The following is a 144,179-nucleotide window of genomic DNA, read 5'->3' on the forward strand; positions in this document are numbered from 1 at the left end:
GCTGAAAGAATAGGTCGGGCATGGTGGCTCACGCCTGTAATCCCAGCACATTGGGAGGCCAAGGTAGGCAGATCACTTGAGGCCAGGAGTTCGAGACCAGCCTGACCAACATGGTAAAACTCTGTCTCTACTAAAAATACAAAAGTTAGCAGGGCATGGTGGCACATGCCTGTAGTCCCAGCTGCTCAGAAGGCTGAGACAGGAGAGTCGCTTGAACCCAGAAGGTGGAGGTTGCAGTGAGCCAAGATCGTGCCACTGCACTGCAGCCTGGGTGACACAGTGAGACTCTGTCTCCAAAAAAAAGAAAGAATAGAGTGAATGGATTTTAGATCAGACACTAAGAATCATACCTTCAGAAGTGTGAGAAAATCAATTTCTGTTGTTTAAGCCATCTAGTCTATGCAACTAGTCTGGTTGTGACAGCCCTAGAATACTGACATGTTTTGTTTTCTTTGGGGGGCTCTCAGGGCAGGTTCCACATAGATTAGAATAACTTTGCTTATGTTCCTTCTGTCAGTGTTGTAGGGCATCTTTGGGGTCATACCTTAGGTAATAACAACTTACCATTCTTGTTTTACTCTAGTCCATTAATCTTTTCGTTTTTGTTCTTCAAAAATATTAATTAATTATTATTATTATTTTTTGAGACAGGGTCTCTCTCTGTCACCCAGGCTAGAGTGCAGTGTGTGATTTTGGCTCACTGAAACCTCTGCCTCCTGGGTTCAAGCGATTCTTGTGCCTTCTCCTGTGAAGCTGGGACCACAGGCGTGCACCACCATGCCTGGCTAATTTTTGTATTTTTAGTAGAGATGCAATCTTGCTATGCCGCCCAGGCTGATCTCAAACTCCTGGCCTGAAGCAATCCATCCCTTGGCCTCCCAGAGTGTTGGGATTATAGGCGTGAGCTACTGTGCCTGTCCCATAAACCTTTTTGGATAGTACCTAAAGTTCTTCAACCTTAGGCAACAAGATTATTAGATTAAACTCAGTGAGTATTTTACTCTAATGAAGGGATCCAGGTGGAAGGAAGACTTGATTTACTTATTCAATAAATATTTTTTGGCTGCCTACCATGTTCCAGGAATTGTCCTATGATCTAGGTGTTGGGAATATAGAAATTTGAACTAAAAGTTCAGGTTCTCATGAAGCTTACATCCAACATGTGTATATATATGTGTGGGAGGGGAAGATAAAATATACACTTAAATAAAAAAAAATAATATGTCAAGTATAAATACGGCAAAGTGAGGGGAAAAGAAGGCTGAGAATTTAAAGGATGGAGTTATGTTGAATTACTATATCTTATGGGAACTAAATGACCATTATTCAGAATAAACATGCCAGAAGACAAAGATTTCGTAGATAATCAGAAATAGAAGATAATGAAAACTTCCTTTGCCTGAGGTTGTTTTATTTTTACTAAGTTAACTAATTAATTCTTTCTAGCTTTTATTTAAGCACAATAATCGAGGATGGATTTGAGATCTTTTTGAACGCAGCCATATCCATGGATTGCATATAGTTCTCAAAGCAGTGATCTGCTCCTACCGCATATCTGTTCCAACTTTATCATCTTCAACACGATATTTGAAGTTTTAAAATTCCATATCCCACTGGAACTAGTAGAGAGGAGCCCCAGACTAAGCGGTCTGCTTTAATTCTTCTGACTCACTTCCCTAATTTTTTTTAAAAATTTTATTTTAATAGCTTTTGGGGCTGGGCGCGGTGGCTCATGCCTGTAATCCCAGCACTTTGGGAAGCTGAGGCAGGCGGATCACGAGGTCAGGAGATTCAGACCATCCTGGCTAACATGGTGAAACCCTGTCTCTACTAAAAAAATACAAAAAATTAGCTGGGCCTGGTGGCATGCGCCTGTAGCCCCAGCTACTCGGGAGGCTGAGGTGGGAGAATCGCTTGAACCCGGGAGCTGGAGGTTGCAGTGAGCCAAGATTGCACCACTGCACTCCAGCCTGGGCAACAGAGCAAGACTTTGTTGCAAAACAAAACAAAACAAAAAGCTTTTGGGGTACAAGTGGTTTTTTGTTGCATGCATGAATTATATAGTTGTGAATTCTGAGATTTTAGTGCACCCATCACCCAAATAGCGTATATTGTCTTAATATGTAGTTTTATTCCTAGCGCCGCCCCCTTCTGAGTCTCAAAGTCCATTACATCACTTTGTATGCCTTTGCATACTCATAGCTTAGCTTCCACTTATAAGTGAGAACATATGGTTTTTGGGTTTTTCACTCCTGAGTTACTTCACTTAGAATAATGGCCAGCAGCTTCATCCAAGTTGCTGCAAAAGACATTCGTTCCTTTTTATGGTTGAGTAGTGTTCCATGGTGTATATACATATATCCCACATTTTCTTTATCCACTCATTAGTCAGTGGGCACTTAGGTTGGTTCCATATCTTTGCATTTGTGAATTGTAATTGTGTTGCTATAAAAATATGTGTACAATTTTTTTTTTTTTCATATAATGACTTCTTTTCCTTTGGGTAGATAACAAGTGGTGGAATTGCTGGACCAAATGGTAAATTTACTTTTAGTTCTTTAAAGAATCTCTGTACTGTTTTCCATAGAGGTTGTACTTATTTACATTCCCACCAGCAATGTGTAAGTGTTTCCTTTTCACCACATCCATGCCAAAATCTATTGTTTTTTGACTTTTTAATGACACTCCTCTAATTTTGCCATATCTGTCTCATTATCACAAGGTTCCACATCTAGTGAGATGAAAGATGGCAACAGGGGCAGGGTTTTTTTTGTTTGTTTGTTTTGTTTTTTTGGCTTTCTTTGATTCATACTATGCAGGGTATACTTCCCTTTGCCTCTTTGATTCTTTACTTTCCTCCCCCTCATCAAATCCAAATAGATAAATGTCATCATCATCTTCACTATCTGTAGCTCCACTTCCTCTAGTACCTTCCACATTAGCAGGACCATACTTGCCCAAAGCTTTCTTCATTCCTGCTAGGCTGGCTTTTTCCTTTTCGTAAGTCTTGATGTAATTATACCAATGTAGAGCATGACACAAGTTGCCAAACAATGGACTAGAGACTGCTTCAATTACTGCCACATCTGCTTGTGATGGCACATACCCCTTGTTGCAGCTCTGGTCAGTCAGGTAATCATTGTTCACCTGGAGGCCAGTGGGGCTTTTCAGGTCTCTGAAACCCATGGCATCAGCTGCATCTGAGAGCTGGGTAGCAGCAAAAGGAAGGAGCACAGGTTGTGGATGCCTAGCGCTGAGAGGAGACAGAGTTGTTGTAAAGAGTGAGTGGGAGCAATGACTTTAGGGAAAAGGCCCCCATTAAAATGTGAACTACATGAAGGCACAGTTTTGCTTTGTTTTATTCCCTCCTGTATCTCCAGTGACTAAAGAGGTACCTGGCAAATAGTAAGTGCTTGATAAATAATTGCTGATAAATGACTAAATGATTAGCAAATAGGTGATTTAGACTTTGTAAACATGGCCAAATCAATGAACCAGAGTCCCAGATTCTTCATCTATAAAATGAGGAGTTCAGATTGGGCACATTTTTTTCTTTTTCTTTTTTGAGATGAAATCTCACTCTGTCACCCAGGCTGTACTGTAGTGGCACGGTCTCGACTCACTGCAAGCTCCATTTCCTGGGTTCACGCCATTCTCCTGCTTCAGCCTCACAAGTAGCTGGGACTACAGGCATCCGCCACCATGCTCAGCTAATTTTTTTGTATTTTTAGTAGAGACAGGGTTTCACCATATTAGCCAGGATGGTCTCCATCTCCTGACCTCGTGATCCGACAGCCTCGGCCTCTGAAAGTGCTGGGATTATAGGCGTGAGCCACCGCGCCCAGCCTTGGGTACATTTTAGGATTTCATTTAGCTCTAACATTCCATTGCTGGAGGAAAAAAAAAAAAGTTGTTACTGTACCTCCTACTTCACTTTATCTACTTTACTAGGTATATTTTCATTGATTGGCCAGAAAAATTATAGTGAATGTTGTTTGTCTTTCCAGCAGCTATTACTTCCTTTTCCCTGCCTAAGAGTACTTAAATTTTCATCTGGGTCACCCCTGCTGATACGCTTTGAAATCAGTTGATCACCAGAAATGGACTGTGATTGACCAAAGCCAATCTCAGTAAGCCCATCTCCCTTGATGCAGTGATTGGTTGAGGCCTGGGTTCTCTAATCTAACCAGTTAGGTTAGCATTTCTCTGTCAGAAACGGACTTCTGTCTCCAGACAGGCCAGTGAGTTATGGATAAAGGAATTTTTGGGAAAAGTGTTTCTTGGCTCTTCTGAGAGTACAACTGAAAGACATGTTCTCTCTTGTCTGTATGCTTTTATATGTCTGTGTAAGCTTGGAACCATTGTAACCACTGTGGCATCATGAAGGTTGTAAACCTTGGAATAAGCTCACACTGTAGAAGGAAAAGCTGAGAGAGGAAAAATTAAGTCTTTGATAAAATCATTGAACTCCTGCATCAAACCAACCCTAAAGCACACCCTACCTTTTGAATTTCTAGTTCATAAACCAATAAACACCTTAATTGTTTACTCAAGCTTGTCTTTGATTTTTGCAGTTTTCTTTGAGGAGATAAGTTTAAATTCTTAAATCTTTAGAGTAGGATGAACTGATGATCGTCTATATGATTAGAATGAGCCGTACATGGGGGTGGTGAGGCAGCGTTTTCAGCTTGGGATTATTTTTGGCTCTCTGTTCCTCGGAATACTTCTTTCCAGCTTACCTCTCACAACCCCACCTGGGTGATGTAACTCAACCTATTTAGGGTGGATGATGGAAATTTAGATTTTTCTTTCAGAATATCCTAGGACCCACAGGAGTATTAGGGAAAGCAATACATGAAGAGTTGCACTTAGTTACCAGAACATTTTCATCACCCCCAAAAAGAAATCATGTGTCCATTAGCAGTCACTCCCCACTGTGCTTCCCCCAGTCCCTGGCAACCACTAAAGTACTTTCTGTCACTATGGATTTGCCTACTACCCATTTATATATTTGAAATATTTTTTGGCTTAATCATTTACTAACCTCTTAAAATCCTCCCTCTTTGCTCTAATAGCCTTTTGGTTTAACTTAAATTAGACTGTCAACTAAACTGGAACTCTTCCAATTTAGGTAGGTTCAGTGTATAACTATGTATTTGATTCCATAAATCTTTACAGTATAAGCTATATAAGACTTTATGTTCAGTTATTCCTCTTTTATTTTATTTTTTCCTTTAAGTTCTGTTCAAGAGTAAAGAATACTAAAGAAGGAAAAAGAATATGAGAAGTAGGAGGAGGATGAGGAGAAAAAAGAAGAAGATGAGTAGAGGGAGGAGGAGGAATATGACAGTGTCATAGAGAAAGGAAAATTTTATTGATGAAACCAAAGAAACAGCCACTATTGGATTCTAGAAAACATTACCCCCCTCCTCTGCAAACAAAAAGGGACGAAGGCTGGGTGTGATGACTCATACCTGTAATCTGTAATCCCAGCACTTTGAAAGGCCAAGGAAGGAGGATTGCTTGAGGCCAGGAGTTTGAGATTAGCCTGGCCAACAGAGTGAGACCCCTGTCTCTACAAAAACAAACAAACAAACAAACCAGAATTAGCTGGGCGTGCTAGTGATACACACGTATAGTCCAGGCGGAGGTGTTGAGGACCTCTTGAGCACAGGAGTTTGAGACTGCAATGAGCTACAATCACAGCACTGCACTACAGCCTAGATGACAGAGTTTAAACCCTGTCTCAAAAAAAAAAAAAAAGGATGAAAACCAAAACTGGATCTTACATGATGTATGTGATGAAAAACATTTTTGAATCTTCGTAGACTAGGACAGAGGCCCCTATGGCATATTTCAAAGAAACTCTCCATTTCTATATTAAACCCTATTTCCTTTCAATAAGCCATCTGATTTGGATATGTGAACTTTAAATGCTTTATTAGCCATGAGAAAAGAAGATACAGCACTTTCATAATTTTGGGAAATATTAAGAACATCCTTTTACTTTGTAAAGTTTAAGAGATCAGATACATGCTTTTACATAGAACAAAAGAAGAATGATTAAATGTGATATTACGAGTTTTATTTTATGAAGGTAATTTATGATTAAGAATGGATGACATAAAACCAACTGTTCTAGAACAGCATGTAACAAAGCTAAGTCTATTGTCTGTCTTTTCTGATTTTTAAGCTTATGAAACTTTGTTTCGTATTGTTTCCTCAAGGAAGATTAACTGAAATTCTGTATATTAAATTTTAACTCTAAAATAGCATTCCTATCACAAACTGTAGATGAGAAATGCTGCTTCCAACAGTTTTGGTGTCAGAAAGACAGTAGGGCAAATGTTAGAAACAAATTTAAAAAGAGAACTTATTTTCCATCTGCCTAGGCTTGACTACTAGGAAGGGTTTCAATTAAAAGCCATAGCTTCAGAGTAAAGGACGCTTATTTCCAAATTTAGATGGGAATAATAACGTAAGACAGGTAGAAGAAACAGTTATAGAGGATTAACAGAAGAATGACCAAAAAGTGTTTATGATGAATTAAAAACGATGACAAATTTTATAAGACTTCTTTTCCTAGACGATAGGGTCTAATTTCTCTTCATTGAATCTGGGCTAGTCATAGTGATTTCCTTGATGAATCAAGTTCAGTGCCAGTATCACTGAGTGACTTCCAAGGCTGGGTCTCCTTGCACCTTCACTCTTGGTCTCTTGGAATGTTTGCTTCCTGTGCTCTTCAGACTCTCCCCTCTTGAGATACTATGTATTGGAGTCTAGCGGCTACTCAGTGAGAAGACCCAGCCACATGGAGAAACAGCATGTAGGTGCTTGAGTTAATAGCTCCAGTTAAGCTCCCAGCTGAAAGCCAGCACCAACTGCCAGGTATCTTTGGCATCTAGTCCAGATGAGCCTTCAAATAATTGCAGTTCCAGCCAATATCTGACTGCAACTGTAGGGGGGACTCTAAGGAGAATTGCTCAATTGAGCTCTTCCTGAACTACTAACATCTCACATTGTAAGCAAAATGAAATGGTTGTTTTAAACTACTAAATTTTTGGGTAATTTGTTATGCCACAAGAGTTAATGGAACAGTCCTGGTTTTTTCAACTGCTCTAACAACTTCTGTCACATCAAGCTTTGTATGCTGAGGCTGTTAGATTTGCAAGGATAGAATACAATCTGAAAACTTGCAATAAACAAGTCATGTAATTATGAGGTAGCACTATCCCACCAAGGTGAACTTTTAATGCTTTTGTTGCTTAGGGAAGAATCTCCTTAAGCCTCTCTCTTGTGGCTTCATTACATCTATCAGTAAAAAAACAAAACAAAACAAAAAAACACCAAACCAAGATAAAACAAAAGCCCTACATAATAATGTCCTTTATCTCCACTCGGCTCTTGATCTGAATGATGTTAGATGGAAGGGGTCAGTACTCTGCCTGCTTGAACTTTGCTACCAGACACTCTGCTTTCTCCGTCTCCTCTGAAGGCTGCCTTTGATTTTAGCACTCCTTTGGCCTGCCAGAATTTCAGCAGTGCCAGTAGGTTCCAGGGCAGGCTGTTCTGAGCATGACCTGCTGGCATCAAAACTGGTGTGTGACTAAATTCTGATCTGCCCAAAACATTTTCTTACTTTAGCAACAACAGTTGTTGTTGATGTGCTGCTGCTTCTTTTTTAAACTTAGTACTTGGGGTTGTTAACTACTATTAGTCCAAATATTAGAAATGTGTTTTTGGTATATCAGTCAGTCCCTGCCCCCTATCTGGTATACTCTATATGAAGTTTGAAACATATTTCGGGCCTTATTTCAAATACCTCTTTACTGGCCTAGGATAAGAGACAAAATTTATACCAACCTGTTTGAAATATTCGATTGTATAAATGCCTCATTCTTTGATTCACTATTAGGTCACTGAATTTTATTAATCATGTCCAAGTACACACATATCACTTTCCCATGATTTGTAATAATTATTAACCAGAAACATACCATGTTGGGTTGGTATGATATCTTTGGATGTCAAGTATGTTGGGTCTCTACGGGTAGCAATAGAGGGCAATTGGGTGTCTTTTTTTTTTGGCAGATCTTTTCATTTAATACAGAAGTTGCAAACCCAAAAGCCACTGCAGCAGTATGCCAATGGGGTTGGCATTGGGTGTTAGGGTGTGGGGACTATGAGGTGTATGATGAGGTATATGAACGAAGATAGTAAATTTGTAAATGCATTTTATTGCAGCATTTCTGCATCCGAAAACAAATTCTTTTTGACACCTCAGTTCTTACACTTGTTTTGTCCTTATAGAGGTGATTGTTCTTACAGTGGTTTGTTTTATAATGATGTTTTTAGTTGAATGTCTACAATGGAGACAGTTCATTTGCATATTAAACTTGTAGGAATAATTATTGTTTCCACAAATAAATATTCTTTGTCTCATTTTGCACAAAATCCATAGGGAAGTCAACCTTTCATTTTCTCCTTTTCTTTTCTTTTATTTTCTTTCCTGTTTTTGTTTTTGTTTTTTTTTTTTTTTTTTTTTTGAGATGGAGTCTTATTCTGTCACCCAGGCTGGAGCGCAATCTCAGATCACTGCAACCTCTGCCTCCCGGGTTCAAGCGATTCTCCTGCCTCTACCTCTCAAGTAGCTGGGATTACAGGCGCCCATCACCATGCCCGGCTAATTTTTTACTTTTAGTAGGGATGGGGTTTCACCATGTTGGCCAGGTTGGTTTTGAACTCCTGACCTCAGGTGATCCTCATGTCTCAGCCTCCCAAAGTGCTGGGATTACAGACATGAGCCACAGCGTGTGGCCCAATTTCCCATTTTCTTTTCTTTCTCTTTTTTTTTTTGAGATGGAGTCTCTCTCTGTTGCCCAGGCTGGAGTGCAGTGGCATGATCTTGTCCCACCGCAAGCTCCACCTCCCAGGTTCATGCCATTCTCCTGCCTCAGCCTCCCGAGTAGCTGGGACTACAGGCATCCACCACCATGCCCGGCTAATTTTTTTGTATTTTTACTAGAGACGGAGTTTCACCATGTTAACCAGGATGGTCTCGATCTCCTGGCCTCATGATCTGCCCACCTTGGTCTCCCAAAGTGCTGGGATTACAGGCATGAACCACTGCGCCTGGCCCATTTTCCCACTTTCTACACAGACATGAATGCAAAGAAATATTTCTGTGTTCTAAGAAAGTCGGCTGTCCACATATAGTGATAAATGGCAATCCATACTTGGTTTGCATGTTAGAGAAAAACAGAAAGTGGTAGTTACTGGGTTGAAATGAAAAGTGTAGGCAGCTTCTTAAAAGGACATTGTCACCCAGTTCTACCTGTGTGTCATGTGTGAATGTCATAATATGGGTCAAGTTCTCCCACATTGTCTGATTTCCCATGGAAAGTAGGATTTGGGATAAACATCTTCTGATTCCAAATATTGGCAACCAAGTCAATTTATAAATAAATGAATGAGTTAAACTCAGTACATTGTGACAATAAATGACTTGAGGGCTGCCAATGGAGCATGTATCTTTAAAGGGTTGTTATAGTTTTGGGCTTTTCATATGATTATGATGTGTATCGTTATTAATAGCAAACATTGAGCAGATATGACCAAGGACAACTTTCTAGAGAGAGAAGTAACATCTCAAGAAGGACATGTGTGAGACAAATCCAACGTGGAATATACAGATGCGGATAAATGGGATTAGGACTACTTGGACCCCAGTCAGGAAGAGAGCAGAGTCTTCTCTCAAGTATATCTGCCAAGGGTTATTCATCTGTTTCACAACAATGAAGGAGTAAAAATTGATATAGAATCTATTAAAATATACTTCCTCCAGACATTATTTATGTATAGGTTGTGGACTAGAGGTGGGAGAGCAGGCCTGGTATGGCTGAGACGTTGGTCAAGAACTGACTTTAAACATGAGCTAGATTTTTGTTTTTTTAAGACAGAGTGTCGCTCTGTTATCCAGGCTGGAGTGCAGTGGCATGATCTCAGCTCACTGCAACCTCTGCCTCCTGGGTTCAGGCTATTCTAGTGCCTCAGCATCCTAGTAGCTGGGATTATAGGCATGCACCACCATGCCTGGCTAATTTTTTGTATTTTTAATAGAGACGGGGTTTCACCATGTTGCCCAGGCTGGTCTTGAACCCTTGAGCTCAGGCAATCAGCCCGCCTTGGCCTCCCAAAGTGCTGGGATTACAGGCATGGGCCATTGTGCCTTGCCTACTGAAAGATTTTTTAATGAAGCTGTCTCCTGGGATATTCCCTGAATTGAGTCCAGGACAGTATGTCAAACCACTTCCTTTCCTTGAGCTCAGTTAGTTGGTGGACTTCTGCGTGGCTGAACTGGGAGATCTGATTTTTCACCTCATCCTAATTTGCAGAAATTGCCAAAACTTTTAAAATGTGGCCTTGAATTGGGCGTAATTTTTAAGAAGGGAGCTGTCTTTCTGCCTTCAGTGTTTGGTGGAATAAGAGGATTGTCCCAAAGCAGTGGCTGTAGATATGTATGTAGTCTTGCACTAGTATCAGAAAGCCCAGCTATTCCAGAGATTGACTGTCTCTGGGGAGCTCATAGAGATGGCAGATTCTATTCATACATGAGAGTGGCATTTGAGTGCTATACCTAGGCACCCAATGTTGAAGCACTTCAAGAATCACTGAAATCCAGTCCACTTTGTCTTGAAGATCCTCAGAATCTTCATTTATTTATTTATCTTGTTATTTCTCCACCTTTAAAGGAACTTTGGAATCCTGATAGTATTTCTTCAGGCACTTCTACCCCCATTTCTAATTTTGAATAAACTTTCAACCAAGACAGGGCCAGTCCCGATTCAACCAAATGTAGGCCGAAGGGCCAGAGTTTGGGATGGGGATGCTTTGGACAGAGAAATAAAATAAGCCTTCTCATTAGACACAAGAATCAGCAAGTGTGTGCACTATCAAAAAACACAAAGGAATTTAAAGATACAAAGTACAAGGAAGCAAATCAGAAAGATGGCTAAATCTGTAGCTGCAGAGGCAAGAATAAAGTTAGGGTGAGGATTAGAGAAAAAGAAAATAATCCTGGATAAAACAGAAGTGAGATTTCTGGTGAGGGCTCCCTTCCTGCTTGTAGACAGCCACCTTCTTGCTGGGTCCTCACATGGTAGAGAGAATGTGATTTTGATCTCTTTTTGTCTTATTGTAAGGGCACTAATCCCATCCTGAGGGTCCCCACCCTCATGACCTCATCTGACCTTAATTACCTTCCAAATGCCCAACTCCAAATACCATTCATTGCACGGGGGGGTTAGGGCTTCAATATATGAATTTTGGGAGGCCATAATTCAATCTATAGCAGGTAGTAAAATGAATGTAAATCCTCATTCCATTATATTGGTTAACAGTTTTTTTTTTCTTTTTTTGACAGAGTCTTATTCTTGTCACCCAGGCTGGAGTGCAGTGGCAGTGATCTCAACTCACTGCAAACTCTACCTCCCCAGTGCAATCCATTCTCCTGCCTAGCGTCCCAAGTAGCTGGGACTACAGGCGCCTGCCACCATGCCCAGCTAATTTTTGTATTTTTAGTAGACACAGGGTTTCATCATGTTGGCCAGGCTGGTCTTGAACTGCTGACCTCAAGTGATTCACTCACCTTGGCCTCCCAAAATGCTGGGATTACAGGCATGAGCCAGTACTCCCAGCCTGGTTTACTGATATTTAGCTAACTATTGCATAATCTTCAACAGTTCCTAAGTAGAGATCTCTTCCCATTATTGTACATTGCTACCTGGATTGAAAAGGCTGAATCTGGGCCAGGCACAATGACTCATGCCTGTAATCTCAGCACTTTGGGAGGCCAAGGTGGGTGGATCACCTCAGGTCAGGAGTTCGAGACCAGCCTGACTAACATGGCAAAACCCTGCCTCTACTAAATCCAAAAAAAACCCAAAAAAAACCATTAGCCGGGTATGGTGACGCATACCTGTAATCCCATGTAGTCCCAGCTGCTTGGGAGGATGAGGTAGGAGAATCACTTGAACCTGGGAGGTGGAGTTTGCAGCGAGCTGAGATTGTGCCATTGCACTGCAGCCTGGCAGACAAGAGCAAAACTCCATATAAAAAAAAAAAAAAAAAAAAAAAAGAAAGAAAGAAAGAAAAGAAAAGGCTGAATCTCTGCTGCATTTAAATTTAAGGTTTTGGGATTCAGAGTCAATAACTTCAGATGAGTACCCTTCTCATAGAATTTTCTCTTCACTGTACTTATTTCTGTCTAGATCCCTTAGGAATGTTCTTTGGTGTTCTTCTTGTGCCCCCACTGAGAATGACCTCAAAGCGGACATAGTCTATATTATATTTCCGTCTCCAGCGGCTCCGCGACCAAGAACAAACAAGCCCCTTTTCAGTTTTAAGGTGTATTCCTTATCAGAGCAAGGAAATGGGTGGGGATTAAAATGCCCTAGTAAACCATGAGGAGTCACAAGCCTTTAGAATCATTACACATTTATTTTTTCAGGTTGAAATAAAAAAAATATATATATTTATGTATCTTCCAGGTAATATAAATAAGTCATAGTTTCTTTTCTTTCTTTTTTTTTTGGATTGAGACAGAGTCTTGCTCTGTCGCCTAGGCTGGAGTGCGGTGGTGCGATCTCTGCTCACTGCAACCTCTGCCGCCTGGGTTCAAGCAATTCTCCTGCCTCAGCCTACTGAGTAGCTCAGACTACAGATGCACACCACCATGCTAGGCTAATTTTTGTGTATATATATATATTTTTTAGTAGAGACGGGATTTCGCCATGATGGCCAGGCTGGCCTTGAACTCCTGACCTCAGGTGATCTGCCCACCTTGGCCTCCCAAAATGCTGGAATTATGGGTTTGAGCCACTGCGCCCGACCATAAGTCTTCCTTCCTTCCTTCCTTCCTCCCTCCCTCCCTCCCTCCCTCCCTTCCTTCCTTCTTTTCTTCCTCCCTTCCTTCTCTCTCTTTCTCTGTCTCCTCCCTCTCTCCCTCACTCCCTCCATCTTTCCTTTTTTTCACCACAAATGCTTTATTAGATGAAATTACAAATACTGATAATTTAACACAATAAATGTGGCTGGGTGCAGTGGCTCACGCCTGTAATCCCAGCACTTTGGGAGGCAAAGGTGGGTGGATTACCTGAGGTCGGGAGTTCAAGACCAGCCTGACCAACATGGAGAAACCCCGTCTCTACTAAAAATACAAAATTAGCTGGGCATGGTGGCACATGCCTGTAATCTCAGCTCCTTGGGAGGCTGAGGCAGGAGAATCGCTTGAACCCAGGAGGCAGAGTCAAAATCGTGCCATTGTACTCCAGCCTGGGCAATAAGAGTGAAACTCTGTTTCAAAAAAAACAAAAACAAAAACAAAGAAACAATAAATGCAACTTAACTTTTTTTCCAGCATTGTTTTATGCTTGGAAATCAAATATAAGGAAATACTGCGTAATCAGAGCCCTAAATTAACTTTAAAATTTTCCAGTATGACACATTTCAGCAAAAGCACTAATTCTGCTTGATCTTACAAAATTTTTTATCAGTATAATTAAGTTATATTTTCAATAGGCAATCTTCTTAAAATATCTTTTAACTCCCCACCCCACCATGTCTTGAATATTGGTGGTCCTGGTCCGCCGACATTTTTCTAGGCCTTTGATCTTTACTTTTATTTTTAATGGTGATGCTTACAGCATTGCCTTCCAATATCTGACTTGGCTTTTAGAAAGGATTATGCAGAACATTTCCTGCCTGATTACTCCTCAGCATCAAAGCATAAAGAAGCAATCAAAATAGAAAAACAGCAGCCTTTATTTCTTACAGAGAACATTTGCACTTCTGAAGATAGCAGATTGAGGCATACTAAGTTTCTGACTCCTGGGCTCAGCTCAGGAACATTCCTTCTGGACTCATATGTACACGTAATAAATTAATTCAAAGTAATATTGGGGCAAACCAAACATCCTATAATAGCAGTGACGTAAAGAGGGTAAATAGAACATTTATAAAATATGGTCCTACTTGATAATATTTTTTAGAATTAAAAAATAAATAAAGGATGGGCGCAGTGGCTCGCCTCTGTAATCCCAGCACTTTGGGAGGCTGAGGCGGGTGGATCACTTGAGGTCAGGAGTTCGAGACCAGCCTGGCCAACATGGTGAAACCCCACCTCTACCAAAAATACAAACTATAGCCAGGCATGGTGCCGCAAGCCTGTAATCCCAGCTACCAGGGAGGCTGAGGCAGGAGAATTGCTTGAACCTGGGAGGCATAGGTTGCAATGAGCCGAGATTGTGCCATTGCACTCCAGCCTGGGCAATAGAGTGAGACTCGATCTCAAAAAAAAACTCCAAAACTAACTAACTAACTAAAAACATGGCCGGGTGCGATGACTCATGCCTGTAATCCTAGCACTTTGGGAAGCTGAGGCAGACAGATCACTTGAGGTCAGGAGTTTGAGACCAGCCTGACCAACATAATGAAACCCTGTCTCTACTAAAAATACAAAAATTAGCCAGGTGTGGTGGCACACACCTGTAATCTCAGCTACTTGGGAGGCTGAGGCAACAGAATCGCTTGCACCCAGGAGGCAGAGGCTGCAGTGAACTGACAGCTTGCCACTGCATTCCAGCCTGGGCAACAGAGCAAGATTCTGTCTCTAAATAGATAAATAAATAGGCTGGGTGCAATGACTCATGCCTGTAATCCCAGCCCTATGGGAAGCCAAGGAGGGCGTATCACTTGAGGTCAGGAGTTCGAGACCAGCCTGGCCAACATGGTGAAGCCCTGTCTCTACTAAAAATACAAAAATTAGCTGGGTGTGGTGGTAGGGGCCTGTAATCCCAGCTACTCAGGAGGCTGAGGCAGGAGAATCGTTTGAACCTGGGAGGGAGGTTGCAGTGAGCCAAGATTGCATCATTGCACTCCAGCCTGGGTGACCAAGAGTGAAACTCTCAAATAAATAAATAAATAAATAAATAAAAATTAAAAAATAAGTAAATAACAGTATCACTGTTTGTTACAGACTGAATTTTGTCCTCTCAAACAAATCATGTATTGAATTCCTAACCTTCAATGTGAATATATTTGGAGATAATTAAGAGATAATTAAGACCAGGTCTGGTGCCTCACGCCTGTAATCCCAGCACTTTGGGAGGCTGAGGTGGGTGGATCATTCAAGGTCAGGAGTTCGAAACCAGCTTGGCCAACATGGTGAGACTCTGTTTCTATTAAAAATACAAAAATTAGCCGGGTGTGGTGGCATGTTCTTGTAATTCCACTACTCAGGCATCTGAGGCAGGGGGATCACTTGAACCCGGGAGGCTGAGGTTGCAGTGAGCCGAGATCACGCCACTGCACTGAAGCCTGGGCAACAGAGCGAGACTCTATCTTAAAAACAAACAAAAAGATTAAATGAGACCATAAGGTTAGAGTCCTCATCCAATAGGATTGGTATCCTGCTGTCCTTATAAGAAGAGGAAGAGACACCAGGCTTGTTCATACAGAGAACGTCCACGTGCAGTCATAGGGAGAAAGTGCCCCCTTGGTAAGCCAAGGAGACAGGCCTCAGGAGAAACCAAACCTGCTGACACCTTGATCTTGAAATTCTGGCTCCCAGAACTGTGAGAAAATAAATTTGTTTTTTAAGCCACTCAGACTGTGGTATTTTGTTATTGCAGCACTAACAAATACACTGATTGTGTTTTATTTTTGCTCTGAGTTGTAGGAAACTCAGAGGCAAACATGTTTACACTAACCATGTTGATTCTTGTAGTTCTCATATTTTTAGTCTTCTGTGACTTGGGGTTTTGTGTGTGTGTGTGTGTGTTTCACTTTTATTAACTTTTTTTTTTTTTTTTAATTGCTCACTGCCTCAAAGTCTTTGTAGGGAAGAAACAGGTTACAAAGAAATAAAGAACATTTCAAATGAATTCCTGATACTTACAAATTCTTCTCTTTTATAGGCACATCTTCTCAGTCTCCTTTTTGCTGGTCTCCTTCATTTCCTAGACCCTTTAATGGTGGAGTGCTGCAGGGCTCAGTCCTTGGACCTGAATTTTTTTCTGTGTCAACTTACTCCTCAGTGAGACTCAGCCAGTCTCATGGCTTTAAACACTGGTTTTATATATGCTGATTTATATATTATTTTATTCATCAGTTTCTTAAGTTCTTAAGTTTTATATATAAAACCCAAACCTTTCCTTTGAACTCCTCACACCAATATCCAACTGTCAATTCAATATCCTCATTGGATGTCTAATAGACATCTCATACTTTACATATCTGAACTCCAATTTCTTCTCTCCTCTTCTACTCTTCCCATAGTCTTGGTAAATGCCATCTTGGTCTTTTCCAGCTTGGTAGATACCAACTCTATCCTTCCAGTTGCTTGGGACCAAAACTTTGGAGTCATACTTTACTTTCTCTTATCTACAATTTCCAGTTCGTCAACAGACCCTGCTGGCTCTTGCATCAAAATATACTTAAAAACGGACAATTTTTAACATTTTCCTTACCACAAAGGTGGAAGCCACTATCATCACAACTCTTGGATTATTGCTGACTAAATGTTTTTTCTGGTTCTGTGTTTCTCCCCTGCAGCCTATTCTCCACAGTAGCCAGAGCATCCATTAAAATGTAAGTCATTCAGATTACTTTTCTGTTCAAAATCCCCAGGCTTGGTGGCATACACCTGTAGTCCTAGCTACTTGGGAGGCTGAGGTGAGAGGATGATTTGAACTCAGGTGTTGGAAGTTACAGTGAGTTATGATCGCACCACTGCATTCCAGCTTGGGTGACAAAGTGAGACCCCGTCTCTACACATAAAAGTAAAAATAAAAATAAAAACTCGCTAGGGGTTTCCCCATCTCTCTCAGATGATTAAGAGGCAGTCTTGGCTGGGGATGGTAGGTAATGCCTGTAATTCCAGTGCTTTGGGAGGCCAAGGCAGAAGGATCTCTTGAGGCCAAGAGTTCAAGACTAGCCTGGGCAACCTAGCAAGGAAGGCAGAGGTGGGAGAATTGCTTAAGCCCAGGAATTTGAGTTGGTAGTAAACTATGATGGTGCTACAGCACTCCAGCCTGGGCAAAAAAGTGAGACACTGTCACAAACAAACAAACAAGGCAATCCTGATAGTGATTCAGAGGCACAATATGATCTAGCTTGTGACCCAAAGCATTTCTCATTTTTCACTTGTTTCCAGCCACACTGGCCAGAGTGCTTGCTGTTTCTTTGGGGTGGAACAGAATCTCCTCTTCTCCAGGATATCTGCAAAGCTCACGCTCACCTTTGAGTCTTTTTTTCAGTTTATTAATCAATATAACTTTATGAGAGAGGTTTATCCTATGGTGTGCTGGTGAAAGTTTAATAACTGGTTCTCTGAAAAAAAAATATATCCTAGTATATACATTATAACACAAACTTAAATTTAATCTGCATTGTTGGCGTTTTATTCATCAGTTTTTTAAGTTCAAATTGACCATCAGTAAATAATAGACTAAGGCCTGATTTTGTATTCACTGAATTTCCCAGTAGAAAATACTCTCACTATGGCTACCTTCAAGCTCCTAATCTGATCACCTGATCTCAGGTGATCCACTTGCCTCAGCCTCCCAAAGTACTGGGATTACAGGCGTGAGCCACTGAGCCTGGCCAGGAAGTTTTAAGTATTTGTCACTGAAGGTGGAGTTGGAAATAGACGTGCAGGCCGAGCATGGTGGCTCACGCCTGTAATCTCAGCACTTTGGGAGGCCAAGGTGGGTGGATCACCTGAGGTCAGGAGTTTGAGACTAGCCTGACCAACATGGCGAAACTCCTTCTCTACTAAAAATACAAAAATTAGCTGGGTGTGGTGGTGGGTGCCTATAATCCCAGCTACTCTGGAGACTGAGGCAGGAGAATCACTTGAACCCGGGAGGTAGAGGTTGCAATGAGCAGAGATCATACCACTGCACTCTAGCCTGGGCGACAGAGCAAGACTCCAAGTCAAATAAAATAAAATAAATAAAATAAAATAAAATAAAATAAAATAAAATAAAATAGTCAGTTGCGGTAACTCACGCCTGTAATCCCAGCACTTTGGGAGGCCGAGGCAGGTAGATCATCTGATGGCAGGAGTTCGAGACCAGTCTGGCTAACCTGGTGAAACCCCGTTTCTAATAAAAATACAAAAAACTAGCCAGGTGTGGTGGTGTGTGCCTGTAATCCCAGCTACTCAGGAGGCTGAGGCAGGAGAATCGCTTGGACCCGGGAGGCGGAGGTTGCAGTGAGCAGAGATCGAGCCATTGCACTCCAGCTTGGGCAACAAGAGCGAAACTCCGTCTCAAAACAAACAAACAATTAACAACAAAAAGGAAATAGATGTGCAGTAGTAGCACACCATTATATAGTATTTCCACCATACAGATAGATAGGACTTGAATAACCACAAGGCATGGGGTGGGTAATAGTAAAATGTAGTAAAAAAGTTAGGAGGTTTTTTTTTTTGAGAGACAGAATCTTGCTCTTGTTACCCAGGCTATAGTGCAATGGCGCGATTTCAGCTCACTGCAACCTCTGTCTCCCAGGTTCAAGCGATTCTCCTGCCTCAGCTTCTCGAGTAGGTAGGATTAGAGGCACCCGCCACCATGCCCAGCTAATTTTTTGTTATTTTAGTAGAGACGGGGTTTCACCATTTTGGCCAGGCTGGTCTCAAACTCCTGATCTCAGGTGATCCACCCGCCTCGACCTCCCAAAGTGCTGGGATTACAGGCATGAGCCACTGCGCCTGGCCAGGAAGTTTTAAATATTTATTATGTTTCTTTTTATAAAATTTAAAGTTTATGTAATTTAAATTTTAGTGATGATTGTGTGCATAACATTGGCCACTTCTCTGATCATCTTATATAAATTAAATGTCCTCTTTTAATTTCTCTTCATTCCTTCTATCCTGATACATTTTTCTCCATTAATATTTAACACATTATATATATATACTTTTTTTTTTTTTTCATACTAGATTTTAAGCTAAGTGAGGCTAGGTACTTTACTTATTTTGTTTATCTCTGTACTGTCAATGCTTAGAACATGACTTGCACATTATTTTTTGAAGGAATGAATGAGTTTATTAATATTTTGTTCAAAATGGATATTAGCCTGAAATAGAAAAAGCAAACAACTGGGAATCAGAAAAATACTCCATACAATTGCTGCATGCAACAGTTACATGCAATAGGTCATCTAATTCACACAACTTTCCTGTGAGGGAGGGATTGTTATTACCATTTTATAGATGAGGAAACTGGGCACAGGCCTGCCCAATGACACATGATAAAGAACACAGCCAAGATTCATAGTCTCACATTTTTTCTTTAAACTTTTTTTTTTTTTTTTTTTTAAATTAGGGAAAGTTTCAACAATGGACTAAAGTAGACAGAATAGAAAAATGAAACACAAATATCCATCATCCAGCTTCAGTAATGATCAGTTCATTGTCAACTTGTTTTCATCTATGCTCCCTTCCCCGGCTAGATTATTTTGAAGGAAATTCAAATTACCATTTATCTGTAAAGGATAAGATAAGGGCACACTCTCATTGGAAATTTGGTGCTGCCCATTTTTGGCTTAGTGTTTGTTGGTATTTTACTAATAGTTCTGAGACAAAATTTTTTCATCTGCAAAATTGATGTATCAGGTTTTTTCAAGTATTAAATTAGACAATATATTCAAAACGCTTTGTTATACTACAAAGCACTATTAAAGTTCAGGTTTTCAACACATATGTCATTACCCAAATTGTGCTATTGACACAATTAAAGACTCTACATCAAAGCCGAGTTTGGTTGAGTACCTACAAGCATGACCTGCTTTTTCCCAGCAACACGGTTTCCCAAATAGTACCATGCCTTATAAATATGCCAGAGTTCTCACAGAGAGTCAGCGGTCACACATAATGTACAAGGCCTTGCAAGATCATAAAGTATTAAAAGCAAACAAATAAAGTATTACTTTTATATTGTAGTAAAGAGGAACTTGAACATCATATGTATTTATAAGAATCTATAGGAATTTGCTTCTCAAATACAAATATTTTAGCATTCCTAGATATATGCAGCAATGTACAAGGGTGACAGATGAGACAAAATGAAGCGACAAGGTTTCTGTGGCAAAGTGTACTGGAGCCTCAGTTGTATTCTGCCATAAATATAAAACATTCTTTTAAATAATAATAATAAATAAAGATAATAATATCAGCATATACTTACATAGTTCTTTATACATGTCAGGTACTATCCTAGATGCTTAACAGATATTCACTCATTTAATCCTCACAACAACTCTGTGAGGTAGGCACAATTATTACGTCCCTCTGAAAGATGGGAAAACAGACACAGAGAGGTTAAGATATTTGCCAACGTCGTAGAGGTAGGCCTTGGGACACTCTGGAAACACTCCTTGGTTGTTAGAGACATGTGAGTGAAAAGTTTGAAATAAACTTCTTACATAATAAGGCTTAGAGAACAAAAACCAAAATCTAGGAATATATTTGTTTTGTGCAGTGGTGCGATCTCAGCTTACTGCAACCTCCGTCTCCCAGTTTCAAGTGATTCTCCTGCCTCAGCCTCCTGAGTAGCTGGGACTATTGTATCCATCACCATGCCCAACTTATTATTATAATTATTATTTTTGTATTTTTAGTAGAGATGGGGTTTCACCATGTTGCCCAGACTGGTCTTGAACTCCTGACCTCAAGTGGTCCACCGTCCTTGGCCTCCCAAAGTGCTGAGATTACAGGTGTGAGCCATCACACCCGGCCATATGTTTGTAAACAGTGAGTATTAGTCATGGATTTTCCTAGTAGTTCTTATTATTTCCTGACACTAGGTATATGCTCTGAATCAGATACAATCCTTGTTCTCAAGTATTTCACAGCCCACTGGGCAGGACAGGCTTGTAATATGCTAAAGCAGTGTGATATATGGGTTGAAAGAAGTTTTTATAAGGTGCTAAGTTTATAGAGTAAGAGAGTTTAGGCTCTGCCTTGGAGAATCAGAGAAGGCTTATTTATGACTTTTGGAAAAGACCTGGAAGAGAAAACTCCAAAGCTTGCAGAAGAAAGGAAGGAAAAATTCTAGTAGTACCAGATTCTTTTCTACCCTAGAAAATAATTATTAGCTGATTGCATACAGGAGGAAAAAAATGAAGCTCAGGGGACTATACTAGTATGTGCATAATCTATGTTCATACTTAGATGATAAGAATTAGAGTTGGAGTCAGAACTGTGTTTATACTAGAATTCAAAAAGGTCTGGGCATGTCTTTTAGAGCAGTGGCATGGGGTCAGCAAACTTCTAGTTTCCTGACATTGATGCAGTATATGATGTTTAGGAAGCAACACATTTGGAATACAAATTAATAGAAAGTAGAGAAGTTATACTTCAGGGCTGTGGGGTCTGAAGACCAGATAGATTTGGGATCTGTCCTTTGCCAACTGTCCAATATAAAGTAGTTAATGTAGTTTCTTGATGCCTTTGTTTTTTCATCTGTAAAATTGCAGCATATCTCTTCTGGGGGTGGTCATCAGAATTAAATTAGATCATGTATATGTAGAACACATTCTGGAAACAAGAAACTTCACAGGAAATAACTTGTCATGTGGGAAGAAAAAGTTCACAATATTCATGAGCAAGGGCTTGGTTTGAGATCAGGAGTTCAAGACCAGCATGGCCAATATAAACCCCCATCTCTACTAATAATACAAAAATTAGCCCTGTGTGGTGGTGCATGCTTGTAATCCCAGTTACTCGGGAGACTTGAACCCGGGAAGCGGAAGTTGCAGTGAAATGAGATTGTGCCACTGTACTCCAGTCCGGGCAACAGAGTGAGACTCCATCTTGGGGAAACAAACAAACAAACAAACAAAACAAACAACAACAACAAAACAGCAGCAGAGACATTTGTGATACAAGACGGCATGGCAGTGGCCCCAGTAGCTACAGAAGATAGAAGCCCTCCTGAGGGACACTTGGTCCCCTCATGCTAGACATTCAGTGTGGACTTTGACGCCATGGTTCTGTACACAGTTTGATCTGTGGGAGACTTCCTCAGTAGATGTTGTTTGTTGGCTGCTGCTTTGGGTGTCAAGGGCAACAGGAGTCATGACCTTAGTGAACGAGAACAGAAGAGAACAGCCAAAAGAATATTCAGAAGAACACACTCCTAATTTTTGGGAGGTTCAGTTTTCCACCGGGCATGCTGGGACAGAACAGGAAAAATCTGCAAGCCTGATTGTCATTCTGATTATTATTTTTTTCCCCGTTGGGCTGGTTTGTTCTGGGAAACACAGTTTTCACTTAAGTAATAGTAGGAGGAAAGGAACTAAGAAAATTCCTCCTAATAATAGAAATGAACAAGGAAGTGGCAAATAATATTCAGCACGGGCAAATGCAGTGGTCAGCATCCAGTTATGAATGATAGAAAGTATGATTTCAAGGTAAAGGAGTAAAGGATATCAATTTAAATTCAAAGATAGAATTTTATTTTCGTTTTTTAATGTATTAATTTAGTACAAGACAAGTGAAATATTGGCTACTGTTAGGAAAGTTATTAGACTCATGAAAGAAAGCACAGTTTTCTTTCACTCAGAAAACTATGGTGTGTTTTTGGGCGTCACACTCAAGGAAGACAATAAAGCTAAAAATAAGTGAATGAAGGTCAGAAGTAGAAGGGTAATAAAAGTTAGGGAATGGGACCGGGCGTGGTGGCTCATGCCTGTAATCCCAGGACTTTGGGAGGCTGAGGCAGGTAAATCACGAGGTCAGGAGTTCGAGACCAGGTTGGCTAGCATGGGGAAACTCAGTCTCTACTAAAAATACAAAAAAAAAAAAAAAGAAAAAAAAGAAAAAAAAATTAGCCTGGCATGGTAGTGCTCACCTGTAATCCTAGCTACTTGGAAGGCTGAGGCAGGTGAAACACTTGAACCTGGGAGGCGGAGGTTGCCGTGAGTCGAGATTGTGCCACTGCACTCCAGCTGGGTGGCAGAGCAAGACTCTGTCTCACAAAAAAAAAAAAAAAAAAAAAAAAGGAATGGAAATCTTCCATTTAAGGTAGATTTGAAAGACTAGGATTTTGATGTGGAAAAGGCCCAGAAGGAGATATGATCAAAGTTTGTTGCACAATGAAGGGCGTGGACATGGAACACGTGAAGTTGGTCATCAAATTCCTAAACTTTAGCATTATTAGGTGATCAGAAAAGCTTATTTTTTAAATTTCTTTTTATTTTTTTGAGATGGAGTTTTGCTCCTGTCACCCAGACTGGAGTGTAATGGCACAATCCGCCTCCCAGGTTCAAGTGATTCTCCTTCCTCAGCCTCCTGAGTAGCTGGGATTACAGGAACCCACAACCACACCTGGCTAATTTTTGTATTTTTAGTAGAGACAGGGTTTCCCCATGGTGGCCAGGCTGTTCTCGAACTCCTGACCTCCAGTGATCTGCCCGCCGAGGCCTCCAGTAAAGTCTCAAAAAGATTATTACCGAATAAGTGACAGGAAGGTCTACTTCAAAACATGGGCAATATACATATAGATTTCATCCTGAAAGAATGAAAAGATTTTGGGGGGCAGGGGGCGGTGTGGTGGCTCACACCTTTAATTCTAGCACTTTGGGAGGCTGAGGTGGGAGGATTGCTTGAGGGCAGGAGTCCAAGACCAACCAAGTCAACATTGAGATCCTATAATGAATAGATTGAAAATTTAAATAGAAAATTTAAAATTCAAAAAAGTACAATAATTAATTTATAATATACTTCAGTAAACATGTAAGCATGTGACGTATTTTCCAAAGCTTTTCGTGTTAATGCATGGAAAACAATTAATATGGTCTCTCCTAGTTCATAGACAGAATTAGGGTATTCAGTTAAATGGCATAAAAAAAATCTTTTGAGAGAACCAAAATGGTTTGACACTTTGCTGTCTTACAAGTTACTGTCTGAGTTGAGAATAAGCCCGGATTTCCGACTTCCATTTTAGGCCAGCTTCAAGGAACAATGCCTATAATTAATGGAAACATTGTTGATGTTTTGAATGATAATTGTTAATAATACAGCAATAGACTTGGTCTTCCAGGTAAAATCTTATGTAAAGGAAAACACTCTAAAGCCAGTCATAAGCATCTTAGTCTGAGAGCAACTTGCTAAATAATTCTCGCCGTGGTATTTTCATCTGTGAATAAACAGAGGGTTTCACATAGCATTATTACAAGCTTTACATAATGGTAACAAAAAACTGAGCCTAATTAGTCTCTTCCAGTAAAAGTATTTGAGAAATTTTCCATTGCCCAATACCTTCCCATGATGGAAAATACACTGCATGGAAGGTATGTGTAAATATTTGATTCGTGTTTTACTGATTTCAGTGTCACAATCTATCAATCATTAACACTTCAAAAAACATATACCTGGTTAGTTGTTTCCAAAGTACATTCTCTCTCTGAAGGCTTTTTAGACTCCTAGAATGAGAGGGGTCCCTAGCGAGAACCCAGTCTAATCTTTTAATGTCATAGGCAATGAAACCAAGACCACGAATGTTTGCGTAACTTTCACATAGTCCTCCAACCTTAGCTAGGTCCTAGGACCGAGATCTTAAAGCTTTCAGCTCAGTTCTTTTTTTAACATACAGTGGAGAATTACTGTTTACCCTTTGTTCTGAAGGAAGGTATATATAAATACACTAACAATGTCGTAGTTTTAGAAACTGAAGTGAAAAAAATCTAGAAAATTATAGGCACAGTGTTTGTTTCCAATGCTAATATATATGGTCACTTTATAAAATGAAAGGATAGCTGGGTGTGGTGGCTTACGCTTGCAATTCCAGCACTGCGGGAGGCCGAGGTGGGTAGATCTCCTGAGGTCGGGAATTCGAGACCAGCCTGACCAACATGGAGAAACCCTCTCTCTACTAAAAATACAAAATTAGCCGGGCGTGGGGGCGCATGCCTGTAATCCCAGCTACTCGGGAGGCTGAGGCAGGAGAATCACTTGAACCCCAGAGGTGGAGGTTGCAGTGAGCTGAGATTGTGCCATTGCACTCCAGCCTGGGCAACAAGAGGGAAACTCTGTCTCAAAAAAAATAAATAAATAAAAATTAAAAAAAAGAAATGATAATCAATGGGGAAAGAATTGTGAAAATAATAGCTTGACCTTGTGCTACTATGACATTAAATAAAGGTTTCCAACCTAGTGCCTTGTAGATGGTAAATATGTGAAAGTATTAGTTAAATCTGATTTGAATTTATTTCAATTCATTAATTAATTAGTTTGAAATGGAGTCTCGCTTTGTCACCCAGGCTGGAGTACAATGGTGCAATCTTGGCTCACTGCAACCTTTGCCTTCTGGCTTCAAGCGATTCTCCTGCCTCAGACTCCTGAGTCACTGGGATTCCAGGCACCCACTACCATGCCTGGCTAATTTTTTGTATTTTTAGGAGAGATGGAATTTCACCACGTTGGCCAGGCTTGTCTTGAACTCCTGACCTCAAGTAATCCGCCTGCCTCGGCCTCCCAAAGTTCTGGGATTACAGGCGTGAGCCACCATGCCTGGCCTGATTTGAATTTAAAAACCTAAATTCCAGACAGAAAAATACCCTGGATTATTGGATTGCCAAACTATATTTTAATTTAATTTATTATTTTTTGAGACAGGGTCTGGTTCTGTTGCCCAGGCTGGAGTGCAGTGGTGCAATCTCGGCTCACTGCAGCCTCCACCTCCTGGGTTCAAGTGATTCTTATGCCTCAGCCTCCTGAGTAGCTGGGACTACAGGCATGTGCCACCACAACTGGCTACATTTTGTATTTTTATTAGAGATGGGGTTTCACCATGTTGGCCAGGCTGGTCTCGAACTCCTGACCTCAAGTGATCCGCCCTCTTTGGACTCCCAAAGTGTTGGGATTACGAGTGTGAGCCACCACGCCCGGCCCAGACTATATTTTTAGAAAGTAGAAATACATCTACAAGATGACAAAATAACTTAGTATGAAAGAAAATCTGTCAAACCAATATTTGGATTAAGCAACCACTTGCTAGGCATTTAAAATATCAATGGTCTCTAACTGATGAGGGTGAGAATGAGGGGAATGCTCCAGGTGAGCAGCATTCCTTAATGAGGTCAGGCATTTTGACTTTAGAATAAGGTCGTTTTCTCCATGTTAAGGTGGAGAAGCAGTATGATGAAATGGGTAGAGGTTCAGGAACTCTGAACTCTTTTGTTGGAAACTTTTGCTCAGGGTAAAGCCTACAGAATTCCCCAAAGCTTCTCATTCAGATCTTCTCATTCAGCAACAATATGGTTGGAACCTGATCGAGTGGCCAAGAATTTCTTCCCTCTCTGCTTTGATGAAAGGATTCTATAAAATAGCTCCTAAACCCCTTGTTCTTTGGCCAGTGCCAGAATTTTCAGTCTGTTAGGAACAGAGGCAATGTCTGGTGACAGACCCACAGCCTAAGCTCTAAGGAGCTGCTGCAGAATGAGGAGGCTCTATTGAGTATGAGGGGCAGTGTGGTATATTCCAGGGAGCACAACTTACAGGTTTACTCTCTTCTGTGACATGAGCTAATAACTGTCAACCTGAAGGAAAAAACTGAGGCAAAATTAGTACAAGAAGGTTGTTTGTGTGGTGGCTCATGTCTGTAATCCCAGTACTTTGGGAGGCCGAGGGGTGCTTGAGCCTAGGAGTTTGAGACCAGTCTGGGCAACAGAGAGAGACAGTCGTCTCTACCGAAAAAAAAAAAAAAAAAAAAAAAAAAATATATATATATATATATATATATATATGTATGTGTGTGTGTGTGTGTGTGTGTGTGTATATATATCTATATTTCTGCCAAGTTTGAGGTCTGCAACCTGGGAGTACAGAGGCAAGTTGCCCTGAAGATATGCTCCAATTAGCAGAAGTTACGAGTGAGTTTTATTTTTTTAACTTTTACTTTTTTTTTTTTTAGATAGAGTCTTACACTGTTGCCAGGGCTGGAGTACAGTGGTGAGATCTTGGCTCACTGCAACCTCTGCCTCCTGGGTTCAAGGGATTCTCCTGCCTCAGCCTCCCGAGTAGCTGGGATTACAGGCACCCGCCACCACACCTGGCTAATTTTTTTGTATTTTTAGTAGAGACGAGGTTTCACTATGTTGGCCAGGCTGGTCCCAAACTCCTGATCTTGTGACCTGCCCGCCTTGGCCTCCCAAAGTGCTGGGATTACAGACATGAGCCACCGCGCCTGGCTCTTGTTTTTAATAATCTAAAGATTTTTTTTTTTTTTCTTTTTGAGACAGGGTCTCGCTGTGTTGCCCAGTCTGGTTTTAAACTCCTGGGCTCAAGTGATCCTCCTGCCTCAGCCTCCCAAAGTGTTGGGATTATAATCCTGAGCCACTATGCTTCTGGGCCACAGAAGAGTTTTTATTTATTTTTATTTTTATTTTGAGACAGAGTTTCACTCTTGTTGCCCAGGCTGGAGTGCAATGACGCCATCTCAGCTCACTGCAAACTCTGCTTCCCAGGTTCAAGTGATTCTCCTCACTCAGCCTCCTGAGTAGCTGGGATCACAGGCACATGCCACTGCGCCCAGCTAATTTTGTATTTATGGTAGAGATGGGGTTTCTCCATGTTGGTCAGGCTGGTCTTGAACTCCCGACCCCAGGTGATCCCCCAGCCTCGGCCTCTCAAAGTGCTGGGTTTACAGGTGTGAGCCATGGAGCCTGAGCCACAAATGAGTTTTTAAATGAAAAAAGAAGGGGTGATTTTTAAGTTGTTTTATAAGAATTTACATTAAAATAGCTTAAGCTATTGATTGGCTATACATTGTTCTTTGTATGAGGCAGTTTGGTCAGAAACAAAATCCCTTTAAAAAATTGCCCTTGGGCATGCGTGCTGGTGTGGGAGGATAGGGAGAGTGAACTCCCATATTCCTGTCTTTCTGAATTGGATAAATTTTGCATGTCTCACGTAGCTCAGAATGCTCTGAGCTATTTTTTTTTTTTTCCTTGTAACTGAGATCCAGTCGGTGCTATTTGTGGAATGTTGTGGCTAACTTCCTTATAGAAAATGTAAAAACTTGGCCAGGCGTGGTGGCTCACACTTGTAATCCCAGGACTTTGGGAGGCTGAGGCGGGCGAATCACTTGAGGTCAGGAGTTCGAGACCAGACTGGCCAACGTGGTGAAACCCTGTCTCTACCAAAAATAGAAAAATTAGCTGGGCATGGTGGTGGAGGGTACTTGTAATCCCAGGTACTTGCGAGGCTGAGGCAGGAGAATGGCTTGAACACAGGACATGGAGTTTGCAGCAAGCGGAGATCATGCCATTACACTACAGCCTGGGTTACAGAGCAAGACTCCATCCCCCTCAAAAAAAAAAGAGAAAGGAAAATGTAAGAACAGCCGCGGTGGCTCACGCCTGTAATCTCAGCACTTCGGGAGACTGAGGCAGGTGGATTATGAAGTCAGGAGTTCAAGACCAGCTTGGCCAAGATGGTGAAACCCCATCTCTACTGAAAATACAAAAATTAGCCGGGTGTGGTGGCACCTGTAATCCTAGCTACTCGAGAAGCTGAGGCAGAGAATTGCTTGAACCCGGGAGGCGGAGATTGCAGTGAGCTGAGATCACGCCACTGCACTCCAGCCCGGATGACAGAGTGAGACTGTTTCAAAAAAAAAAAAAAAAAAAAAAGGAAAGAAAATGTAAAAACTTCTAGTATAGAGCTGGTGTCAAGCCTCTTATCTGTCAATAACTAGATTACTAGTTTACTTCAGCTGAAATTAGTCTACTGGGAATCAAAAAAGAACTGGGGTTTAATATTGGTGTCCATAGAAATGTGGTTAAGAGTTTATTTTTTCTCCAGTACCTATCCAAGGAAATCAAAAATGTTTCAATCTGTGTTTAAACTTCCCTCATGCAAAATGCTAATAACCTTACTGTGGTCCCATAATGGTGATAGGAAAAACACACATATTTTGAGTATTTAATTTACATTAGATGGTAAATGAAAAAAAAAAAGACACTAAAAATATTAAAATCTGAACATATTTGAGAAGTAGCATCAGGAGAACACTAAAAGCTTTGGAAACAGGCTGAGTGGAGAGGCAGCAAGGGGCAGTATTGAATGCTCTGTATCAGTTTTCTTTCATGTAAATTGGGGATAATAACAGTACCTAGTTTATTGAGTTGTTTTGAGGATTAATTATAATGACATATGTTTGTTCAGAGTAAAAGAACAGAAAACAATATACCATGCTAACAAACAAAAAAAGCAGGGTGGTTCTATTAAAATCAGAGTTGACGTTATGATAAAAAGTATTACCAGGGATAACGAAGAACATTACATTACAATAAAGGGGTCAATTGAAGAAGACCTAGCAATCCTAAATGCATATCCACCTAAAAACAGAGCTTCTAAATACCTGAAGCAAAACACTTACAGAACTGAAAGGAGAAATATATGAATCTACAAATGTAGTTATATATATCAACTCTGTTTGTTTGTTTTTTTTTTTTTTTAGTAACGAATAGAAAACATAGAGGGAAAATTAGAAAGGATATAGAAGACAACCAACATGATCTATTTATTTATAGAAAACTCCATGTAACAGCAGCAGAATACACATTCTTTTCAAGTGCAAATATAACATTCACCAAGATAGACCATATTCTAGGCCTACAAATCTCATCAAACTTAGCTGAATTGAGATAAAATAATACAATGTATGTTCTCTGGCCAAAATAAAATAGAAATAGAAATTAATTATAGAAAGATATTAAAAATCTCCAAATATTAAAAAACTAAACACTATGCTTTTAATAAAATATGAGTCAAACAAGATACCATAGTTAAAATTATGAAATATTTTGAATGAAAACAAAACCTATTAGGATTTGTGAGTGTGGCCCAAACAGCACTTGGCTGGAAAATTATAACATTAAATGCATATATTTGGAAAGAAGAAAGATCTCACATTAAGGATTCAAGCTTCAATCTTAACATACTAGAAAAAAAAAGCGCAAATTAAGGCTAAAGTAGGCATAAAGAAGAAAGTAATAAAAATAAGAGATAAAATCAATAAGATAGAAAGCAGGAAAAAAAAATGGAATGCAGCACTACTTCTTTGCAAAGATCAATACAACTGATAAACCTGTAGCCAGACTGATGGAAAACAGAGAGACAGAGAGAGAGAGAGAAAGATAACATATCAATATTAGGAATAAAATTAAGGACATCATTACATTTCCTACAAATATTTTAAAAAAAGAAATATTATGAATTATTTTTTTCAATACATTTGAAAACAGATGAGCTTTGCAAATTCCTTTGAAGTCACAAACTACCAGAGTTTACTCAAGAAGAGAGAGAAAATCTGAATAACCTAATAAAATCCATAAAAGTCACAGTGAAAAATTTTTCTGCAAAGAAACCCCAGGTTGCTGGGTGTGGTGGCTCATGCCTGTAATCCCAGGAACTCCAGAGGCTGAGGCAGGAGTATTGCTTCAGCCCAGAAGCTTGAGGTTGCAGTGAGCTATGATTACGCCTCTGTACTCCCGTCTAGGTGACAGAGGATGATCCTGTCTCTAAAATAAAGAATAATAAACAAACAAAAAACCAACAAAGAAAACTCCAGGCCCAGACAGTTTGGTGAAACCTACCAAACATTTGATTTAAAGAAAAAATACTAACTCTTTTTTATTTACTTTTTTTTTTTTTGAGACGGAGTCTTGCACTTTCACCCAGACTGGAGTGCAGTGGCGCGATCTTGGCTCGCTGCAAGCTCCGCCTCCCGGGTTCACGCCATTCTCCTGCCTCAGCCTCCTGAGTAGCTGGGATTACAGGCGCCCGCCACCACGCCCAGTTAATTTTTTGTATTTTTAGTAGAGACGGGGTTTCGCTGTGTTAGCCAGGATGGTCTCGATCTCCTGACCTCATGATCCGTCCACCTCGGCCTCCCAAAGTGCTAGGATTACAGGCATGAGCCACCGCGCCCGGCGAAAAAATACTAATTCTACACAAACTCCTCCAGAAAATAAAAAAGGAGAGATCATGTCCCAACTCACTTTATGGGACCAGCATTACTCTAATGAAGACCTTAAAAAAAAAGACAAGAAAACAAAATTCTAATATCTCTCATAAACAAAGATGCAAAAATTCTTAACAGTAATTTTTCCTTCTAATCAATGGAATCCGAGGTATTACAGAATTAAATTCAGCGATATGTAAAAAGTAATAGATCATGTCCAAGTGAGTTTATTCTAGGAATTTCAATTTAGTTAAAAAATTTAAAATGCATCAAAATAATATACCACATTGACAGATGAAAAATCGTATGACCATCTCAATTGATGCATAAGATATATGTATGCATTTTTTTCATGTTACTTTTTTCTTTTTTTTTTAAATTAACTTTTATTTTACGTTCAGGGGTACATGTGCAGGTTTGTTACGTAGGTAAACTTGTGTCATGGGGGTTTGTTGTACAGATTATTTCATCACCCAGTTATTAAGCCTTGTACCCATTAGTTATTTTTTGTGATCCTCTCCCTCCTCCCACCCTCCACTGTCTAATAGGCCCCAATTTGTGTTGTTCCCCTCTATGTTTCCATGTGTTCTCATCATTTAGCTCCGACTTACAAGTGAAAACATGCAGTATTTGGTTTCCTGTTTCTGCGTTAGTTTGCTTAGGATAATGACCTCTAGCTCCACCCATGTCCCTGCAAAGGACATGATCTCATCCTTTTATATGGCTGCATAGTGTTCCATGGTGATATGTACCACATTTTCTTTTTTTTTTTTCCTTCAGGAGGATGTTTATTGTGTTTGAGATGATACATCAGGTGCTCTCTGAGCTACAAAGGGTAAAAGGAAATCCTCTCATTACAAACTGACAAAGGTAAATGTACCACATTTTCTCTATCCAGTCTATCTTTGATGGGCGTTTAGGTTGATTTAATGTCTTCTTTGCTATTGTGAATAGTGCTGCAATGAATATACACATGTATGTGTCTTTATAGTAGAATGATTTATGTTCCTTTGAGTGTATATCCTGTAATGGGATTGCTGGGTCCAATGGTATTTCTATTTTTAGGTCTTTGAGGAATCACCACACTGTCTTCCACAATGGTTGAACTAATTTACATTCCCACCAACAGTGTATGCTTTTTTTCATTTAGCTGTTTTTTAATTTTAAATTTATTTTAATCAATGAGAACATTTAAAATAGTATTACTAGACATAAAAAGACAGTGCCCTGTCCCTTTTGATTTTTGCTTTCTTGAAAACCATTACAGCCGGGTGCGGTGGCTCAGACCTGTAATCCTAGCACTTTGGGTGGCTGAGGCCAGGGGGCTTGCCTGAGCTCAGGAGTTCGAGACAAGCCTGGCACATGGCAAAACCTTATCTCTACTAAAAATACAAAAAATTAGCCAGGTGTGGTGGTGTGCACCTGCAGTCCCAGATACTCAGGAGGCTGAGGCATGAGAATCAATTGAACCCAGGAGGTGGAGGTTGCAGTGACCCAAGACTGCCCCACTGCACTCCAGCCTGGACCACAGAGTGAGACTCAGTCTCAAAACAAAACAAAACAAAAAACCATTACAATTGTTTTCAATTTTTAGCTGTTTTGTTTTTGGTTTTAGCTTTTTTATTTACCTTTGTGTTTGTAGATAACATGTTTACTAACGTTTTATTAAAAATTATTTTTCTTTTCTTTTTTTTTTTTTTTAAGGTGGAATTTAGTTTTGCTCTTGTTGCTCAGGCTTAAGTGCAGTGGTGCAATCTTGGCTCACTGCAACCTCTGCCTCCGGATTCAAGGGATTCTCCTGACTCAGCCTCCTGAGTAGCTGGGATTAGAGGGCCTGCCACCACACCCAGCTTATTTTTTAATTTAATTAATTAATTTATTATTTATTTTTGAGATGGAGTCTCACTCTGTCACCCAGGCTGGAATGCAGTGGTGCTATCTCTGCTCACTGCAACCTTTGCCTCCCAGATTCAAGCAATTTTCCTGCCTCAGCCTCCTGAGTAGCTGGGATTATAGGTGCTCACCACCATGCCTGGCTAATTGTTTTTTTTTTTTTGCATTTTTTTTTGTAGAGGTGGGGTTTCACCATGTTGACCAGGTTGGTCTAGAACTCCTGACCTCATATGATCCACCCTCCTCAGCCTCCCAAAGTGCTGGGGTTACAGGCGTGAGCCACCATGCCCGGCCATATTTCAACTTTAGACATTATTAATTGGTTTTCTATTAAGGAAGATGAGGACTTTGTTCTTTTTCTCAAACTCTCTCTCTCACACACACATTCAGATACATGCTTCCCCATGTCTCACATGTTCCCTCAAAAGGGTATGTTTTCGGCCGGGCGCGGTGGCTCATGCCAGTAATCCCAGCACTTCGGGAGGCAGAGGCGAGCGGATCACTTGAGGTCAGGAGATCGAGACCAGCCTGGCCAACATGGTGAAACCCCATCTCTACTAAAAATACAAAAATTAGCCGGGCATGGTGGTGGGCACCTGTAGTCCCAGCTACTCGGGAGGCTGAGGCAGGAGAATTGCTTGAACCCAGGAAGTGGAGCTTGCAGTGAGCTGAGATCGAGCCACTGCACTCCAGCCTGGGTGACAGAGCAGGACTCCGTCTCAAAAAAAACAACAACAAAAAAAGGGTATGTTTTCATTCGATAAATACTTATGTTTATGTTATTATGTGACAGCTCATTATTTTCAGCTAAGTCACATAGTGACTTACATTACTTGTTCAACTAGTTGTATATTCTAGTTAGTAATGTTCAGTGTTAGTGTTGTGTTTCTGTTGTTTCTTAGGCTCCAACCACTAATTTATCCTCAAACTGTACCTACGACTGAAAAATCTTTTCTGAATAGCCTCACACATCACATACTCATTTTTATTTTCTTTGGGGGGATACCCTTTCTTTTATCTTCTTGATCCTGTTTGGACTGGTTGTTTTCTAGGAATTTTGAACAATTGTCGTTTTGAATTTCTATTCACCATGATCCCAGATTCTTTCTTTCTTTTTTTTTTCTCTCTCTCTCTCTCTTTTTTTTTTTTTTTTTTTTGAGATGGAGTCTCGCTGTGTCACCAGGCTGGAGTGCAATGGCATGATCTCGGCTCACTGCAACCTCCACCTCCTGGGTTCAAGCAATTCTTCTGCCTCAGCCTCCCAAGTAGCTGGGACTACAGGTGCCCGCCACCATGCCCGGCTAATTTTTGTAGTTTTAGTAGAGACAGGGTTTCACCATGTTGGCTAGGATGGTGTTGATCTCTTGACCTCGTGATCTGCCTGCCTCGGCCTCCCAAAGTGTGGGATTACAGGCGTGAGCCACCACGCCCAGCCTTTCTTTTTCTTTTCTTTTATGCTTTTCCTCCTTTGCTCTTATGTTGGCTCTTTCTCTCTCTGCTGTCCTGCTGGTTTTATTTATTTAAAATTTCATAACTGTCATTTTATGGGTACAGTTGTCTCTCTGTGTCTGCAAGGCATTGGTTCCAGGACCTCCCCACAATCCTGCCTCTGGCAGATACCAAAATCCCCAGAACTCAAGTTCCTTATAGAAAATGGCATAGTATTTGCATATAACCCACTTACATCCTTCCAATATACTTTAACTCATCTGTAGATTACTTATAATATCAAATACAGTGTAAATTGCTATACAAATAGTTGTTATACTGTACTTAAAAAATTGCATTTTTTATTGTTATATTGTTATTTTTTGTTTTCTATTTTAGCTTGTTAAACACACTTTTAACCTCGAAGTTATTTATTTTTTTCTGAGTATTTTTGGTTCATGGTTGCTTGAATCTGCAAATGTGAAATCTGTGGGTACAGAAGGTGGACAGTATTTGGGGTAGAAGTCAAGATAAAAATGTGAATTTTAACAAAAATGAAAAAAAGAAGAAAAAAAGAAAACAAAAAGAATAAGAAAAAAACAAACAACAAAAACAACAAAAAAATAAAAAATGTGGATTTAATATGTATGTAACTGGACCAAATTTGTTAACTTTTCTTTTTTTTAATGATCAAGGGTATATAATACTTAGGGGTTGGGCCTGCCTGCCTTCTCTCCCTCCCTCCCTTTCCAGAGAGAGGGAGGGGCAGAGTAGGACCCCTGAGACACCCTCCCTGATAGCTTATTAATTTTTCATAGATTTTGTTTGAAATACCCTAGACAGTTGTCCCTATGAGTCATGCTTAAAATACTTTATCTTTCATATGACATTCAGTAAATAAGGATGAACTCATGGGAGATTTAGGTATAAGCTAAATTTTAGCTTTTCAGACCAATCTGAATAGCTGATTCTCTGATATAAAAGTATAAGATGTCCAGTCATCCTCTTTGTACATGGTGAGCCTTTTTTGTTTTATATTTTCCTTGTATCACAAAAATTTATTTAGGACATTTTAAAATAACGTAGTGAGATAATAATGTTCTATATTAGCATGGTGTCTTTTATCCAGAAGGTTTGCCAAGTACTTTGTAACTTGAAGGAGAGATTGTTTTGTTCTTAATTTAAAAGCACCTCATTCTGAGATGAAATATTATTATTTTATGAGGCACAGCTGTACAAAATAGTATTTTAATGAAAGAAGCAGTCTTTTATGGAACTCTGAGAATCAGATGAGTATGCTGACACATAATTCACTAGGCTCTTTGAGTTTCTTGTAGGATGGCATCTAAATTTTGTTGGACAACTGATTGGATTTCCTACTTTGAGTTATGGAGAAGTGCCATCATTTAATTATTAATAACATGTTTCATAGCATTCCATACCTGAAATTAGCATCTATAAACTAACCCAAATGGGGAGTCTCATGAAGACTGCCCAAAAGTTAGAGGCACAAATAAATGAAAGATTTTGACATAAAAGTTATTGTAATATTTATTATATTTTTAGTTTCCAAAGTAATAGAAATGCCAAGATTGTGTCAAGAATATTCTGAAAAATGAATAGGATGCTAACAGTTATTTTGACTCCTTATGGTCATTAGTACAGATTAACAGGGAAATAGATTTAAGAACACTATAAAGATTGTGTTTACCTGGACAGTAAATCTTGCTAGACATAAATTTTCATCTTTAGTAAGAGATTCAAAATAGTTATTTCATATACATATTACTAACTTCTAAAAATCCCAAGTTAATCCCAGTAACATAGAGCCAAGTAAGGTAGCAATACCCGATATTCTATTTTGTAGACTACTATTTCATTTCTAAATATAGCAACACTGCTTATTTGGCAGTCAGAGTTCTGGCAACCCAACCTAAACATGCAGCTGAGACTCTAAACATAAATTAAAAAGGGCCCTGAGTGGTCACAATAGATGTCAAAAAAGCCAGAACTTTATTGAGGTAGAGACATGCCAGCCCTCACATTTAGCAGATATTCCATTCCATAACTGTTTATAAAAACAGAAAGGCTGCTATCATGAAGCACATTGACAGCAGAGTCTGCATTAGTTTAGCAAGATTTCCAAACATGAACAAACAAACTTGTTTTGCTGTTAACTACTATCCAATGCGAAAGTTATTCCTGTTGAACTTAACTTTTTTTATTTTTTATATTTTTGAGATGGTGTTTCATTCTTGTTGCCGAGGCTGGAGTGCAATGGCATGGTCTCGGCTCACTGCAACCTCTGCCTCCTGGGTTCAAGTGATTCTCCTGCCTCAGCTTCCCGAGTAGCTAGGATTACAGACTCCCGCTACCACCCCTGGCTAATTTTGTATTTTTAGTAGAGACGGGATTTCTCCATGTTGGGCAGGCTGGTCTCGAACTCCCAACCTCAGGCGATCCGCCTGCCTCAGCCTCCCAAAGTGCTGGGATTACAGGCATGAGCCACTGCTCCCGGCCGTACTTAACTTTTTCAACCATACTGAATTTTTCTTGGGTCAAATAAGACCACCAACTCACATCAACTTAACAGCCAGCATGAATTGAAAAGCTCAAGGTCATGTCAGAAATCTTTCAAAACTCATAGGTTAGGAAATAGAATGATAATGCCTTACATAACTGATGGCAAATTTATTCACTCAACAAACATTGTATTGGGTGCATACTATGTGCTCGGTGCTGTTCTACTGAAGAGGATACATTAGTAAACAAAATCCTTGACCTCATGAAACTTATATTCTAGCAGAAGGAGGTAGAAAATAAGCATAATAAATTAACAAATGATATAGGGTGTGAAGTTCTTAAGTATTATGGCAGGGTAGAGGGAGATAGATTAAGCTGTGGGGGTGGGAATGTCCCTGGTATGTTTGAGAAACTATGAGAAGGCCCATTTCCTGGGCAGAACAATGGGGAGGCAATCCAGTCTGTGAGGTGAGAGGGCATGCCATCGTGTACACCTTTTTTTTTTTTTTTTGAGACAGAGACTCACTCTGTCACCCAGGCTGGAGTGCAGTGGCCGATCTCTGCTCACAGCAACCTCCACCTTCCAGGTTCAAGCGATTCTTGTGCCTCAATGTGCTACCATGATCCAGCTAATTTTTGTATTTTTAGTAGAGGTGAGGTTTCACTGTATTGGCTGGGCTGGTCTCTAACTCCTGACCTTGAGTAATCTGCCTGCCTTGGCCTTCCAAAGTGCTGGGATTACAGGCATGAGCTGTAATGTACCGGCCGATCATGTACACTTTGTAGGCCATTGTCAAGATGCTTTTACTTGGAGTGTGATGATGGAGAGGTCATGGGGCGGTGGGAGCGGGGATTGAGATGTCTGAGATACGCCTTCAGAAGGATCACTATGGCTGTGTGTGAATGGAGAATAGATGATAAGGAATCTAGGATGAAAAGAAGAACACAGTTGGCAGGCAACTGTAGTAATTCAGATGAGAGTTTATAAAGCTTCCAAAAATATTAAGTATTTTATTATAAACTTAAAAGTCTAAATCTATGCTGATATTGAAGGTAATGACCACACATTCTTAATTCTTATACAAGGCATGAGATTCTTTTTTCTTTTTCCTTTTTTTTTTTTTTTTTTTGAGATAGGATCTTGTTCTGTCACCCAAGCTGGAGTGCAGTGGCAGCATCTCTGCTCACTGCAACCTCCGCCTTCCAGGTTCAAGCGATTCTTGTGCCTCAGCCTCCCAAATAGCTGGGACTACAAGCACCTGCCACAATGCTGGCTAGTTTTTGTATTTTTAGTAGATGGGTTTCGCCATATTGGCCATGCTGGTTGCAAGCTCCTGACCTCAAGTGATGCACCTGCCTCGGCCTCCCAAAGTGCTGAGATTACAGGCGTGAGCCACCATGCCTGACCGGCATGAGATTCTTTTTTTTTAATTTTTTTTTTTTTTTTTTTTTGAGACGGAGTCTTGCTGTGTCTCCCAGGCTGGAGTGCAGTGGCGTGATCTCGGCTCACTGCAAACTCCGCCTCCCGGGTTCACGCCATTCTCCTGCCTCAGCCTCTCAAGTAGCTGGGACTACAGGCGCCCGCCACCACGCCCGGCTAGTTTTTTGTATTTTTAGTAGAGATGGGGTTTCACCATGTTAGCCAGGATAGTCTCGATCTCCTGACCTCGTGATCCACCCGCCTCGGCCTCCCAAAGTGCTGGGATTACAGGCTTGAGCCACCGCGCCCGGCCCTTTTTTTTTAATTTTTGAGACGGAGTTTCCATCTGTCACCCTGGCTGGAATGCAGTGATGCGATCTCTGCTCACTGCCACCTCTGCCTCCCAGGTTCAAGGGATTCTCTTGCCTCAGCCTCCTGAGTAGCTGGGATTACAGGCACCTGCTACCACACCCAGCTAATTTTTGTATTTTTAGTAGAGATGGGGTTTCACCACGTTGGTCAGGCTGGTCTCTAACTCCTGACCTCAGGTGATCCACCCACCTCGGCCTCCCAAAGTGCTGAGACTCAGGCAAAAGCCACCGCGCCTGGCTATGAGATTCTTCTGCAAGAGTGTCTGCCCCGCACGTGGCACTTTCCCATGGAAGCTACCCATGCCCAAACCTTGCATCAGCTCAACTGTTTTGGACAAAGTGACCTCGTCCTTTCCCTCCTTCCAGCCTTGCATTGATTGACTAGAGAGGGAATTGGACTCAAGTACAGTCAGCCATGGCATGCTAGTCCTTCAGGAGTGGGCCTGGGAAAAAAGGCTCCATCTAAATATTTTTGTGCTGATTCAACCAGATTCTTCTCAGGGATTTAACTGAGAAGAATGAAAAGAAAACTAATTGATAACAGTAAGAGAAGGGGTCAGACAGGAGCAGATATGTTAACAGTGGAATGTTAGAGTAAGAAAAATTCTTGAAGTCCTGCTTCTCAGGTCCCTAGGGAAGTTTAAAAATCTGAATGGCCTTCTAGTTTCTGGCTCTGTGAGGCAGATTCTAAGTGATTCCTGCTTTCCCTGAGTTCCATGTATGCGTTAACTTGTATTGCTATCCCTCCTCATGTTACACTACTTGGGGCAAACTGAATACATCTCTATTCCTCACATGTAAAGAGCCTAACAGAAATTATAACCACTTGTGTTAACAGTCTTCTTGCATTTGTAATCATCTATCAATGATTTTAGGCTATCACACATTGGGAAAGATTTTCACTGTCTACATCACTAATGTGTAGTGGAGAAGAACATGGAATTTGAAGCTAGCCTACCTGAATTCAAATGCCAGCTCCATCCTTTACCAGTTGTGTATCTTGGGCAAGGAATTTAATTTGTCTTTCTGTTTCCATATCTGTTTTTTTTTTTTTTTTTTTTTTAAAGAGATAACATACTACTTAGAGTTGCTGAGAAGATTAAATGAGTGAATACTAAAATCTCTCAGACAGTGCCTGGTGCATAATAAAGAATCGGGAGGCATCATCATCCAATGATGAAACAAGCCATTATTTCTAGATGATAAAAATTCTCTGGGTGACTACTATCATGAGTTGGTTAACTGCTATTAGTTAGGGCAGTGGTTTTTTTTTTTTTTTTATTACTTAGATTCCTTCAAAATAGTTAGGTAATTCCCATACCCTATTGGCATATTTCATAAAGGTCTCATTACACTTTTTTTTTTTTTTCGGTGACAGCTGATCATTTAGTAGAAACGAGTCTTTACACAGTTGTGTAACAACTAGAAATGGCTATGTTTTCTTTCTCCCGAACCCCAAGCCTATTCCTTTAGGCATGCAGGTAACTGTCCCCCGCCACCTCCCATTTCTCCTCATTCCACCCGGAAACCGGAAACCCTGACTAAGGAACGAAGAAGTCCTACAAAGAGGAGGTCTCAAGTACCAATCTGCAGCCATTTGATTATGGCAGATAGGTCTGATGCTAAAAACAGTTTGTGTCTAGCAGAGCCCAATTCCACAGGAATCCAAGCTCCAAGGCTGGGAGGCAGCAGGTGCTGGGGACAAGCTCACTGCTGAGAGTTGGTCTGGAGGGCCCACTGGAGGATCTCATGGCGGTGCAGACCCTGGACCGCATTGTCGTAGATGATGTTCACGCTGGTGCAGAGGGGCTGCTGCTGCGGCTATGTCACCGGACAAGCAACCAGCCCTCCTGCCGCACAAAGCAGCAGCAGCAGCAGCAGCAGCAGCAGCCTCAGCATAGCCCAGGAATGAGTGTGCTTCCCGGGGAGTGGCTTGCGGAGGCAAGAGTCGGACTTAGATTTCGGTGCCTGATTTGTTTCCCTCTTAGGTTTCCTCTCCTGTTCCCGCTTGGCTGCTTTGAGGGCATCATACTCGTTTCTCCCGCGCTCCTTCTCTTCCGCGTTCTCCCGCTTCCGCGTTTCCCTCTCCTGAGCTTCCTTAGCTGCCTGCTTGGCCTCAGCTTCTCCTCTGCCTCTCCTTCTACTTCCGGCCCCGCTGCCTCTCCCACTCCTGGTCTGCCTGCACGGCCTTCCTGTGCTGTGTGTGACGCCTTGTTTGCACATTGCTTCCACGGCTTCTCCCACCGAAGCAGTCGCCTGCCATCTTGGCCAGGCCGGGATCCAGAGGTTATCCTTCAGGTCCAGCCACTTCAGGTTCTGGAGCTGAGCAAAGCTGACAGGCAAGGTGAGCAGCCTGTTGTTGAGGAGAGCCAGGTCCTGGAGGTTGACCAAATGACCAGAGTCCACCGGCAGCTGCTGTGGGTTGTTCTTTCTAAGGTCTAGCTTCGCCAGGTGTGTGAGGCCACAGAAATCCGACGGTAGAATAGTCAGTTTATTACAAGACAGATCCAGTGTGGTGGTCTTTGGAAGGGCAGCCAGTTCCTTGACCGGGACTTCATTCAGGTCGCTGAGGCTCAGGTCCAGTTGGTTGCAGTCCAGCTGGTGGCGGAGGTTCCCGCCTTCGCTACCTGCCTTGGTGATGGTGAAGCTGGCTGAGCTGACCTGGCTCCGGGGTTCCGACCGGCAAGGGGAAGGAGCTGAAATGCCGCTGGTCAGTTCAGCGGGGCCCCCACGCAACCCACCACACCTGAGCCCTCCGTGCCTACACCCTGTTAATTGTAGAGAAACAGATATCTAGGGAAAGGAGAAACAGGCAGTCATATCTGTAGAGTGCCTGCTGTATACAGGAAGGAAATTGTGTTTGGTACTGGGGAAGGTGATACTATTGCAGAAAAACTGAGTTCTCGACACACGACCGGGAAAATTTAGGCACACAGACGCATTGTAGGGTTTATTGGGTGAAAAGAAAAAAAGGAAAGAGGAATTCTCCGCAAAATGAGAAAGAGTCTTGATAGCAGGTTTCCCGCCTCACAGACTGAATCCCAAGGCACCACACAGGAACTGAGGAGGCCGGGCTCCTCCACCTGCAAACGGCCTGAACTTCGCGAGGCTCCACCCCGTCCTCCCAGAGCGTAGGTGGACATTATGCAGAGAGAATCAGTCGAGAAAGGACGGGTTTCATCTAGAACCAGCAGTCTGGTTTTAGGCTTGAAGGCAGGCAGGGTTTCCCCAGGGACCCTTGGCTGTCTGCTGTCTCTATCAATACCGACATCCGAAAAACTCAGAACTTACAAATAGAATCTGAACTCCATGAGGACTTAGAAGACTGTTTTAGTGGTGGAGGAACCTATGTTTGTCTTTTTAAAACATATACCAGCACCTGGAATATAGTAGACACTCAATAAATATTTTTTGAATTAATGAATGTTGAATAAATGAAAAATAAGCACAATGAACAAAAAGGCAGAGATTTCAAAGCTAGAAGAGAAGTATAAGTAAAGGGCTATGGAAACATAAAAGAATGGATGATAAATTCTGACCACATTGGAATATGTGTATATAGAGAGAAGATTAAATATTTGAATTGGATCTTAAAGAAGAGTAGAGCTTTGACAAATGGTGCAGTGGGGTGGGACTTAAAGGGAGAGCTTTTCTACCAGAGGGAATTCCAAAGAATTAGAGATGTGAACATGCATATTTAGTCTGCGAAACAAAATAGATTGGGGGAATTAGAATTCAGAAGAGGTGGAGGACAAGAGTGGTTGGAAGGCAGTGACAGGAGATGTGCCTGGAAAGACTGTTTGGAACAAGAATGTAAAATGACCTCCTGTCCCATACTTCAGACTATTCTACAGGCATGAAATTAAAAAAATAAAAAAAGTTTCTTTTCTTTCCTTTTTTTCTTTCTTTCTTTTTTTTTTTTTTTCCTGAGACAGAATCACGCTCTGTCGCCCAGGCTGGAGTGCAGTGGCGTGACCTAGACCGGAGTGCAGTGGCACGATCTGGGATCACTGCACCCTCCACCTCTCGGTAGCTGGGATTATGGGCTCGCACCACCACGCCCAACTAATTTTTGTATTTTTCGTAGAGACAGAGTTTCACCATGTAGGCCAGGCTGGTCTCAAACTCTTGACCTCAAGTGATCCACCCACCTTGGCCTCCCAAAGTGCTGGGATTACAAGCATGAGCCACCGTGCCTGGCCCTAAAGTAGTTTCTTTTGAATTATATTCATATATACTCATACTATGTAAGCAATGCCAAATAGTCTTTAGTACAATGCAGACCTAATGAACTGTGAGATTTTAAAAAGTAATTTTCATGACAGTGTGGACAGAGATTAGAGTAGGGAGAGAGAATAGATTTGGAGGGGGATGAGTGGGTTATTGTACTAATTCTTTTTTTTGTTTGTTTTTTTGAGATGGAGTCTCACTCTGTCACCCAGGCTGGAGTGCAGTGGCGTGATCTCGGCTCACTGCAACCTCCGCCTCTGGAGTTCAAGGATTCTCCTGCCTCAGCCTCCCAAGTAGCTGGGATTACAGGTGCCTGCCACCACACCTGGCTCATTTTTGTATTTTTAGTAGAAATGGGGTTTCACTATGTTGGCTAGGCTGGTCTGGAACTCCTGACCTCAATTCCGCCCGCCTCAGCCTCTCAAAGTGCTGGGATTACAGGCTTGAGCCTCTGCGTCCAGCCTGTACTAATTATTATGAGAGGAAAAATGTTTTTAGGATTTCTGGAATTTGAACAAATACATTTTGACTCCAGCAATCATTATAGAATCCTGCTATGGCTTCTACAATTAACAGGGCTTTGAGTTCCTTTTCTTCACTAAAGTCAACTCAAGAAACATTTATTAAGGCTGGGCACGGTGGCCTATCCTGGGCGAGAGAGTGAGACTCTGTCTCAAAAAAACAAAAACAAGACAATACAAAATATAACTAGAAAGAAATATTTATTAGAATCCTATTATGCATTGTATACCGTGGGGAATGCAAAGCAATAGAGAGCAAGAAGCTCCAGTCTGCCAGGAGACATGTATCAGGCTCAGTCATGAAGAATGAGATAGCAAATGTTTAGATCTCTGATGATTTGATTGGAGAAAAAAAAAATGGTATTTTGGTGCAGTTTCTTTTTTGTTGTTTCCTTTCTTCCTTTCCTTTCTTCCCTCCCTCCCTCCCTCTCTTCCTTCCTTCCTTCTTTCTTTTTCTTTTTCCTTCGTTTTTCTTTTCCTTCCTTTTGGCCTTCCCTTCCCCTCCCCTCCCCTTCCTTTACCTTCCTTTTCTTTCTTCTTTCTTGATGGAGCCTTGCTCTGTTGCCTAGGCTGGAGTGCAGTGGTGCGATGTTGGCTCACTGCAACCTCCACCTCCTGGGTTCAAGTGATTCTCCTGCCTCAGCCTCCCAAGTAGCTGGGATTACAGGCACATACCACCATGTCCAGCTATTTTTCTGTACTTTTGGTAGAGATGGGGTTTCACCATTTAGCCCAGGCTGGTCTCAAACTCCTGAGCTAAAGCAATCCACCTGCCTTGGCCTCCCAAAGTGTTGGGATTATAGGCGTGAGCCACTCCGCCCAGCCTCTAAGAATATCTTTTTATTCTTCAGAACTCTGTGGAGCTCTTGGGTGTCCAAACCCAATGAGTGTGCTCTGAATCTGGGACAATTCACTCTCTGCCTTTGTGTTAATTCTGAGCCTTGCTGTCTGGGGAATGGTGGCAATTGCCTTCTCGCTCTCAAGGACAGGCAGGGTTCTATGAAGGCAATGTAAGAGGGTAAACATGTAGCAAAGCTGGAGGTGTAGGATTCCTGGTCACCACAGCCACTATACTTGCAAATGAAGTGAACCCATTCATTTATTTTGAAAACAGTTGGTTTTGAGGTAATGTGTTGTTAATAACTAATGCTATATAATTGTTTTAGAAAAGAAACATTTTGGCCAGGTGCGGTGGCTCATGCCTATAATCCCAGCAGTTTAAGAGGCAAGGCAGGTGGATTACCTGAGGTCAGGAGATTGAGACCAGGCTGGCCAACATGGTGAAAACCCATCTCTATAAAAATACAAAAAGTAGCTGGGCTTGGTGGCGATGCCTGTAATCCCAGCTACTCAGGAGGCTGAGGCACGAGAATTACTTGAACCCAGGAGGTAGAAGTTGCAGTGAGCCGAGATCATGCCGCTGCACTCCAGCCTGGGCAACAGAGGAAGACTCCATCTCAAAAAACAAAAACAAAAAAGAATTATTTAAAAATTGCCACAGGTGTAAGCAACGTACTTAACTAAAAATTATCCATTTAGTCAATGTACTTAATGGGACTACTGAGGTAAAAAACAAAGTTTGGGGCTGGGCGCGGTGGCTCACGCCTGTAATCCCAGCACTTTGGGAGGCCAAGGCAGGCAGATCACCTGAGGTCAGGAGTTTGAGACCAGGCTGACCAACATGGAGAAACCCCATCTCTACTAAAAATACAAAGTTAGTTGGGCGTGGTAGCACATGCCTGTAATCCCAGCTACTCAGGAGGCTGAGGCAGGAGAATTGCTTGAACCCAGGAGGTGGAGGTTGCAGTGAACTGAGACTGCAACATTGCACTCCAGCCTGGGCAGCAAGAGCAAAACTCTGTCTCAAAAAAAAAGAAAAAAAAAAAAGAAGTTTGGAGTAAGAGTGGATTTGTGGATAAGGCAGGCTGAAATGAGTCTGAGAACTGTGAAGAGGTGAAGGTTAGAGCCAAGGATCTGAAATAGTTGGGGGTTCTTGCTGATCACAGTGAAGGCTTTTGCTGGCTACAGCTTTTAAAGTGAGTTGCCCAAATCTGTAGACGATCCTTCTACAGAGAGTAAGGAGTGAGTATCTACATATCTGTTTTGGCCTGCCTAGACTGAAGGCTCTAGGAACACTCTGCGTGTGTTCAATCTAGGCAGGCCAAAGCAGATATATAGATACTCCATACTCATTTCCCCACCACTACTGGCTGGAGCTTCACCTGGCCAAAAACCTTTCTTGATTTTAGCAGTAGGCAGAGCCATGAGGGAGATACACACGTATATATGTGTGTGTATGGGGTTGAGTAGGAAGCTGTAGAACAGGTGGAGGGAAGGGGCAAGCGAAAACTGGTTCCTTTGTTAGCTTCAGGATCCTCTAAGCATATTATTTCCTAGGGACCATCCTATTCCTTTATCTGTCCATCCATCTGTCCATTATTCTCCATCATCCACTCACCAATCCATCCAATGGATATACTAGCAATTTTTTTGAGTCCCTACTATGTGCTAAGCATTGTCCTAGACTTGGAGCTGCAGTAGTGAATACAATAAAGTCCCTGCTCTCATAAAGTTTACACTTTAGTAGAGAGACAGAAGTACATAGTAATTCATCTGCTAATAAAAGCTTTGAAGAAAAATAAAGTGATATAAGGAAAAAGAGACTGAAGATAGCGGTAGGGCTACTTTACATGAGGTGGTCAGCAACGTTCTTCCAGGGAATGTGACATTTGAGCTTGAAGAAAGTAAAGTGTGAACTTTGTGGGTTTTGGAGGAAAGTGCTCCAGTCAAGGATTTAAAAAAACACAAAAAAGAGGAGGATGGCTGGAGCAGAGTGAGCCAGAGGACAGAGATTAATGATGAAGTCAGGAAGTGGGAATAGTGGTTTTTCTTTACTTTTTTAAAATTTGGATGATGACTCAAAGAAATACTTTTTTATACTATAACCACATACATATTCTTAAAACTGAAAGAAAACTTTTTGTGAAACATTTACTATTTTTATTTGCTATACATTCTAATATTTTTATTTTATTCAATTCAATATTAAATATTCAATTCAATTTGATTTTATTTTCAAGAAGATACTGAGTGTGACACACTAAATTAATTTCATGACCCATGAATGAGCCATGATTCACAGTTTGGAAAGTTCTGATGAGGCTTTGTTGATTGGTAAGGTTTGGATTTTATTGAAAATATAAAAGGAATTATTAGAGCTTTTTAAGCATATGATTTTAAAAGAATTATTTCAGCTGTTGTATGGATAACAGACCTTGGGTGGGTGGGTGAGGGGCAAAGGTGGAAGCTGGGAGATGCGTCCGTTCAGTTCTTTCTGTAACTTTACTTATCACCGTTAGTATTCATCAAACATCTTTTATCATGTGTGTTAAGGATAGGAAAATAACAACTAGCTTTTATATAGAAGTTTTATAGTTTTCTTAAAATGGATTAACACATGCAAAACTTGAAAGAATTGGTGCTCAGTAAACTTCAATTTTCTCTATCCTCAAGCCTTAATGGAATCTTCTCTTTGGCTGAACAAGGTTGATTGAACAGAGTTCAGTTTCTCTGCAAATCTCATTTTGTTGTCCAATCTTGGTTGGCCTCAGGCTGTGTTCCTTTGATGCCACACTTATCTTCTTGTATCTGCACCTGCACAGCCAATGTCCTCTGACTCAGATGGCATCTCCGTGGTGGGTCAGGGCTTTCTGTCCTTGATAAAATGGCTCGAGGCACATGATAATTTTGTTATTGCTGTTGATAGCAGAGAAACCCTTAATTGTGTACATCTTGCTCCTGAATACATGTAGTTAATGAATGTGAAAACTGCTTTTTTAAGGAGAGAAGTTTCTTCGGCAAAGAAGAGATAACAGGGAAAAGCTCCTATGGAACTCTTTTAACCCAGAGGGTGCTTGATATTTTCTGTTTCTTTCTCATGATGTACCTTTTCCCCTTTCTTCACTCTGCTTTGTCTTCCTGAGAGGCTGACTTTTATGAACTTTCCCAAAGGCTCCCTTCCCCTCTGGTTTCAAGTTGGGTTTGGCCAGTGGAAGACACCTGTGGAGATCTGATAATGAGAGGGGAATGGGTTTTGGGTATTTACTGCTCCAGCTTCCTTTTTGTTGGGTTGCCAGTCATTAATTTTGTCTCTCTGATAAAGGTCACAACTTCTTTCTTTCTTTCTTTTTGAATTTTTAGTAGAGATGTGGTTTCTCCATGTTGGCCAGGCTGGTCTCGAACTCCTGACCTCAGGTGGTCTGATGGCTTTGGCCTCATAAAGTGCTGGGATTACAGATGTGAGCTACCGTGCCTGGCCCAAAGGTCACAACTTCTTTTTTTCTGAGATGGAGTCTTGCTCTGTTGCTTAGGCTAGAGTGCAGTGGCGCAATCTCGGCTCACTGCAACCTCCACCTCCCAGGTTCAAGCAATTCTCCTGCCTCAGCCTCCAGAGTAGCTGGGATCACAGGTGCCCACCACCATGCCCAGCTAATTTTTTGTATTTTTAGTAGAGATGGGGTTTCACCATGTTGGCCAGGCTGGGCTCGGAATCCTGACCTCAGGTGATCTGCCCTCCTCGGCCTCCCAGAGTGCTGGGAATACAGACGTGAGCCACTGTGCTGGGCCAGATCACAACTTCTGAGGGGGCAGCCCTCTGTGACAACTACAGTTTTCTCAGTGGATTCTAGTAACTCTCTCTGACCTTTCAGACCAAGGCATGGTAATGGCTCCTAGTTGTTCTTGGTTCCAGGGAGCTGCACCAGCCTTTGTTTCTCTTAACACTGCCTACTCCTTTGTAAAAAAAAGTTTTATTAAACTCTCCTCAGTTGTTCCATTTGGTACCTGCTAGTCCCATGACTGGATACACAGAGGTTCCTCTACAGGGAGAGCTGGATGGGAAAGTATACAACTTTTTTACTGAAAATACTTAAAGCTGTTTAAATATCAGAAACAAGTTTGTCTTAAAGTAGCGGAAAAGGGGATTCTCAAATTAGTCTATCCGTTTGTCTATGGCCATCAACACATGAATACTCATGGTCTATATGCACCTCTTCTAAGCAGAACTGGTAGAATTATTTTGAAGAGAGAGTGTTTATAGTAAGCCTTAAATGTCTGTGTGTATATATCCACAACTAGGAAGAAGTTCCTTATACAATTATTTCAATTGGCAAAAGTAGTAGTGGGATGTGATTGGATAAGAGACTTCTAGTTATGACACACATTGAATACTAATTCACTGTGAATCACAGATACTCAGTGAGAAAGATTACTGGTTACAGGCAGCATGCAATCATATTTAGAGCATAGATTTTGGAGCTCCTGGGTTCAAATCCTGCCTCTGGTATTTATTAGTTGGGAGACATTAGGCAAGTTGGTATCTCTGTGCTTCAGTGTCCCTGTCTTTTTTTTTTTTTTTTTTTTGAGACGGAGTCTCACTGTGTGGCCCAGGCTGGAGTGCAGTGGCGCGATCTCGGCTCACTGCAAGCTCCACCTCCCGGGTTCACGCCATTCTCTCGCCTCAGCCTCTGAGTAGCTGGGACTACAGGCGTCCGCCACCACGCCTGGCTAGTTTTTTGTATTTTTTAGTAGAGACGGGGTTTCACCATGTTAGCCAGGATGGCTCGATCTCCTGACCTCGTGATCCACCCGCCTCGGCCTCCCAAAGTGCTGGGATTACAGGCTTGAGCCACCGTGCCCGGCCAAGTGTCCCTGTCTTAAAAGAAGAAAAATAGAAGTGTCTAACATAGTATAGTTATAAGAAATAAATGAGTTAATTCATCTAAGGCCCTTAAGATATTGTCTGTTGCTAAGTATTTAATTACTCTATTTGTATTATCCTGAAAGTAGACAGGAAGTTTCTGGGACAGAGACTGATTATTATTATTTAGAGCAATAATTTTATTTGTTATTTACCACCCCCCCAACTTTCCCCCTACTGTGATGATAAAAAAGCCAGATGGACAGGCTTACACATGGGCGTGTTTGGGGTTTACCGTAGGAGAGAAGCCCTAGAAATATGAATCTTGGAATTTATAAAGGAAAGAGATGTCCCTTCATTATTTGAGAAAGGGAGAGATACTTTTGCTCCTTACAATAAAGAAGTTCTCTTTGGGAATAGAAGGGTAAAGAGCATAGATTTTTATCTTCTAAAATGTAAGTACCCGTCTCCAAGGGAAGATAAGACAAATGTCTTTAGGTTTACAGCTCCTGGAATGTCATTATGTCTTTGGGTCTCATCTTTTCCTAGAAGTGTAAACACGTACCTCTGGGGAGGTAAATCTTTTATCATCTATTCAGTAATCTTTTGGGTTTAAGGCTGTTCTTTAACCTAAGTCCCAGTAAATTTTTCTAGAAAACTCTGTGGAGAAAAATTTATTTCTGACACCTGACACATAGCAGCCCTATATAAATGTTAGTTATCAGGATCTTGTGAATGAACAGAAGGCATGAAAACTGGAAATTGCAGGTAACTTTTGAGGTTTATTTCTATCTGGAAGTTGTTTGATAAACTTGCTGGCTTTCTCTGTACTACATTAGTGCTGTCTCTTTTCTTTTCTTTTTTTTTTTGAGATGGAGTCTTGCTGTGTCACCCAGGCTGGAGTGCAGTGGCATGATCTTGGCTCACTGCAACCTCCGCCTCCTGGGTTCAAGCGATTCTTCTGCCTCAGCCTCCCGAGTAGCTGGGACTACAGGTGCCCACCACCATCATGCCCAGCTAATTTTTTTTTTTTTCCAGCAGAGTTGGGTTTATACCATATTGGGCAGGCTGGTCTTGAAATCCTGATCTCAAGTGATTCGCCTGCCTCGGTTCCCCAAAGTGTTGGGATTATAGGCGTGAGCCACTGTGCCCGGTCAATGCCGTTTCTTAATGAAATTCAAAACTTCTGAAAGCTTGTTGCAGAATCCAAGATAATTTATAGTCGAAATAATCATGAATGTAAGATGTTACATTTAGTTAGTTAAAACTAATCACTTAACATAAATTATCTAATTTAAAACTTTTGGCAATTTCATAAGAAAGATATTTAATATCTATATTTTACAGAATGGAAAAATAAAAGCTCATGGGGGTTAAGTAATTTGCCAAGGTCATACAACTAGTAAGTGGTAAAGCTAGAATTCCACTTCATGTTTATATGACTTCAAAACTCATGCTCTTAACTGATGCAGTTGGAAGCAGAATTTGTTTCTTCAATGGGAAACTCGTAGAAGTGCTCCATTCTCTCTGCTGATAGATGTCAACATCTGGGGATCAGAGATACTGTGAAATACAATGCTCTTTCTCTTCTGCCTGGCCCCAACCAACACTCAAGTTTTGGCTTTGTGTACTGAACCCAGGCAGGTACATTGGCCAAGGCTTGGCTCTGAAAGGCCTGAATTTGGAGTCAGAAAACCTGGCTTTACTTTCTAGTTCTAGTACTTAATCATTTGGTAACTCAAGGCACGGTGGTTATTGTCTCTCAACTTCTGATTATGAATCTGTAAAATGGGAATGGAAATGCTGGGGTTGCCTTACTCACAGGGCTCACAGGGTTATCTGTGAAGATCAAACGGGATAATGTATATCAAAGCACTTAGTAGACTACAAAGTTTTTAGAAGAGTCAGGTATTATTTACTCACTAGTAGACATATTTTTCCAGGCACTGAGTTAGTTGAAGGCAATAACAAAATGAATAATACATGACCATTCAGGTTGCTTTTTAAACTGCTCTTAATTATAAATCATATGTGGTAGACAATATTAAAGCACCCACCAAATATCCATCTCTTTAACCTAATCATACATTTGTTCAGGATGGCAGTGTGCCTGACCTCAGGCAGTGGATCATAATTTGTTTGTTGACATGGCTCACCTGTTGTCTGATGTTCTGCCTCCTTTGCAGTTAAACTTCTATATGTATTGGTTGGACTCTTGGCAGGGAACACAATTTCACTCCAATGATAAATTTAAAAGATTTTAGGCTGGATGGGGTGGTTCATGCCTGTAATACTAACACTTTCGGAGGCCGTGGCAAGCAAATCACTTGAGGTCAGGAGTTTGAGACCAGCCTAGCCACATGGTGAAATCCCATCTCTACTAAAAATACAACAAGTGATCAGGCATGGTGGTGCGTGCCTGTAATCCCAGACACTCGGGAGTCTGAGGCAGGAGAATCACTTGAACCTAGGAGACAGAGGTTGCAGTGAGCCAAGATTGTACCACTTCACTCCAGCTTGAGAGACAGAGCGAGACTCCATCTAAAATAAAATAAAATAAAATAAAATAAAATAAAATAAATTAAAATAAAATATTTTAATGATGAATCCACTTATGGAGATGTGGCAGGGTTAAAGATATCAATAAAGCACCCAGAGACCAGCTGTTTCCACCCCAAGGCCTGACAAAGCAAGAGATGGAAAGTTACCAGAGTCCAGAGAGGCTGGAGCCTTGGAGAAGGGTGTCTAGAAGAAGCTGTAGTGATGGGGGACATGACCAGTCCCAGAATTCTGCTGAAATGGGACAATGGGAAGGAACAAGGAAGAAATTCCCTGATTTCACTCAACACACACCCTCCAATCTTTGTTCACGTCTCTTATTTTACCTGACCAGAAGCCATAAGGCAAAGAAGCTCACCATCTGACATCATTCTGATCAATAAGATGTAGGGAGAAGTCTGTTGTAGGCATTTCTGGGAAATTTTGGCTTTCCTGTTGAAAGCTCTCAGGTATGGATGAACAGTTACCTTTATTCCTCCTTACCTTCTGTCTATGAATGAGGATGTGATGACCAGAACAGCAACTATATTGCAGTCATGAGGCAATAGGCATGGAGGCAAAGGACAACATGTCAAGTGTGTTGGAGCAGAATGATAGGAGGAGCCTGGGTCTCTAGTGGCCTTCCTAAGCAGCTGAGTCAGTGCCTGTAATCCCTGTCTTCAGAGTTCTTTTTTTTTTTTTTTTTTTTTTTGAGATGGAGTCTTGCTCTGTTGATGGAATGCAGTGGCGCAATCTCAGCTCACTGCAACCACTACCTCTACCTACTGGGTTCAAGTGATTCTCCTGCCTCAGCTGCCTGAGTAGCTGGGATTACAGGTGCCCACCACCACACTCAGCTAGTTTTTGTGTTTTTAGTAGAGATGGGGTTTCACTGTGTTGGCCAGGCTCATCTTGAACTCCCGACCTTAAGTGATTCGCCTGCCTCAGCCTCCCACAGTTCTGGGATTACAGGCGTGAGCCACCACACCTGGCCCAGATTTCTTGATTTTTAAGAAATTTTTGAGTCTATATACTTTCGGCTGGTCCAATTCGTATATAATATAGCATAGTTCTTTCATAGATGTTGTTTATATTTGGTCTGAGGAGATACAATAAAATCTCTTATTAAAAAATAGCCCAAATAGTGAGAGTAAAGGATTCTCTCAATGAAGGAAGTAAAAATATGGTATCTGGTTTCATACAGTCCCAATATTTTAAACAGTGAGATTTACATCCAAGTACCTTATTGTTACTAATTTTGTCACACTTTTTTCACTTGACATACCTGCTTGTTGTCTTCAGTTAGATTGAAGACTTTGTGCTAATGGGACCATGCTTTTCTCTGACTGCTTAACTGCTGAAGCCTCATGTAATGTCTAGCAAAGAGTTGGTGTTAAGGTCACGAATTTGCTATAATTTTTTCTTTTTGAGATCTTGCTATGCTGCCCAGGCTGGCCTCAAACTCCTGGGTAGCTCAGGAATACCTCAGCCTCCTGAGTAGCTGGGACTATAAGTGTGTACCACCATGCCCAGCTGCTATAATTTTCTTAATGAACAATTTTCTCCATCATAGTTTCTTAGAGAAAATTTCATCTTATGAGAGCCGAAACATCAGGGATCCTGATTTCCCTATAAGCCATGAATGTTTAAGGACATTTCTTTGAATGTGAATGAAGAAATGGGAGCAGCTAATTGGCAAGCTAGTTCTGGGTCACAAGATTGTCTATCTAGAAGTTGTTGTGAAGGCTGTGCTGGAATGTCCTGCTCATTTAAAATAATTATACCTGGTTGGGTGTGGTGGCTCATGCCTATAATCTCAATATGTTGGGAGGCCAGGGCATGTGGATCACTTGAGGTCAGGAGTTCGAGACCAGCCTGGCCAACATGGTGAAACCCCATCTCTACTAAAAATACAAAATTAGCTGGGCATGGTGGTGCATGCCTGTAGTCCCAGCTACTCAGGAGTCTGAGACAGTAGAATCACTGGAACCCAGGAGGCAGAGGTTGCAGTGAGCTGAGATTGTGCCATTGCACTCCAGTCTGGGTGACAGAGTGAGACCCCATCTCAAAAATAAATAAATAAATAATAAATAATTATGCCTGTATTCATTCGTCTAGTTCTGAAAATAAATACCTTATATTCCAGTTACAAAACTAAAAGTGGCTTTACTTAAATAAGGAGGAGGTTGCAAACTGGAACAAAAGCAGCATTTTATTAGGGAAGAAGGTAGGTTGGGGAACCTGCTTTATTGTGCAAACGTTTTATTTTTATGAGGTGTTATTAATAGTAGTGTATGGTTAGAAGAAAATAAACACCTACAGCAACTGGAATGTTGCTCTCAGCATGAGAAAAATCACAAATATAGCTGTTTTATTTTTAACGACAATTTACTTTTGTGATAAAAACAGCATAATTTAAATGCTGTGATTTATGTTTTGTCCCGTGGCTTCCTTCAATTATATATTGAATTAAAATAATTATGCTAGTATTTATTGTGTTATTTTTTGAATACTGGGATATATAATTAGGTGCCTGTTAATAGATTTTTTTTTTAAATCAATAACTTGAAGAAAATGGGTTTCTAGTGTTGGCTACCATTTTATTTAAACTGATTATCTTAGATTGATTCTTAGATGTGAGCAGAATTTTGAAGGAGCCAGAGTATATTTAACATTTTGATAATTCGATTATGATAATAGTTCTCTGGTCACAAGAAGAGTATCCCTGTTCATAATCTTATTTTAACTAAGCTACCCACAAGGAGAAAACAGATTTATAATAATTTAGTCACCAAAAAACCTCTGAATTGCTGGGAAAAGGCTTAGAGTATAAACTGAAGAGAACTGATTTGACTGGCAAACTACTGTGAACTATTTTTATGCTGTGTATTTGTTTTCCAAACATTTCAAATTAGCACATTAAAAAATTGAGAATCTGTACTGAGACACTTTATATTGTGAGGGCAGATCAGGAATAGCCTATTTTTCCCCCTATAATCTGCCTCTGCTTATATTTTTAGTTTTCCAGCACCCGAGTAAGGAAAAATACAAGTTTGCAGTATAACAATGACCATGATATTTATTACGTCAGGGGGAAGAAGTAACTATGATAAAAAGGGAGGCCAGGCATGGTGGCTCATGCCTGTAATCCCAGCACTTTGGGAGGCTGAGGTGGGTGGATCAAATGGGGTCAAGAGTTCAAGACCAGCCTGGCCAACATGGTGTCACCACATCTCTACTAAAAATACAAAATTAGCCAGGTATGGTGGCACATGGCTATAATCCCAGCTTGGGAGGCTGAGGCAGGAGAATCTCGCTGAACCTGGGAGGTGGTGGTTGCAGTGAGCCGCGATTGTGCCATTGCACTCCTGGGCAACAAGAGTGGAAACTCCGTCTAAAAAAGAAAAAAATGAAAAAAGGGAAAGGTCTGTAAATTTCTGGGTGTCAGTCATTAGTTAGTTATTTCTTTTATTGTCTTGAATCCCTATATGAATATAAAAGGACCTTTGTTGTGTCCAAGATACGAAGGATGAAAAGACAGGACACATTGATTTTATGAGCTGTTTTATGCCATAGTCATTCAGAATATCAAGATAATAGTTTGTTCTTGACATACACCTAATAAAGGAAAATTTAAAATCAATACCTGGGCCATGTGTGGTGGCTCACACCTGTAATCTCAGTGCTTTGGGAGGCCAAGGCAGGAGGATAACTTGAGGCTAAGAGTTCAAGACCATCCTGGCCAACATGGCAAAATCCTGTCTCTACTGAAATACAAAAATTAGCCAGGCATATTGGAACCATGCCTGTAGTCCCAGTTACTCAGGAGGCTGAGACATGAGAATTGGTTGAATCTGGGAGGTGGAGGATGCAGTGAGCTGGGATCGTGCCATTGCACTCTAGCCTGGGCAACAGAGCAAGACTCTCTCAAAAATAAATAAGTAAATAAATAAATAAATAAATAAATAAATAAAACAAAACAAATAACTTTTTGCAGCCTACAGTTACCTGGGTTATTATACTCAGGCACAAGGAAAAATGGCAAGCACTTTGTTTGTGTGTGTATGTGAAGTAGGTAGAGGGTGGGAAGCAGTTGAGGGTTGCATAGTTCTAATATCAATTTTTATAGCATCTCTTTAGACTATAATTGCGTTTATGGAGTTTAGCAACTCCCAGTTGGATCAGCTTAAATTTAATTTATATTAGAATTGCAGAATTCCAAAGGGAGAAGCAAATCTCTAAGGATCATAAAACTTGGATGCTAGGAAGTTAATATCTTTTATGAAATACAATGTAAAACAACCACTCTTCATAATTTGGAAAAATGTGTGCCACCTTTTCAAGTATTTCCTTATCATGTCAAGTTACTGAGTTTGTGGTCCTTTTCCTTGCATTAAAAAAAAAAAAAGTTTTTGAGGGGGCCATTCCAAGATGGCTAAATAGGAACAGCTCCAGTCTCCAGCTCCCAGCATGAGCGACACAGAAGATGGGTGATTTCTGCATGTCTGACTGAGGTACCAGGTTCATCTCACTGGGGCGTGTCGGACACTGGGTGCAGGACAGTGGAGTGAGAGCCAAAATGGGGTGAGGCATTGCCTCAGCTGGGTAGCGCAAGGGGGAAGGGAATTCCCTTTCCTAGCCAAGGGAAACTGTGACACACAACGCCTGGAAAATTGGGTCACTCCCACCCTAATACTGCACTTTACCAAGGGTCTTAGCAAATGGCACACCAGGAGATTATATCCCACACCTGGCTTGGAGGGTCCCATGCCCGTAGAGACTCCCTCACTGCTAGCACAGCAGTCTGAGATCTAACTGCAAGGCAGCAGCAAGGCTGGGGGAGGGGCACCTGCCATTGCTGAGGCTTGAGTAGGTAAAGCAGCTGGGAAGCTCGAACTGGGTGGAGCCCACCACAGCTCAAGGAGGTCTGCTTGCCTCTGTAGACTCTAACTCTGGGGACAGGGCATAGCCAAACAAAAGGCAACAGAAACCTCTGCAGATTTAAATGTCCCTGTCTGACAGCATTGAAGAGAGTAGTGGTTCTCCCAGCACGGAGTTTGAGATCTGAGAATGGACAGACTGCCTGCTCAAGTGGGTCGCTGACCCCTGAGTAGCCTAACTAGGAGACACCCCCAACTAGGGGCAGACTGACACCTCACACCTCACATGGCCGGGTACCCCTCTGAGACAAAGTTTCCAGAGGAACGATCAGGCAGCAACAATCGCTGCTCAGCAATATTCACTCTTCTGCAGCCTCCACTGCTGATACCCAGGCAAACAGCATCTGGAGGGAACCTCAAGCAAACTCCAACAGACCTGCAGCTGAGGGTCCTGACTGTTAGAAGGAAAACTAACAAACAGAAAGGACATCTACACCAAAACCCCATCTGTACATCACTATCATCAAAGACCAAAGGTAGATAAACTGACAAAGATGGGGAAAAAGCAGTGCAGAAAAGCTGAAAATCTAAAAGTCAGAGCACCTCTCCCCCTCCAAAGGAATGCAGCTCCTTGCCAGCAATGGAACAAAGCTGGACAGAGAATGAATTTGACAAGTTGAGACAAGAAAGCTTCAGACGACCAAACTTCTCTGAGCTAAAGGAGAAAGTTTGAACCCATTGCAAAGAAGCTAAAAACCTTGAAAAAAGATTTGATGAATGGATAACTAGAATAACCAATGTAGAGAAGTTCTTAAAGGACCTGATAGAGCTGAAAACCATGACACGAGAACCAAGAACTACATGACAAATGCACAAGCTTCAGTAACTGACTCGATCAACTGAAAGAATGGGTATCAGTGATTGAAGATCAAATGAATGAAAAGAAGCAAGAAGAGAAGTTTAGAGAAAAAAGAATAAAAATAAATGAACAAAGCCTCCAAGAAATATGGGTCTATGTGAAAAGACCAAATCTACATCTGATCGGTGTACCTGAAAGTGATGGGGAGAATGGAACCAAGTTGGAAAACACTGCAGGATATTATCCAGGAGAACTTCCCTAACCTAGAAAGGCAGGCCAACAGAGAATGCCACAAAGATAATCCTTGAGAAGAGCAACTCCAAGATACATAACTATCAGATTCACCACAGTTGAAATGAAGGAAAAAATGTTAAGGGCAGCCAGAGAGCAAGGTCAGGTTACCCACAAAGGGAAATCCATCAGACTAACAGCAGATCTCTCAGCAGGAACTCTACAAGCCAGAAGAGAGTGGGGGCCAATATTCAACATTCTTAAAGAAAATAATTTTTAACCCAGAATTTCATATCAAGCCAAACTAAGTTTCATAAGTGGAGAAATAAAATCCTTTACAGACAAGCAAATGCTGAGAGATTTTGTCACCACCAGTCCTGCCCTACAAGAGCTCCTGAAGGAAGCAGTAAACATGTAAAGGAAAAACTGGTACCAGTCATTGCAAAAACATGCCAAAGTGTAAAGACCATCAATGCTAGGAAGAAACTGCATCAACTAACGAGCAAAATAACCAGCTAATATCATAATGACAGGATCAAGTTCACACATAACAATATTAACCTTAAATGTGAGTGAACTAAATGCTCCAATTAAAAGACACAGACTGGCAAATTGGATAAAGAGTCAAGACCCATCAGTTTGCTGTATTCAGGAGACCCATCTCACGTGCAGAGACACACATAGGCTCAAAATAAGGGGATGGAGGAAGATCTACCAAGAAAATGGAAAAAAAAAAAAGGCAGGGGTTGCAATCCTAGTCTCTGATGAAACAGACTTTAAACCAACAAAGATCAAAAGAGACAAAGAAGGCCATTACATAATGGTAAAGGGATCAATTCAGAAAGAAGAGCTAACTATCCTAAATATATATGCACCCAATACAGGAGCACCCAGATTCATAAAGCAAGTACTTAGAGACTTACAAGGAGATTTAGACTCCCACACAATAATAATGGGAGACTTTAACACCCCACTGTCAACATTAGACAGATCAACAATACAGAAAGTTAACAAGGATATCCAGGAATTGAAATCAACTCTGCACCAAACAGACCTCATAGACATCTACAGAACTCTCCACCCCAAATCAACAGAATATTTATTCTTCTCAGCACCACACTCACTTATTCCAAAATTGACCACATAGTTGGAAGTAAAGCACTCCTCAGCAAATGTAAAAGAATAGAAATTATAACAAACTGTCTCTCAGACCACAGTACAGTCAAACTAGAACTCAGGATTAAGAAACTCAATCAAAACCACTCAACTACATGGAAACTGAGCAACCTGCTACTGAATGACTACTAGGTACATAATGAAATGAAGGCAGAAATAAAGATGTTCTTTGAAACCAATGAGAACAAATATACAACATACCAGACTCTCTGGGACACATTTAATGCGGTGTGTAGAGGGAAATTTACAGCACTAAATGCCCACAAGAGAAAGCAGGAAAGATCTAAAATTGACACCCTTACATCACAATTACAAGAACTAGAGAAGCAAGAGCAAACACATTCAAAAGCTAGCAGAAGGCAAGAAATAACTAAGATCAGAGCAGAACTGAAGGAGATAGAGACACAAAAAACCCTCCAAAAAATCAATGAATCCAGGAGCTGGTTTTTTGAAAACATCAACAAAATTGATAGACTGCTAGCAAGACTAATAAAGAAGAAAAGAGAGAAGAATCAACTAGATACAATAAAAAATGATAAAGGGGACATTACCACAGACCCCACAGAAATACAAACTACTATCAGAGAATACTATAGACACCTCTACGCAAATAAAATAGAAAACCTAGAAGAAATGGATAAATTCCTGGACACATACACTCTCCCAAGACTAAACCAGGAAGAAGTTGAATCCCTCAATAGACCAATAACAGGTTCTGAAATTGAGGCAATAATTAATAGCCTACCAACCAAAAAAAGTCCAGACCAGATAGACTCACAGCCGAATTCTACCAGAGGTACAAAGAGGAGCTGGTACCATTCCTTCTGAAACTATTCCAATCAATAGAAAAAGAGGGAATCCTCCCTAACTCATTTTATGAGGCCAACATCGTCCTGATACCAAAGCCTGGCAGAGACACAACAAAAAAAGAGAATTTTAGACCAATATCCCTGATGAACATCGATGCAAAAATCCTCAATAAAATACTGGCAAACCAAATCCAGCGGCACATCAAAAAGCTTATCCACCATGATCAAGGGGGCTTCATCCCTGGAATGCAAGGCTGGTTCAACATACGCAAATCAATAAACGTAATCCAGCATATAAACAGAACCAAAGACAAAAAACACATGATTATCTCAGTAGATGCAGAAAAGACCTTTGACAAAATTCAACAGCCCTTCATGCTAAAAACTCCCAATAAATTTAGTATTGATGTAACATATCTCAAAATAATAAGAGCTATTTATGACAAACCCACAGCCAATATCATACTGAATGGGCAAAAAATGAAAGCATTCCCCTTAAAAACTGGCACAAGACAGGAATGCCTTCTCTCACCACTCCTATTCAACATAGTGCTGGAAGTTCTGGCCAGGGCAATCAGGCAAGAGAAAGAAATAAAGGGTATTCAATTAGGAAAAGAAGAAGTCAAATTGTCCCTGTTTGCAGATGACATAATTGTCTATTTAGAAAACCCCATCATCTCAGCCCAAAATCTCCTCAAGCTAATAAGCAACTTCAGTAAAGTCTCAGGATACAAAATCAATGTGCAAAAGTCACAGTCATTCTTATACACCAATTACCAGACAAACAGAGAGACAAATCAGGAATGAACTTCCATTCACAATTGCTTCAAAGAGAATAAGATACCTTGGAATCCAACTTACAAGGGATGTGAAGGACCTCTTCAAGGAGAACTACAAACCACTGCTAAATGAAATAAAAGAGGACACAAACAAATGGAAGAACATTCCATGCTCATGGATAGGAAGAATCAATATTGTGAAAATAGCCATACTGCCTAAGGTAATTTATAGATTCAGTGCCATCCCCATTAAGCTACCAGTGACTTTCTTCACAGAATTGGAGAAGACTACTTTAAAGTTCATATGGAACCAAAAAAAGAGCCCACATTGCCAAGACAATCCTAAGCCAAAAGAACAAAGCTGGAGGCATCATGCTACCTGACTTCAAACTGAACTATAAGGCTACAGTAACCAAAACAGCATGGTACTGGTACCAAAACAGAGATATAGACCAATGGAACAGAACAGAGCCCTCAGAAATAATACCACATATCTACAACCATCTGATCTTTGACAAACCTGACAAAAACAAGAAATGGGGAAAGGATTCCCTATTTAATAAATGGTGCTGGGAAAACTGGCTAGCCATATGTAGAAAGCTGAAACTGGATCCCTTCCTTACTCCTTATACAAAAATGAATTCAAGATGGATTAGAGACTTAAATGTTAGACCTAAACCCATACAAACCCTAGAAGAAAACCTAGGCAATACCATTCAGGACATAGGCATGGGCGAGGATTTCATGTCTAAAACACCAAAAGCAATGGCAACAAAAGCCAAAATTGACAAATGGGATCCAATTAAATGAAAGAGCTTCTGCACAGCAACAGAAACTACCATCAGAGTGAACAGGCAACCTACAGAATGGAAGAAAATTTTTGCAATCTACTCATCTGACAAAGGGTTAATATCCAGAACCTACAAAGAACTCAAACAAGTTTACAAGAAAAAAGCAAACAACCCCATAAAAAAGTGGGCAAAGGCTATGAACAGACACTTCTCAAAAGAAGACATTTATGCAACCAATAGTCACATGAAAAAATGCTCATCATCACTTGCCATCAGATAAATGCAAATCAAAACCACAATGAGATACCATCTCACACAAGTTAGAATGGCAATCATTAAAAAGTCAGGAAACAACAGGTGCTGGAGAGGATGTGGAGAAATAGAAACACGTTTACACTGTTGGTGGGACTGTAAACTTGTTCAACCATTGTGGAAGACAGTGTGGTGATTCCTCAAGGATCTAGAACTAGAAATACCATTTGATCCAGCCATCCCGTTACTGGGTATATACCCAAAGGATTATAAATCACGCTGCTATAAAGACACATGCACACATATGTTTATTGCGGCAATATTCACAATAGCAAAGACTTGGAAGCAACCCAAGTGCCCATCAATGATAGACTGTATTAAGAAAATGTGGCACATATACACCATGGAATACTATGCAGCCACAGAAAGGATGAGTTCATGTCCTTTGTAGGGACATGGATTCAGCTGGAAACCATCATTCTCAGCAAACTATCGCAAGAACAGAAAACCAAACACCGCATGTTCTCACTCATAGGTGGGAGTGGAACAATGAGATCACCTGGACACACGAAGGGGAACATCACACACTGGGGCCTGTTGTGGGGTGGTGGGAAGGGGGAGGGATAACATTAGGAGATATACCTAATGTAAATGACAATTTACATTACATGCAGCACACCAACATGGCACATGTATACATATGTAACAAACCTGCATGTTGTGCACATGTACCCTAGAACATAAAGTATAATAAAAAAAGTTTTAAAATTCCATTTTTAATTTTGAATAATTTTAGGTTGACATGCAGTTGTAAGGAATAATACAGAGACAGATCTTGTGTACCATTTACCCAGTTCCCTCCAATGGTAATGCCTTGCAAAACTATAATTGAGTATATATATAATATAACTATATCATACAACTGAGTTATTGGCTTTAATATAGTCAAGATACAGTATATTTCCTTTTATTGTTTTTATTATTTTTTATGCAGGTGAGGTCTCACTATGCTGCACAAGCTAGTTTGAATTCTTGGACTGAAGGAATCCTCCCACCCCAGCCTCACAAAGTACTGGGTTTACAGGCATCAGCCAAGATCCAGTATATTTCTGACACCACCACATCTCTTATGTTGCCTTTTATGTCGATACCTACTTCCCTTCTCCCTTCCCCCATTCCCTAACTTCGACAACTGATTTGTTGTCCATTTCTACAGTTTTATCATTTCAAGAATGTTATATGAATGGAATCAGTATGTAAACTTTCGGGATTAGCTTTTTTCTCCACTAAGTAGTGCCATCTGGAGATTCATTTAAGTTGTGGCATGTATAAATGTCCATTCTTTTTTTATTTTAGAGTAGTATTCCATGGCATGTATGTACCAAAATTTATTTAATCCATTCACCCAGTGAAAGGTAGCTGAATTGTTTCCAGATTTTAGCTATAATGAATTAAAGCTGCTATAAGCATTCACGTACAGGTTTTTCCATGAACATTGGTCTTTATGTCTTTGGGATAAGTGCCTAGGGATACAGTTGCTGGGTTGTATCGTAGTCGCATGTTTAGCTTTTTAAGAAACTGTCAAACTGCTTCTGCAGAGACTGTACCATTTAACATTCTCAATAGCCATCTGTGAGTGATACAGTTTCTCCACATTCTTGCTAGCATTTAGTGTCACTATTTTTCATTGTAGCCATTCTGATAGTTATGTATCTCTTGTGCTTTAATTCGTAATTCCCTGATTGCTAATCATGTTGAACATCTTTTCATGTGCTTATAGCCATCAATAGAATGTCTTACGTCTTTTGTCCGTTCTGGAATTGGATTATTTTTCTACTGGTGATTTTTTTTTTCTTTTTCTTTTTTTATGGAGATAGGGTCTAACTCTTTTGCCCAGGCTGGAGTGCAGTGGTGCATCATAGCTCACTGCAGCCTTGAACTCCTGCACTCAAGAGATCCTCCTACCTCAACCTCCTAAATAACTAGGACTACAGGCAAGCACCACCATGTCTGCCTAATTTTTAAACTTTTTTGTAGAGATGGGGTTTCACTATGTTGCCTAGGGTGGTCTTCAACTCATGGCCTCAAGAAATCCTCATCCCAAAGTTCTGGAATTACAAGTGTTAGCCACGGTGCCTGGTCTTTACTGGTTAATGTTGAGAGCTCTTTTTATATTCTATATATTAGTCCTTTCTTGGATATGTATTCTGCAAGTACTGGTTTATAGATTTCATTGTTTTGTATGTGTATGTAGGTCTGGATTTGGTTTCAGGACAATACTAGCATTATAAAATAAACTGGGAAGGGTTCCTTACTCTTCGATTTTCTGGAAGATATTGTGCAGAATCAGTGTAAATTCTTCTTGAAATATTTGGTAGAATTCTCCAATGAAAATATCTAGGCCTGGAGATTTCTTTTTATGAGAGTTTTAAAATTATGAATTCAATTTCCTTAATAGTTGTAGGGAGACTCAAATGTTCCTTTTCATATTGGATGAGTTTTGGTAGTTTATTTATTTTATTTTTGAGAAATTGATTCATTTTATCTAGATTTCAAATTTTATGTATACAGTTGTTTGTAGTGCTCCCTATTATAGTTTTGATGTCTATAGTGAATCCCCTATTTCTGATATTGGTAATATATGTCTTTTTCTTATTTTCTTTGTCAGTATTGCTGGAATTTTACTCAGTCTCCCTTCCTTCCTTCCTTCCTTCCTTCCTTCCTTCCTTCCTTCCTTCCTTCCTTCCTTCCTTCCTTTCTTCCTCTTTCCTTTCCCCTTCCTCCCTCCCTCCCTCTCTTTCTTCCTCCCTCCCTCCCTCCCTTCACAGAGTCTTGCTGTGTTGCCCAGGCTACAGTGTAAGTGGCATGATCTTGGCTCACTGCAACCTCTGCCTCCCAGGTTCAAATGATTCTCCTGCCCCAGCTTCCTGAGTAGTTGAGATTACAGGCATGCACCACTATGCCCGGCTAATTTTTTTTTTTTTTTTTTTTTTGTATTTTTAGTAGAGATGGGTTTCACCATGTTGGCCAGGATGGTCTCGAACTCCTGACATCAAATGATCTGCCTGACTCAGCCTCCCAAAGAGCTGGGATTACAGGTGTGAGCTATCATGCCTGATCAGTTCTATCGTTTTTTTCTTCAAGTATTTTGCACTTTGTTGTTTGATATATGCACATTTGGGATTATTTCTTCTTGGTGGATTACTTTTTTATTATGACATAATTTTTTTGTTTTTTTTTTTTTGATACAGGGTCTTGCTTTGTCACCCAGAATGGAGTACAGCAGTGCGATCTTGGTTGACTGCAACCGCTGCTTCTGGGGCTTAGGTTATCCTCCCACCTCAGCCTCCTGTGTAGCTAGGACTACATGCTCGGCTATTTTTTTTTTTTGGTAGAGACAGAGTTTTTTCATGTTGCATAGGCACGTCTCGAACTCCTGGACTCATGAAATCTGCCTGCCTCTTACAGTGCTTGGATTTTACAGGCGTGAGCCACTTCGCCCAGATTATTATTATTTTTTTGAGACAGGGTCTCACTCTGTCACCCAGGCTGGAGTGCAGTGACACAATCACAGGTCACTGCTGTTCGACCTTCTGGCTGGAGCAATCCCTTCACCTCAGCCTACTGAGTAGCTGGGACTACAGATGGGCACCTCTGCTCCTGGCTCGTTTTTTATTTTTTGTAGAGACATGATCTCATTCTGTTGCTCAAGCTGGTCTTCAAATCCTAAATTCAAACAATTCTCCCACCTTGACCTCCCAAAGTGTTGGGATTACAGGTGTGAGCCACTGTACCTGATTGAAGCCTATTTTAAATGGTATTAGTTTAGCACTCTTCTTTTGATTAATGCTAGCATGCTATTTTTTCTATCATTTTACTTTCAAACTGTTATACATAGGATATAGTTGGTTTATGTTTTCATAATCCACTATGCCAATCTCTGTCTTTTAATTGGGGTATTTAAACCAATTACTTTTAATATAACTATTGATACATTAGGAGCGAAGTCTGCCATTTTGTTTTTTGATTTTTTATTTGTACTTTCTGGTTTTTGTTTCTCTGTTTTTCTTTTCCCTGTCTTCCTGGGGGTTACTTGAACAATTTTTAGAACTTTATTTTGATTATCTATGGTATTTATTTCTTATTTTTATTTCTAAGTTTTAGTTTTCTTTTTTTTTTTTTTTTTGAGACGGAGTCTGGCTCTGTCACCCAGGCTGGAGTGCAGTGGCGCGATCTCGGCTCACTGCAAGCTCCGCCTCCCGGGTTTACGCCATTCTCCTGCCTCAGCCTCCCGAGTAGCTGGGACTACAGGTGCCCGCCACCTCGCCCGGCTAGTTTTTTTTGTATTTTTTAGTAGAGACGGGGTTTCACCGTGTTAGCCAGGATGGTCTCGATCTCCTGACCTCGTGATCCGCCCGTCTCGGCCTCCCAAAGTGCTGGGATTACAGGCTTGAGCCACCGCGCCCGGCCAAGTTTTCTTTATATATAGTATTTTCATGTGTATCTCTTTGTATAGACCTTTGAGCGAAAGGTAATATGTTATATATACATAACTTATCTCAGTCTACTAATGTCATCATTCAAATTGTTTACTCCTATAGGTAAATGGGTATCTTTTTTTTTTTTTTAACAGAATTTATCTTTTAGATAATTTATAGGTTCATAGCAAAATTGAGCAGAAAGCACAGAGTTTTCATATAATGCATTCTCATATATACTGCATATATACACCCACTGTCAACATTGAACATTAGAATGGTATGTTTTGTTACATCTCTTACTGTTTTAAGATTTTTTGGGGGGCCGGGCACAGTGGCTTATACTTGTAATCCAAGCACTTTGGGAGGTTGAGGTGGGCAGATAACCTGAGGTCAGGAGTTCGAGACCAGCCTGGCTAACATGGTGAAACCCTGTCTCTACTAAAAATACAAAAACTAGCCGGGTGTGGTGGCACATGCCTATAGTCCCATCTACTAGAGAGGTTGAGGTGGGAGGATCACTTGAACCTGGGAGGTAGACGTTGCAGTGAGCTGAGATCGCGCCACTGCACTCCAGCCTGGGCGACATACAGGCAAGACCCTGTATCAAAAAGAAGAAAACAAAACAATTTTTTTTGATCTTTAATTTGCAGAAGTTTGACTATTATTATGTATATTCCTGTAGGTTTCTTTGGGTTTGTGCCATTTGGGGTTCACTCAGCTTCTTGAATTTGTATATCTTTTTTGTCAAAGTTGGTAAGTTTTCAGCTATTATTTATTTATTCAACTACTTTTTCATTCATGCCTTCTTTTTTCTTTCTCTCCAGAACTGTGATGACAAGAATGTTAGAACTTTTGTTATAGTCTCACAGGTCCCTAAGGACTTGTTCATTTTCTTCCCTATTTTCTCTCTATTGTTCATATTGAAAAATTACTTTTTCTTTTTTTTTCTTTTTTTTGAGATGGAGTCTCACTTTGTCGCCAGGCTGGGGTGCAGTGGCACAATCTTGACTCATGGCGACCTCCACCTCTCAGGTACAAGCGATTCTCTTGTCTCAGTCTCCTGAGTAGCAGGGACTACAGGCACGTGCCCCACACCCAGCTGATTTTTGTATTTTTAGTAGAGATGGGGTTTCACCATGTTGGCCAGGATGGCCTCGATTTCTTGACACGGTGATCCGCCTGCCTTGGTCTCCCAAAGTGCTGGGATTACAGGCATGAGCCACCGTGCCTGACCCCAACTGAATTTTTTTTTTTTTTTTTTTTTTTAAGACAGAATCTCGCTGTCACCCAGGCTGGAGTGCAGTAGCACGATTATCTTGGCTCACTGAAACCTCTACCTCCTAGGTTCAAGGAATTCTTGTGCCTCAGACTCCAGAGTAGCTGGTATTATAGGTGTGGGCCATCACGCCTGACTAATTTTTGTATTCTTAGTAGAGGTGGGTTTTTGCCATGTTGGCCAGGCTGGTCTCGAACTCCTGACTTGAAGTGATCCACCTGCTTCAGCCTCCCAAAATGCTGGGATTACAGGCATGAGCCACTGTGCCTGGCCAGATTGAATAATTTCTATTGTTTTATCTTCTAGTTTACTTATTCTTTCCTTTGTTCCTTTTATTCTGTTGTTTTCTTTTAAATCATTTTTTTACCTGACTCACCAAACCAAATTCTGCTATTGAGTTCATCCGAGTTTTGTTTCATATATTGTATTTTTTAATTCTAAAATTTTAATTTGATTTTTCTTCATTTTCTTTATCTTCCATTTCTTTACCTAGACTTGATTTCTTTGCTGAGATTAAAAAAAAAATTGTTCAAGCATGTTCACAATTGCTCATTGAAACATTTTTATGACAACTGCTTTACAATCTGTGTTAGGTAGTTCCATTATCTATGATATCTTTTTTTCACATTCCTTTTGAGATCTCCCTGGTTCTTGGTATGATGAGTGATTTTCAATGGAAACCTGGACATTTTGAATATTGTGTTTTGAGACTCTGGATTTATTGAAACCTATGTTTCAATTGGCTTTTGCTGATAACACTGCAGCAAAGGAAGGGAATACCCCCTTGTTATTGCCAGGTAGTCTGTGAATTGTGGCTCCTAACTAGGCCTCTAATGATACGTCCCACACTGGAAGGAGTATTAGTACCTATCAGAGGCCCAGCTGAGCTGAAGAGTACTGAACTTACAGATGTTAGAGTAGTCAATTAAAGCAACAAGCCAAAATGAAAGTAACAGTCAAGTCTTTAATCACTTCCTGTGTTAGCATAGACAAGACGTTAAAAAGAAAGTGCTGCCTCCTCTGGCTGTTTTGCTCCATGGAATTGTGTCTGGAATTGGTGGGTTCTTGGTCTCCTGACTTCAATAATGAAGCCGTGGACCCTTGCGGTGAGTGTTACAGTTCTTAAAGATGGTGCGTCTGGATTTTCTTCCTTCTGGTGGGTTCATGGTCTCGCTGACTTCAGGAATGAAGCTGCAGACCTTCTCCGTGAGTCTTACATCTCTAAAAGGTGGCACGTCTGGAGTTGTTCATTCCTTCCAGTGGGTTCATTGTCTCGCTGGCCTCAGGAATGAAGCTGCAGACCTTCGCGGTGTTACAGCTCACAAAGGCCGAGAGGACCCAGAGTACACAGGAGCAAGTTTTATCCTGAGAGTGAAAAAAACCAAGCTTCCACAGAGTGGAAGGGGACCTCAGCGGGTTACCCCTACTTCCACAGGTCTCATTTTATTCCCTTATCCGGCCTCACCCACATCCTGCTGATTGGTCCATTTTACAGAGTGCTGATTGGTCCATTTTACAGAGTGCTGATTGGTCCGTTTTGACAGAGTGCTGATTGGTGCGTTTACAAACCTTTAGGTAGACACAGAAGTTCTCCAAGTCACCACCCGTCCCAAAAGCACAGCAGGCGTCACCTCTCACTGGCACTGGCCGTGGGACTTTGCAGCACCTAGCCTGGGCACTGGGCAGCCCAGAGGGAGCTGGTGCCAGACAACCAAGAGGAAAGGAGGGGAAATGAGAAAGAGACTGAGACCCGCCATCGTGGCGAACGGCCCCGCCAAGAGGGAACAGTCCACGGACAGGACCTAGCCTCCGATCAAGCTCAGCAGGCGCTGGCGCCGGCCGCGCTGAGTGGGGGGCTTGCGGAGGCCCTCACCTGGAACCCGCGCCGGTACGCGCAGCCCCGGCTCCCGCTCGCGCCTCTCTCTTCACACTCCCCCCACCCCGACCAGGGGGAGCCGACTCCGGCCTCGGCCAGCCCCAGAGAGGGGCCCTCATAGCAGAGTGGCAGGCTGAAGGGCTCCTCAAGCTCCAGCGCGGCCAGAGCAGACGCGGAGGCCGAGGAGGCAACGAGAGCGAGCGAGGGCTGCTAGCACGTTGTCACCTCTCAGAACTGCACATGAGTTGAGGGCCAGGTGGACCAGCACAGAAGTGGTGGTGTCTCACTGCGGAACAAAAGGCTACTGTAGTTTTATGGGCCCAGGGGGCCGGGGGGATGCAGAAGGGAAAGGACTAGGAGTGAAAAAGTACCAAGTACCTTTTTTGAGAGGGAATTTTGCTGTTTCACCCAGACTGAAGTCAAGAGGCACGATCTCTGCTCACTGCAACCCCTGCCCCGCCGGGTTCAAGCAATTCCCCTGCCTCAGCCTCCCGAGTAGCTGAGATTATAGGCACCCACCAACAGGGCCGGCCAATTTTTGTATTTTTTGTAGAGACAGGTTTCACCATGTTGACCAGACTGCTGTCGAACTTCTGAGCTCAGGCATCCGCCTACTTCGGCCTTGCTAAGTGCTGGGATTATAGGCATGAGCCACCGTGCCCGGCCGAATCAAGCACTTAAGGCAGAGTGCAGGAAAATGTCTTCAAGCTTCTTCGGTAAGGATACCTCAAAATGAAGGAGCCTGGGCTTGGAATGCAGATATACATAAAAGCATGGCTGGTCAGGGAGGATTGAATCCTTGGCTCTAATTCCCTTCACAGTTTGCAGTGTATTGGTTGTGCATCAAATCTGGTGTGGGGAGAGCATCTTTCCTCCTTGAGGCCTGCTAGGTAAAGCCTTCGTAATTATCTATGGTTGTGCCTAAAAAAAAATCACACATAGGATTTTGACTGCAACCAGGCGCCTTAGTGGTTTATTATAGTAGAGGCTTTTTCATATTCCTCACACTAATGACGACTAAAAACCCTGAACATTGTATGTAAAGCAAACATAAAACTCTGGAAGGTAGAAATAAGAAGGCTGACTGGCTAGGAACCTCAGGACTCAAGGAAAATACGGTTATAAGATCCCTGGATTTTCTTTTTGTCTCTTGTATCCTAGATTTAGAGCTGAAGAAGTCAGTGCTCCTCACTTGGCTTCTACTGACACCATGGCAGGTGTGGCCTCATTGCCTGTGGGTGATAGTGAAAGCCCTGACACTCTGCTGGGCATCCTCTGGCACCACCGCAGTGGGGAAAGGGAAGGTTGCTTCATTACTGCTAGGCTGGGAGTTAAAGTTCCCCTCACGCTATGAAGAGGAAAGTCTAGCTTTCTTTGCTGGCACAGTAGGGGTGGGGCACAACTTTTTCTGTGGGTTTGTTTAGAATAGCTATTTTCTATAAGTTTTCTACCCTGCTAGGCTGCACCTTTCCCGGTTTTTTGGCTAGAAGTAGCTGACTTTTGTGGGGCTTTTTAGTCTATACACATTGGTGTTTCCCAGTTACTGACTTCTTCAGCTCTAAATCTGGAATACATGAGACAAAAAGAAAATCCAGGGATGTCATCACTATATTTTCCCTTGAGTCCTGAGGTTCCTAGCCTGTCCGCCTTCTTTCTATCTCCCAGAGTTTTATGTTTGTTTCATTATTATTATTTTTTTTTATTTTTGATTTGAGATGGAGTCTCACTCTGTCGCCAGGCTGGAGTGCAGTGGTGCAATCTCGGCTCACTGAAACCTCCGCCTCCCGGCTTCAGGAGATTCTCCTGCCTCAGCCTCCCAAGTAGCTGGGACTACAGACGTGCACCACCATGTCCAGCTAATTTTTGTATTTTTAGTAGAGACGGGGTTTCCCTATGTTGGCCAGGATGGTCTCGATCTCTTGACCTCGTGATCCACCCGCCTCGGCTTCCCAAAGTGCTGGGTTTACAGGCATGAGCCACCGCGCCTCTCCTGTTTGTTATATATATAATGTTTAGGGTTTTTTGTTGACATTAGTGTGAGGAATATGAAAAAGTGTCTACTACATAATTCCAGAAGTCACCGTCTTTTTCTTTGCATTTCTAAAATTTAAACAATCAAATTAATAAAATACTAAAAATTAAATGGAAACATTTATGGGAAAGGCAATTACCCTTATCTCACTTCTGCACACCCTTATCTCACTTCTGCACACGTCTAGTATTGTTTCTTAGAGAAGAACACTGTAATAATGTGTTTCCAGGTATTTGGGGGGTTTATCTCCATATAGTTAAATATGGTAATGCACTTGTTCATTATTTTAAAATGTATAACCTCTAAACGTTATTCTGCTGTGTTACAAAATAATTTAATTTGGTTGCATTGCCCTCGTCTTTATTCTTCTCTCAATCTTATTGGCATATATCATTAATCTTCAGTTCTATGGTTTACCAGTGTAACATCAAATTACAGTCACACGGTCACTGTATCTATTCATGGGCAGGTCTTCACACTCAGTACTATGGGTCCTCCTTTCCTTTCTTCCACCATTTTCCTCCTCCTTCCATCTGACAACCTCTAACAGCTACACATTTACTTTACTCTTTTCCCTGCCACACTTTTACGTAGTTTTATTTTAAAGCAATCTTGGTGTACTCGGTTTATGTGATGCCAGTTTATATGTGTTAAGCCATATAATAGTTAGGGTCCAGATAGGAGACAGAAATCACATCTGCTATTTAAACAGACAGAATCAGAAGAATTAGTAACAAAATATAAAGTTGTTAACCAGGTAACTGAAAGAGTAAAAAGTGAATTCTAATCATCAAGGAGGTAGCAACTATAGGAAGCAGCTATCACCCTTAAGACTGAGAGAATAAAGAGAAGATAGGAGAATTAGTAAAACTTAGAAACTTAGAATCTTAGAGGAAGGGCCCTGAAAAGCTGAAACTCAAACTACAGAGTTGAGGACACTACTTGACTGGTGCTGGTGTGTTGTGGGGCAGGGGTGTGAGTGTGATAAGCCTGGTTTTGCGAATGTTAAAAAAACTGCACACAAGATTCAGCTGCAGCCATGGAAAGGAACTGCTGCAGCTGGGGGAAAGAAGTATTAATGGAATGATTCTCATAGGAATGGGAAGCAGACAAGAAGAAGTACGTCTCTTCTTCCTCCAGCCTGTAGTCTCCCTTCAGCGCCTTCAAGGGTCAGCTGGCAAAGCAGAACTGTGGTTTGCAGGGTGCCAGCTGCAGCATCACAAAACAGGTTAAAGAAGAGGGTATTTTCATGTTGTTTCACATCTGTTTTTGATGAGGACTGTGTATTTTATTTCTTTTCTGTAAATTCAATTTTCATTAAAGTGTGTGTGTATACATATGTATGTGCATACACTTTTAAAGTGTGTGTGTGTGTGTATATATATGTATATATATTTCCTTTAAATATCTACTTAGGCCAGGGCCAGTGGCTCATGCCTGCAATCCCAGCACTTTGGGAGGCCGAGGCGGGCAGATCACTTGAGGTCAGGAATTCAAGACCAGCCTGGCCAACGTGGTAAAACCCCGTCACTACTAAAAATACAAAAATTAGCTGGGCATGGTAGTGGGTGCCTGTAATCCCATCTATTTTGGAGGCTGAGGCAGGAGAATTGCTGAGGTGGAAGTTGCAGTGAGCCGAGACCGTGCCATTGCACTCCAGCCCCAGCAACAAGAACAAAACTCCGTCTCAAAAAAAAACAAAAAACAAAAAACAAAAAACAAAAAAAACTACGTATTTTATAAATTGTGTGTACAAAATACGTAAACCACTCTGTTTATGAACAGATTCAGTTTATTTTAACCCATATTCAGCTACTCTAAGAATTTTAAATTTCATTTATTAGTGGCAGCCTGAAGGGCGTAAGGAGTGCAAAGAAAGACTGAGTTACTTGAGGTAGGATGCGATACAGGATATCAAAAATATATCTACATATTCATTATTTCTCAGTTTGGCCCTCAATGCCATCTGATGTTTCCTTGGACCATTAACTGCTCACTTCTATAGGGAATGCTTAGTTCAAACATGTATGCCCATGTTGGCAGAAGATTCTTTGTCTTAGGAGCATTTGAGACAGTAGCAATGAATCATGCTGCCTCTAAGTAATTTTTTTTTTTTTCAGAGATGAGCCATGGAGCCAACCCTTAGCTAAATATTCTGAAAAAACAAAAAAAAAAAAAAAAGGAGAAACGCATCTTCCTTGGAAATGGAAGGGAAAGATGAAATCTGAGATAAAGATGAAATAATCTAGGTTTATGAGCTTATGAGCTTTCTTCTCAATGGTCAGGAAAATAGGGAATGAGGACATTTTGCTTCATTTTGGATGTTTTATTTTATTTAATCTATTAGATCAAATGAATGGCCTCCTCCCAATGCATACATTTTCCATGTATTTGATGGTATTAGATGAAAGAATAATAAATGCCCAGGTGAATCTAAAGAAAGAGAGTTCACATAACACTACTTACTCAACCTCTATAGGAGTGTGGAAGGAAAATGTGCAAAGTAAAATGCATCAACAATTTAGAACTTCATGAAGTGGCAAAGCGTAATTGATTGAGGAAGCTCTTTGACTTTTAGGCCGTGGAAGTCACTCTAGGTATCTCGAGAAATGGGGATTGATATGGTTAGGCTTTCTGTCCCTACCCAAACCTCACCTTGAATTACAGTCCTCATAATCCCCATAATTCCCATGAGTCAAGGGAGAGGCCAGGTAGAAATAATTGGATCATGAGGGCGCTTTCGCCCATGCCATTCTCATGATAGTGAGTTCTTATAAGATTTGATGGTTTTATCAGGGGCTCTTTCCCTTTCCCTTGGCACTTCTCCTTCCTGCTGCCTTGTGAAGAAGGTGCCTTGCTTCTCCTTTGCCTTCCACTGTAATTGTAAGTTTCCTGAGGCCTCTCCAGCCATGCTGAACTGTGAGTCAATTAAACTTTTTTCGTTTATAAATTACCCAGTCTTGGGCAGTTATTTTTATTTTTTATTTTTTGAGATGGAGTCTCCCTCTGTTTCCCAGGCTGGAGTTCAGTGTCACAATCTCAGCTCACTGCAGCTTCTGCCTCTAGGGTTCAAGAGATTCTTCTACCTCAGCTCCTGAGTAGCTGGGATTACAGGTGCATACCAGCACGTCTGGCTAATTTTTGTATTTTTATTAGAGACGGGGTTTCTCCATGTTGCTCAGGCTGGTCTTGAACTCCTGACCTCAGGTGATCCACCTTCCTCAGCCTCCCAAAGTGTTGGAATTACAGGCGTGACCCACTGTGCCCCGTGGGCAGTTCTTTATAGCAGTATGAAAACGAACTAATAGGAATATTTTATTTTATTCTTTATTTTAAAAAGTCTCCATTTTTAAATTTTTAAAGTTTTCATTTTTAATTTAATTTAATTTTTTTTTAAAGGGGGTCTGGCTCTGTAGCCCAAACTGGAGTGTAGTGGCATGACCTTGGCTCACTGCAACCTCTGCCTTCTGGTCTCAAACAATCCTTCCATATCAGCCTCCTGAGTAGCTGGGACTACAGGCCCACACCACCACACAAGGCTAATTTTTGTGTATTTTGTAGAAATGGGATTTGGCCCTGTTGCCCAGGCTGGTCTAGAATTCCTGAGCTCAAGGGAACTATCTCTGAAAGTGTTGGAATTACAGGCATGCGCCATTGCACCTAGCACATTTTCTATTTTTTTAAAAAAGCTTTATTAAGGGATAATTGATATACAAAAAGCTGCACATATTTAATGTGTACAATTTTATTAGTTTTTGCATATGCAAACACTGGCAATAGCATTACCATAATCAAGGTAATAGACATATTCAACACCTTTCAAAGTTTCATTGTGTCCCTTTGGGTTTTTTCCCTAAAGAATACATATCTACTCTCTTAAGAATTTTGGAGACTACAACATGATATACATTATGATGTATAGCAGGCTCCTGGAACGTTTTCATCTGACATAACTGAAACTTTATACCTATTTAATGACAGGTTCTCAAGGAAATGGGATATTTTACAGATATATGTGACAACAAAAAGATCAAGGATCTCATAGGATTTCTTGAATGAATAAAGACTAACTTTTTTAAATTAGCACCTCAGGTGCATCAGGCCCTGTGCCAGATAGTTTATACCCAGAAGCTCATTTAACTCTCCTGAAACAAAACAAAACAAAACAAAATTAAGACAGCATTATTATCCTCATGTCTGAGGCTGAGATATTGTGACTTGATCATAGTTACAAAGCAGGACATGGGAGAGGAAGTGCAGTGTTTGTGATTCCAGTGGCCAGTCTTCTCAACTGGCCCCCTTATATTAATTCCAAGCCTTTAATAACAGCCACTGATACTGAATATATTGGTGAATATAATAGTGAATTCTCTTGCCTCTAGTATTCAAGATAGCCATGGTGATTTAGTTGAACATAAATGAATTATATATATACACGAAAGCTAGTATATATTCTAACAATAATTACTAACTTTAAAGGATAATCAGAACTCTATTCTGTTTGCACTATCTTATCCTATTAAGGTGAAATCATTTCAGATTATTAAATATGACATTAATGTAGAAATAATTTTATGGCATTTTGCCTTTATACGAAGTAAAAATTATTTGTAAAAAGAGGGATAATCATGTCACAACCTTTATGCAATACATATAGTGGGTGGAAAATGACATTTTAGTTTTAATTAGAATAATTTGAGATTCCTCCTGAGAAGTTTGCCTAAGGTCACAGAACTACGCAGAGATAGAAATACAGCACAGGAATCTCTATTTCTAGCCCAATGATCCACTTAGTTAAAACAGGGCTTATGCTATTCATAAAGCAATGTCATCAGTCACAAATCTAGTTAAGTAAGAGAGGAGTAAAAATTAGATATTAGGAGAAACAACCATTTATGTAATAAATGTCAACCAATCTTTCTTTTTAAACTAATTTCATAATATTATGTATCCATTTCTTAGAAGAAAAGTTTTATAAATTTAGGAAAATAATATAACTATTTTTGATTATCAGTTTCCTTGGTTGGAATGAAATTGCATTTAGAGTTAATTTTGTAAAGCTTCAATGGTGTCTCTAAAATTAGATGTCAAATAATAATAGATTATTATTAATTACACAGATCTCCATGATAATGCATAACCTCTGTAATGTATGGTGTTGCTTTATATTTTATTAATATGAGTGTTCAACACTGGTACTTTAATTCAGAAACTGTTTTTACTTTTTCAGGATTTGTATAATGGTTTATAGGGATTATGATACCCCCTATATTGTTCTCATTTTATTGACTTATTTTAGCAAATGATTTTATGATTAATTTCTCCTTTCTAACTTGCCCTCATTCCTTTTCTTTTCTGTTTTCCTTTTTTCTTTCTTTCTTTTTTTTTTTTTTTGAGACGGAGTCATGCTCTGTTGCCCAGGCTGGAGTGCAGTGGCGCGATCTCGGTTTGCATAGGGTTCAAGTGATCCTCCTGCCTCAACCTCCTGAGTAGCTGGGATTACAGGCTTGTGCCACCATGTCCCAGCTAATTTTTGTATTTTTAGTAGAGGCAGGGTTTCACCATGTTGACCAGGCTGGTCTTGAACTCCTGAGCTCAAGTGATCTGCCCACCTCGGCCTCCCAGAGTGCTGGGATTACAGGTGTAAGCCACTTCGCCCAACCTGCCATCATTTCAAGTCTCTAAAAACAATCCTGAAAATTCATTATTTTAAGTTTTTCTCTTTACCTTTAGTATAAGAAGAAATAAAAACTCATTTTATTTCTACTTGTTTTGTTTGCTTACCCAGAAATATTTCTACGCAAGATATTTTATTTTAGAGTTTTTAATTGCCAAATGTTCATTGAACACTTGCACATTTGATGACGCTTAATTATTTTGGCACAATTTTTTTTTTCTTTTTTTGAGACAGAGTCTCACTCTGTCACCCAGGCTGGAGTGCCGGGGGACCATTTTTGTAGACCCAGAGTCTGACCATGTTGCCTTGGTTAGCTCAAACTCCTGGGCTCAAAGGATCCTCCCTCCTTGGCCTCCCAAAGTACTGGGATTACAGGTGTGAGTTACTATGCCTGGCCTTAGCACAATATTAAGCACTTCATAAGGCCTCAATAAAAGTTCATTTTATTTTTATTACCATTACTAGTGTGAGCAGTGCAATATAACTATAGATCAAAGTCTCTGTCTTCAAGGACAGATCTTAAAATTCAGTAATGGAGGAGAAATGGCATTTAGAAAGAAGAGGACACACAAGCCAAGGCTGCGTCCTAGTGTAACTTATCTCTGATGCCTTTGCCTACTTTCTCCTTATCCGCTATCCCCTTTACTTGATAACTAACAGAACCGAAAACTGAAAGTAACTGGGAGAATTTCTGCATAAATGTTAGCTCACAGTGTAATTCCTGGTGCTTGGGAAAATTCCAAATCATGAATATAGACTTTGACCAAGAGATCTTTGGGACAGTCAATATTATTCTTTAGAGAGCTGGCAAAATTTCTAGTCAATTTTAAGAAGAGGCCCTTGGAGTAATTCTGGAGTCCTGAGGCTACTTCAGAGATGAGATGAACTGTAGTTGTGTGTCTGAAAAATAATCCAGATAACTTTAGGCACAATTTACATTTCCTACTAACTCAATAGGCATCTCTAAAAATCCCCAGGAAATAGTCTGGACTGACATTTCTGGCCTAGCTTTATGCCAAACCTCATTGCTTGGGAATTGGAGAAAAACTGGTTTTACTCTGAGGAAGTGGTATGTTTGGAGCATGAGGCAGTAACCATTTAACAGCATGTGGGGTCATTAAGATTTCATTAGTTTTTTCTGTGCTAACCAAGTCCACCAATTTTTTTTCAACACCTATTAAGTGCCCAATACCATACTAAATACTTGGTTAAAACACATGTCATAGGTTCTTGTCCTTGACTAGCTTAACAATTTCAAAGGAGCAGGTTTTAAACTGTGTTCATTGCACTTTATGGTTCCAAGAAAGAAGCCCCAGAGCCAATACTGGGGTTGGTATAATTTTAGAATTGCACCTAGCACATAATAAATGCCCAAATTGTATTAGCCTTGTGGGTTTACGGTTCAACTGAAAAACTTTTATTGGCTTTATACAGTTGATTTATATTTATATATTGATCTTCTGAATAAGACTTTAGTTGAAAAAAGGTTCTGCTGCTAAACAAAGTTTGAAAAACTAATGATCTCAGGTATCTCATTTCAGAGTCTTATTAAAAGTTAATATAAACATTCCATGAAGACTTTACTCAATTTTATAATATTATAGAGTCCCACTTTTGATTAAATGAATGTCTACAAAAAGTCAAAACATTTTGACAAATATGTATACTTTCCTGAGTTTAGAATGGCCCAATTATAGATAATAGGAAAAAAGACTTAGCCATCAACATTATGATACTTTATATGTGTCAAACCTGTACCCGTTTTTGTGAACATTATAAAAGTTAACACGTATTGAGTGCCAGGTACTATTCTAAATCATTTTAAAATATTTTATGTCATTGTATCTTCATAGCCATATTAAGAGACAGGTACTATTTTATAGATGAGGTAATACCTTATTATTTTATTTTACTTTTTTTTTTTTTTGAGATGGAGTCTTGTTCTGTTGCCCAGGCTGGAGTGCATAGCGCTATCTTGGCTCACTGCAACCTCCGCTTCCTGGGTTCAAGCAGTTCTCCCTGCCTCAGCCTCCTGAATAGCCGGGATTACAGGCACTCACCACCACGCCCGGCTAATTTTTGTATTTTTAGTAGAGGTGGGGTTTCGCCATGTTGGCCAGGCTGGTCTTGAACTCCTGACCTCAAGTGATCTGCCCACCTCAACCTCCCAAAGTGCTGGGTTTACAGGTGTGAGCCACCACACCTGGCTGAGGTAATACCTAAAGACCATAAATATTTAACATGACCCAAATCATGTAGCAAGAAAGTCTCAGAGTTTGTATAAAAACACAAGGCCATCTGAGCTATTAAGTATTATTATCCCAATTTTATAAATGTGGGAACTGGGATCCAGAATTTTTGTCTTAGATTATACAGCTATAAACGATCAGAGCTGGAATTTAAAATAAGATCATCTGACCCCAAATCTGGTATTTAAGAACTGCCATAATGGTTAGAAATCATTAAAACTTAGCAAAATATAAATTGGTTGTTTCTGACAATTGTGTAAAGTGAATACTTAATCAAGAAGTTTAGATACATGTAAAACTATCTTAAAAAGCCTGAATAGACTGAATAGATTACATTTGGTGGTTATTAATGTATCTAAAGAAAGATTACATTAATCTAAAGAAATATTTAACATCTTTGGTGAGATGTATCCCTAAATATTTCATATATTTATGATATTACGAAAAATATTTTTGGTTGGGCGCAGTGGCTCACACCTATAATCTCAGTGCTTTGGGAGACTGAGGCAGGAATACCACTTGAGGGCAGAAATTTGAGATTAGCCTGGGTAACATAGCATGATCCTGTCTCTACAAAATATTTTAAAAATTAGCTGGGCATGCACCTATAGTCCTAGTTACTTGGGAGGCTGAGGTGGGAGGATCACTTGAGCCCAGGAGTTCGAGACTGCAATGAGCCATGATTGCAATATTGCACTCCAGCCTGGGCAATAAAGTGAGACTCCATCTCAAAGAAAAACAAATATATTTAAAAATACTTAATCCTGATTATTTGCTGCTAGTATATAGAAATACTTAAAAAAAATTTTTTTTTGTATATTGATCATTGCAATTGACTGGATGTTTATGTCTCCCCCATAAAAGTTAGTTGAAATTCTAACTCCTAAGGTTATGACATTAGGAGATGGGGCCTTTGGTGATCCCCTCATGAATGGTATTAGTGTACTTATAAAAGGGACCCCAGAGAGCTTGTTTGACCCTTTTGTTATATGGAATTCCAGGGAGAAGATGTCCATCTACAAGGAAGTGGTCCCTCACCAGACACTGAATCTGCTGGTATCCTGATCTTGAATTTATCAACCTCCAGAACTGTGAGTAATAAACTGTTGTGTATAACCTACTTGATAGTATTTTTTAATAGAAACCTGAACAGACTAAGATTTCTGTCACAAATAGAAATCTTACTAAGCTTACATATTAGTTCTAGATTTTTTTTGGTAGATTCCATATATTAATATTATCTATTTCTTTTTGAGTAAACTTTGGTAATTCGTATTTTTTGAGGAAATTTAAGTTAGCACATTTGTATCAAAGTGTCCGTGATTGCATTTTAAGTTGTACATAATTTATCTATTGCTATGTAATAAATTACCACAAACTTAGTGGCTTAAAGCACACATTTATTATCTCTGTTTCTGAGCATCTCCTAGGAGTCTGGGCATGGCTTAGCTAGGTCCTTCGCTTAGAGTCTCACAGGCTGCAATTAAAGTGTCATCTAGGACTGGATTCTTATTAGGGAAATATATTCCTCCAAGCTCTAATGGGTTGTTGGCAAAATTCATTTCCTTGTGGTTGTAGGACTCATGGCAGCTTGCTTCTTAAAAGCCAGCAATGGAGAGAGAGAGAGAGAGAGAGAGAGAGAGAGACTAGCAAGTCTCTCATGTAACCTGATACATGTAAACACGTATATCTCATTGCCTTCACCACTGTGGGGCCTGGCAAGCATAAAATCTACAGGATAGGTTGGCAGGCTGGGGAGCCAGGAAATAGTTGATATTGCAGCTTGATTCTGAAGGCAGTTTGGAAATAAAATTTCTTATTTTTTGGGGTACCTCAGTTTTTTCCTAAGACCTTCAGTTGACTGGATGAGCCCCACCCACATTATGGAGGGTAATCTGCTTTATCAAAAGTCTACTTATTTAAATGTTAATCTCATCTTTAAAAAAAACAAAAAACCCTTCATAGCTACATTTAGGTTGGCGTTTGCCCAAATATCTAGGTACTATGGCCTAGTCAAGTTGACACATGAGATTTATCGTCACATCACCCAGCTAATTTCCAGATTGCTCAATTATTAACTTCTCATTTCCAATGACCTGCCTGCTCCAATTATATATCTATTCCAAAATTACATTCAGAGCCTGAAAATCACCAGGCAGGATCTACTCCAAAGTCACTAATTCAAATAGTCCACTTCCTGACCAAAGTCCCTTATTATTTCAGCTTATGTGTTCAAGTACTTTTATGGTAAAAGTTTTTAGAAGAGATAAGAATCTTCAGGCCCTTGATTCTTACTCTTTCCTCTATCAGTCAGGGCTCTTCCTTATCTATCTTGGATGTCATGGTCAAGTTCTTAAATTACTCTCTTGTAAAAATATTAAACATTATTTTTCTATCTTTCCATCATATCTTCTTGGTGAAAGCAACATGGGGTGAATCCACATATTTTCTCCAAGCTTGCTTCTGGCTATCTGAAAACTACTGGAGAAAAGACACAAGAGTGCAGAATTCACTAAGAATTTATGTTCAACAGGCTCAATGGTTTTCAGTTGCCTGACAGCTATGTATTTCGTTCATTAGCTAAATTTCTCACTTTAAATTGACTAAAAAAAATACACTCTCATCAAACTTCCACATCCACCTTCACCTTGTCACTCTCATAGTATTTTTTCACCTCCTACGTCTTCAAGAAAACAAGAGCTCCTCTACAGCTAGCAGCAAGAGTTCTAGTTGCTGCTCACGCCTTCATGCTTAGCAGTAGTAATGGCTGCTTACAGTTGCTCGTCACTGGGAGTTTTACTCCTCCTTGTCAGTTGCCTTAATCCCTTTTCACATGTTGGTAAGTACTACCTTCATTAAGCTTTCTTTGATTAAACCTTTGGGTGTGCCATCTATTTACTTATGTAACCCTGACCAATAGAAAATCTTAAATCAGCCTTTTGCCCTGTCATCATCACTGTATGCTCCAGTTGCATACATTTTAACACAGACTTCTCTAGAGCTAAACCAGATATTAGGCCAAAGGTGAAAGACGTAGCACAATTTTCACCTACATGCCCATGGCTGATATTATAGATCATGGCATGTATTCCTACTGATCCTTCCCGCTTACAGCTAGGCAATTCATGAATAGATTGGTTTAAATTTTGCCTTTTGCAAGTTGCATTCTTCCAAAGTAGTTTGCTTTTTACATAACCTCAAAATTTTCTGCCCTTGTCATTCTTAGTTTGATTAATGGACATGTTGTGATAGTTATAAACTTGTTATTTTTATATTTATTAATTATTAACTTTTGAATTAACCTGTACCTTAGTTTTGTAACTAATTGCTTTTTTTTTTTTTTTTTTGAGACACATTTTTGTTCTGTTGCCCGGGCTGGAGTGCAGTGGCATGATCATGGCTCATTGCAGCCTTGACTTCCTGGATTCAAGTAATCCTCCTACCTTAACCTCCCAAGTAGCTGGGACCACAGGCATGTGCCACCATGCCCAGCAAATTTTTTTTTTTAATTTTTGGCAAAGATGAGGTCTCTCTATGTTACCCAGGCTGGTTTGAAATCCTGTGCTTAAACTGGTTTTATAACTAAGTCTTAATAATTGGAGAACTCTGAGTTTATCCTTGTGCATAAGAAGGACATAGGTATAGAAAAATTTATTGAATTTGCTTATGACAGGTTGGTATAAAAGTCCGATTACATTATAATAATGGGCTTATCAAATATGTATTAATATTGAATTATTATTTTTTTTAAACACAGTCTTGCTCTTGTCGCCCAGGCTAGAGTGCAATGGCACCATTTCAGCTCGTTGCAACCTCCACCTCTTGGATTCAAGTGATTCTCCTGCATCAGCCTCTCAAGTAGCTGGGATTACAGGCGCCCATCACCATGCCCAGCTAATTTTGTATTTTTAGTAGAAACAGGATTTCACCGTGTTGTCCAGGCTGGTCTCGAACTCCTGACCTCAGGTGATTCACCCGCCTCAGCCTCCCAAAGTGCTGGGATTACAGGCATGAGCCACTACTCTCGGCTGGAATTTATGTTTTATTGTACATAATATTTATTTTTTGGATGATTGGGTAACAATGATGCCAGTTTGATGCAATCTCCATATGAAATGCCCCCAAACACAGTATCATTACCTTAAAGATTAGTAGAGATATGCATGTATTTACATTGCAACATTTACAGAAACCACATTTAGAAGACAGAGCATGCATATGTTCATGTGGAGTCCTTGACTGTATTTCATCTTACATTAAGCCAGGAGGATGTCTACGGTTATCTAGTGAGCTGGCCTGCTCATTAAATGTCCTGGAGGTGCATTTTATCCATCTTTTGGTAGGACCTCTGCTATATTCCTACCTGTGTCCCTCCCACTTTCCTAGACTCCTGAAGAAGTTTACAGCTTATAAGAAAATGTTCTTGCCCTTCTGTTAACAGTGCACCTGCCCAGTAGACCAGATGCCCAGGGGTCCTGCCCCTGCCAACCAAGTTTTCTCATTTACCAGGCTTGAAGTTGAGGCTGTCTTCAGTGACATCAATACAAATGTCTCTGTCATTATTTACTTGTTTCATGGACTTGATTCAACTAACATGTATTTATTACCCTTTATATGCCAGGCCATCTTCATGATACTGAATATTAAAAGATAAACAAAATGAGGACTATTTTTGCAATAAATTTGAAGTCTATATCAAAATTATGTAGAAACACATTAACAGAGAATTAAGTCTATGTTAAGAACAAGAAAACCCTAAAAGTAATTTAGTGTATTGGGAGGCTGAAATGGGAAGATCACTTGAGGCCAGGAGCTCAAGACCAATCAGTCTGGGCAACATAGCCAGACTGTATCTCTACCAAATAAAATAAATAAATAAATAAATAAATAAATAAATAAAGCTGGGTGTGATGGCATGCACCTGTAGTCCCTGCTACACAAGAGACTGAGGTGAGAGGATTCCTTGAGCTCAGGAATTTAAGGCTGCAGTGAGCTACGACTGTGCCACTGTATTCCAGCCTGGATGACAGAGAGAGATTCCATCACTAAAAAATAGAAAATAATGGCTGGGCACAGTGACTCATGTCTGTAATTCCAGCACTTTGGGAGGCTGAGGCAGGTGGATCACCTGAGGTCAGGAGTTCGAGATCAGCCTGCCCAACATCGTGAAACCCCATCTCTACTGAAAATACAACAAGTAGCTGGGCGTGGTGGCAGGCACCTGTAATCCCAGCTACTTGGGAGGCTGAGGCAGGAGAATAGCTTGAACCTGGGAGGCGGAGGTTGCAGTGAGCCAAGATCGTACCACTGTACTCCAGCCTGGGTGACAAGAGCGAAACTCCATCTCCCAAAAAAAAAAAAAAAATTTTGATACTGTCATGTGTTGCTAAATGATGCAGCTATATTCTGAGAAATGTGTCATTAGGTGATTTCATTGTATGAAAATCATAGAGTGTATTTACACAAACCTAGATGCTATAGCTTGCTACACACCTAGGCTATAAGGTATAACATATTGCTCCGAGGTTACAAACCTGTATAGCACATTACTGTACTGAATACTATAGGCAATGGTAACACAATGATAAATATCTGTGTATCCAAGCATAGAAGAGGTACAGTAAAAATATGGTGTAAAATATTTTTAAAAAATGAAGCCATGTGCGATAACTCATGTTTGTAATCCCATCACCTTGGGAGTCTGAGGCAGAAGGACTGCTGGAGCCTAGGAGCTTGAGACCAGCCTCGACAAGATGGGGAGACCCTATCTCTACAAAAGTTTTTGAAAACTAGCCATGTGTCATGGCATGTACTTGTGATCTCATCTACTTGGGAGGCTGAAGTCTGAGGATCACTTGAGCCCAGGAGGTTCAGGCTGCAATGAGTAGTGATCTTGCCACTGCACTTTAGCTTGGGTAACAGGAGCAAAACCCTATCTCAAAAGAAAAAAATGTATATTAAAAAAAATGGTACCATGAATGGAGCTTGCAAAAAGGCAAGTTTTTCTGGGTAAGTCAGTGAGTGAGTGGTGAGTGAATGTGAAAGTCTAAGATATTACTGTACACTACTGTAGATTTTATACACATTGCACATTTAGGCTATACTAAATTTATTTTTCAAAATTATTCTTCCTTCAATAATAAATTAACCTGAGCTTACTATAACTGTTTTACTTTATCAACTTTATAATTTTTTCAAATTTTTTACTCTTTTGTAATAACACTTAGCTTAAAACACAAACACATTGTACAGTCAAACAAAAATATTTTCTTTCTTTATATCCTTATTCTAAAAGCTTTTTTTCTATTTTTACATGTATTTTTTACTTTTAAAGCATTTTTGTTAAAAACTAAGACATAAGTACACACATTACCCTAAACCTATACAGGGTCAGGGTCATTGATATCATTGGCTTCCTCCTCCACAGTTTTTCCCATTTCAAGATCTTCAAGGGCAATAACACACATAGAGCTGTCTGTCATCTCCTGTGATGACAATGCGTTCTTCTGGAATACATCCTGAAGGACCTGCCTGAATCTGTTTTACAGTTAACTTTTTTCTTTAATAAATAGTATACTCTAAAATAACAATTAAAAATATAATATAGTAAATATATAAATAAGTAACATTTATTATCATCAAGTTTTATGTACTGTACATAATTGTACATACTATAATTTTATATGACTGGCAATGCAGTAGGTTTGTTCACACCAGTATCCCTACAAACATGCGAGTAATGTGTTGCCTTGCAACATTATGACAGCTATGATATCGCTAGGCAATAAATTTTTTTCAGCTTCATTATAATCTTTTCTTTCTTGCTTTCTTTTCGTTGTCGTCGTCTTCTTCTTTCTTTTTTTTTTTTTTTTTTTTTTTGTGAGACACAGTTTTACTCTGTTGCCCAGGCTGGAGTGCAGTGGCATGATCTTGGCTCATTTCAACCTCTGCCTCCCAGGTTAAAGTGATTCTCATGCCTCAGCCTTCAGAGTAGCTGGGATTACAGGTGTAATTACAGGCATAATTACAGGTGTGCCACCATGTCCAGCTAATTTTTGTATTTTTAGTAGAGATGGGGTTTCACCATGTTGGCCAGGTTGGTCTCAAAAACTTCTGACCTCAAGTGATCCAGCCTCCTTGGCCTCCCAAAGTGCTGGGATTACAGGTGTGAGCCACCACACCCAGCCCATAATCTTTTTTTTTTTTTTTTTCTATTAACAAGTCTTCTCACTTTTATTTTCCATTTATCATGCTCATTTTTGTCAGAATCATAGCCTGCTTCTTTAAAATTGACAACCAAGATTCACTGGCAAACATCCTTTGTCCTTGGACCATATAATCCCAGCTTTTGCCCTTATGTGGGGTTTTTTTTTCCTCCCAAGCCCACAAGTTTCCTGGAGCCAACTTTTGCAGCTCAAAATTGTTCACATGATTTTATACTTTATGGCTTTGAGCCATGAACACTTGTACAATGTTGTTTTGCCACTTTCCATTTTATGTGGGGATTATTTCCTCCCGGAATACTCCTTTTGTATTAGCCAAAGGAGTGAAAGTTTGTGTTGATTTCTTAGATGGTGCATGGAGGGTTGTGGACATATTTGAGACACAGAGATGGACAGATGGCAAAATGAAGTTGTCTTTTGAGATAAGAGGATTGAGCTCTGAAATGCCCAGGGTCCAATCAGCCTCAGGTGTAATTCTCCCTTCGTGCTTCCATAGGCCAAGAGTAGCTTGAGGGGGATGCAGAGCCTGCTAATGTATAAGGTAAGACCAGCCAAAGGCTAATGTCTGGGGGGTGTGGTGGGGGGCTCCCAGATCAGGCATTCTCTTCCTCAGATGGGGATTCTGGCCTCCAGAGGAGGTGCTTGGTGAGGGCCCAGCCCTCACCAGCCACTCACATCACCTGCAGCAGCACCTGCCTGTCACTCAGCACTTTTAACAGGTGAGAACACCCCTTCCGCCATAGACACACTTGGTATTATCACTGAATCCTCCACCCACCACAGTCCCCATCCAGACATCTTGCCTCCCTCATCACTTACCCTAATATTTGGCACCCACTTCACACTCGCCCTCTTCCAACAAGCCTCAGCCCCCTGATTCTGCAGCTCCTGAGGTCCTGTCATTCCCCCCACTTTGCAGAACCAGCCCCTCCACCCCAGCAAGAGACTCCAGCTGGAAGAGGAACCTTCTGAGCCGCCAAGGGAGGGGCAAATCTAAAGGGGAGCACCAATATTGAAAGCAGGAGCCACAACTGATGGGGATAAGGGTCCCCAAACTCCAGAGCAGCCTGGCCAGGGCTGGGGCTCTCAGGCAAGTACCTAAGACTGCCCATCATCACCCAGAACACCTCCTCTGAGTCCTGAGGATGAGGGGGATCTATGGGCAAAAGAAGCTATAGGCAGCAGCATCTTGAGGTCTAGAGAACAACTGGATTTGTTGAGTGAGATTCTGGACAGTTGGAGTGTTGGAGCCAAGAGTGCAGGCAGCCTGAGACCAGGCCAGAGTTTAAACTGCTGTCACAGAGGGGACCTAGACAGTTGATTCATCCTGGTGGATGCCCTGCCTCCTCCCCAAGGTTTACCCGAATGGTCTATCCAACTTGCCAACCCTTCTGCCATCTAAAGGTCAACAACTTGCCTATCTCTCCACCCTGCCCAGCCCAACATACCAGGAAGAGCAAGATAGCAACTAGACAATGAGAAACTGCCAGAGGAGCTTCAGCCCCTGTCCCTGCCTGCAGACCTGCCGTCTCTGCAAAATACCTCATCTGTGGATGCTACAAGCTCCTCCTCAAGGAATCTCAAGTCCTAGCTGTCCTAGAGGCTGACCAAGAAGTCATTTCTCCATCTCAGTCCTCAATAGCTCCTGCAGACCCAAGTAGTGGAGGGGACCCCGAACACTCTCCTCTCACAGAGTCCTTAATCCTTTATCCCTCCCCTCCCTACAAGGCAGCCAAAGATTCTAGAGCCCAGGTGAGCCCCAGTTCCAGGCTCTCCACTGTGCCCACCCAGCCCAGCCCTCCAGAAAGCCCCCAAATTCCAGCCCCCACAAAATCCAACTTTGATATTGCCCAGACAGCCCAGCCTCTTGATCCTTCCCCAGATTCTAGTTCTCCAGAGAACCCCAGAGCCCAGCCTCCCAAGGTCCTGCTAGTAGAGCACACTCACCTCCAGTCACTGGAAGAACTGGGAGGCCTGAATTCTGTCACCCACAAGCAACCAGCAAGAGCCCCAGGCCAGGAGCCAGCCCCCAGAGTGGCTGATCTGAAGTGCTTTGACAGTTAAGGATCAAGGGTCAGGAGGAGACTCCTGTCCTTCAATAAAGCCACAAGAGTCAGAAGCTGGTTTTTCCTGGTGAATTTCTCTAAGGCCCTTTCTCTGGAGGGGAACACAACCTACCTACCTCTCACCCTCCAAGGGCAGCCTCTTTAACTGGCTCCTAGAAGGGAGTTCCAGGAAGCCCCCCAATACTCTAGGATCCTTACAGCCTTACAATTCCTCTGCATTTGTGTCTTCCATCTTGGCTAATGCCTCCACCAGCTCAAAAACAAACAAACTTTATTATACTTCACTATTCATTTTATATAAGTGTATAAAAAGTTAGCAGCCCTACCCTCCGTTGCCCTCAGGAGCAGTCTTTGAAACACCTTCTTCCCTGCTGTTCTTAAGAACTGGGTGGATCTGATTGCCCAGAGAGGGCTCTACCTTTCCTCAAGGTCACACAGCCATGAAGTGGGACAAATGGGGGAGAGGGGAACTAGATGGGCAGGCAGCCCCACAGCCCCACACTTTTCTTCTTGGAGTCCTGAGGGACCTAGGCCTCAACTGCATGGGAGAACTGAAAGAAAGGAGAGGGAGTTGTCAGGCCTGCAGTGCACACAGAGGGAAGATGGTTCTACAAGCAAGGAGGTGGATCCCTAGCCCTGACACCCTCAGCTGCAGGCACAGCCAAGTGCCTGCCAGGCGGGTGCCCCCAGCCCCTCCTGCAAGTCCTTCTGAGCTGTCAGAGGTGGTGGCAGCTGCTGTATACAGGAAGCCAGCACCCGGCAGTCCTGGGCAGTGGCAGTGGCTGCAGTGGGCCCTAGTGTTACCAGAAAGGAGTCCTGATCCGGACCCCAAGAGAGAGTTCTTGGATCTCGTGCAAAAAAGAATTCAAGGCAAATCCATTGAGTAAAGTGAAAGCAAGTTCATTAAGAAAGTAAAGGAATAAAGAATGGCTATGCCATAGGCAGGGCAGCCCCTAGGGCTGGTGGTTATCTTTACGGTTATTTCTTGATTATATGCTAAATGAGGGGTGAGTTTTCCAGGAAAGGGGTGGGCAATTCCCCTGGAACTGAGGGTTTCTCCCCCTTTTAAACCATACAGAGTAACTTCCTGACATTACCATGGCATTTGTAAGCCATAGTGATGCTAGTGGGAGTGTCTTTTAGCATGCCAATGCATTATAAATGCATTATAACTAGCATATCATGAGCCGTGAGGACCACCAGAGGTCACTTTCATCTCCATCTTGGTTTGGTGGGTTTTGGCCAGCTTCTTTACTGCAACCTGTTTTATTATTAATTATTATTATTATTATTGTTGAGACAGAGTCTCGCTCCGTTGCCCAGGCTGGAGTGCAGTGGTGTGATCTCGGTTCACTGCAACCTCCACCTCCTGATTTCAAGTGATTCTCTTGCCTCAGCCTCCCGAGTAGCTGGGATTACAGGCACCCACCATGCTCAGCTAATTATTATATTTTCACTAGAGATGGGTTTCACCATATTGGCCAGGCTGTTCTCAAACTCCTGACCTCAGGTGATCTGCCCACCTCAGCCTCCCATAGTGCTGGGATTACAGGTGTGAGCCGCTGCGCCCAGTTGCAACCTGTTTTATTTTGCAAGGTCTTTGTGACCTGCATCTTTTGTGGACCTCCTATCTCATCCTGTGACTTAGAATACCTAACCTCATGGGAATGCAGCCCAGTAGATCTCAGCTTCATTTTGAAGCGGCTACATTGTCTGCGGTATATACCCGGGGTTTGTTATCTGGTGCCAGGAATATTTAGGACACAGACACACATGAGGAGTTTAGGAGCAAAGGTTTAATAGGCAGAAGAAAAGAAAATAAAACAGCTCTGTCTGTTGAGAGAGAGGGAACTTCTGAGAAGAAAGACCTGCCAGCAGTGGATGGGCCAGACTTTATAGTCAGGTTTGAGGAGGCAGTGTTTGATTTACATAAGGCTCACAGATTGGTTCGATCAGGTATGATGTTTTCATAGTGCTTGTGGTAAGGCTGGTTGCCCCCATCCTAATCTTATTGTGCAAATGGGCTTTCCAGTTAACCAGCGCCATCTTGTCTGCTCCTTACTGTACAGAAGAAGGGAAGATGGGCCAGGTGCAGTGGCTCAAGCCTGTAATCTCAGCACTTTGGGAGGCTGAGGCATGTAGATCACTTGAGGCCAAGAGTTCGAGACCAGCCTGACCAACATAGTGAAACCCCGTCTCTACTAAAAATACAAAAAAAAATCAGCCGGGCTTTGTGGCGCACACCTGTAATCTCAGCTACAGGTGGGGGAGGAGAGGCTGAGACAGAATAGCGTGAACCCAGGAGGCAGAGGTTGTGGTGTGCCAAGATGGCGCCACTGCACTCCAGCCTGGACGACAGAGTGAGACTCCATCTCAAAAAAAAAAAAAAAAAAAAAAACAAGGGAAGATGGAGCCACCATATTGAACATGATTGGCACAACTGCCAATCTGTGTCTGCAGCTCGATTTTACAGGCTGCGCTTCGTTAGAAAGAAAAAGTAATTTGGGGCTGCTTTTCATTAAAAGGACAACCTTCCCGAAGACTTCCGTACCCTCATTATCTGCCTAAGTAATTTCTTCTTAACTCGTTTACCAATTTTACGCAGCCCCTATTCAAGATGGAGTCACTTTGGTTCAAAGGCCTCTGACACCAGTGTTCAGATGAGCTGCTACTCCTCCAGAGGCAACTTGAAGTTGAGGGTCTGTGGTACATGGGCACCCACCTGTTCCTTGCTGCTGGGCGGGTAGGTTTCCGCCTCCATCTGTGCTTCTTCCGAAGCTTCTGCACTGGTAGTTCCAGCCCCACAGCCAGGAGCAGGGTGGTCAGGATGGAGAAGTCCACATGATAGCAGTAATGCCCCTGAGACAGGGCCCCACTGGAGCTAGACCTGGTGGGCATAATAGTGCTGCTCTCATTTACAGAAGGGGCCCCTGCTGTGGAGGTTTGTCTCAAGGCTGGGCCTCAGCAGGCCCGCAGCAGAGGCAGGCCCAGGGCCAGGAGCAGAACAAGGCCAGGGTTCGCCATGGGCTGGGTGTCTGGTTGGCAGCACTGAGGAAGGGGCTTCTAACACTGTGCCCCTCCTACTGCGTATCAGGACCGGAGTACCTGTGGCAGGGCACCTGGCCTGGGTGTCTTTGACCTCTCTCAGATTTCTGGTCCATGCCCCTCCTCTATTATAAATCTTATGGGACCACTGTTTTATATGTGGTCCATTGTTGACCAAAATGTTGTTATACAGTACTTGAATATAATTACTTGGAATTTTGGGATGGAGGATGAAACCAACATTATTGTTTTATAATTTTTAAAAATAAACGTTCGTATCATTGATTCCTCTAAAGAAGACTTACATTGGAGAGGAGACCATGTCGCTCTGTGCGTACACCCGTGCCCATTGTCCTTCCATGTCCAAAGACCTCATCTATGAACGACAGCTGAGTGTTTCTCTGCTCCTAGGGCCATTATGCTTTACATCATGTGACTCCTGCTTTCCTGGGTCAGCTGACTCAGTTCAAGGATTAACCTTTGAGACAAAGATAGCTAAAACCCTAGCTATCAGCCCATGAAATGTTACTAAACTCTGCCCAGCAAGAATGGTCAATATTGGATGTTGACTAACCATAAAGCAGATCTCCCTTGGGAGTTTGGAGGGAAACTTAAGTGAGCAGAAACTAGAGACACATTGAGGTTTCAGAAGTCACAAGACAGTAAAAGCTAACACAGACCTTGAGTTGGAGAGAAGACAAGTGGAGAGAATAGTTTTGGAGGATACAGAGTTACAAGCAGAGACTGAAATCAACCCACTTACAAGTTGGGAATCCTTGTCATAGAAAGCTGCAGAAGTTTACTGCTGAATGGATCTTTGCAGATGTTGCTGTTGAGTGGAAGAGCTGCTATCAGTCCTCTGCATTGTGTGTTCTCAATGAGCTACAGTTCCAGCTGACCGCTGAGTAGTTGCTAAGACACAACCTCTTGGTTCTTACTTCCCTTCCGTATCTTTAGACCTACACCAACTAAGATAACTTGAAAATGTCATGTTTTTCTCAAACCCAAATAGGATTGACCGCTAAGGGCATTTATGCATTACAAATAAATTATTTAATAGCAAATTTGTCTCCATTATCATATTTTTTAAAAATGAGATTTTAAATAATACTAAATGAGTCTTACCTGTGTACATATTCTATTAGTGTTATTTGAAACCTGACAATACTTAGTAATTATATTTGTCTATTTAGCAGAAGCAATCAATTTATTTCAGATTACCTTTAATTCAAAGAGAAGGTAAAAGTATGCATCTTTTCCAATGGAACTTGTTATAATTTGAATAATTGAAAGTGAATGGAGAGAGATAAGAAAGTTAAGGATATTATCTGAACTAATTCAATTCCAATTTTCAGTAAAACAAATTCAATTCCTGTGTAACAATCTTCTCCCTATTGATTAAAAAGAAAAATGTGACAATGAAGTGGTGAATTTGGCAATAGGTCATGCATTCTAAGAAAATAATAGTTGATCAAAATTTATGGAATCGGCCGGCACAATGACTCACGCCTGTAATTCCAGCACTTTGGGAGGCCGAGGTGGGTGGATCACCTGAGGTTAGGAATTCAAGACCAGCCTGACCAACATGGTGAAAACTCATCTCTACTAACAGTACAAAAATTAGCCAGTAGTGGTGGTGCATGTCTTTAATCCCAGCTACTTGGGAGGCTGAGCCACAAGAATGGCTTGACTCTGGGAGACGGAGGTTGCATTGAGCCAAGATTGCGCCACTGCACTGCAGCCTGGGTGACAGACTGAGACTCTGTCTCAAAAAAAAAAAAAAGAAAAAAAAAAAAAAGAAAGTGCCCAAATACTTCAGCTGTAGAATTATTTCTTATACAGTTTCTGAGACCATTAGGGTCTTTTCTTTCTTCATTTTCTAGGTCTCCCTACTTAGCATTCACAAAAGGTGTCTTGTCTTTTCCAGATTAGATCTAGAAAATTTTCTCTCACTTTTTTTTTGTGGGGGATGGGGAAGGAATAGAAAAAGGAGAAAAACTTTGAAGCATGTACTTATTAATGCACTTAATGTTTGGAGCACAATGACTAAATTAGTTTTTAGTGTAAAAGTAATTTAAAATGACTGTATTTTATTATCTCTATTTCTGTATGCATTACCTTTGAATTTCTGTACTGAAATAATAGTACTGATATGATCTTCTCCATTAGTAGATTCACAAAATACCATGGTTTGGTTTTACTCACTGGCTTACATACTTAATATTGAAATGCGGCTGGGCGCGGTGGCTCAAGCCTGTAATTCCAGCACTTTGGGAGGCCGAGACGGGCGGATCACGAGGTCAGGAGATCGCGACCATCCTTGCTAACCCGGTGAAACCCCGTCTCTACTAAAAAATACAAAAAAACTAGCCGGGCGAGGTGGCGGGCGCCTGTAGTCCCAGCTGCTCGGGAGGCTGAGGCAGGAGAATGGCGGGAACCCGGGAGGCGGAGCTTGCAGTGAGCTGAGATCCGGCCACTGCACTCCAGCCTGGGTGACAGAGCGAGACTCCGTCTCAAAAAAAAAAAAAAAAAAAAAAAAAAAAAAAAAAAAAGAAATGCAACCATGTAGCAGTTTCGCAGCACAGAGTGGCAACCAAAAGTTAAAGAGACAAATTTGAAGGAACTGTGTTTAACCTTAAGGAAAGCATGGCTTCTGCTGTGAACAATGGCTCACCCTAACTGGCCTCATTTTAACTTAATTACCTCCTTAAAGATGCTGTCTCTAAATATGGTCACACTCTGAGGAACTGGGGGTTAGGACTTTAGCATATGAATCTTCAGGAAACAATTTAGCTCATAATAGGACCTTACTTTTCTCATCAAGAAGCTGGTATCTTACATTTCTGTACAACTGCCTACCTTGTGAAATTTCCTAAACTTTTTCCTTATCTTCATAATTCACCACTGTTAAGTCATTTTTAAATTATGAAATGATACTCTATAGTCATCTTCTATTTCAAAAATTATTGCTGGGCATGGTGGCTACAGGCGTGAATCCTAGCACTTTGGGAGGCCAAAGTGGGTAGATCACTTGAGGTCAGGAGTTCCAGACTAGTCTGCGCAACATGGTGAAACCCGTCTCTACAAAAAAAAAAAAAATACAAAAAAATTAGCTGGGCATAATGATGAGCACCTGTATTCCCAGCTACTCGGGAGTCTGAGGCAGGAGAATCACTTGAACCTGGGAGGCAGAGGTTGCAGTGAGCCAAGATCATGCCACTGCACTCCCCTGGGCGACAGAGCAAGACTCTGACTCAATAAATAAATAAATAAATAATAAAAAATTAGCCAGGCGAGGTGTGGTGGTATGCCTGTAGATCCAGCTACCCAGGAGGCTGAGGTGGGAGGATGGCTTGAGCCTGGGAGATTGAGGCTGCAATGATCATGAGCTATGATCATGCCACTGCAGTGGGACCCTGGCTCAAAAAAAAAATTATTGATCAAAGTTAATCTCAGTACTGATCTCTGTGACATCTCTCCCATTGCATAGATTCCTCTAAAATTCAGGCTCTAATTTTTGGCACTAATATATATTTTTAATCCATGATAAAATATTTTCTGTGAATATAGTTGTTCTTTAGTATCTGTAGGGGGGTTAGTTTCAGGACCTCTGGAGCATACCAAAATCTACAGTGGCTCAAGTCTCTGATAAAGTATTTGCATATAAGCTATGCACATACTTCTGTATACTTTATATCACCTCTTAAATCATTATAATCTAACACAGCAAAGATATGTAATATGTAAATTATGTAAATAGTTGTTATACTGTGTTGTTTTAGGTATATTACAAGAAAAAATGCATCGATACGTGTTCAGTACCGATGCATTTTTTTTTCCTGAATATTTTTTATCTATGGTTGGTTGAATCCATGGAAGAGGAACCCATGGATACAGAGGGCTGCTAATTGTATAATCCGACAGTGAGTGATTCACCTTTAAGATAATCTTTGGTTTGAAGGTCTGAATTTAAAGTCTAGGCACTTTACCTTTGCGTGTTGTCCTTATTTATCTATTTTTCTTTTATTTTTTTGAGACAGAGTCTTGTTCTGTTGCCCGGGCTGGAGTGCGGTGGTGTGATCTCAGGTCACTGCAACCTCCACCTCCTGGCCTCAAACAATTCTCCTGCCTCAGCTTCCTGAGTAGCTGGGATTACAGGTGCATGCCACCATACCTGGCTAATTTTTGTATTTTTAATAGAGATGGGGTTTCACCATATTGGTCAGGCTGGTCTTGACCTTCTGTCCTCAGTTGATCCATACTGGCCTCAGCTTCCCAAAGTGTTGGAATTACAGGCGTGAGCCACCACGCCCACCCCTTATTTATCTATTAATTTACTTCTTCAAAGAATACTACTAGACGACTATAATATCCCCTTACAGAAACCACATTACTCTTTTCCCAGTAGATTACCCTATCTAAATATTTATTGAGTCAGGGAAAGGAACATGGGTTCTTTTGTTGAACTTCAACGTTGTGTGTATAATCAAAGTATTGTACAGTTCCAAGACCATTAAAATGAATTATTAGATACAAAGCATTGTCAAGAATGACATTTAGGTTAGCTGGTTATGGCTAGGAATACAGAAATCAATACCTGATGAAAAGTGATGCAAAAAGCAGGAAATGAGATTGGAAATATGAAAGACAGGTTACTAAAATAGGGTCAGGGAATCAGATAAGGAGAATTAGCCAGAAACACACAAACAAATAAGCAATAATAATAATAATAATAATAATAATAATAATAAAAAACCCAAACTCTGGAAGTCAACGATATCCTCAATGGCTGGATTAAGGTCAATGTATTTGTAGCTAAGCTACAGAAAGTAAAATTTTTTTTTTTTTTTTTTTTTTTGAGACGGAGTCTCGCTCTGTCGCCCAGGCTGGAGTGCAGTGGCGCGATCTCAGCTCACTGCAAGCTCCGCCTCCTGGGTTCCCGCCATTCTCCTGCCTCAGCCTCCTGAGTAGCTGGGACCACAGGCGCCGCCACCTCGCCCGGCTAATTTTTTGTGTTTTTAGTAGAGACGGGGTTTCGCCGTGTTAGCCAGGATGGTCTCGATCTCCTGACCTTGTGATCCGCCCGTCTCGGCCTCCCAAAGTGCTGGGATTACAGGCGTGAGCCACCGCGCCCGGCCAGAAAGTAAAATGTTTACCTGATGGCCTGTCTTCTCCTGCTGAATTTTGGATTATAGGTTAAGCTCTATGTATTCATTCTACCTGTATCCACAAAGGGGTCTATCACAGAGTCTCTTGCTTATAAAGATTCTATCAAACTTCCAAGTAGGGAGGTAAGAGTCTACAATTCCAAAATCCTTTTAATATTTTATAAATCCTTAAATCTCTGGCAATTTATAAAGTTAATGAGAAATTGTATGTATTTCTACATTTTCACCTTATAATCTTTTTTTTGTGAGTCATTAATGTTTTATTCATTTGTAGAAAAAACACATTCCAAGTAAATCAAGGAAAACTTGATAGACATTAATCAACATAAGCGTTTCTCTAGTTAAAGCCATTAAATGGGAAGTGTTTATTTCTCACTGATATTTCAATGTATGGAGATTAAAGCTACTTATGTCTGTGGAAATCGCTTCTGAAAATCACATGACTAAGATGAAAAATGAATAGACATAATTAAATAAGTATGCAAAATAAGTGTGCTTTTACTTTTGTTTAAAATACAAATTAAGAACCAGATAATCCAAGTGCTTTTCTTTAACCATAATAGATTGTATTTCAAAGATTGTATAATGTGTTTTTTCTAAACAAATTTAATCCAAATTAGCATTGCCAGACATTTTCTTGTCTGTTTTCTTTTTTAACTTAGAAAATTCTTTAGAATCTATTATTTTTAGTTGAAACTATCAAAAACTTACTAGAAAATGACATATATAATTTATTTTCTGAAAATCAATCTGATAATTCTTCTGTCTTATAGAAGAATTCTTCTGTCTTGTAGAAGAATTCTTCTGTCTTATAGAAATGTAGGTATTAGTTCCTAGAAGAGTCAAACTGGTAAACACCAATACAATTTGAATAACTCAGAAAAACATATCTAAGAAGGAATAGTAAGCAACGGCATGCAGGTCATTGATAATAATTAAGGTGCCATTATCTGTGAAATAAACTGATAAAGCAATATTAGAGCATGAACTCCTGACTCCCAAACTGCATTTGCTTTGCACAGATGGTGAGTTTTGTATGTGGTTTCTGTAATGTAGTGGTTATCACCTTATAATCTTTTAAAACTGTTAAGTGAATACTATCTGGTCCCAACATATTAACATCAAATTTATTAATTGGTTAGAATAATGAATAATGGAATTAGTAAAGTATTTGGTGTTAGGAAATTGGGTTTGAGGTCTCAGACTTTTTGCCTATGTAATATTGGGTGTCGGTCCTTCAGGAATTTGCCATTACTTATAAACAGCATAACACAGATATATGTATTGGGTTGACCATGTCAACTAAAAGATAGGTTATTAGCTTATCTTTCTGAATTTGCCTACATTTTGGAACTGACCTTGGACTTCATTTTAAGTGGATAGATCCAAGATTGTAATTCCTACCTAAGAGAAACTAAGCAAGTTTATAGCGGACAATTGAGAGTCTAATGCTTAGAAAACTATGGATAAGTTAGAGATAAGTTAAAAGCTCTGAGACAGGTTGGAGGCAAAGAGCCAAGAGTATAGAGTTGGAAATGGAAGAAGACTAAGAACTGATGAGGAATGAAGGAGTAAAGTCTGGAGTAACTGCTGAAACAGCGTTAGCTTGTCAATAGCTAAACTTTATCCAATTGATTGTATCAGTAGGATGATTTTGGCTATAATTTATAGAAAACCACGACTTAAAGAAATCAGGGAAACATATTTTCATATAAGAGGACACTTGAAGACAGAGTGATCCAAGTTTAGTTAATTCAGTGGTTCAGCAGCATCATTAAGAAACAGATTTTTGTTTTATATATATTTTTGTAGATCTGCCATACTCAACATGGAAACCAGTTCTCAGATGGATTCTCTGTACAGGTGTAAGATGGCTAAAGCAGTTCCATCTTCATAATCAGAAATCAAAATGTCCAGTAACAGAAAGGGTGCTTCCTTCCTGGTGTCATTATTTTAAAATTCATTTATATGTCATTTTTAAATGACTGTATTAAATTTCTAGGGCTGCCATAACAAAATACCATAGACTGGGTTTCCAAAAAAACAGAAATTTATTTTCTCATAGTCTGCAGGCTCAAAGTTCAACACCAAGATATCACAGGTTTGTTTTTTTCTAAGGTCATCCTCCTTGACTTGCAGATGGCCACATTCTCTGTGTCCCCAAATGGTCTTTCTTCTGTTGACTTATCCCTGGTGTCTTTTCAGGTGTCCACAGTTCCTCTGAAAAGGACATCAGTCAAATTAGATTAGGGACTTCCCATATAACCTCATTTAATTTTAGTTACCTCTTTATAGACATTATCTTGGCTGGGTTCAGTGGCTCATGCCTGTAATCCCAGCACTTTGGGAGACTGAGGCAGGATCACCTGAGGTAAAGAGTTTGAGACGAGCTAGCCTGACCAACATGGTGAAACCCCGTCTCTACTAAAAATACAAAATTAGCTGAGTGTAGTAGTGCATACCTGTAGTCCCAGCTACCTGGAAGGCTGAGGCAGGAGAATCACTTGAACCTGGGAGGCGAAGGTTGTAGTGAGCCGAGATTGCGCCATTGCACTCCAACCTGGGCAACAAGAGCGAAACTACATCTCGAAAATAAAACAAACAAACAAACACATAAATTAAATAAATAAATAAATTAATTAAAAAGGCATTATTTCCAAAGACATTCATATTCTAAGGTCCTGGGAGTTAGAGCTTCAACATATGAATTCAACATAATTCTGCTCATAACGGTAGTAGAAAACCTTTCCATAAGTTTCTCCCATATCATCTCCCCTCGTGTCTCATTGTGCAGAATTAGGTCATGTGATCATGCTTACACCAATCCTTAGAAAAAGAACTGGGGTCATAATTATTGGCATAGGTCTATCAAGATTTACTCTTGGAACTGAAAATGGGGTAACCCCTCCTTGGTTCTGTAGCAGGAAGAGAGGTAGGCATCAAATGAAATCAGGGCCCTTCAGGCGTGGAAGAAACTGGGGAGGACTGCTAGGAAGTCAGCCAACTGGTGTGCACAATCATCATAGGTTTGTGATTTATGGGTGATTTGGGTTGGTCTAAATGTTTAGAAGCAGAGGAGACCATCTTAAATACACTAAGTAGTGGTGAAATCTAGGGAAATGAAACCAGACATTTAAGATCCTTTTAGAATGTCAAGTTAGAGAAGTGGTTAGCAGAGAAGCTGGTATATGGGAGACAATACTAATGGATAATGAGAGATAAAATGAGTTTGAAAGAGCGGCTCAATAAATAGTTCTATAAATTCTGACTTTGCAGTGCAGGCAATATACTGTATCCTCTATGAGTTATTTACCCTCTCTGATCTTTATTTGTAAAATGAGAATGATAAAGTCAATTATTTCACAGATTTGGAGGATTAAATAAGACAACTCAGTGAAAAAGTTATTAAAATATAAAGTAATACATGGATGTTAGAAACTATTATAATATATAATTAACAGTATTGAATCTAGTATATGACTTGTCTGTGTCCAGCACAATTTGAGAAAGTTAGTTCAGTAAAGACTTAAAATTTCTATAATCTGTTTTGTGTCTTATTTTTATTTATGAGGGTGTAATTTGCACTATGATCATCAGGTAATTACCTGGATTAAAAAAACGCCCTGTTCAAAAGGTTTATCTGTAAGTTTTAGTCTATTCTGTTCTGGTATATTCTTATCCCTGTGTGAATATGCTATTGATCCCCTGGGTCTGTGTATGTTCATGCAAGTGTGTGTGTATGTGTATGTGTAATGGTTAACCAAGGTTTATGTGCTATTTTGTGTGGGTATGAACCTATGAGTTGGTTGACTTCCCTTCTGTCACTGGGAAAGTTTAAAAAAAATCCACTCTTGGTTGGATATGGTGGCTCACACCTGTAATTCCAGTACTTTGGGAGGCTGAGGAAGGAGAATTGCTTGAGCTCAGGAGTTTGAGACCAGCCTGGGCAACATAGCTATACCCTGTCTCTATAAAAACAAACAAATAAATAAATCTGCTCTTTTTAAAGGTGCTTAAGGTTTTCCTTCTTCATATGAACAAAAGCAGGAAAGGTTAAGCAGTCTCTTGAATTTGAGATACATATGCCTGTAGCTATTTAATTAATTAGAATGTGGGTCTTACATAAACTTAGAAAGATCATTGAGCCAGATAATCTCTTTTGTGTTTTTCATGGCTAATAATGGTAATAGTATTGACTTTTACCCATTCTTGAACTGTTGTAACTTAACAGTATGTGACAACCGTAAATCTTATTATATTTGTGTATGTTGTACAGTTATATCTTAGCTTGGGTTTGCCAGGAATCACAGCTTGAGACAAAGTCTTGTTTTAAAACACTTTATTGTGAAGTATGAGTCCAGGGATTAAAGGTGAGCCAAACAGAAGAGAGATGCAAAATGACAATGTATTATTAAGTGTATATCTCTACAGGTAACTAGCTTCTCAATCACCCAGGCATATAAAATGTGTCTTAGGACTGTCTTTCTGAGACAGTGAGAAACCTTTACCTCTCAATGGTCAAATGATTGGCTTTACCCTCCTGGGTAACACATGCATGGGTGCAAAACATGCTTCTGTGTCATCTCACATAGTGGGGTCAACAGAGAACACCTGGGCAGAAGAAGAGAGGCTCTTGGGGACTGATCTGAGGCAAGGTGCTGTAAAGGGGAACCTATACTAAAGTGGTTGGAGGTGCACAGACTGGTTGCCTCACCTGCAGCCAGAATGCAAGACAGGTGAGGTGAAGGTCTAAAAGGATGCATAAAGACATATCCAATGTACTATAGACATACACCAATAATTTTGGTTAACTAGGGTTTTATTGTTAAAACAAATATTATTACTACTAAGTATTTATAGTAAAGAGATATTTAAGTCTATATAAAAACATAAGTTCTCTTCAGTTGGATGGCATTCTCTCTATTTTAAAATGCTTGCTTATGAAGTATAATATATTTCGCAGAGGAAATACAATATTCAAGGGTCCTATTTTAAGCTTTCTGTTTTCTCTTAAAAATGAGAAGCCTTAATGATTGAAGAAGAATAGCACCTGGGGGATTGCTTTTATTTTTAAGTTATCAGGAAATTTAATACGTGTGCTAGTAGGTTCAGCATGAGTGTGCAAATGCGATACAGTGTTTAACTAAGAGTTGTCATGTTGTCAGGAAGGAACATTTTCTTTGGAATTAAAGAAACAATATTATCCCTTAGTGACTGTTTGCTGACATTCAACTAATGACAGAGAAACATTTCAGTTTCCTTAGAGGGTACTATGCTTTTAGGAATAATGCCATACTCAGGGCAATTTCTGAGCTCCATTGCTTGCTGGGTCTGGAGTTGGACAAGATGAAACGGCAATATCAAGCAGCCACCTGCATTTTATTATAATTTCTTATTGTAATTATAGTTATCGTGGCCATTTTGATCTTAGTTTTTCCAGATGAATGGGTTAATTTGCAAACTTGTGGTGATGAGGTAAGTTGTGATATTCATGGTCTTTCAGAAACAATAACTTTAAATGGTATTAACCAGTTGTACTGAGAAGGCTTTCTACTGGATAATTTTTATGATGGAAATGCTAGCCTATTTGATATTACTTTTCATAAGAAGTTATTTTCAAGAAGGGTAAGATGTACAGAAGAAGAAAAAGTTTTTCTTAGTACTACCCTTTTCTTTCAGTACCAAGGTCAAGTATTTCATGATGAAATTTAAGGGCGGTGGTTAAATTTTGAGCAGAGGAAGAAATTTCATCAACCAACTACTTTCTTCCTTCGGGTGCCCTGATTTGAACTATTTCCTTATGAAACTGGCATACAGATTACAGAAAAGTTGAAATTAATTGACATCCATATGTTTTATTTTGCATCATAAGCTGTTCTCTCTCAAATTTTTTTCTTCTTTCTTTGAGACAGGGTCTCACTCTGTCGCCCAGGCTGGAGTGCAGTGGCACAATTATGACTCACTGCAGCCTCGACCTCCTGGGCTCAGGTGATCCTCCCACCTCAGTCTCCTGGGTAGCTGAGACTACAGGTGTTCACCACTACGCCTGGCTAATTTTTTTGTATTTTGTTTTTTAGAGATAGGGTTTTGCCATGTTGCCCAGGCTGATCTCAAACTCCTGGGCTCAAGCGATCTACCTGCCTTGGCATCTCAAAGTGCTGGGATTACAGCCATGAGCTACCATGCCTGGCCCATCACTTTTAATAGGTATTTGCTTGTCTCTTAACTGAAAAAAAATTTTTTTTTCCTGAACTTTCCTTCTGCAAATTAAAATCGAATTCCAAATAGGGTTTCCATATTTCCGTAAAGTTTCTGAAATATTCAAACCTGTGTTAAATACAAAGCAAAAACATGCATATAAAAGGCAAATACAACTCATGGCATCCAGAGTGAGGATAAAGAGCACAAAAATTTAGGAAAGAAAGAAAAGAGCTATTTTTTTATTTTGATGCGACAATGAACACAATTTTATCCTGTTGGCTAACCTGCAACATGGCAATAAAAATGCTCCTTCCATAACTTCTCTATGAAGGCTGAAAAAAAAATGTGTTCAGAAAGTGAATGTTACCAAGTCAATCACATAAGACTCCACCTGTCAAACAGCAGATTTAAGTTGGTGATGCTTATGACGCTGTCTACCAAAAGGGAGCAGCTTGAACATAAAAATAGGTCTGTGCCCTAGGGAGGAATGCCGTTTCCTTTCCTGTAATATGCGTCTGCAGACTCATCTCCATCAAGAATACCAATTCACATTGATTTTATTGCTTTCTATTCTCTATTTTTTAGATGTCTGCCAAGTACCTACCAATGTGTAAAGTGGCACAGAAATTCAACAGCAGGAAGACAAGGTCTCTGGTTTTTTGAAAACTTTTTTTGAGAGAGATGTGTTGAAACAGACACATTTAAATAATGCAAAACAAAACCCTGCAAATGACTAAAAGCCATAGTAGATCTTTAGCTAGAAAATAACTTTATGAGGCTGGGTGTGGTGGCTCACGCTTCTAATCCCAGCACTTTGGGAGGCTGAGGCGGGTGGATCACCTGAGGTCAGGAGTTTGAGACCAGCCTGGCCAACATAGTGAAACCCCGACTCTACTAAAATACAAAAAAATTAGTTGGGTGTGGTGGTAGGTGCCTGTAATCCCAACTACTTGGGAGGCTGAGGTAGGAGAATTGCTTGAACCTGGGAGGTGGAGGTTGCAGTGAGCTGAGATTGCGCCATTACACTCTAGCCTGGGCAACAAGAGCAAGACTGCATCTCAAAAAAAAAAAAAAAAAAAAAAAGAAAAAAATTTATGGCAGATTTCTTCTACATTAACCACAGCAACATTTTACAAGCCTGTAAAATTTTTGTAAAAAACAAAAACAACTAAAACTAGCTTCATGGATCCTACTCCAGAGAGTTTGATTAAGTAACTTGAATGCATGAACTAAGACTCTGTATTTTTAACAAGCTTCTGAGGTCCTTCTGCTAATCATTGAGTTATTGACCACTGGAGCAAGGGTCGTCAAAGAGGACCTGCTATAGTCTGTTTTGATGCACACACATCATACAGATATTAATCACTGAGAGAAACTGAAAAGGCAATTTTATCGGCAATACAGATAAAGAAAGAAATAGCATCAACTGTACTTCCACCTTTCTCCTATTTTTCCTCCCAGGTGCAAGTCATCCCTGAGGAAGTTGTGACTAGCTGTGGATGCTATGCTGAGGCCCTTCTTTAAGAGTGATCTGATGGCACTGGATGTCTGCTGAGGCTTGTGTCTAGAAGAAATGAAAGGATGTGCCAGTAACAGCAGTGTCTCCTCATTCTCAATGCTCAGGCCTCATGGTACCCGCTTCTCTTGGTTCTGTTTACTAAAACATATCATTGCCTGACTATGCCTGAATGATCCATCTTCCTCAAGGCTGCTACACCATAACTAGGAGCTTTTAAAAAGAAGAAGGGGAAGGGGGGCATTTGCTCTATGAGGCACTCAAAAAAGCACATGCTTTTAATTGAGGGATGGGGGCGACAAGGGATCATTCTGTTGATTTTAACTATCTCGTATTTGTTAACAGCATTATTTTCATGGATAGTTTTCTGAAAGACTCCCTATCCACTTAGAGGTGAGGAGAAGTAATAGGGGAGGAAACCCTGATGAGCTGCAAAAAACTCTGAATCCAGTCCTTTAATTATCTTGCTTAAAATTCTTCATTGGCTCTTTGATGCCCTCAGAATAAAGCAAACTCCTTAAACATGACTTACAAAGTAATTGCTATAGTTTGAATATTGTCCCCCCAAATCACATGTTGACATTGATTCCTAGCATCGGAGGTGGGGACTGGTGAGAGGTGTTGGGGTCATGGGGGCATATCTCTCATGAATAGATTAATGCTCTCTCAGCATGGCGTGGGGGTTGTGTGAGTTCTCACTTTTATTAGTTCCCAAAGAGTTGGTTATTCAAAAAGAGCCTGGCACCTCCCTCCTCTTTCTCTCTGGCCTCCTCTCTCACGTGCGATCTGTGTGCATGTGGCTTTCCGTCGCCTTCCCCATGAGTGGAAGTGGCCTGAAATCGTCACCACAAGCCAATGCTGGTGCCATGCTTCCTGTACAGTCTGCAGAACCATAAGCCAAATAAACCTATTTTCTTTATAAATTACTCAGCCTCAGATATTCCTTCATAGCAACACAAATAGCGTAAGACAGCCATTAATATCATGCCTACACCTGAGACAGTGGTATGCATTAAACATTACATCTGCCCCTACATTTTCTAGGTCATTATAATTTTGGGGATGGAGTGGGAGAAGCGTATGACTAGTGCTGACCAATAGACTGTGGGTTGAAGTGATGTGTGTCACTTCTAGACTGAAGTATATAAAAGTCATTCAGATGTCTGTTCCCCTGCTGTGGTGATCAAGAAAGTGAGATGTTTCTATTGTTGCAGATATGAGATGTTGTCTCCATTACTCTGGATCCCTAAGTGTTTGTGTTCATTAAATGCTGCAGCTAAACTGAAATTCTTTCCATTCCTTGGTCATGCTTATCTGTCATCCTTTGCAAATACTTTACTCTTTCTAGGTTGCTTTTCCATCTCTTTTTCAAGTGTCTCTTTTTCTTTCTTCCTTTTTTTTTTTTTTAAATCTGATTTAGTCTTCTGCCTAGACCACTAAAACCTTTCTCCATATCAGCAATAAGGCTGTTTTTCTTTCTTATTATTCATGGTTTTTTTTTTTAGATGGAGTCTTGCTCTGTCGCCCAGGCTGGAGTACAATGGCATGATCTTGGCTCACTGCAACCTCTGCCTCCTGGGTTCAAGCAATTCTCCTGCCTCAGCCTCCTGAGTAGCCAGGACTACAGGCGCACACCACCACACCCTGCTAATTTTTTGTATTTTTAGTAGAGATGGTGTTTTACCATGTTGGCCAGGCTGGTCTCAAATTCCTGACCTTAAGTGATCCTCCTGCCTCGGCTTCCCAAAGCGCTGGGATTACAGGTGTGAGCCACCATGCCTGGCCCAAGTGTCTAACTCTTTTCTTCTTTTCTTGGTCAGAACATCACTTTGCTCTGGGAAGCTTATTTTGATCTTCTAGGTTTACATTAGGTGTTCTTTCTGTAGAATTATCCTGTACTTATCACACCATGAGGTAATTAGTTCCCTGTTTCTTTATCCTTGCACTTCTTTGAAGGATTGAATGAACCAACTCCCCAGGGCTGAGTTTGGAGAGCTGAGGCAAAAGCTGGAGTGAGGGAGGCAGCATGGCAGCATCTGGAAGGCTGTGGAAAATTTGCCTTCAGGGCATGCAGTTGATGGTTACCAATTCCCACTGTACTCCCTGGTTGATTGTTAGACCTTTTACACCCTCTGGGTTTCTCTCTGCCTATTGGCTTGTCATAATTCATAAAAGATATGTTAGTGTCTATCGCCAAAGATTAAAAAAGCCAGCTTGCTCCAGAATACTAAGTGGCAAATGTTTACTATAAGCCAGATGAAGACAGGCTGTTCCCTTAGCAATATTTTGCTCTAAGTAAGAGGAAAATTAGTCTAAAATTAATTTTAGATATAAATTATAATGTCAAAAAGAATCAGCGCGTATCTATCTACTTCTTTTTGAGGTATCATTTGCACTTAAAGTAATTTTCTTAATATGGGAGCAGTCTGTTTAGATTAGAAAAGCACAAGCAAGACACTTCAAATAGTATATTTTTCTTTTGTTCTGTTTTGTTCTGGGTTTGGTAGCCTAGGATCACTCAGCTGAACTGTGTTTGGACAAGAATAGTGGCCACTTGTGAATGTAGACCATTGTTAAAATGCACTTTGTATGTCTAGTAGAAGTTATTCACCCCAAAATCTTGTTTTAGCTAGCAAACTGATTCAATCTGAAAGTAGATGAGTTTTAAAAAGTCAAATAAAATACAATTTCCTGTTTCTTTTTTTCATTTTAAGCCTATTCTCTGATGATTCCTTTCTCATATTTAAAATTCTACTGGGCTCAGGTAAGAGGCAGTCAGATAATTATAAAAGAAGTTAAAGAGAAATGCAATAGATGAATGTTTTCTAGAAGCTCAGAAAAGGCTGAGTGTATCCATTGCCATTTGTTTGAGTCTATTAGGGAGCTATAGTGCAGAATATTGAATCCAAGCATAGTGATTTTTCGAGATGTCAGCATCAGTAGCCAGAGGGCTTGCTCTTCATCAAGTCTACCTTCACCCTTCATAAGTTGGCTCTGAATAAATAGAAAGTATTGATTAAGAAAAGTGAGGAAGGGGAATAATTTTGATGTTTCTTAGGTTTTAGATAGTACTCCTGGTGTTTATTATCTGCATTGCTCTCTGCCATGAGCCTAGGGTGTCTCTTTAGAAACAGTCTGTGTTCTGCCCTTAATAATAAGCTTTTGGATTAATAAAAAAGAAATAGAAAGCTTTTTCTCTGCCTTTGAAGAGTGTAGCAATGGTTAGAGAGACAAAACACAGAAAATGTAAGCACAGTTAGCAAGCATTGGGGGAACATGGGCAAAATAATCTGGTATGAAGTAGGGTCTGTGGAGTAAAGAATCATATATTGTGGAGAGAGCATAGCACAGTGTCTTAGAACATGGGTTTGGACTGCTTGGGTTTGATATCATTCAGCACTATTATATTTAATTTGTGACATTAAGAAAATTACTTAATCTCTAGGCAAAATAAGGATAATACAACATTCACTTTAACGAGACGATATGTAGAAAGTGATTATCATGATACCTAGAACATAATATGTGCTCAAAAAACATTAGCTATTATTATCAATATCATAGGCAATATTTTTGATTCAGGAATTATCTCACTTAAAGGAGGTAATTTTCTACTCACTTCCTAACATGCTATCTTTCTCTCTTGTTTTTCTTATCTCATTTCCAAACTCAGCATTGTCTAGACCCTTTAAAAAGTTTCTCAAAGATGAGAAATAGTAACACTTATTATTAAAAATAATGTACCAGCCAAGGGCAAACTGCCTTAAATACATTACCCTCTTAATCTCTCCAACAACTAATGAAGTAGATAATGTGTACAGACAAATATATACATATCCACATAAGTGAGTGTTTTCATATTTTGCTTCATGTATCAACCTAGGGAATCTGAATAAAAATGTTTCCATATATGATCCAGGTTTTATTGCAATTTCAGTGCAAACTAGTAGTAATATTTGCCAAGAAAGATCATAATAATTGCTATATAATAATAGAAATATAAATAGATAGTAATAATAGCTAACTCATATAATTGTCAAGCACTCTTCTAATATATACATATATGTATATATGTGTGTGTGAGAATTAATTTAATGCAGTTACAGGAAGTCATATTGATTATGAGGACTACCAACAGCGTATTCTTTTGGCCAGTCTATAGTGTTTTTATCAGCTCTGGGTATATTTAACCCAATTTTAAAATTCTGGAATTCCTGAATTTCTAGAATTTGTATCTCTCAGTCAATGTTTTAAAAAGAAAATGATTAAAAAGCAAAAACGTAATTAATTCTTGATAACATGTTTTCTTATCGCCCCAGAAAATCCACAATAACATCAATAACAATAGAGTCTTATAACCTAAACAGAGTTCCCATGATAATTAAGAAACATTTGTGTCAAAATGTCAAACTGTCTTCCCAAGACCAGGTTTTCCTAACATTTTATTATCAGCAACTTTTTTTTTTCTCTTTTCCAGTCACAATTTCCTTTTATTACAAGACCATATTTGCACAGCATTCTTTAAGCAAGATATTGAGACATCCAGGAATAGCACATGTAATATCTGAGCTAGGTGTAGGTTTTGTTATCATGGATACTGTGGAAAACAATAACGGAGAGGGCCCTCACGCCAAGGATGCAAGCAGCCTCTAGAAGCTGGGGAAGACAAGAAAAACCATTTTCCTTTCCAGCCTCCCTGTGCATCCATTTTGAACTTCTGACTTCCAAAACCATAAGACAACACTTTTATCTTGTTTTAACCCATTACAGTTGTGTTAATTTGTCATAGCAGCAATAAGAAACAAATGTGGATACTAAATGGGAGAATCATTGTTCAAATCTGGTCTGCAAATGTGTCTGTTCCAACTACAAGGTGTTTATTATCCTAAGTGGTGTATTTTGTTCATTTTAACCTCTTGGAAATTGAGATGCATCTTAGAATCAATGACATCTTACAATTGCTACTGGTCAGATGGCAAAGGTGCTGTAGTGGCATTACCCTTCTTTTTGGAACCTAGAAGCATTGTCAGCAAAACTTACAGAATGAGTGTTAACTATTTCAAAGAAAATGTCGGAAAAAATTGGCTGGGTGTAGTGGCTCATGCCTGTAATCACAGCACTTTGGGAGGCCAAGGCAGGTGGATTACGAGGTCAGGAGACACACACACAGTGAAACCCCGTCTCCACTAAAAATACAAAAAAAAAATTAGCTGGGCGTGGTGGTGATGGGCACCTGTAGTCCCAGCTACTGGGGAGGCTGAGGCAGAAGAATGGCATGAAGCCAGGAGGCGGAGCTTGCAGTGAGCCGAGATCGTGCCACTGTACTCCAGCCTGGGTGACTGAGCGAGACTCTGTCTCAAAAAAAAGAAAAAAAAAAAAATCATGGAGCTCTATTGCAACCATTTTGTTTTGAAATAATTGCATACTTTCAGAAAAAAAAGATGCAAATAATTTCTTTATAAGCTGGACCCAGATTCCACAAAGATTAACATTTTACCACGTTTTACCATTCTGTCTCTAGGTAATATATATTGGTGGTGTTTTTTTTCTGAATAATTTAGGAGTAAGTTTCGGGCATGCAGACACAATGCCTTTACACCTAAATAATACTGTACTTAAATGTTTATATTCTAAAAATAAGGTCATTTTCAACATAACCATAGTACAGACATCAAAATTAGTCCATTAGCATTGATAAAATATTCTATCTAAAGACATTCCAATTTTGTCAATTGTCCCGCAGATGCCACTTCCCCTTCCCTTGCCTTTTTTTAGAGAGTCTTGCTCTGTCTGTCACCCAGGCTGGAGTGCAGTGGCCCCATCTTGGTTCACTGCAACCTCGGGCTCCTGGGTTCAAGCCATTCTTGTACCTTAGCCTTCTAATTGTTTTTGTATTTTTCGTAGAGACTGGGTTTCGCCATGTTAGTCAGGCTGATCTCGAACCTCTGACCTCAAGTGATCTGCCCGCCTTGGCCTCCCAGAGTGCTGGAATTACAGGCATGAGTCACTGCTCCCCGCCCCATAGATGCCCTTTTTAAGCAAAAGAAATAATTCTCATCAGGGTCACATTTTGTATTCAATTGTCTTGTCTCTTTAATCTCCTTTAATCTGAACAATTCTTCAATCTTTCCTTCTCTTTTATGACCTAACATTTTTGAAGATTACAGGCCAGTTATTTTGTAAATGTATCTTAATTTGAGTTTGTTCTGATGTTTCTTCATGGTTAGATTCAGGTTATACATTTTTTGGTGGAGGAGAGGTGGGGCAGGAAAATCACAGATACCATTTTCAGTGTAGCATATTAGGAGTTACCTGATGATGTCATTTTGTCTTATCACTTTGATCACTGGGTTAACATGACGTCACTAGGTTCCTCCACACTGTAGTTACTATTTTTCCTTTGGTAATTAACATGTATCATAGGAAGAAACTCTGTGCTCACTTAAATATCTTTTTTCTTCTCATCATTTCTTAATTGAGCACTCTTCTAAACCATAGGAACAAAATGGCTGTGGAGGAGGTACAGGAGGTGGTGAGTCACATGTGTTTGCAATGTGCTTGCATTGGGAGTCAAAGGGATGTCAGCCAGCTTTACATAGTCTCAAGTAGCAACAATGGCTTTTGGTTCTTTGGTAGATTATTTTATGAAATGCTGTGTCACCAGTGCAGTTAATGTAACAGAGGATATTTTGTGGAAGTAAATTAAAACATGAGACTGAGCCCAAAAGGTAGACTTTGATGTAAAAAATTGTAGGAAAAAAGTAACCAATTTATTTACCTTATTTTTTTGGTATGTGCACACAATGATGTATAATAAAAATATACATATAATTAAGTGCAAAAGAACTTTTAAAATAAGTGTAAATGAATATTCTTAGTGTTAGGAAAGCCTTCTATCATAGTTTGTTTTTTTCTTTTTTATTAGTACATTATGGCATGTTTTACAATTATGATGTCTTAGATTCTATATGATGGAAGATTTGACATTATAAGATAAGGACTTTGCTGATCTAGTCCTTACTATTTTATTCTTTGCTTTCATTTCCCTCTAAATTGCATTCTTATAGTTTCTAAAAGAAAGTCAGATGAAAATAATTTACAATGTATCATCAGCGTGATGAGCCCTAGTGAAAACTATGAAGTAGAATAAATTCTTTGCTATTTAGAAAATCCCGTTGGTGGCATCTAATCATTATTTCCCCCTCTCTTACCACCCACTCCTCCACACACAGGGACACAGCTGCTCTTAGAAAAAAATTCAGATCAACTTATTTAAAGCGAGTTAGGAAAGACAGTAGCATCACTCAGTATTCTATCTCAGCATATTTGGATTTTTTGTGCGTACAGAGCCCTAGGTCAGCTTGACCAAAGAAATGAAGCCTAACTGAACACTTTCACACATCTTGGTGCTTCATGGAGTATTATTATTAGAGAGCTGGGAAGATTTTTATTTTTGTTTTACCACATAGTCAACAGCCCGGGACTAAGCAGCCCACCTAGGGTCTTCTGGACACAGTAGCCCCAGAGGAGCCTGTTTTATTCACTGTATTTCTTTTGCATGATAAGTGAAACAAGAGTAGTAGCATAAGCAGAGACTTTGTAGTCACAAAATAGCCTATTTGCCTTCATGAGACAAATACACATAATTTCTAAGTCAACAAACTCAAGGAAGACCCAGATTGGAGGCGATTTTGCAGACATCAGTGACAATAAGCATAGATTAGAGTAAAAGCCTTTCTCATGAAAAATGAAAAGATTTGAGAATACTGTATTTACTCTGCAAAGGGAAGATTAAGGGAAAAATGTGTTTGCTGCAGTTAAAATATGAACTAGGAATAAGCCAGTTCTTTACCAAAACTACTCTGGGCCTCTATTTTTTCTCCCATTATTAGCCCGCACCTGAGAAATTACATTGTCTAAATCCAGGAACTTTAAAGGACCAAAAGTCATTAGTATTGGGTTATAACAATGTAAATCATTCCCTATTTGACTAATAACCATTTATACTAAGAAAATGTGTTATTTGACTGCTGGTTCTCATTTATAGGTAAATGTAGGAAAAAAGTTGGTGACAACTTCAGCAGCTGCAGTGAACAGAATTATGACTTCCTTTTGGCTCCTAGGAGTTCTCCAGAGGTACAGCAGAAATATCAACACCAGATGGCTCTAACGGAGATTACATTCATTTTTTATTTATGTTCCATCTATTTCTAAAAAAAGGATTTAATATAGTTCAAAATCTCAAATCATTGTCGAGTGGAAACTTCTAATTGTTCTGAATATAAGTCTCCCTAGAGGGAAGTGCCGTTTTCAGTGGTTTACAGAGCAAATCCCTTGGTTCGGTTGTTTATAAAAGTGTTCATAGAAATTGGTTCTTATACCACAGGGCCCTGTGACTTGAATTGCTATGGCAGGGACTGACCTTGGTCCTGATCCAAAGATTCTAGAAAATAGAAAGCATTAGAAGAGCACCCAGGATATGTTCTAGGATTTTTTTTTTTTTTTAACTACTTAGATTCATCTGAATAGAAACAGTTTAGTTTTCAGTAAATGCTCATTAGTAGTTTTACAACTTGCTTTGCTGAAAGGGAAAGACATAATGATAGAGATGAAAGCTAACTAACATTTTGAGAAATTAATATATGCTAGATGCTAGACTTGCCACTCTGACAGAACCAATCTGTTTGCCTTATATTTCCTTTTTGATGTGTGCGCAAAAATTGCATATGATAAAAATCTGTGTTTCACAAGCAGGGCCAGCTATGTAATTTGCAGGGCCCGGTGCAAAGTGAAAACACAGGCGTCTTGTTCCAAAAGCAGGAAAAATGCTTTTTCCTATTTCTGAAGTTTTTTCTCTACCAGTCATAGTATTTTAAAAATTTTGTTATTTAATATTGTGTTTGCCTGGCATGGGACTACTTCCAGGATGAGTGCAAACCCTCACAGGAACCCAGAGCCCTGCCTTGATACTTGGCAAGCAGAGTGCTTACCTCTGGCCCTGCCCCTCTCTGTGTCCCTGCACAGGCCTCAGCTAGGGGTGGAGGGCACCAGCGGTTGCTGGGTGAAGAGAACATCTTTGAGATCTCATCCTGGGGAGATGTGTAGGCAGGACCCATGTGAGTCAAGCCTCCAAGCCTCCAGTGCCTGCTCCATGTCCCACAGGACTTCACTTACAAAATTCAAAGTCAAACAAAATTAAGAATTTTAAGGTAGTGGCCTCTGGGCATTAAACCCTAAACATAGGCTTATGTGAGTGTGGGAATCTGCATGATCATGTAACTGCCCTGGTTGTATAGCTCTGCTTATAAGTCCTTCTGAGTAGGTTTTGGGATTCTTATTTTATAGATAAAGAAGTTAACTATGAGTGTTCACACCTTCTAAGTCACAGAATTAGAAATTCAACCTAGGGGCTGGGCACGGTGGCTCACACCTGTAACTCCAGCACTTTGGGAGGCTGAGGTGGGTGGATCACCTGAGGTCGGGAGTTCGAGACCAGCCTGACCCACACGGAGAAACCCCATCTCTACTAAAAATACAGAATTAGCTGGGCTTGGTGGTGCACGCCTATAATCCCAGCTACTCGGGAGGCTGAGGCAGGAGAATCACTTGAACCTGGGAGGTGGAGGTGGAGGTTGCGGTGAGCCAAGATCATGCCATTGCACTCCAGCCTGTGCAACAAGAGCAAAAAAACTCCGTCTCAAAAAAAAAAAAAAAAAAAAAAAAATTAAACCTAGGTTTCTATACCTGTACCTGGTATTCTATACCTGTACCTGGGATACCATGCCAGCACATCTTGTCGGTTACTGTGTTCTGGGATCTACCTCAGGGCTCAGACTTTGCAATGTGACTTCTTACTTGAGGGGGATGTTATCTGGCATGAATAGTTCAAATGTCTTTATAATAAGCTGAAATTATTGAATTTCTATTATCAAAATTCTAATGTCTGTAAATCTCCATGTTGCAAATACCTGGAAAAGAAATGTGACTTTTGTTTATATTTCTTCTTCTTCTTCTTCTTTTTTGGATACACAGTCTCACTCTGTCGCCCAGGCCGGAGTGCAGTGACCTGATCTTGGCTAACTGCAGCCTCCACCTCCTGAGTTCAAGCAATTCTCATGCCTTAGCCTCCCGAGTAGCTGGGAGGCAACGGGCTTGTGCCACCACGCCCAGAGAATTTTTTGTATTTTAGTAGAGATGGGATTTCACCAAGTTGCCCAGGCTGGTATCAACTCCTGAGCTCAGGCAATCCGCCCACCTTGGCCTCCCAAAGTACTAGGATTATAGGCGTGAGCCACCGCGCCTGGCCTTATTTTTCTTAAGTGCTTTGAGTACTCTATTCCTATAAAGATAGCATGCTTCTGAAAAGAATTCTGTAAACTCAATATATAAGTCTAACAGTTCTCTCAGTCACTTCCTAGAGAATATTCATTTTCTCATTGCATTGACTCTCCACCTACCTGCACAGGGAGCTTGAGAAACTAGTAGGCCCCATGGTTCAACAATCAAAGCAGAACCTTTGGGGTGAAGACTGGGCGTCAGTGCTTCCAAATTTTCCCAGGTGATTCTCATTTGTAAACACACTGGCGAACTACCGCTTTGCCTGTCACACAGAATAACCTGACATGCACTACATTATTTTACAACAGGAGCCTTTCAGTATCAGAATAGATTTCAAGTGACCTAGCATTGTTGCCACCTAATATTCAATACCTTCAATTACACCTGCATATGAATGTGTTCAAGCCAATGTAGAAATATTTCTCCTGATATATTTATTAGTCATAATGGACATCTATTTACACTTCAAAAAGTAGCAAGTATACATACTGCAAGTCACATGACTTAAGACTCTTCCTACAGTTCATGCTGGATGGATGTTTTGTGGTATTATTGTAAGAGTTCTCTGGTCAGGTGCTCCAACTTTTCTGTTTATGAAGTTAAGTCATCATAAAACAGCACATTTAAACTGATGTTCCCTTCCTTGTTCAGATTTAAAGACATACCCTTAACCTTTATAGCGACAAATACGAGCAGCACCAACGTGAAGGAAAGTCTCTGGATTTCCCGCAACTGTAATTGAAGGTAGTCATCATAGTGTTAATATTTAGATGTGGCCCACCTGGAACAAGTTGATGGTTTTTGGTCAACTTCTCTTTAGCACAAATAGAGGAATGCTGATGGAGTGTGTGTTTAAATATCCATTCTGTATGCAAATATGTATTTTGCAGTGACTCTGTGCCAGGCTTCCTTCTTACTCCAGAGGACATAACAGTAAACAAAACAAGATAAAAATCTTTGCCTTTGTTAAGTTTACATTCCGGTAGGAGGAAACAGACAATAAACAAAATAAATGAATTTTAAAAATTAGAGGCTGATGGATGTTTTGAAGAAAAAGAATGCAGACGAGTGAAGTAAGAACATCGCAGTGGCAACACGCTGTGTGTACGGGGTGGGGGGAGGAGCGTTAATTTTAAACGGTTGTTACCGGGAAACAGTTACTGAAAAGGTGACATTTTAATAGAGGCTTGAAGGAGGGGAAGTGGTTAGCTGAGAAGGAGTCTAGAGGATAACAGCAAGTACAGAGCCTGGCATTCTCTAGGAATCCCAACAGGACTGTATTTCTGGAACAGAGGGGACAAGAGTGAGAAAGTTCCCATAGATGGTGAGGTCAGGGATTTTGAATTTCTGCTGCTAAAGGTGCTGAGGGGAATTTTATAAAGCTGCAGGGAGAGTGCTATAAAAGATTCACCATCAGAGGAGTACTTGGACCAGATAGCCTTTAAGGGTCCCTAGGAAATGCAGTGATTCCTGGTTGTTGTAAGATGCACTTTAGTCTCTGAGCAGGCGTCTGTCTGTAACTTCAAAACCAGTCAGGAAAATCAATGAAAAGTCAAATTCAAAGTTGCTCCCTCTTGAAATGAAAACTCCGTGAAGACAAAGAGTTTTATGTTTTGTGTCCATTGCTGTGTTTCAGGAGCTACAAGTGTGCCTGATGCACAATATCTGCAAAATGAATATTTGTTGTTTAAATAATGATCATTAAAGTTGACAATCAATCAACCTCCCCTTCATTCTTGCTAACAAGAAGTTAACTGAAAATCATCCACCTGTTCCAAGTTAAAAATCTGGGGTTGTAATTTTAACATACCTTTGTTGTAACCATAAAGATATTTTAAAGATGGAAGACAATTGGTCATGTTGCAGTTTTGGCGCTTAACATCCTATATTTGCAGGAGAAGATATCTCTTGTCCTGGGTATATGCATGGCACAATTCCTCAATGTCTGTTCAAATCTTACCTTCTCTATCCAAATGTCATGTCTTTCACTACCTTATCTAAACATGCCTCATCTCTTGACTGTTACTTTTATTTCTTTTGCCAGGCGCGGTGGCTCACGCCTGTAATCCCAGCACTTTGGGAGGCCGAGGCGGGCGGATCACAAGGTCAGGAGATCGAGACCACGGTGAAACCCCGTCTCTACTAAAAATATAAAAAAAAAATTAGCCGGGCGCGGTTGTGGGCGCCTGTAGTCCCAGCTACTCGGGAGGCTGAGGCAGGAGAATGGCGTGAACCCGGGAGGCGGAGCTTGCAGTGAGCCGAGATCGCGCCACTGCACTCCAGCCTGGGCTGGGCGACAGAGCGAGACTCCGTCTCAAAAAAAAAAAAAAAAAAAAAAAAGAAATGTAAAACTTTTATTTCTTTTACTCTGCTTTATTATTATTTTTTTGTTTTGTTTTTTGAGACAGAGTTTTGCTCTTATCACCCAAGGTGGAGTGCAGTGGCGTGATCTCGGCTCACTGCAACCTCTGCCTCCTGGGTTCAAGCGATTCTCCTGCCTCAGCCTCCTGAGTAGCTGGGATCACAGGCATGAGCCATCATGCCTGGCTAATTTTTGTATTTTTTTAGTAGAGACGGAGTTTCATCATATTGGTCAGGCTGGTCTTGAACTCCTAACCTCAGGTCATCTTCCCGCCTTAGCCTCCCAAAGTGCTGGGATTATAGGCATGAGCCACTCCGCCTGGTCTGCTTTATTATTATTATTTTTTAAATGTGGACTGTGAGTTGAATTGTTTTTCCCCAAAATAATAACGTGAAGTCCTAACCTTCAGGATCTCAGGATGTGATCTTATTTGTAAATACAATGTTTGCAGATGTAGTGAAGATGAGATTATTAGGGTGGGCTCTAGTCCAATATAACTGGTGTCCTTATACAAAGGGGAAATTTGGACACATATATAGATGTGAACAGAAGGAAGAATATGTGAACAGACACAGGAATAACACCATGTAAAGAGAGAGTATTGGCCAGGTGTGGTGGCTCACGTCTGTAATACCAGCATTTTGGGAGGCCAAGGCGGGTGGGTCACCTGAGATCAGGAGTTCACAACCAGCATGACTAACGTGGTGAAATCCCGTCTCCACTAAATACAAAAAATATTAGCTGGGCGTGGTGGTGCATGTTGTAATCCGAGCTGCTTGAGAGGCTGAGACAGGAGAATCGCTTGTACCTGGGAGGCAGAGGTTGCAGTGAGCCGAGATCGTACCATTACACAACAGCCTGGGCAACAAGAGCGAAACTCCGTCTCAAAACAAAACAAAACAAAACAAAACAAAGACAGAGTAGTAGATTGATGCATCTACAAGCCAAGGAATGCCAAAGATTGCCAGCAAATGACTAGAAGTGAGAGAAAGGCCAGGAAGATTTTCCTCCAGGTTTCAGAGACAGCATGGCTCTGTGGACATTTTGATTGAACTTCCAGCCATAAGAACGAATGGCACAATAAATTTCTGCTGTTTTAAGTTGCCCAGTTTGCAGTACTTGGTTATGGCAGCCCTAGGAAATGAATACACCACCTGGCATATGATGTACTATTTTTGTTGTTCAATTTCTGCCTGCCCCTACAGGACTATTACCATGAGGAAAGAGACATGGTACATTTTCTTCACTTTTGTACCTTAAGTACTTAGAGCAGTGCCTAGCGCTCAATACATATTTGCCAAAAGAATGTAGGGGTAAATATTTTATTTTTCATTCTTTTTTAAATTGATGCATAATAGTTGTACGTATTTGTAGGGTACATGTGATATTTTGTTATATACACAGAATGTGTAACGATCAAGTCAGGGTATTTCGGATACACATCACCTTTTGCATTTATCATTTCTATGTGTTGGGAACATTTCAAGTCCTCTGTGTAGCTATTTTGAACCATATACAATACATTGTTGTTAACTATAGTCACCCTTCTTTGCTATGGAACATTAGAAACTATTCTTCCTTTTCCCTCCCCTATACCCACACCCGCACCCATATCCTTCCTAGTCTTTAGTAATTGTCATTTTACTCTGTACATCCAAGAGATCAACTTTTTTTTTTTTTCTCCCACATATGAGTGAGAACGTGCAATATTTATTTTTCTGGGTCTGGATTATTTCACTAACATAATGACCTCCACTTCCATCAGTGTTGCTGCAAATGGTATTATCTCATTCTTTTTTATGGCTAAATAGTATTCCATTGTGTATATGTATCACATTTTCTTTAATCACCTGTTAATGAACACAGGTTGATTCTCTATCTTTGCTGTTGTGAATAGTACTGTAATAAACATGGGGGTGCAGATGTCTCTTCAACATACTGATTCCTTTCCTTTGGATAAATGCCCAGTAGTGAGAGATCGTATGGTAGTTCTATTTTTAGTTTTTTGAGAAACCTCCATACTGCTTCCATAGTGGCTGTACTAATTTACATTCCTGTCAACAATGTATAAGAGTTACCTTTTCTTTGCATCCTCACCAGCATCTGTTATGTTTTTGTCTTTTTAATAATAGCTATTCTAACTGGGGTAAGATAGTATCTCATTTTGGTTTTAATTTACATTTCCCTGATGATTAGTGATGTTGAACATTTTTTCATGTATTTGCTGGCCATTTGTATGTCTTGTTTCAAGAAATGTTATTCAGACCCCTTGCCCACGTTTTAAAGGGATCATTTATTTCTTTGCTGTTTGAGTTCCTTGTGTATTCTGCATATCAGTCCCTTGTCAGACAAGCAGTTTGCGAATATTTTCTCCTATTCAGCAGGCTGTCTTTTCATGCTATTGATTGTTTTCTTTGTTGTGCAGAAGCTTTTTAGTTTCATACGGTACCATTGTCTATTTTTATTTTTGTTGCCTGTGCTTTTGAGGTCTTAGCCATAAAGTCTTTGCCTAGACCAATGCCCTAAAGTGTTTTTCCTAGGTTTTTTTCCTAGTAGTTTTATAGTCTGAGGTCTTATGTTTGAGTCTAATCCATTTTGAGTGGATTTTTATATGTAGTGAGAGATGGGGATCTAGTTTCATTCTTCTGTGTATAAATATCCAGTATTCTTAGCACCATTTATTGAAGACGGTGTCCCTTTTCCCAACGTATATTCTTGGCAACTTTATTAAAAAAATCAGTTACCTTTAAATATATAGACTTATTTCCAGGTTGTCTATTCTGTTTCATTGGTCTATGTGTCAGTTTTTGTATCACTGCAATGATGCTTTGGTTGCTATAACTTTGTAATATATTTTGAAGTCAGGTGGTGTGATGCCTGCAGCTTTGTTCTTTTTGCTGAGGATTGCTTTGGCTATTCAGGCTCTTTTTTGGTTTCATGCAAATTTTGAGATTGTTTTTTCTATTTCTGTGAAAAACGTTCTTTTTTCTTTTTTCTTTTTTTTTTTGCTACAAACTGCTTCTTGCTAAAAGAGAAATCTAAGTCCAGGTATTAATGAAGTAGGAAAAATTTCAATAATTGTAAGAGTATAGTAGAAAACTTTACTTTATGTTCCGTTATGGTTCCCTATAAAATACTCTGCAGTAGAAACTATTTCTCTGGTAGGGAGAGTCTTAAACACCTGTGAGCATATCCAGGAAGGCACTGTTGCCAGGGATGGAAACATTTTCTTCACAGGAGACCCTGTTGGGTACTAAGGATCAGGTTATCCTGTGTGTCTTAGGATGTTGCCTGTTGCCTCTTGCCTGTTGAGTCTGCAACAGAAATCTGCAATTTCTGGCCAGACTCCTCAATTTCCTTCCCCTTTGGTGTTACTGACCCCTGCTGTTATAAAGCAGCACCTCTGCTTGCCTCTAAAGCTACTCTGGTTTTCAACCATTAAAACATTCAATAACCAATCTCATCATTCTGGAAAACAAAAATATCCTGGAGTTCAAAGGCTACAGAGACTTCTCCAATTATTTCCTAAAATGGCTTCTTAGGTTTGAAAGTTCATCTGTGAGAACCAGGGTTGCGTGCGTTGTCTGTCTTCAGCGTTACAGAGGAAGACAGATGGAGGTTGTTGTGCTCACAAGAGAAAAGGAAACTTGAGGTAACTTCCCCTTTTCTTGACCACCGGATGTGTCTTCTGCAACTTCTGTGAACTCCAGTAATTGAGGTCATATTGTGGCATTAAAAAATAAAAAATAAAAAAAATCCAACTGTTTGCATGGTTTCATTAATCCTTACTCTTATCTAATTCAACCACCTAATCTGGCCAAACAATGTGAGGGGAAAAAAATTCTATCCCTTCATTTGCGAGACAGGTGAACAGTCTCTAACAAAACCCACAAATAAAACTCTGTGTGTGTGTGTGTGTGTGTGTGTGAGAGAGAGAGAGAGAGAGAGAGAAAGAGAGAGAGACAGACAAGGTCTTGCTTCTATCGCCCAGGCTGGAGTGCAGTGGTGTGATCATGGCTTACTGAAGCCTTGATCTCCCAGACTCAAGCAATCCTCCTGCCTCAGCCTGTCAAGTGACTGGGACCACAGTCATGCACCACCACGCCTGGTGAATTTTTGTATTTTTTGTTGAGATGGAGACTCTCTATATTGCCAGAGCTGGTCCCGAACTTCTTGGTTCAAGCAATCCTGCCTCAGCCTCCCAAAGTGCTGGGATTCTAGGCGTGAGCCACTGCACCTGGCCAAATAAAACATTTTTAAGATTATTGATCTTAGTGGAGTCCTTGTGATAAGGCATAAGCATGACATTCCAAAATAGAAAGAATACAAAACAATGGATTTGTGCATAAATATCTCTACTAATATGTGAGTTTTGGAAAATCCCATATTTCGTGAATCATTAGCTTATAAGTTTTGTTTTGATGTTATACAAGCCTTTTGAAAACAAGTCTGTGTAGATGTTGCCACCTACTGTTTGCCTAGAAACATCCTTAGTATAATTCACTTTATGTAACAATACTCTTCTTTCTAATTGCATTTATTTTCCAGGAAGGTCATTTCTGTCTCAACCATTTTTTGTTTTAAAATTATTTGTCTATTTATTACTTACTCTTAAGTACCATATCTACAAGGGCATTACAAGAAATTCTTTATACATTGGAAAATCCTGAGGCAATGACACAATTTTCTTTAAATGTTCCCTAATGTGTTGAAACAGTAAATCAGTCTCAGGTTTAAAAAGACTATACAGTATATGTCATTGAAACCTCATTTAAAATCCATGTAAATCAAAGGGGTGAAGATCATTAGATAGCTGTTAGTTTTATTTTGACATTCATATTTAAGATATTTAGGCTGAGTGTGGTGGCTCATACCTGTAATTGTAGCACTTTGGAAGGCTGAGGTGGGTGGATCACTTGAGGCTAGGAATTTGAGACCAGCCTGGCCAACATAGGAAGACCCTGTCTCTACTAAAAATACAAAAAATTAGCCTGGTATGGCAGCGGGCACATGTAATCCCAGCTACCTGAAGCTGAGGCACAAGACTCACTTGAACCTAGGAGGCAGAGGTTGCAGTGAGCCGAAATCGCAGCATTACACTCCAGCCTGGGTGACAGAGTGAGACTCTGTCTCTGTCTCTCTCTCTCTGTCTCGCACACACACACACGCACACACACACACGCACACACACGCACACACGCACGCGCGCACGCGCACACGCGCACGCACGCGCGCACACGCACACACGCACACGCACACGCACGCACACACGCACACACACACACGCGCACACGCACAAAGATATTTACAAGCAAATATCTGCTTTTTTTTTTCCCTTCCTGTTGTCTTAATCTTTTAAGGCTGCCATTAAAAAACTTCATAAACTGGTTGGCAAATAAATATCAGAAATGTATTTCTCACAGTTCTGAAGTTTGAGAAGTCCCAGAACAAGACACTGGCGGCTTTGGCGTCTGGTGAGGGTCTGCTTCCTCACAGACAGGGTTTTCTCACAGTAACCTCACATGGTGGAAGCGGAAGGGATCTTTCTGGGGTCTCTTTTATAAAGACACTAATCCCATTTGTGAAGGTTCCACTTTGATAACCTAATCGCCTCTCAAAGGACCCACCTCTTACCATCACCTTGGGGGTTAACATTTCCACGTACAAATTTGGGTGGGGGGACACAAATATTCACAATATAGCACTGTAAATAGTTTTGGATGTTAGTGATTGAATGGCAAATTCTTTTTTATTAGGATAAAAAATCAATTGTTTTACTTACCAATTGGTCATCTGAACTGGTTTTATGTTTTTTTGAGATGGAGTCTCGCTCTGTGGCCCAGACTGGAGTGCAGTGGCACCATCTCTGCTTACTGCAAGCTCCACCTCCTGGGTTCAAGCAATTCTCCTGCCTCAGTCTCCTGAGTAGCTGAGATTACAGGCGTGTGCCACCATGCCCAGCTAATTTTTGTATTTTTAGTAGAGAGATGGTTTCACCATGTTGGCCAGGCTGGTCTGGAACTTCTGACCTCAGGTGATACACCCGCCTTGGCCTCCCAAAGTGTTGGTATTACAGGCATGAGCCACTACCCCGGCCTGAACTGTTTACTTTATAGTTAGTTTTGTGATGTGCCTGTGGCACTATTTTCAGTATGCTGTTTATTAAAACCGGAAATAAAGTAAAAAAATTTAAATCTTCACAACCAGGTTAATTTGAATGTACTGAGATAGTTTATGGTTTGCAGACAAATAACTATGACTAGATCCAGTAATAATTATAATTAAAATCTGTAAAATATTTTCCAGTTTGTGAAGTCCTTTGTATATTTTAATAAATTTGGTCCTACTAACAACCCTGTGAAATAATTAATATAGTAGTTGCTTTCATATTATAACCAAAGAAAGAATGAAATAAATCAAGGTAATAATTGAAGAGTGCACAGCTAGAATAACTCTATAAATCCAGTTCTCTTAACTAAAAGGCTTACTCACTTTTACTGTTCCTCATAAGTTAATTATTAGGTTGGTGCCAAAGTATTTACGGTTTTTGCTAATTACTTTGCACTAACCTTAATAATTTACATGATAGGTACTGAACTCTTTTTCAACTTTTCCTTGTTGAATGAATAGTTTTAAAATGCTTTCAAATAATCAAGCATTCACTTCTAAATCTTTGCATAGGTCTCTAATAACTAAAATGGAACTGTATTCATATTCTATGAAGCTGGCCTGGATAAGCCAGCTTATCCCTAAATGCCACCAGAATGCGTTAAGAAGTGGATTGTTCCCGGTCTCCGTGCAAGAACTCAACCTACCCAACACCTTGATTTCAGTCTTATGGTAACTTGAGCACAGAACTCAATCACGCCATTAGGACATCTCATCTACAGAAGCTGTGCTATCGGAAATTTGTGTTATTTTAAGCCCTTTTTATTGTAAGACTCTGGTTCCTGTTTCCTTGCTGGCTCTTGGCCAAGGGCACTTTCAGCTTCCAGAGGCCATCTGCATTCTTTGCCGTGTGGTCCTCTCCATCTTCAAAGGCAGTGGTGGAAAAACTCTCCCTTGTCGAATTGCAGTCATAGTTTGAATCTCTCCAACTTCCCTGTTGCTGACCTCTAAACACGGATTAAAGGGTTCATGATTAGGTCAGACTCTCTTAGAATGTTTCTCAACCTTAACTGATTTGAGGCCATAACCGCATCACAAATCTTTTCACAGCAACACCTAGATTAATGTTTGATTGAATACCTAGGAGAAGGTGTGTTTACACTAAGGTTGGAAATTTAGGGGGTCTTTTTAGAATTCTGCCAACCATGCTTCTCATCAGCTACAAGCATTTCCTAATTTAGCCCCCAGTCTCCAATCTCTGCCTAATACTCCCACAATTTACATTACAGAGTGGCTTCTTAATGAATCATTCCAAAGCACAGTTCTGATGAAGTTTGTTATCTTACTTAAGTCAATAACAACAAAACAACCAAAAGTTTGAGGGCATCCTATGGCATGTAAACAGGTCTTTGAAAATCAAGGTCTAAAGGACCCTGTTTCTGTTCCTTTCTTCACGCATCATTAAATTGAGTATTCACCTTGTTTTTCGGTGCATAGCAAGCTCAGTGCTTTGACTTCTGCCCTCTTTTCCTTATCTTCAACTTTACAGGAACAAGTCTCAATTGTTTCAAGCTGCATTCCAATGCTAACTCTTCCAAAGAACTTTGCATTACCCTGTTCCCCTTTGAAAGCCTTTACTACCTTGTTTTAAAAATCTGTCCTTCTGACCAGATGTGGTGGCTCATGCCTGTAATCTCAGTGCTTTGGGAAGGCGAGGCAGGAGGATTGCTTCAGGCCAAGATTTCAAGACCAGCCTGGGCAACACAGAGAGACCCCACCTCTATTTTAAGAAAGCAAAAATAAAAATAAAAATAAAAAATAAAAAAAAGTAAAAGTCTGCATTTCTAGTGCAGTTAGTATCCTACTTTGGGTTAAGATACTAAATAAATGCTCCATTACTCCTACCAAATGCAGATTCCTATAGGCCAGATCTGCAATAAGATGTCTCTCTTCAACATCTAGTAGTGCCTTGTAGAGATGGTATGTTCCAAAATATCTGTTGAGCCATTAACTAAAACATCAAAATAGAAACCAGAATGCCATGCACACTAAGAGCTCATAGACCTGCATTGTGAATACTTAATTACATTTCCACACACATATATATATATATATATATATATATATAGAGAGAGAGAGAGAGAGAGAGAGAGAGAGAGAGAGAGAGAGAGTCTGACTCTGTCGCCCAGGCTGGAGTGCAGTAGTGTGATCTCGGCTCACTGCAAGCTCTGCCTCCTGAGTTCAAGCCATTCTCCTGCCTCAGCCTCCCCAGTAGCTGGGATTACAGGCATGCACTACAGCTTCCAGCTAATTTTTGTATTTTTAGTAGAGACGGGGTTTTGGCCATGTTGACCAGTCTGGTCTCGAACTCCTGTCCTCAGGTGATCTGCCCATCTCTGCCTCCCAATCCATACTTTTATATTAGTCTGATAGTCTGTTCTTTGTTTTGTGGCTGCTAGTTTTCAAGGTCATTGTTTCCTGAGCTGCTGTATTTACGTTAGACTATATTCTTCAGCTCTTGGCTAGTATTGAATGACTAGCTTATTTATGCTTTCTTTTGTTATAAATCAGTAGTTTTATTTGTTTTTTGTTACCTGGAGAAAGAAGTTTCTGCTCCAATTTTAAGAAAATTTTCAAGAGCTAGAAGCAGACTTGATCTTATATGTTATTTTCTTATTCACACAATTAACTTTTTTCTAATATTAGGAATATTTCCCTACAAGTCATTCCTGACTAAGGGACTCTGCTCTATGAGTCATATATGACTCAGCAAGCATTTCGGATTTTTAAATAAGTTACCGCTTATTTAAGCAGGCTACAGAAACATTAGTCATTGTGAGATTCAGCTTACACGTTTTCACTTAGTGACTAATTGAGAATAAGAATGGAACAGATATTTACGTGGTAGTTTTCCAAATTTTCAAAAGACTTTGGCATCAATTATCTTATTTCATTAAATGTGTCACTGTAAGATAAAGCAGTACGTTATCTTAGAGACCTCTCTAGCCTTTTAAACATACTCAAAAAAGCCATCTTGGAAAAAAATGAATGAATGAAAGAATGAATGAGTGAATGAACTGATGGAATAATGATGGATTAGAAAAGACACTGAAGCAGGAAAGACATAGACCTTGGAATTATATGTCTGAACAGTAAATTAGACCTTATAACTTATCTGAAGAGCACAAAGAAGACCTAAATAAATAGTAAACCATATCATTATGATAACCCTCCAAATTGTAAAAGTTTCAATTTCCCCCAAATATTTAGTTAATGCAAATTCAAAGTACTTTGGAGTTTTTTTCAAAAACGACTGGTTTTGAAATTAATCAGTACGGAAAAGTACCTAAAACTAAGAAAGTTTTGAAAAGAAATAATGAAGTAAGACTTGCCCCATGAACTGTTTTTCCCTTTCCTACTCACTACTCATTCTCATTTCCTCACTTCTGACACCAGAGTGTAGCATTTATTTTTGCCCACATATTGATGCTCCAGCAAACATCAACTGAGTGTCTCTGGTGGCACAGAGCTTCCAATCCCTTGAAATTTCCTAGATGATAGGAGTGCCTCTTGTTCTAATGAGGCAACTTTTGGTGGGCATCTGAATGGAGACTGGTAACCAGAAAGACTAAGCTATGATTTGAAGACTGGAACTTTCAGACTTCGCCAGAACATGCTACCCCTCTCAGCTTTTCCATGTGTTCAACAGTCCATAGCTCTGCAAATTCATTGTTCAGGGATTTTTATGAAGGCTTTTTTGAGAAAGCATGACAGATCCTTAACTCAATCTCTACCTTCTCTCCTCTTCCAAAAGGATGGTGGGGTGAGCTCGAAAGTTCCAGGCCGATAATTCAATTCAGTTCTGGTAATACCTACCTAGAGTTAGAGTCACATCGCATGGGTTAAGGGCTCATTCTCACAGGTTTGCCCCACTTCAGAGGCCAACTGCAATCTGGGAACTTCTGACCGGCTGGCTATGAATTGGGATTCACATGACTCCCTCCTTAGGTTAAATCATTTAATCGTTTACTAGAGTGGCTCAAAGAACTCAGGAAAGCACTTTACTTTTGTTTTCCAGTTTATTAAAAAGGATATTATAAAAGATATAGATGAACAGTCAGATGCATAAGGCGAGATATGGGGAAGGGGTACAGAACTTCCACGTCCTCTCTGGGGCTCAGCATCTCCATGTGTTCTGCAGTCCAGTTGCTCTCCAAACCCATTGTTCGGGGATTTTTGTGGAAGCTTTTTCAAGAAGATATGATCAATTATTAACTCAATCTCCAGCTCTTCTCCTCTTCCAGGAGGATGGTGGGGTGGGCTCAAAAGTTCGGGGCTTCAAATCATGGCTTAGTCTTTCTGGTTACCAACCTTCATGCAGATGCCCACGAAGAGTTGCCTCATTAAAACAAGAGACACTCCTATCACCCAGGAAATTTCAAGGGATTGGGAGCTCTGTGCCAAAGACTTTATTAGAACAAAATATTCACCTAGCACCCCTATTGCTCAGGAAATTAGAAGAGTTTTGGGAGTTATTTGCCAGGAACTGGGGACAGAGACCAAATAGATATTTCCTATGTCACAATATCACAAAAGTATACTTAAAATTTGTGGTAAATAAAACAGTGCAGAATTAGTGTAAGATTCAACAAATGCATCAACAGAATGGAATATGGAATCCAGAAACAGACCATTTAGTTTTGGAAATTTAGTTTATAAAAAGGATGGTCTTTCAATAAGCGGGGTTAAATTTTTAAGTAAAAGATATTGGACCAAAGAGTGTTCGTTGGCTCATTCTTTGCTGCTTCTGTAGTTATGGAGCCCATGATTTCTAGATGGACAAATGGCTGCCCACAGTAGACAATACTTCCCAATCTTTCTTGGAGTAGGGTGGCCATGTGATTAATTCTAGACCAGTGGGATGTAAGCAGAAGGTTGTAATCTTAAAGTGAGGGGCATGACCACCTAGACAGGGATTTCCTGCTGCCTGAAGTGAGAACATGATATCAGCTACCTACAACTATCTTGGCTCATGTGGAAAATGCAATGGTTGTGATTGGTGGAGTAACAAGATATATAAAAAAGGTATCTCTGGCACTTTTAATAATCACCTAAGACAGGCCTCATAATGAAGATACCATATCTTTGGAATACACTACAAAACTTGAATTGCCTGTCTTTAAATTTTATTTTTGGAGGAAAATAAAATTCTAGTTAGTTTAAGCTACTATTATTTTAGATTTTCTGTTATTCTCAAATGAACTCAATCTTAGCTGACACAGATGTGAGGTTATTGAATATGCATTTAAAATGTAAAATTTACAGAAAAGTAAAAGAGAAGAAATAGAAAAGAAACCACCTTATTAAAATCTGTTAAACAGGAAACAAAGAATTCCCCAACCCAAAACATATATTTCTGAGTCTGGGTTTCATCCTTCTATTGCTCATGTTATAATTTTTGAAAGGAATATCTATTTTTGTGGGCTAATGGTGTCAATTCCAAAAGTGTATTTGTAAATCTTTTATTTAGGTCATAGAATGTATTTTCCTTTAGAAATTAAGTGATTAAGGATGATTGGGTTTCCTGTGAACCAATGCTACAGAGGACAACGGTAGATTTTAATGAACACATAATACTATAAACCAAAATACTGATAGTGGTATGCATTTCTAACACAATCACATTATCACATTGTAAGTTTATAGTATTATGTGTGCTTATAGTATCTTGACTATAAAGGCTATTTATTCCTTAGCCAAATATTATTCTATGATTTTTTTTTTTCTGTACTACAACTTTTCATTTTCCTTTGGGCTAATAACGGTTGTTTTTTTTTTTTTTTTTTTTTTTTTTCTATTTGCTTGTCTTTCTATATACTAATAATCAATTTGGCTGTAAACTCTCAGCCAGTTGTCTAAATCTCCTCTTCATACATTCAGACCCACCAGGCATTCTTACAATGTCCATCATTCTGAAGAATCTCTCCCAGGCCTGCAGAACTGCTTTCATCTGGAATGGTTTCCCTGTGGGCCCTGTGTACAGCCATCATCATGGGAACTCTTTTCACTTCTTCTGTAAGTAGGATCTGTTGTTTCTTGAACTGCATGATTTCTTCTTTTTTATTTGACTTTCTTTGTAGCGGAGCACATCTTCTAGTAACCTTCTAAAAGACTTCATAATCACAATACTGTGTCTTCAGTATATCTTGGTATATCCTCACATCTGCTTGATAGTTTGACTGGATAGATAGTTTTGAATTTGAAATTACTTTTCCTCAGAATTTCAAAAGTAACTTACATTTTCTTCTAAATTACAGCTTTGCTCCTGAGAAGTCCAAGCCACGCTTATTTCTAGCCCTTTATCACTGTATTCATTTTCTACTACTGTGTAATGAGTTACTACTAATTTGGGGACAACATCTATTTATTATCTCATAGTTCTATAACTTGGAAGTCAGAGTGAGTTTTCTTGTTTTAGGGTCTCACAAGGCCAAAACCAACGTTTTGATTTTGGGCTGGGCTCTCATATGGAGGTTAAGGGGAAGAATGTACTTCCAAGCTCTTTCAGATTTTTGATCAAATATGGCTTCCATCTGTAGGACTCAGGTCCCCGTTTCCTTGCTGGTGGTTCTCTGGGGGCAGCCCTCAGCTTCTAGAGGCCATTCTCATTGTTTGTCATGTGGCCTCCTCCGTCTTCAAGCCTGCAATGGTGCACTGAATCCTAATGGTTTCCTGCCTCTCTGAATTTCCCTTCTGTCAGTCAGAGAAAACTGCTTTTAAAAGCCTTATAGGATATGATTAGGCCCACCCAGATAATCTTTGTATTTTAAAATCAGTGATTTGGGATTTTAGTTGCATTAGCAAAATCCCTCCACAGCAGTACCTGGAGTAGTTTGATTGAATAACCAAAGGAAGGAAATCTTGGGGGATCTCTCTTTAGAATTCTGCCTACCATCATATTTTGCAAAAAGCATTCCCTTTCCTGGGAAGTTCTGATACTCTTCCTTGCTGCTTGAGTAGGAATGTTCCCCATACCCTACTCATTGTCATCAGCCAGAGCCTAGGTTTCCACTATAGATCACATGGAGAGTAACAGGGAAGCAACTAAGGGCAGAGCAGGACTGCTTATTTATTTATTTATTTATTTATTTATTTATTTATTTATTTATTTTTTTATTTTTATTTTTTTTTGAGACGGAGTCTCACTCTGTCCCCCTTGCTGGAGTGCAGTGGCCGGATCTCAGCTCACTGCAAGCTCCGCCTCCCGGGTTCAGGCCATTCTCCTGCCTCAGCCTCCCGAGTAGCTGGGACTACAGGCGCCCGCCACCTCGCCCGGCTAGTTTTTTTTTGTATTTTTTAGTAGAGACGGGGTTTCACTGTGTTAGCCAGGATGGTCTCATCTCCTGACCTCGTGAGCCACCCGTCTCGGCCTCCCAAAGTGCTGGGATTACAGGCTTGAGCCACCGCGCCCGGCCTGGACTGCTTATTTATAAGCTGAAAAAATTGTGAGCTGGGTAATTCCTTTTTAAACACACACATTTATTTAAGTAACATTTTTTGACTGTTCTGTTTTATAAACATATAATTCAAAGTGATAGGAACTCTTAAATGGCGGATCATATCTCAGACTGATGAAAGTAACTAGGAAATAATAAATATGTAATTGAATGCCTAATCTTTTATGGAGATTAAGGTTGAAATGTGAATAGGACTTAATTAAAAAATTATGCAAGCCTACATAATGAGTTAGTTTACAGACTGTTTTCTTTCAACTGTTTTGTTGGTATAAAATAATAATTAACATTCAAACTATTATATTTATAACTCTGATGTGAGTAGGCAAGTCATGATTGCAATGAAAGCCTAAGGAACTTGAAGACTTTTATATTAAATACATTTTATAATGTCATTAAAACCAAGAAGTAAATCTGAAAAGGTCTCATATGTTTGAGAAGAAGCAATATTTTGATCCAACTAGGAAAAACTTTCAACTCAGAAGCAGGCTGAATAAGTAAATGTAGGGGAGAGAGGAGATTGGTGGTTCTCCTCAGTGGTTAATGGTCAGTGTGATATCACTGCAGGAAATGGTCAGTGTGACATCACTGCAGGAAACATGATTGGTGAATAAAGGATTAAGGCTAACTGACACAATCAAGCTAACATAGGCTAGGGCCAGAATTTGAAAGCCTGGTGTTATATCTGAGTCTCAATGCATGGTTCTGATCGATGTAAAAAGGGACAGTATTAATTCCTATTATTTTGCAAGTAAAACTTAAAAAGCTGATCCCCAAACCTTCCTATATAGAATACACTTCAGTGCTTTTAGTGAGATCTTATGAATCACACTATAATGAAATTATTGAGCAGTTTTCTATTTGGTAGTTCTTGGACACTGACATTCGAGTTCATTTTGTTGACTGAATTTAAAAAATATGGTTCTAATATTTTCTTTATAGACATAAAGTATAACTATTTTTTGTGTACTACTTGCTATGTTCGTTATGTTTATTGAATCATAGCATGTGTCATGACTATTTCCAACCCTCTTTTAACTATTTTAAATAATTTTAACAGCTTTAAATCATCTATTATATGCCAATACATAGATAATAACATTTCAAGTTAAAAATACTATTTCTTAAATCGTTTAAACTGAACTAATTCTATAATTGCATAAATAATATGTGTCAATTGGGGTTCTCAGTGACAGAAATCAAATTGGTTGATTTAAACGGAAAAATTGTAAAGACATTGAACAGCTTGCAGAGTTATCAAGGAACTTGGAAATGAAGAGTAACAGACTGAACTACAACTAAAAGCATGACACAGAACTGGGCTTACAAAGATACCTCTGCCATTGTACACTGGGTGATGTAGCTTGACCCACTGATATCACCCATGGGACACCATGTCTTGTGACTTGTACCATCACTACTTTTACCCCTGGAAACTAGAACTTTCAATCACTGCTACCAGCTCTAAAATGAAATCTTCACCATCCCTGCTGCTTTGTATCCTTGCTCCTTTGACTCAGAATCCTGGTAGCTCTAAGTGGTTAAAGAGAGGACACATGTCTGTGCTTAGATAAGGTACACAGGTTGGCTGCATTGTTAGACATTTGAGAATCTGATATTTTCTGTTTCTGTTGTGATAATCAGTGTATAGTTTGCACAAAGACTCTCAAGATAGGGTTTTCCCCCAATATAGGAAGGTTTATAGAGGCTAGGCAGAAACCAAAAGGCAAAGCAAATATCCCTTAAGCCCCACTGACATTCTCAAATGTCAGTTTAGGGTTTGCAGTGCCACAATGCTAGCTGGACCCTTCCTTTCTAGTGTTGTAGGGGGTTCCATCACACTAGCCAATGCAGTGTCCTATATCCCAGGGAACAGGTGGACTAGCACACCAGGAAGTCTTCCCCCAGGACGAAGGGAGCCATAATGCATAATCTCCAGAGCCTTGGGAGCTACTTTCCTGGGGCTGCTGCTACTGACAGCAACCCCATCCACTCCAGAGTCAGGGCAGACAAGCACCTGAGCATGCTTTCAGGGATCCTGAAGACTGATCCACTCAAACACATTGCTTGGGAGTCTAAGGACAGGCCTGCCTAGCCCACCACTGCCGGTGTCTATACATGTTGTTTGGAGGCTTGAGGATCAGTTGATACCACCTACAACTAGTGATGCCCATGCATGCTGTGTGGGAGCCTGAGGATCGGCTGGCCCTGTCCACTGCCACTGCTGGAATCCATGTGTGCCATCTAGGGGCCTGAGGATCAGCTTGCTTCTGCTGGTACCTATAGGCACTACCCAGGAGCCTGAGGACTGGCCTGCCTGGTGTTCCAGTTTCCAGCAGAGCCTCACCAAAGCCAACACTAACAAGTGCAGCCTAAGTCACTGAGGAACTCAGAGACACTGCTGATGTGTTGATTATAGCTGAAGAAATCATATGGAGACTACGCTACTGCGTCCACCCATAATTAAAGCCAAAGCACCTACCCAACGAACACTATAGATACTTTGACAGGAAAAAAGTCTTTCACCATAAAAACCAATCCATAAATTTGGAATAAGTGACTGTTACCCCAGGTATGCAGATAACAATGTAAAGACACACACACGCGTGCACACACAGACACACACACACACACAACACCATAAAAAAGCAAGGGAATGTGACTTTCCAAAGGAAAATAATAATTCTGTAATAACAGATCCTAAATAAAGGAAAACTATGAAATGTCTAAGAAATTCAAAATAATGATCTTAAGGAAACTCAGTGAGACATAAAAGATAAACCATACAAGGAAATCAGAAAAACAATTCATAATATGAATGAGAAATTCAACAAAGAGGTAGATATCATTAAAAAAACAAACAAACAGAAATCCTGGAAATGAAGAATTCAATAAAAGGGAAAAAAACACAAGGGAGAGCTTCAACAATAGACTAGATCAAGCAGAAAAAAGAACTTCTGAACTTGAAGACCGGTCTGAAGTAACCCAGTCAGACAAAACAACAACAGCAGAATAAAAAAGCATGAAGAAAGCCTATGTTACATGTAGGGCACCAAAAGGTGAACAAATATTTAATTTTGGGAGTTTCAGAAGGAGAGGAGATGGGGAAACATGTAGAAAATCTATTTAATAATATAATAGCTAAAAACTTCCCAAATCTTCAGAGAGATATAGACATCTAGGTACAGGAAGCTCAAAGATTCCCAAATAGATTTAATCCCAAAAGGTCTTCTCCAAGGCATGTTATAGTCAAACTATCAATACTCAAAGAAAAATTCTAAGGACTGCAAGACAAAAGCACCAAGTCACATATAAGGAAATTCTCATCAGACTAATAGCATATTTCTCAGTAGATATCTTATGGGCCAGGAGGAAATGAGATGATATATTCAAAGTGTTGAAAGAAAAAAATACCACCCCAGTAGTTAAGAAGAAAAATATAATCAGTACAGCTTTTTTTTTTTTCCCCCCCCAGAAAATAAGGAGAAGTAAAGTCTTTCTAAGAAAAGCAAAAACTGAGGGAATTCATCACTGTTAGAGGGAATCTACAAAAAAGCTTAAGGGAGTCATACATCTGGAAGCAAATAACCCTATCTAACATCATGAAAACACATGAGAGTATAAAAGTCACTGGTAGAGCAGATACACAAATGAGAGAGAGAAACAAATCAAGTTATTACAGAAAATCACCAAATCATAAAGGTAAACAATAAAAGAGGAAGAAAGGAACAAAAGATATACAAAATAATCATAAAACAATTAACATGATGACAGGAGCAAGTCCTCACCTATTGATAACAATCTTGAATATACATGGTTTAGATTCCCCAGTAAAAAGATACAGACTGGCTGAATAGATGGAAAAAAACCAAGGCTGAACTATATGCTACCTACCAGTAACTCACTTCGCCTGTGAAGACACACATACACTGAAAGTGAAGGAAGGATAAGAATATTCCATGCAGGGCGGGTGTGATGGCTCACGCCTCTAATCCCAGCACGTTGGGAGGCTGAGGCAGGTGGATCACTAGGTCAAGAGATCGAGACTATCCTGGCTAACATAGTGAAACCCTGTCTCTAGTAAAAATACAAAAACTTAGCCAGGCGTGGCGGCAGACACCTGCAGTCCCAGCTACTTGGGAGGCTGAGGCAGGAGAATGGCATGGACCCAGGAGGCAGAGCTTGCAGTGAGCCGAGATCATGCTACTGCACTCCAGCCTGGGCGACAGAGCAAAACTCCGTCTCAAAAAAAAAAAAAGAATATTCCATGCAAATGGAAGACAAAGCATGCAGGAGTAGCTATACTTATGCCAGACAAATTAGATTCCACATAAAAACAATAACAATAAAAAGACAAAGACCATTATATAATGATAAAAGGATCAATTCAGCAAAAGCCTATATCAATTATAAATATATATGCACTCAACATAGGAGCACACAGATATGTAAAGCAAATATTATTAGCACTAAAGAGAGAGTAGACCCCAATACAATTACAGTTAGGAACTTCAATATCCCATTCTCAACTTTGGAGAAATCATCCAGATAGAAAATCAACAAAGAAATATCAGACTTAATCTGCACTATAGACCAAACGTACCTAACAGGCATTTATAGAACATTTCATCTAACAGTTACAGAATACACATTCTTCTCATCAGCACATGGAACATTCTCCAAGATAGACTATATGTTAGGCCACAAAACAAGTCTCAGCAAATTACAACAAAATCATATCAAGTGGCTACTCAGATAAAAATAGAATAAAACTAGAAATGAATAACAAGTGGAACTTTGAAAATGTACAGTTTTCAAATATATGGAAATTAAACAGCATGCTTCTTAATGATTATTGGGTCTATGAAGAAATTAAGAAGGAAATATAAAAAGATCAAAACAAATTAAAATGGAGACACAACACAAAAAAACCTATGAAATACAGCAAAAGAAGTTTTAACAGGGAAATTTGTAGCAATAAATGCTTACATTACAAGAGAAAGATTTCAAATAAACAACCTAAGGAAATAGAAAAGAACAAACCGAACCCCAAATTGGTAGAAAGAAAGAAAAATAATAAATATCAGAGCAGAATGAAACAAAATAGAGACTAAAAAAAGGATCAATAGAATGAAAAGTTTGTTTTCTGAAATGATAAAATCAATAAACTGTTAGCTAGACTAACCAAGAAAACAAGAGAGAAGACCCAAATAAGTAAAATTAGAAATGAAAAAGGAGCCATTACAACTGATACTATAGAAATACAAAAGATCATCAGAGACTGTTATGAACAACCATATGCCAAAAAATTGGAAAACCTATTAAGAAATGGGTGCATTCCTGGACACATATAACCTACTAAGATTGAACTAGGAAGAAATAAAATCCCCGAGGTTCAGAGCTTCAGTGAGGACCTGAAGAGTAGACAGATGCTACAGAGGGATCTGAAGTGTAGCTCTACCCCTACCCCAAACCCTACTCCTATGATCTCAATCATGGTGATGTTAGAGTGCCTATAATGACATCTTATTTATTTATTTATTTATTTTTGAGATAATTTTGAACTTGAGGAAGAGTTGTCAAAATATTACAGAGTTCTGGCTGGGCACGGTGGCTCACACTTGTAATCCCAGAAATTTGGGAGGTCAAGGCCAGTGGATACCTGAGTTTGGGAGTTTGAGAGCAGCCTGGCCAAGATGGTGAAACCTTGTCTCTACTAAAAATACAAAAATTAACCAGGCATGTTGGTGCCTACCTGTAATCCCAGCTACTTGGGAGGCTGAGGCAGGAGAATTGCTTGAACCTGGGAGGTGGAGTTTGCAGTGAGCCAAGATTGCACCACTGTATTCCAGCCTGGGCAACAGAGCAAGACGCTGTCTCAAAAGAAAAATAAATACATAAATAAAACGGTACAGAGTTCTTATATAATCATCGCCAAGGCTTCTCTTATGTATTTTTATTGTTTGTTTTTGAGACAGTATCTCACTGTTATCCAGGCTGGAGTGCAGTGGTGCAATCATGGCTCACTGCAGGCTAAACTTCCTGGGCTCAAGTGATCCTCCCATCTGAGCCTCCTGAGTAGCTAGGACCACAGGCATGTGTCACCATGCCTGGCTAAATTTTTTCTATTTTGTGTAGAGTTGCAGTTTGGCCATGTTACCCCGGCTGATCTTGAACTCCTGAGCTCAAGCAATCTGCCTGCCTCGGCCTCCTAAAGTGCTGGATTACAGGTGAGAACCACCTCACCTGGCCCAAAGTCTTTTTTGTATTTATTTATTTATTTATTTTAAAAATTGAGACAGAGTCTCGCTTTTGTCCCCAGCTGGAGTGCAGTGGCCCTATCTTGGTTCACTGTAACCTCTACCTTGCAACCTCTGCCTCTCAGGTTCAAGTGAGTCTCATGCCTCAGTCACATGAGTAGCTGGGATTACAGGCGTATGCCACCATGCCTGGCTAATTTTTGTATTTTCAATAGAGACAGGGTTTTGCCATGTTGCCCAGGCTGGCTTTTTGTATTTTAGGAAACTACATTATATTTAGAAATGTCAGGCCAGGTGCAGTGGCTCACGCCTGTAATCCCAGCACTTTGGGAAGCCGAGGCAGGTGGATCAAGAGGTCAGGGGTTTGAGACCAGCCTGGCCAACATGGTGAAACCCCGTCTTTACTAAAGATACAAAAAAATTAGCCAGGCATGGTAGTGCGCGCCAGTAATCCCAGCTACTTGGGAGGCTGAGGCAGGAGAATTGCTTGAACTCAGGAGGCGGAGGTTGCTGTGAGCCGAGATCCTGCCATTGCACTCCAGCCTGGGTGACAGGGCAAGACTCTGTCTCAAAAAAAAAAAAGAAAAAAAAAGAAAAAAGACATGTCATCATTTTTGGGGCCGTGTGTGGTGGCTCACGCCTGTAATCCCAGCACTTTGGGAGGCTGAGGCGGTACTATGGCCTGAGGTTGGGAATTTGAGACCAGTCTGGCTAACATGGTAAAAACCTGTCCCTACTAAAAATACAAAAATTAGCTGAGCGTGGTAATGCACGCATGTAATCCCAGCTACTACGTGGGACACTGAGGTGGGGGAATTGCTTAAATTTGGGAGGCAGAGGTTGCAGTGAGCTGAGATCATGCCACTGCACTCCAGCCTGGGTGACAGAATGAGAGTCTGTCTCAAAAAAAAAAAAAAAATCATTATTTTTTATTATTCCATGTAATCTATACATAGAAACTTTATAATTTTATACATGTATACATATATACACATTCTGTAAGGAAAATGACCTTATAAATTGTATTACAATTACAGCATGGGAGTGAAGTCATATTTAAAACTAGTAATACCATCGGAAGCATAAGTAAGTGCAGGGGACTGCAGATGGGTCTCTATCTTTCTTTTACTTTTATGCTCTACATGTGTACATATTTATAGGCTACACATGAATCTGTTACATGTATAGGATGTGTAATGATCAAATCAAGGTATCAATTATCCAAGTATTTATAATTTCTATGTGTTAGTACATTTCAAGTCCTCCCTTCTAGCTCTTTAAAAAAATACAAAACATTGTTGTTAACTTTAAAAAAATACAATACATTGTATAGTCACCTTACTCTACAATCAACATTAGAAATTATTCCTTCTATTTAACTGTATGTTTGTATCCATTAACCCACCTCTCCTAATCCTCCCCCACTCATACAATCTTATCGGTTTGTGGTATGTATCTTTACCTCCATATGATCAACGTTTTTAGCTCCCACATATGAGTAAGAATATGTAATATTTGTCTTTCTGTGCCTGGCTTATTTCACTTACCAGAATGACCTCCAGTTCCGTCCATGTTGCTGCAAATGACATGATTTCATCATTTTTTATGGCTAGATAGTATTCCATTGTGTATGTGTATGCACATTTCATTGTGTATTCCATTGTATATGTGTATGTGTATGTGTATGCACATTTTCTTTATCCAGTCATCTGTTGACGGACACTTAGGTTGACTTCATATCTTCTATTGTGAATAGTACTGCAATAAACATAGGAGTGCATTTATCCTTTTGCTATGTTGAATTATCTTTCCTTTGAATAAATATCCAATACACTGCTGAATTGTATGGTAGTTCTATTTTTCAATTTTTTTTTGAGAAACTTCCATTCTCTTCTCCACAGTGGCTATATTAATTTATATTTCCACTAACAGTGTGTAACAGTTATTTTTTCTCCACATTATCTTCAACATGTTATTTGTTGTTTTTTTGACAATAGCCATTCTAATTGGGGTAATAGGACATCTCATGTGATTTTGATGTGGTTTTGATTGGCATTTCCCTGATGATTAGAGATGTTGAGCATTTTTTCATACACCTGTTGGCCATTTGTATGTCTCCTTTGAGAAACGTCTATGCATGTCATTTGCCCACTTTTTAATGGCATTATTGTATTTTTTACTGTTGAGCTGTTTTTGTTGCCTGTGCTTTGGATGTTTAACTGCTGAGTTGTTTTTGTTACTTTGCTTTTGAGGTTTTAGTCATAAAATCTTTGCCTAGACAAATATCTTGAAGAGTTTTCTCTATGTTTTCTTCAAGTAGTTTTATAGTTTCAGGTCTCACTTGTAAGTCTTTAACCCATTCTGAGTTTATTTTTGTGTGGTGAGAGATAGGGGTCTACTTTCATTCTTCTACATACAGTCATCCAGTTTCCCCAGAGTCAATTATTAAAGAGACTGTCCTTTCTTTAATGTATTATTATTATTATTATTATTTGAGATGGAGTCTCATTCTGTCTCCATGCTGGAATGCAGTGGTGCAATCTTGGTTCACTGCAACCTCCACCTCCAGCGGTTCAAGCGATTTTCCTGCCTCAGCTTCTTGAATAACTGGGATTACAGGCACCCACCACCACACTTGGCTAGTTTTTTTGTATTTTTAGTAAAGACAGGGTTTCACCATGTTGGTCAGGCTGGTCTTCAACGCCTGAACTTGTGATCCACCTGCCTCGGCCTCCCAAAGTGCTGGAATTACAGATGTGAGCCACTGTACCCAGACCAAAGTATTTTCCTGATGGCTTTGTTGAAGCTCAGCTCGCCGTTAAGTATGCAGATTTGTTTCTGGATTTTCTATTCTGTTTCATTGGACTATGTGTCTATGTTTATACCAGAACCATGCTGTTTTGGTTACTACAAACTTGTAATATATTTTGAAGTCAGGTAGTGTGATGCCTCCAGCTTCGTCCTTTTTGCTAAGGATTACTTTGGCTATTTGGGCTCATTTTCAGTTCCATAGAAATTTTAGAATTGTTTTTTCTGTTTCTGTAAAAGTGACATTAACATTTTGATAGGGACTGCATTGAATATGTAGCTTGCTTTGGGCAGTATGGTCATTTTCACCATGTTATTTTTTCTAATTCTTGAGCATGGAATTAGTCTTTCCATTTGTTTGTGTCCTCTTCAATTACTTTCATTAGTGTTTTGTAGTTTTCCTTGTAGAGATCTTTCATTTAATAGGTTAAATTTCTTTCTTTCTTTCTTTCTTTCTTTTTTGTAGCTATTGTAAATGAGTTTGTCTTCTTGGTTTCTTTTTCAGATATTTCGTGATTGGTGTATAGAAATGCTGCTGGTTTTTATTATGTTAATTTTGTATCTTGCAACTTTGCTGAATTCATCATTTTTGATTTTTTTGTAGTCTTTAGTTTTTCTAAATGTAAGATCATGTCATCTGCAAAGAGGAACAATTTGCCTTGATCTTTTCCAGTTTAGATGCCTTTAATTTCTTTCTTTTGCCTGATGCTCTGGCTAGGACTTCTAGTAGTACTATGTTGAATATGAGTGGTTAAAATGGGCATTCTTATTTTCTTCCAGTTCTTAGAGAAAGGGCATTCAACTTTTTCCTATTTGGTAAAATGTCAACTGGGCATTTGTTATATATGGCCTTTGTGATTGTGATGTATATTCTTTCTACATCCAGTTTTTTGAGAGCTTTAATAATGAAGCTGTATTGAATTTTATCAAATGCTGCTTCTGCATCTATTTAGATGATCATATGGTTTTTGTTCATTCTGTTGATGTGATGTTTCATGTTCACTGAGATGCCTATGTTGAACCATCCTTGCACCCACAGTATAAATCCCACTTGATTATAGTGTCTTATCTTTTTGATGTGCTGTTGGATTGAGTTTGCCAGTATTTTGTTGAGGATTTTTGAGTTTATGTTCATCAGGCATATAGGCCTGTAGTTCCCCCTTCCCCTTTCCCTTCCTCTTCCCTTCCCCTTCCTCTTCCCTTCCTCTTCCCTGCCTTTTTCTTTTCTTTTTTCCTTCCTTCCTCCCTCCCTCCCTGCCTTCCTGCCTTCCCTCCTCTTTCTTCTTTCTTTTCTCTTTTCTTTCTCTCTCTCTCTCCTCTCCTTCCTTCCTTTTTTTTTTTTTTTTTTTTTTTTTGAGACGGAGTCTCGCTCTGTTGCCCAGGCTGGAGTGCAGTGGCCGGATCTCAGCTCACTGCGAGCTCCACCTCCTTGGGTTCACGCCATTCTCCTGCCTCAGCCTCCCGAGTAGCTGGGACTACAGGCGCCCGCCACGTAGCCCGGCTAGTTTTTTGTATTTTTTAGTAGAGACGGGGTTTCACCGTGTTAGCCAGGATGGTCTTGATTTCCTGACCTAGTGATCCACCCGTCTCGGCCTCCCGAAGTGCTGGGATTACAGGCTTGAGCCACCGCGCCCGGCCCCTTCCTTCCTTCTTTCTTCTTTCTTCCCCCTCCCCTCCCCTCTTTCCTTTTCTTTCCTTTTCTTTTCTTCTCTTTTCTCCTTTTTCCTTTCTCCTTTCCTTTTCTTGTCCTGCCTGGTTTTGGTGCCAGGGTAATACTTGCGTTGTAGAATGACTTAGGGAGAATTTCCTTCCTTTCAACTTTTTGTAAGGCTTGTTATTAGTTCTTCTGTGTACATTTGGCAGAATTCAGCAGTTAATGCATCCAGTCCTCAGCTTTTTCTGTGTTGGGAGACTTTTTATTACTGATTCGACCTTGGTACTCATTATTGGTTTGTTCAGGTTTTCTATTTATTCCTGATTCAATCTTGATAGGTTGTATATTTCGAGGGATTTCTCCTTTTCCTCTAGATTTTCCAGTTTGTTAGTGTATAATTGTTTATAACATTCTCTGGTGATCTTTTGTATTTCTGTGATGTCAGTTATAATGTCTCCTTTTCCATGTCTAATTTTGCTTATTTGGATCTTCTCTCTTCCTGGTTAGTCTAGCTAGAGATTTATTAATGTTGTTTATCTTTTCAAAGAACCAATGTGTTTGGTTGAATTTTTGTATTATTTTGTTAGTTTCTATCTCATTGAGTTCTGCTCTGATATTTATTATTTCTTTCTTTGCGCTAGTTTTGGGTTTGGTTTGTTCTTTTTTGTTGTTGTTGATGTTTTGGGTATTTTTGTTTTGTTTTGTTTTTGTAATCAAGTTCCTTAAGGGGCATCATTAGATTATATATGTGAAAATTTTCACTTTTTTTTTTTTTTTTTGAAACAGAGTTTTGCTCAGTCACCCAGGCTGGAGTGCTATAGCGCGATCTCGGCTCACTGAAATCTCTACCTCCTGGGTTCAAGTGATTCTCCTGCTTGAGCCCTCCAAGTACCTGGAACTACAGGCACACGCAACCACGCCCAGCTAATTTTTGTATTTTTAGTAGAAATAGGGTTTCACCATGTTGGCCTGACCTCATGATCTGCCTGCCTCGGCCTCCCAAAGTGCTGGGATTACAGGCATGAGCCACTGTGCCTGGCCTCCTTTTTTTTTTTTTTTTTTTTTTTTTTTTTATGTAGGTGTTTATTGCTATCAACTCCCCTCTTAGGAGAGCTTTTGCTGTACCCCACACGTTTTGGTACATTGTTTTTCTATTTTCATTTGTTTCAAATTTTTGTTTATTTTCTTCTTAATTTCTTCATTGATGCAGTGGCCATTCAGGAGCATGTTGTTTAATTTGCACATATTTGTAGAGTTTCCAAAGTTACTCTTGATGTTGATTTTTAGTTTTATTTAATTGGAGTCTGATAAAACATTTGATATAATTTTAATTTTTAAAAATTTGTTTAGACTTGTTTTGTGTCATAACATATAGTCTATCCTGGAGAACATTCCATGTACTCATGAAGACAATGTGTATTCTGCTGTTGTTTTATAAAATTCCTTTAATATTTTATACAATCACAGAACAGAGTTAAGGGAAACCTGAGAGATCATCTTGCCCTAACCCACATTTTGCACAAAAGGAAACTGTTATCAAGAAAACTATGTGATATGCCTTTAAAAAGCAGTGTTTCCTGTAGAACTCAGGTCTTTAATCTGCTCCTTGTTTCACTACAGTAGCAGTTCTCAAAGTATGGTTCAGGGACCCCTCGGGATTCCAAGAACCTTTGAGGAGACTGTGAGGTCAAAATTATTTTCACAATAATGGTAAGACGCTGTTTACCTTTTCACTCTCATTCTAGCTTTGGTGTATAGTGACGTTTTCCAGAGGTTGCATGACATGGGCTGTATCAAAAGAATGAATGCAGGTCGGGATGGGCGGCTCATGCCTGTCATCCCAGCACTTTGGGAGGCCGAGGCAGGTATATTACCTGAGGTCAGGAGTTCCAGACCAGCCTGGCCGACATAGCAAAATCCCGTCTCTACTAAAAATACTAAAAATTGTTCAGGCGTGGTGGCGGGTGCCTGTAATCCCAGCTATCTGGGAGGCTGAGGCAGAATTGCTTGAACCCAGGAGGCGGATGTTGCAGTGAGCCCAGATCGCATCACTGCACTCCAGTCTGGGTGACAGAGCAGACTCTGTTTCAAAAAAAAAAAAAGAATGCAAAAGCAGATATGAGATTCCAGTGGTTTTCCTCTTAAGCTAGACATTAGAGAAATTTGCAAAAATAAGAAATAGCATCAATTTTCTATAAAAAATGCGATTTATGTTCATATGTACAATGCCCATTATTATTATCATCATTATTTTTGAGACGGAGTCTTGCTCTGTCGCCTAGGCTGGAGTGCAGTGGCGCTATCTCAGTTCACTGCAAGCTCCCATTCCTGGGTTCATGCCATTCTCCTGCCTCAGCCTTCTGAGTAGCTGGGACTACAGGTGCCCGCCACCACGCCCGGCTAATTTTTTTATATTTTTGGTAGAGATGGGGTTTCACCATGTTAGCCAGGATGGTCTCCATCTCCCGACCTTGTGATCCGCCTGCCTTGACCTCCCAAAGTGCTGGGATTACAGGTGTGAGCCACCGTGCCTGGCCTATTGTTATATTTTTAAATATGGTAATATTGAGTAACATAACCTGTGTATGTGTGTGTGTATGTAAGTGTGTGTGTATATATGTACATATGTGTGTGTGTGTGTGAGTATATATATATATGAGGTTTTGGTGCTCTCAAGAATTCGTAGGTATTATCCCAATAAATAGAATGATGTCATTAAAAGAAGGAAACAAGGACAACAACAGCTACAAATTTTTAAAAATTAATAGTGTTATAAAAATGTCTTCTGTGAATAGACAGTGGAGACTCAAAAGGGGGGAGTGGGGTCAGTGATGAGAAATTACTTAATATGTACAATGTATACTATTCCAGTGATGGCTACACTAAAAG

At 40.2% G+C, this 144,179-nt stretch overlaps 1 long non-coding RNA gene and 3 pseudogenes across 1 annotated transcript; 2 read left to right on the plus strand and 2 right to left on the minus strand.

Moving 5' to 3' along the window:
* Window positions 1-2,408: 2,408 nt before the first annotated feature.
* On the minus strand, window positions 2,409-3,238 carry LOC102125494 (elongation factor 1-beta pseudogene; annotated as a pseudogene).
* A 28,577-nt stretch (window positions 3,239-31,815) lies between these two features.
* Window positions 31,816-105,172, plus strand: LOC135970426 (uncharacterized). The gene is made up of 3 exons (XR_010586102.2): window positions 31,816-31,907; window positions 80,029-80,118; window positions 104,192-105,172. It is a non-coding gene; the product is annotated as an uncharacterized lncRNA (long non-coding RNA).
* LOC102125862 (leucine-rich repeat-containing protein 59 pseudogene) lies at window positions 40,272-41,943 on the minus strand (annotated as a pseudogene).
* On the plus strand, window positions 87,716-88,314 carry LOC123573099 (DENN domain-containing protein 1C-like; annotated as a pseudogene).
* Window positions 105,173-144,179: the final 39,007 nt, after the last annotated feature.

The sequence above is a fragment of the Macaca fascicularis genome, chromosome 4 (genome assembly GCF_037993035.2).
Source record: "Macaca fascicularis isolate 582-1 chromosome 4, T2T-MFA8v1.1".
NCBI lineage: Eukaryota > Metazoa > Chordata > Mammalia > Primates > Cercopithecidae > Macaca > Macaca fascicularis.